Below are 144,179 nucleotides of genomic sequence, written 5' to 3'. Positions count from 1 at the left end.
AGAAAACCTGCATACACGCACTAATTTTGGTGACCAAAGGTGCAAGTCAGTGTGTGTGTCTCTGTCTCAGTCTGGTTTATATCAAAGGCAGCTGGATGCCAGCTGTCAATCATTCAGATAACTGGCCTGACCACAAACACACACACACACACAATCACGCACACAGAGGACCACCCAGGGGCCAATCTGTCAGTGTGTGTGTGTGTGTGTGTGTGTGTGTGTGTGTGTGTGTGTCTGTAAGAGTGAAGCCAGTTGTTTTCTGTCCAGCTGAAGTTGCTGGCCCTCACCCTGAGCCATCCATCACTGGACAGAACGACAGAGATAAAGCCAAACATAGAGAGAGACGGATAGAGTCAAGGGCTAAATGGTTGGACAGAGGGAGACAGTAGAGGGGACGGACACACACACACACACACACACACACACACACACACACACACACACACACACACACACAAAGCCAACAGTGAGAGTGAAGTTACTAAACGGTTCGGCAGAGGCAGGCACTAAAAGAGAGGACTGAGGCAGACAAACAGAAAACAGTTTGTTTACACTGTGCTGCTTCATTTTTAGGATCTGCATTTCTCACTAAGTTCCAAAGTTTGTATCCGAGCATCAAGAATGTTTGTTTCATAATGAAAAAAAAAGTCAAATATGAAGATTTCTTCCAAGGCCAGACGGAAACATGTCTCTCATTTGTGTACTGTGTTCCAGCTGGTGTCTGCAGGAACAAAAAATGATGCTGTAAATGAGCAAAAAAGTCACAGTGAGTTTCGTTTTCTCTGCCACAAACTTTGAAAAATTGTAGATCAAGATTTTTTTCAGAATGTAAAACTTAAGCTGCTGTTTCATCTTGTGGCAAAAACTGGTGCCAAAGCTCAAAACCAAGACTTTTAACTCAGAAAACAGAGACAGACAGCTGGAAAACATTCACTGAATGTGTAACTGAGACCAGTGGTGGAAGGAGTATTCAGATCTTTTACTAAAGTAAAAGTACTCATACCACCCTGTGAAAATACTGTTAGAAGTCATTTTTTGAAAATTGTACTTAAGAAAAATAAGTCAGTATAATCAGAAAAATGAACTTTAGAAAATAAAATTTAAAGTAGACAATACTGTAAAAAAAAAAAAAAAGTATTTTTTTTTACAGTTCAAAATTCAAAATTATTTGAAATATTATTTATTAAAAAATATTATTAATAATTAAAAAATAAATCAGAAAAGAACATCCCAAGACTAAAAATGATTACAAATAAAAAGAAATAGAAACACAATAAAAATATTAATGACACAAAAAAACAGCTCAAAACTCAACGTTATTTACAAAAATACTTATATGTTTATCAAAACAGTTGAAAATTAATTCTCTGTGGATTGATTAATTGATTGATTAATCAACCAATCATTGCAGCTTTACTTGATTAAACTGTTGGCAATTTAATTAATTAAAAAAATAAAAAATAACGTCAGAAATTCCAGAAATTCTTCTGATTTTTACGCAAAAGTCTTAAACTGTAGTGTAACTAAAGCTGTCAGATAAATGCAGTGAAGTAAAAAGCACTTACCTCTGAAATGTGCAGCATAAAGTAACATGTAAAGAAAAATACTCAAGTAACATACAAATACTTTTAATTCATACTTAGGAAGAGTACTGAGTAAATGTACTTGGTTATAGTGAATTCTATCACTGACTGAGACCAAAAGCATTTAGGGTCAACAAAGTGTTTCGTGATTATCTGCTTTAGTGAGACAGAAACAGTCATCTTAGTTGTAAACCAGACATTTAGGTCTGCTCTCATGTACAAAAGCTCTTTCACTCATTCACTAAAACCCTGAACTTATCGAGACATCACCCGCAGGAGCTGCGTGTGAGAGCGCACGAGTCCGAGTCACTCGGATCGGACATTAAACAGACTTCATCCTGCCGGCTCCCAGTACAAAGTCTGTGTAATTGAGCCCCATGTGTGAACAGAGCAGGTCACTGCCGGGACAACTCACAGCGAGCGGGCAGGCATGGCGATGACATTTCTGTGATGCAACGAGAATGAAACCGGAAGAATACAAACATCTGACGGGTGAAGAAGCTGCAGACAAAAATGTCTAACTGGAGAGACAGAGAATTTTATGTTGGTAAAACTTCTGTTGGTAAAAGCAGTTGCCGAAATCGTCAGACAAATCCAACAGACAACAAGAGACTCAGTTGTTTCAACACGTCAGGATCGCACGCTGAAATCACTGCGAAAGCGGCGCTTCTTCATGATTTCGGGATGAGATTGGGCTGGTCGACCTGACAAACTTTGGTTTTGGTCTGTAACGACAGGCCGATCATCCTTTTTTCTATTTCTGTGCTCTTGCTTTTAATTAATTCCTCTGTCTATTGATTTTTATTGCACATTATGGCTGTTTTTTCTTATAAACTTGTTTTATGTTTCTTCACTTTTTCTGTTTTTACTTTTGTTGCTTAATATTTCTTTTATATTTATTTTTATGTCATTTGATTTCCACCTCTGGCCTGTCTGCAACTTATTTCCAGAGTTATGGTATCCACGTGCTGTATAATGAATATTCTTTAATTTTATTTATGTATCTACTTATTTTTATATTTATAAATATGTATATTTCTATAAGTTAAGTTTTATTTTTTGCATTTTTGCATGTAAAGCACTGAGCTTCATTGTATGTATGAAAGATGCTATACAAAAAAAGATTATCATTATTATTATAATTAAAAATAATAATAATTAAGTGTAAAGTTATGTTTACACTTAAGTATACAGTTTCTCTTTCACTGTATGAGGATAAAGAGGTGCAACAATGCATTACAAAGCCCACGGTTACATAATTTAGTGTTTCAGAAATTGCCTCTTTTTAAGCTTCTTCTTGCATGATTGGAGAATAAAGAAGGAAAAAAAAATAAATTTTTCAAAAGTACCCATGTATGTGTACACTAACCTTTAGTCAAAGCCATGAAAATATAAAATGTCACACAACTTTTCTCCAATATATCCAAGACATACTTGTGCTGAAATGCACACCAGATTGCTGAAACATTTGTTTTTATGCTTTCTTCCAGTTCATCCAAAGAATGTGAATATTTACTATGAATCAGAGCCTGATATTCAGATGTTTACTGAGAAAAAAGATTTGCGTTTTGTCGTTGTAGCCTTGGCAGCTTGTTTTTATACTTCAAGCTCTAGAATTAGTTAAATGTTTACTCAGGAAGCTCCCTTAAAAATCAAAGCCTTTAACTCATAGTTGTGGTATTCTTGAAAAGACAAAATACCGACACACCCGGCTGTATTTTACTGGGTGTCACTCCAACGAGCAGAAACAAAGTTAACATGCAGGAGGCTGAGGTACAACTGAAAACTCTGCAAAACGCCGTATTTGCATTTGTTTAAAATATGTAAGCTGCTGTGAAATTGTTTTGTGTTTGCTGTATTTTTTACTTCTCTACCATTTTGAGTCCTGCTGAGATGTTTTCCATGGTCTGCTAACAAACTGTTCTCCGATGAGAACCATGTGTGACAGAATTTGTTATATTTAAACAAATATTCCTAAATGGTTACCTGAATCCTGCTGAAAGTTAATTGTGCATCTTTACAGTTTTTCACCCATCTGTGGAGATAAGCTTGGAGCTCGTCAGACAAACGGCGACTTCAGGTGAGCGGGAGGCATATGCATCGTGTTTTCACAGCCTCCCTCACACCTCATGAGACTTGAAAACAATATCAACTTTGGATTCGATTTTCCAATTGACACCCGTGCAATTCTGGCATTTTACCTTTAGCAGTGGCTGTCTGACATTTTCTCACAGTCGCTGGCTGCAGCGAGAGGGATGAATGCTAATCGTTTCTACAGATGTCTTACAGGAAATCCACACAGAGATGAATCTTAATGAGGAAACAAATAATAGAAAGCGCTGATTCACTCCAACAACCCACATGTCTTTCTTAAATCATGTTTATAAAAGTAAGTGGCATCATTAGATAGATAGATAGATAGACAGATAGATAGATAAATAGACAGATAGAAGATAGATAGATAGATAGATAGATAAATAGATAGATAGATAGATAGATAGATAGATAGATAGATAGATAGATAGAGATAAATAGATAGATAGATAGATAGATAGATAGATAGATACAAAGCAAAGGTTCAAGGACTGTCAGAAATTTCAAAATCCAACAGTTTCTGTATTTACAGCTTGTGGTTGTGATGAATGGTATAATTTTGGCAATTTTAATGTTGGAGGACTCATGAAATTGGAAAGCATGTTTTCTTTAGCAATCCCCATTATACTAATACACAAAAAATATGGAGGAAATTTAAAAAAAAAAAAAAAAAAAAAAAATTCAACTTTTAAAAATCACCACAGATAAAAAGTTGGGGTTTTTTTGTTTTTTTTTACCTAAATGTTCATTTAACTTGTTTGGCATGGAGTAAGTGTGCAGGTGTTACTGTTGTCCCTCAAAGACAAAAGTCACGGAAAACTAAAAACAAAACAAAAAAAAAAAAAATTTTTTAAAAAAAGCAAACAAGTTTTGCACACACAAACAAAAATGATTTAAAAAAAAAAAAAAAAGAAATCACTAAAAGATTTTAAATTAAAAAGAGTCACCAAATTTTTTCAAAGAAAAAATTTCACCAAAAGGCTCTCATTCTCCGCCGGTGTGATTCAAACACAATATTATTTAGCATAATTTTTGTACAATTCAAGTTGACATCAGAAGATAAGAGGTAAATAAAACTAAATATATCATATAATATATATAATACTCATAATACATCTCAGCCTTTCATACCCTCAGGTAATGAAAAACAACCAAAAAGTAATTATTGGTCATCGGTATCTTATCGGCTGGAAAGAAGATGGAAATTATCGGTTTATCAGTATCTGTTGAAATAATCATTATGGTGCATCACTGGTTATGATATCTGCATATCTCACTGAGGAGTCAAAGGGAACCTTTAAGCTTGACAGAAATAGTGATTTGATGTATATCGTGATATATATCGATATCGACTGATATGAAAAAAATTATCGTGATCGCCCTGCCCTAGTCCAGGCCAATCCCCAGTGTCTTTAAATCCTAGTAACACGCCTGATTAAAGCTTTGTGCGGCCCTGGACTTTTGCACTGAGGACTTCGCTAATGATTTTGAATTGGCTTGTCATCTGATCAGCCGCCTGTAAGCCGCCTCGTGTACCCGACTTGGCAATTTTTATTTATATACTTATTTGTGTGTGTGTGTATGTGTCAGAAAAGGAGAGAGAGCGGAGGGGAGAGCATGCGCCTGCTTATGAGGATCTACATGGCAGCTTCATAACTCAAACAAATTCCACAGTGGGTGGTTGTGTTGTGCTATTGTGTTCCAAACATGACAAATCTCTAACTCGCTGCTCGCTAATTGTCCCTCGAGCCCGGAGTACAAGCGCATGTTGTGAGCTAATTGTCACCCAAAGGGAATGCACAAATCCACTAAAGTGAGCAGAGACAACATGCACATGGCCGAAACTCTTGTTATTAAAACAAAAACAAATCCATAATAGATTACTGATCACCTGAAGACAGATCTGATCCACCGGGGATCCAATAGATCCTTCAAAGCTGTTAGCATAATGGTGTTAGCTTGGATGTACTGACCCTCAAAAATTCATTCAAGTTGAGGTCAGCTGAACAGTTTCATTTAATTTGCACTCTCATTTGAGTCGTCTAAAGTGGCAATTAACTGCGTCCCGTCGGGAGCTGCCTTATTGGAACGAGGAACAGTTGACTTAAATACTCGGAGCAAACAGAAGCATCTTGTCCTCAGCAGAACCTTCAGTGAGCTGCAGGGAACGTGCAGACACGTGCAGAGCTTCTTTACTTTATACTTTTACTGCCTGTTTACATTACAGTTTATTCATTTTTAATACATTTATTTGTTTCAGTGCTGCACATCTGAGCTGATATTAATTGTATATATGCTGTATATTATCTCTGTAATTCCATTTCTATACTATTTTATGGCTTAGATTCAGCATTTTTATTTGGTTGATTTTTTTTTTTTTCTTTTTCTTTTGATAAGTCATGGAAATATCACTGCTTTGACAGTGCTTTCGGAGTGAGATCCCAATGCCAAAAGGCACCTTCAGTACACCCCTGAACAGCACCAGGTTGAAATGCTGCCAGTAACTACGTTACACAACAAGCACGTAGATCCCTTTAGGGCAGGAGGGGCGGTGGGTTGATGCAACAAACCCAGGACTTTCATGAAAGAGTCCGGTGTTTGCTTCCCATCTGAATGTGATTTATTTATTGTTTGTAAACACATAACTTTGTGCCCTTGTTGCCTAATCGTAACCATCTGTACCAGCATGTGCGCTTGTTGACGGCCCAGCGTTGGTTGCCATGTGCTTTTGTTGCCTAAACATTACCATATACAGTGTGCCACAATCTGCATTTGTCGACATCACGGCATCAGAGAACGTCAACAGCAGACGCAGAAGGATACCAAGAGCGTAGTATGAAGATGCAGAAGTCCACTGCAAAGAGACAATATGTGCCGACTTGGGATGAGAACATGTTTTGTTTTGTTATCACTGTGTTTCTTGTGGCTTCTCAGCCAAAAACATGAGTATTTTGTAGCCACCTGTTACTGTTTTTTCCAGCAGGGAAAGTGCCACGAAGCAGAGCTGCCTCAGGAGGCAGCGCGGGTCTGGCAACAGGGTGTCAAAGAAATGACTTGAAACTTGAATTTTTGTTCACATTACAAGTACAAATTTTAAATCCTATCTCTTTCCCATGTAAGATTTTTTTAGGAAAAATTGCATTGCAATATTTAATAATGCATGTAGCTTTGGGCAATCTGAGCAATGCTAATGGGACGACCCTCTGCCGCTGAATTATACAGCTATTAAAATAAAAACACACATACAAGCACATAAACAATCACACATAGGGAGACATATGCAAATGCAAACACAGCGTAACATCCACCATATTCTGATCTGTCCAACAAAATAATACAAATGTATCTGAGCAGTTTGTAGTTTCTCTCGATGTGAGTTTGTGGTACATTCCTGCCTCGGTCTCTCTCCTCCTCGCTCCGTCTCACGCTGCCCTTCTGAGAGTAAATGTTGATTTTGACCCTGAGATGTCTTGCTGTTTGTTGTTCTTAATAAGTGTGTGTATCTCCGTGCGTGTGTGAGTGAGTACAATTTGGTGGTGTCTTGCTGTTAGTTGCTCTAGTTGTGAACCTCAGAGCGTCCGTCTGATTCATCGCCTCATTAATAATTCGTTGCCATGGCATCCCACACAGAAGCTCCTCTTGATAAAGGCGCAATTCTCTAATTAAAGAATAAACAAAACCAGGGGGTTGGAGGAAGAGGAGTCCTGGATGTGAACGAGCAGAGTTTGCTCCACAAGTTTTCACTGTTGCCTCCTCATTGAACACTAAAGCTACATTTAAACTGAGACGTTCATTTGTTTAACCCTTTAAAACCTGGATCGGTATCAGTTTTCTTGTGCTGATTTCAGACGCTTTCAGGACGCTTCGAAATGTAAGAAAATTGATTTGCTTTCTTTTAAAAACATGGTAAAAAAGACAATGACCAATTTGGCAAGAACTGATCTGCAAAATTGCAAGAAAATAATAGATTGTAAAAATGTCCCAAAGATTCTATTTATAATTATCATAGTTAGATATTATTTTAATTAAATTATTATTTTTAAGCTGGTATGCTGTTTAAAAGGTAATGTCTTTTTGTTTTGTTTTGTTTGTTGTTGTTGTTTTTTTTACTTTTTTAAACTTTTTTAAGCTTTTTTTTCTTTTTTTGGGTCATATAAGTTCTTATCTAAGTCTTTAGATGAGCCAAACATCATATGCAAAAAAAAACATACACTTCAGGTAAACAATACAACTGTCCTAAAAAACAAAGAAAACAGCAACAAAATCCATATATCAGCACATAAAAATAACATAACAAAGCATATCAGCATTTGCTACACACTAGATACAGTGTCCTTCTGAGTGACGTTAATTAAAGAAAGTTAAAAAAAACCAAAAGGTCCTCCTTCACTATCATATAAGCACGTATGTCCACCAGGCAGTTCTCGTCTTCTTTCTCTTTATCTTGCCTTTTCCCATGTTTTTTGGAAGAAATTAGGCGAAATGGCTTCGGTTTCAAAGGGTTAATTTCCGGTTTCCTCAGAGGATCAGCTCTGCACTATTGCACGCTTTTTTTGTCCTTTTTTCACGGTGCAATTATTCCCTGCTGATGATGAACTATTACGTAGAGAACATCCGGTCCCGCTTCCTTTCTCTTCTGCTTCACACTTCCTTCCTGTAAGTGGCTGCGATACCCACGCTGAGCCGTGCTGTGAGCAATTATAATCGGAGCTCATGATGCAACAACGGCAACGAAAATAAAATGAACAGATGAACAGACTTTTTATGAACATCTCTCTCTCTCTGGCCGCCTGCATGGCCCCGCTTCTGTTGCAGAGCACGTGGCACAAAACATGGATATACTGAGGGAGGAATCTGTAACAGGCAGCAGTTATCACCCGCCGCAAGACTGCAATCAAAATGCATGAGATCACGGCTCACTGTGACACTGAGAGGCTTAAAGGCGCCGAAATGTATTTCCTCAATCAGCTTCTCACTACGAGTGACGGGATCCTGCATGAACACACTACTTTCTGCCAAAGTGAGAACAGTTTAGGGTGTTTCACATGTCTGCGCTTCTGGAGGATCTGCCAAAATTTGAATTATCTGATGACAGTTGGTGGTTTGTTCATTTGCAGCCAATCAAATTTGATTACGCCAAAGATATTGAGCATTAACGTCTAAAGAAATAAAACAAAACGGTACATTTTAACTTTGATGTTCACCGTTTAGCCAGGAGTATTTAACTTAATGGGGGCAGCAAACTTAACTCTTTATTGTGTATGTCAGTCCTTTCAGTCTGTGTCCCCTCTCTAAATTCAGATATTTTTGCAGGTCATTGAATGCACCACAGGCAGAGCATTTTGGCAGAGTTTCACTCTTGGGATGGGTAATTGATCAGTCGATCCGATCAAAGCTGATCTCATCAGATCAGATTAGATTGATGTACGAGATGAGAAGCTGCTGCAGAGGCGAGTGGTAGCAAACTTTCGGACCAAGTGCAAAGAATAGTTTAACCTTTACTGTGCAGGCATGCTGAATCAAAAGGTCTTATTTCTTTAAAAATCACCAAAAATGTTTTTCTTTAAGAAAAGCTCAAATATATACAGAAAACAATCCCCTGCCTTTTTTTCTTTTTCAAATTTATTTATTTATTTTTTAAACCTGACGGAGATCCAAATAGAATCAAGGTGTTGTCTTTTTTAAGCTTCTGTGGCATGGAGTAAGAGTGCGGGCATTTCACTCAAAGAAAACATCAGCAAAAATAAAATAAAAATGAAAAAAGGAAACATACCAACAAGTTTTCCAGAACAAGCCATTTAAAAAATCCCCAAAAGTTTTTTTAAAGAAAAACATCTTACATGTTTGAAAAGGAGACGGAGGAAGTATAAACGTATATTTTTCCTGCTCCTTTTCAGCGAATCAGTTGATTTAGTCAAAAACAACAACTAAAATATTTATTTATTATTGTAAATTTTGAGTTTGTGTATAAAAAACCTACATGAAAACACCTCCAAAAGCTGATTAAAAATATTGCATAAAAGTTTTCATGGCTGAGGTGGAAAAGTGGGCCGTCAGAAACAGAAAAGATGTGACAAAAGCTGACAAATAGATTTTAGAAACCAACCTTGATGTCGTGCTACCTGCCTGTTTTTTCTTCTCTTGCAGACAAAACATTCATGTCACGCTGCCACTAATCGTTACAGGCCTCCGCTCCAACAGAAAGCCCGATTGGATTCCAGACGGGGGGTTTTGCTGCATGTCACCCCCCCTCTGAATCACCATAGCAAGAGATAAAAACACCGCAGGGTGCGTGCTGTTCACCAAGAGACAAATTAATTAATAATAAAAAACAGAAATGCCATCTTAGGTGGGAAGCAACAATGAAATGTCACGATGGATCAGAGCCTCTGCTGCTCCATTAATCATGAAAACACTGTTTTATTCTCTGACATTTCTGAACTTTATTTAAAATATATGCGATATTTTAATGGAAAAATAACTTGTGATTTTTCAGCATGCTATGTCACTGTCCTGCGGCGTTAAAACAGCTTTTGGGGGCATCAGTGCAGCACACTCTTCAAGCCAAAACAATGCTTACTAAGAATGTGCTCTGCTTCAGCTTATGGTAAGCAAATTTTCTCTTGGAGCATTCAGCTGACACCGTGAATCACTTCGGATAAGTGCAAGTCAGTATTTATGAATCCCACCATCACAAATAGCCCTGAGACAAAGAGCTCCATGCTAAACCTCAACACTCACACACACATTTCGCCCTCATCAATAAATAACAACAAGCTAAATTCAAACTTTGCAGCCGTCGCCAACACTCGTGAGCCGACTTTGAAACTGTGCAGAGCCGCCTCTCAGCCGTCACGCAGCTGACGTCAGGCTCTCAGTCAGTTTCAGGGTTCAGGAAAGGTGTGTTTAGGTTTTCAGCGGGGGGGCACACCCTTTTGTTTGTGTTGAGACTTTTAATCCTTTTTAAAAACAGCACAAGTAATTAAAGATTTAATGTAGGGAGATTCAGCCTGATTTGCATGGGGGCCACTTTTGAAAAATAACAGGGGACCAGGGGCCAATCACAGCAGCCCCACACATGTTTCTAGGATTTTGGGATGTTTCTCAGATCTTAGGACTTGAATCTTAAATCTTTTCAAAAATTCTAAGACGTTTCTCAGATTTTAGGACATTTCTAAGATATAAGGATGATTGTAGGGTTTTAGGACATTATGAGGATTTTATGACATGTCTTAGACTTTTAGGACATTTCCTGGAGATTTTAAGGATTTTAGAACATTTCTTGGATTAAAAAACTTTTCAAGTATTTTAGGATGTTTCTAGAATTGAAGGACATTTTTACGATTTTAGGATATTTCTTGCATTTCAAGTTATTTCTAGGCTTTTGGGATGTTTCTCAGATTTTAGGATATTTCTCGGATTTTGAGACATTTCCAGGATTTTAGGACATGTAAAGGATTTAAAGATACTTTTAGGTCATTTCGAGGATATTAGGATGTTTCTAGGATTTTAGGACATTTCTAGCATTTAAGGATATTTTTGGGATATTAGAATATTTCTCAGATGTTAAGACATTTCCAGGGTTTTAGGACATGTAAAGGATTTGAACATGTTTCAGCCCAATGTGTATGTTTAAAGCTGCCGGTGAGTTTAAATCACTCAGACTGGTTTACTGAATGTTTATCTTGGCAGTGCTGTGATTTCTGCATCTCTCTTTTGTGTTTTTACATGGCAGATTGTCCCTTTAAATCAAGATTGGTCCATTTTTCCACCAGTCTGGTTAAGGTGTGAAAGCCTGCTGCGTTTTCCTTGTGTTTTGTGTGTGTTGTTAGTTGCCTGCTAATGTGTGAAAACCACTTCTGTTTTCTTTAGCTGCCCCCCACCCCCCCCCGAGCACAGGCCCCACAGGACACAAACTAAACTCACACACACACACACACACACACACACACTCTCCTGTGTTATTACTGCATTTCATCTCTCAGCAGGACTCCTCTCTCCGTCCATCAGCTGTCATTATCTTATCCCTCACTGATGACTGAGTGAAGCATGCCTGCATACGAGAGTGTGACAGAGTGATGGAGCAAATGAAAGAGTAAACACAGACAGCGTGAATGTCCGGCAGAGCTGCTTTCCAACATCTTTCTCTCTTTGCCCGCCTCTATTTACAGAATCGCTTCATCAACACTTTTAGCTTATAGCATATTTATGCCTTTCCTTCTCTAAAACAAGTTTATTTTCCAGACAGTGGCTAAAGTTTCAGTCCTCTGAGCTTCCCAGTGAAACCACAGCCTTCTCCTTCTGGCCACTGAGCAACTGCACTGGAGCGTTGCCTTGCTCAAAGGTACTTAAATGGTAATTGTTCAGTTTCCCCTAACACATTTCCCCCCGCCTGGCTGGGGAGTCTGATATTAATGGCCAAGCAGACTGAACGTGCTGGTGCTTAAAGTGAAAGATAAAGACAGTCATGCTACAAAGAAGATGAATCACGTTCACAGACCACAGAGTCCTCAGACCCCCAAATTTCTACAATTTAACTTCTGTGTGAACAAAAAGCTGCTCAGTATTAAGCTCTGCAAGATATCTTTCTGTTTTGCAAAATATTTTAGAGCTTATGTCAAGAACATCTTGCAGGTGGGTCTAACCTTCGTTGACGCATCTATAAACGAGAAAACAAAACTATAACTTTAAATAAAATGATGTAAAAGACAAGTCCCAAAAAGCCCGCCATTATGATCCCAAACAGGCTGCGTTCACGGTTCAACTCTCACAGGTTGGTTCAGTTCAGGTTATAATATTTTCAGCCCTTTGAGAACTTTTCTTTACAGCCAGGAGTGACTACGTTACTGACAAATGATCATGTTGTGGGTGAAGTATTTTTGTTTTATATTGACACAAGTTGCCAATGTTTCTGGACAATTTTGTAAAATTTTGCACAGAAAATCACTTCTAAAAACTGCATTGATGTCTTTAATTAAGATGTATTGTAAATTGTCATTTTTTTGTTTTATTTTTTTGTTTATTAATCTATTTATCTATCTATTTCATAATTAGTTTATTTTTTCATTTATCTATTTTTTTTCATTATGCAACAATTCACCAAACCTTATGCATTTTTGGTGTAAACCTGCTTGTCAAAAGATCACATTCTGATTTTATAATAAATTATAAAATGATTGGTATTCATGTTGACTTTGAGCCTCTGGCAAACATTTGTTTTCAAGGACACCAGAAGCATCAGCAGGAATTAGTAGCAGGCGACTGTTACTCGATCAACTTGGAAAACATTTGCATCTGGTTTGGCAATAAATAATTATGGATCCCCGTTGACTTTCACTAGAAAAATGCCAGTCCCCTGCAGAAAGCCGGTCCCATTGAAATAAGTTAACCTTTGCTAAAGTAATGGAACAATCGAGGAGAAAGAGGGGAGTGTAAAGTTAACAGCTTGCACGTGGCTTAAAGAGTGAAATACTTTGGTTCCCCGTCGACTGTGACTACCGAAATGCAAATAGGCCACGGCTGCCAGTTTTTCAAGCACGACAGCATGAAAACATTTTGGATGTCTGGAAGAAAAGTGGGGTCTAAGTAAAGAAAGAAAAAAAACTCATCATGGTAAGAGATCTTTTGCAGGGACTTCTAAAAAAGCCCCCGACCCATTCCTTAACTGCAGTGTGGAGCAGCAAGCCACTGTCAATACCTTCTAATTGGAATGAATTGAGGTAGAAAGTGGTAAAGGGCATGCTGTTTCTGTGTGTGTGTGTGTGTGTGTGTGTGTGTGTGCGTGCGTGCGTGCGTGCGTGCGTGCGTGCGTGTGTGTGTGTTGAGATAGACTGAGAGGAGGACAAAGTCAGACAGAAAGAGTTGCTATGCACAGAATGATACTTATTCTGTGAAATCCAATAGTCAATATTTTGTCAGAAGCCTAATCTCCTGTGTCTGGTGAGTGTGTGTGAATGCCATTTTGTGTGACGTGGTGTGCTTTGCATGCTGTGTGTGCTTGTTTGTTTTTTTTTTTTAAAGCTAGCCAAAAATGTCCAGAAAACTTTTTTTCTGTTCTCATAACAAAAAAGGGACATAAAAGTACCATATGCAAATAAACTGACAAAATCACACAACCCACATACACTCACAAAATATAAATAAATAAACAAATAAATAAAAATAAAACAAAACTTTCATAGAACAAGGACTTCAGTCAATCAGTGGGAATTGATATGTTTAATTACTGAGCACCAAGTACTCTAAAATTTGCTCTGCTCTATTTCTAACTATCATAATTATATATTTAAGATTATGTTAAAGACTTCTAAAATTTTTTAAGTACTTTTTCAGGTCATTTTCTTTTATTTATTAATTAATTTATCCCCCCCCCCAATTTTTGGCTTACCAGATTTTTTCTATTTTTCTGGTATGTGTTTGTATTTTCTACATTGCTCATTGACTTCTACCCATGTTTTTGAAAGAAATAAAGCCAATTTGTGCAGGTTTAAGGGGTAAAGAGAGCCGGAATTTTGAGAAATAATTTTACGGAAAAGATGCTATTTCTACAATGATAACATTGTGTTATTTGAATAAGTTGGCGTCCAAAGTGCTCTTTGCGGAAAGTGTTAGCATCGTGTGCTTCTTTGATCTGAGCGTGTGTGTGTTAGGATGCATATGTAATTGACGAGGCTGCTTCCCGCTGTTTGAGTCAGAAAGCACTGGCCTAGTTCCCATCACTGTCTAACCAGCCATGACGTGCTATCAGAGATAAGAAGAGGAGAGGGAAGAGGCAGATCGAGGAGAGATTGAAATCGAAAGGGTGGAGCAAAACAACAGGGGGGAGAGCCAGAAACAAGAACACGAAGTGTTAGACACACGGTGGAGATCTGAAGTTCTGTTCAGGTTTGCGTGCAGAGCCAAACCTCTGAGCGCCCGGCCGGACTTGAACTGAGCGCACAATTTCTACTCTTTCCTGGTTTCCCGTTGGGTTTTAATTTATATCGATAAAGCCTCCAGTTCTGTACAACGTTTTTATTCGTGCTGACAAGACCTTCGACTGGCTCTAACATCATGAAACCTCGTTCAGCAGCAGAAGTCACACACTCTCCTATAATGTTTGTCCAAAACCTGCCTACATACAACAATCTGAGCTCTGCATCTTTGCGGCCATACTGCTGCCTGCTTAACCCTTTAGAGCCCACTTTAATATTAAACACTCTCGCTGTGCACAAAATGCACTTTTCAAATCCATAAGTGACATCAGTCCTTATCATAGATATCAAATATTCATTTCAGAATTTTAATCCGTTAAATGCCAAGTTTTTGCCATGATTTCACTATATTTTTAGATGATTTTAAAAAAACACTCAAACAAAAATAATTATTTTAAATATATTATATGCTAAGTGGATTTTTTTTTTTTAAATCCATGTCTGCTGCCATTTCTTCACAATTTTTTTAAACTTCTCACCTTTATGTCACACTACTTCAGGACTCGATAGTAGTTTTTTTTCCCCGATTTGACCGGTTGGCACAGCCGTAAACGGCACAAAATTTTGGCATTTTTATATCGCTTCTCCATTTAGAAATGTACAAACAGCCTACATCAACTAGGGCATATCGAGACGAGGGGCATATCCTCACCTATGGAAGAGTCGGACATACTTCTGTCAATAAACTGATTCCCTCCCAGTGCTTGTATACTGGGACAAATCCAGTAGTTCAATTACATGACCTAATCGAGCTGTAATCGTAGCTCCACTAAACCATGGATGAAAACATTCAGGGAGTCAACTCGAAATCACGTCAGAAAAGCCATAATCATCAGTTACGAGTGATTATTTTGGGCAAAATCAAACTCACGGCTGACAACAATGCCTGATTGAATGAAATGGCCAATCAGTTTACTGTCAGTCCATTATGAAGTCAAATGAATATCTTTAACCTTTTTTAGTGTCTTAAGGTTCGTGGTTTACATATTGTCATTCAGTACATGTTGATGCATGAAAAGAATGAAATAAGTCACTCAGGTCCAGCAGCGTATGAAAGAGTCACAAAATACTAAATAACTTACTAAATACATGAACAAGAAATAACTCAAATCTGATTTCTGTCTAAAAACAGAGCAGCATGTTAAAAACAAACAGCATCATAGCTAATAGTTTCATGTTTCTGTGAGTTCAAATGTCTGCCATTATTTCTGAACACTGTTTTTTTCTTCTACTTTTCTTTTACTATCTCTGTTCTGTCCTCCTCTGCTGCACCTTTTAAACTGTTTTGCATCCTAAATTAAATGTTTTTCCTTCATGTCTGAACCAGCAGCTGATTGGCATTGGTGTGTATTTGGTGTGGCCACTGCTGCAACATCCTCCCTCCTTTTATTTGGCTTCAAAGTCCCGACTCCTCCCCAGCCCCTCATGTTTACTGCATCTCTGCTGCACCATAACAAGTCGCCTGTCCTTCCTCTTTACTTCCAGCTCCCTTTATTATCTAGCAGTGGACATGTTTTAATAAACATGTCAGCCGGTAAAAGTCAAAACTCTCTTTTCTCTGCGTCCTTTGCATTTTTTCTCGATAATATCCTTTGAAAGCTGATTTTCTCCCTGCCCTTGCACGGCCGCACACACTGATGTATAAAGAGGAGGCTAATACGCAGAGTTGGGACGCTGATTAAATGAGTCTCGAATGTAGGAGGCGAGCTAATGTTTAGCATTGTCTGGCTGATTAAAGCATAGCAAACAAGTGATTGCTATGCAGCTCTGCTCCTCACTGCTAACTCATACACAAGGCTGCTCTCTGTTCTCTCTCGCCGCTCGACATCTCCACATCTCTCTCTTTAATTCTCTATCTTTGCCTCGCTGAATCTCTCAATCTACCCTTCAGTCTGAGTCACTCTGATCTGCTCTCCCTCTCACTATCCCCCAAAGAAGAGCGCTTCATTTCCATCCCTACAACCTTCCCTGTTTTTGCTCAGAATCAGACCCTTTCTTTTTTTAGGATAGCGTCCAACCTCAACCTGAAGAGATAAACAGGTATAAAATGTGGACAGACAGATCTCTTTTCTCCCCTCTGTCAGTACTTCCTTTACGGTGGCCCTAAGGGTCAAAACACAACATTTTAAAAAATAAATATATAAATAAAACAGTGGTTCAGAAAACAAAATAACATTTCCAAAACAGAACAACACTTAAGAAATACTACTTTGTTTCCTGAAATGTTGTTTTGGGCAAAACTGTTTTGTTTTCTGAAATGTTTGTGATTTGGGATTATTTGTTTTTCTTCCCGAAATGTTGTAGCGTTTTGGGGAAATGTTATTTTGTTTTCTGAAATGTTGTGATGTTTCACGCTCAGGGCCACCGTACTTTCTGGCTTTATGTCTCAATTTTTTGCAGCATTTTCTATCTCCCCACGTTTCTCCGTCTATCTCAAAATGAAACTCCATCCCTCTCTCGTTCCAGCGATCCCAGCTCCCTCAATTTCCCCAGCTCAGTTACCGTGCCGACATTCCCCAAATTCAATTATGGCAGACTCTGTGATAATCCCAGGCCACTGATTGGTCACTGCAGCCCTCCATTAAGTGAACACAGAGACAAGGAAAGAAAGAAAAATGAGAGGAGCGGGTTAATACGTATAAATAGTAAGAGTGGTAAAATGAAGAAAGAAAGGAGTGAAACTTAAGACAAAGGTTAAAGGCATCAAACCCAAACATGTGCCCTACTCTTTTTATCCCCACAAAGCCCCTGGTATCCTTCAGGCTCAGGCTAAAACAAACAACCCTGCCCTTAAAAGCCCAGTCCATAATCCCTGTGTAATCACTCAGACAGCCTCAGCACACATAACCCAAACATGAGAACCAAGACAGAGATATATGTGTTTTTTGTTTGAAGTGAATTGGCTCCACATTAAAGGTATTTAAATAGAGTCCATGAAGTGAGTGGAGGAGGATGATACAAGATGCTGTTGACAACTTTATCTTCACTACTGAGGAGAAACAAATTGGTAAAAGATTCTTGTCTGTTTCTTGTGAAATGATTTTATCAAGTAAAATTTGAAGATTTCATCTGAATTTCATGTTCAATTTGAAATAAAACTGCTCTGTGCAAGCATTTTCAGCCCGTTCTCATTACGATATCATCAAATACTCTCATGTTTGCAGTAATTTTGGTGTACAATCGACTTTCGCGGCTGAATGACACGCCTCCAGATGGAACCCGTCCTGCCTGGATGATACTCCACTTAACCGTGTTACCAGGTCAAAATGCTGCCAGTAACAGTAGAATAAAAGGAGCACAAAGGTCACTATAGGGTGGGTGGGAGGGGCGGTGGTCCAACAAACCAGGGACTTTCACTTGGAGGTCAGTGTTCGTACCTGTCTGATTGCACATTTTTTTCTACACATGCCTTTTTTGTCAAGTCCTATGCTATTGTTGACGTCCCAGTGTTGGTTGCCATGTGCTTTTGTTGCCTTAACATAATCACCTGCTTTTATAGGTTAATCCCACCGTGAACTTTGATTGTCATGTAGGTAGTGGCATACCGAAAGGATACCTAGAGCTAAAGATGTAGACAAGGAAGTCCACTGACAAAGTGGCAGCATGTGATGAAGATGAGAACGTGATGGTATATCCAACACGTTGTCACATGGTGCCACTCTGTCAGTGACCTTCTGCGTCTTTTTATGACGTTTTGGGTATCCTTATGCGTCAGCTGTTTACACTCCAGGATGCTGTTACCATGATGTCAACAAATGCACATGGTGTGATGATGCACCACAGTCCTTTTGTTTACACAGCGAAACATTTTCTATTGTTTTTGCCGATCCGTGCACATGAAGAGCGTTTTAACAATTTTATCAGATGAACGCAGATTTTTTTTAAAACACAAAGAAAAGACTTTTCCGTCTTAAGTCGGGCCATTCTTGTCGAAACGTGGCTTGAGGCTTTAGTATCCTTAGTAATGACTGCACCAGCCTCACACATACACACACACAGTTGTCTGAAATAGTGCAGTGTGCAGTCTCGCCTGTGTGCTTGCAGTTGGAGGTGTTAATACTTTATAACTGAGCAGTGACATCATGAAGGTGAAGAGAGGAAAACATCTCTTTTTCCTCTCAGTCTATTCTGCAGGCTTTTGCATCGTTCTTTAAATTGATTTTCAGCTTCTGTTTCTGTTGTTTGCAATATGTCTTATTGTCTCTGTGTACAGTATATCATTATGTGTGTGTGTATGTGTGTGAGTGTGCATCCTGTGGGTGGCCCGGCTCACGTCAAACTCTCCCTTACTGCTTGGGGTTTGTGGGTCAGCGTGTTCAACAGCAGAATCGTCTTTCGCCTTCAGAGCTGCTGCCTCAGCTGAATGTTTACAACATGAGACTGCAGGCTCTCTGTGGCCGCCACGCTCCCTAATGTGTGCCGCTTCGGTTTCAAACGCTCCTCATGACATCCGTTAATGTAAACACTGCGCCGTCTGCCAGACAGAAATCAGTTGTGGTATGAGTTTGCGGGCTTCTTTCTCATTTTTCTCCGTTATCCTCGGATTGAAAATACGCTGACTAAAATGACCATTGCTAACCATGGAGGTATTTTGGGCAGTGTTTACCATGGTGATGGGATTCTATAATGGCAAATGGACACTCAAGAAATCAGCCATAAAGGCATCCAAAGCACACTGATGATACTCTAACAACTCATGTGTATTTCATGTTCAGTTGAGCCATGACCCAACAGCCCTCACTTCATATGCTGCATGACTATGCTAACTGGCGAGCTGTCAACACTCCAGAGTAAAGAGTAAACAAGCACATGTTAACGCAACAGTGAAGGCGGCATGAAAACTGCATGAGAGGCATGACTTTGCATCTCCTTACAAACGCGTGTCATGAAAGGGTGAAGACACGGCTTGAAAATGGAATCCTGATGAGGTGATTTTGAGGAAAATCAATATGTTTGAAGGATGGAAAACAAGGTCCATGATGAAAATAACCAGAGGTTAAACTTTGTATGGAATAAATCTAAGAATGAAATGATCAAAAAGCTGTGGCAAAATGTTACAAAAATGATATGTCACATTAGTCATCAATGCATGTTTTACAATATTCCCTAAAAGTAGCTCACTATATATTTGCTCTCTTGAGTTCTCACAGTTACAAATCTATAGATCTCACTGTATCACACATTCATTTTTTACAATCAAGATTTTCAAGACAGGCAGTTATGTAACAGGGTTGTAATACCATCTTACAGAGGGGGACAAACACAGCGTCATAAAGACCCCGCTGGGACACCACACTGATTGCCTGATTGCAGTGCTTACGGCGCAGAATCCCGACCTCAAAAGCCACCTTTCAAGTCTACATGATACAACTGCATGCATGCAAAGTGCTTGACGGCAACCTCGCCAAACTGCAGCGCTTTGCACACTCACGATGTTCATACTGGCAGAGTTGTTGTTACGACGCCTTTGCAGAGCTGCATGCTGCTATGACTTCTGTATTTCAACTTTTATAAGCAGGTGTTCCACTCATTTATGAAGTCATGCAGCTCCTGCATCGTCAACAACACAGCCCTGTAGATGTTTCAAAATAAAGTGCCTTGTGTAAACAACTGATTGGATTCTGTGTACAGAGATGTTGTCAGATGGCTTTTGTTTTGAAAAACCTAACTATCACACAACAGCATGTGCGTTTGACGTCCCGGCATTGGTTTAAAAAAATTAAGGTCCTAATGTTTTCTGGTCCAGACATTTTCTGGTTTGAAAATTGGTGGAACAGTTTTATCCTCGCTCAGCACCAGCCAGAAAGCTAAGAGGGCATACAAGCTTTAAAAAAAAACATGAAACTCTTCTGTCTTTGAAGAGGAGAAAAAAAATCAATTCCTCTTTTAGTTCTTAGCATTGCCTCGCTGCCCCTCACTTCAGCACATTATATTAAAAAACGAAAAAAGATATGAGATTGGGATATGGACTAGAAGTCAATGAGCATTAAGAAAAGACTAAAAAGGCTAAATTTATTGAAAATAATGTTAATCCATCTGCATACCAGACACCCAGAAATAAAGAGTCTGTGGGCAAAAAAGGGGCTGCTTTTGTTTGCATTTTCATTCATTATGACCAAAAATACCCCCTAATTACATTTGACAACCTGCCCTTTATCTTAATCTAATTATGTCATTTTGCATCCAAAGTAATAAAGGCCTGCTGAATGCCATAATGAAAATCTGTGTTATCATCTACTCTTCCCCACTGAATGAAAGCCCCCGCTGTCCCTTTTTGAAAGGAGCACAGAGCTTTTCAAGCCTCTGCCATTAAGTCCCAGATACATACAGAAAGGTACACAAAGGACCACTTTGAGCTTTGAGCCATTCAGAACGACTTTTTTAGAAGTTCCCCGAAATATCTCAATGTGGCACCTGGGTGAGCTGCAATTTGAGCCACGGCAAGAGTATATGGCAAAAAACATATAATTCATAAACCATTTATATGTTGCCTTGAAAAGCCTGATGAACTACTTGTACCCCAATTTGCTCAAGTTTCAAAGGGTTAACTGATACTGTAACAGAGTCTGGTGCCTAATCACCATCTCATTTGCTTTTAACCCCCATTACTCTCTTTATTTTCGACCACCGGGAGCTTTTCTGAGCCCATTTACTGTTAACTGCTGTTGATTGTGTCTTCTGGCAGCGGTGAGCGCTACAACTTTTAGACGTCAGAGTCACTTTAATCTGATCTGCTCGTTTGGAGAAATCTGGGTATTTTTCTGTGAAAATCTGGAATGTATCCCCATAATCCACGTAATCCACATGAAAGCTTTAAAATGTCTCTGCCACAGATCTGCAAAGATAAATTTAGCATCAGGGACACTCAGCTCGCTCTGCTGAGGGGCCACTTTTGCAAAACGACAGGAGGCCAGGGGCCGGTCGCTGCAGCAACTTACATGTGTGCAGGATTTGGGACATTTCTTGGAAATTTATTGTGTTTCTAGGACTTTGGGACGTTTCTTGGATTTTAGGATGTCTTGAATATTAGGACATTTCTCAAATTTAAGGATGTTTCTCAGAATTTAGGACATACTGTATCTCAGATTTTAGGACATTACTTGGGCTTCAAAACTTTTCAAAGATTTTAAGTTGTTTCTCGGATTATAGGATTTCTAAGCTCTTAGAATGTTTCTAGGACTTGAGGATATTTCTTGGATTTTAGGACATTATTAGGATTTTAAAACTTTTCAAGGATTGTAGGATGTAAGGATGTTTGTAGGATTTTAGGACATTATGAGGATTTTAGGATGTTTCTTGAATGTGTCTTGTATTTTGGGGCATTTCTAGGATTTTAAGACAGCTAGGACCTCTGTTGGGGGTTTGTGGAATCCACCACATGCTTTTTTTTGATAAACAAGCTCCATTTTGATGCTGTTTTATGCACACTGGCCCCTTATGTATACTAACAGTACAAAAACGACTCCCAATTTTAACAGCTGGTTGGCCACTCGGCACCCTATTGGGGCCCAAGATTTGGCCTGCGGGCCGTAAATTGGGTATCGCTGATTTGTCTGACCCACAAGAGTCTTTGCAGCGACACTTCAAATAAATACATGAAGAAATAATAGCTTTTACTCCACACCTCTACAAGACAGAGACTGAGGGAGTCATAAACCATCAGTTTCACCTGACTGCAATGATGATGAGATTTTCTTTTTCCAGGAGTTTATTCCTCCTCTTTTCTCATTGGTCAGGAGATATTTTAAATGGGACTTTTATTCAACCAATCATCTCCCACAGAGAAGGGTCTTCCACAGCTGCCCCTCCCTCCACACTCTCCTTCTGTCCTCTCATTGGCTGCCTCTGAGATGCTAAATCTGCCCCGGCAGCGGTTGGACGCAGCTCTCAGCCAATGAGGAAAGAGCAACTGTTGCATTCATGCCCCCCCTTTTCCTCCTGCAGGGCTCCTTCTGCTGCAGCCTCTCAGTCTGGGTCTGAGGCATGAGCAGAGGCACAAAAATGGAAAAAATGATGTGACCTGAACATGTCTGCATCATATGTGGCATCTTACTCAACACCAGTACTTTTGTATGCAAACAGGATTTTAAAAAATCAACATGCATTTTAATAAATGTGTATTTTATAATGCTTTCTGAGATTTCTGGGAGTCTAAAAGTGGATTTTCTTTTGAAAAAGATGTTAATGCACTAAATTATGTGATTTATCTTCTGTGGACCTACAACGTTTTTGCACACTCCTATTTGCAAATGATCTTAATGATAAAAAAAAATAGTATATCATTTCAGAAGCAAATATACAGTGAAGAGAAAGTGAGAGGAGAGAGGATTACTCTAGTTTCCAACGCCCTCCATCGGCAGCGACATCTCTCTCTCTCTCGCTCTCTCGCGCTGACTCTCTCTCTCTCTCTCTTCTTTCTCTCTCTCCCCTGACTCTCTCTCTCTCTCTCTCTCGCTCTCTCTCTCGCTCTCTCTCTCTGACTCTCTCTCTCTCCCCCTCTCTCTCGCGCTGCTGCTGCCGCGCGCCCGTTCACTTTCCCTCACACCGCTTCCGAGGCTCTTGGAGGGAGGACGGACGGCTAAACGGCGCTGACGGTACCGGATTTTGATACTCGAAGGAAGGGAGGGATGCTACGGTGATTTCCCCTCTTTTTTCTCTCCCGACACCTTCTCACCGCTCCTCTTCATCACCTCAATCTCGGAACCTTATCAAGACAGCTGTCTGTCATCTTTTTTTATCCATCTTTCTGGGTTTTCTTTGCCTCTGCGCTCCAGCGGATAAAAAATAACATTAAAAACATTTTGGGTGTTTTTTTGTACCCCTTCTTCTCCACACAAACAGAATAATCAATCAGTGGATGTGTTGGACATCTGATACAAGAAGCAATACTTGTTGAGAGATTTTTTCGGCTGGCTTGTATGTATTGGGGGGATTTCCTTGGAGAGTCGGGCTGCGCACGGAGTCTCTCACTTCCAAGGTAAGGACCGCTCCAGTTAACGGACTGGGATTTGGCCGTTGTTACCTCAACACAGTCCCATTCATCTCTTTTCTCTCCTCCAGTCTGCTCCCCTCTCCCTCTCTCTTTCCTCTCACTATCCGCGCGTCTCTCTCTCTGCAGAGGCTTTTTAATGAGCGTAAAACAGGCGAGAGAGAGAGCGCGTAGGGAAATGTTTCGGTTCCCGGGATGCTGGGGAGATTCTGGTTCGCCTCTGGATTAATCCAAACAGACATCACATATAGAAAAAGGTCACCGTGGGAGGATGTCGGACGGCTTTAACGTTTGAGCAAATAAGGAGTCAGCCACGAGAAGCCCACGGAGCCGTTGCGCATTAGCGACGGTGAAATGTGAAGTGTATTTGTTGTGCTTGTGGCTGGAACAGTGCAGACTTTCTCCGGTCCTCGGGGCCACTGGATGACGGTTGGATTTGTGCGGTTTTTTTTTTTCTTTTTTGCAGCAGCAGCAGTAGTGTATGTCGGTGTGTGCTCGCTTAGTGTGTGTGTGTGTGTGTGTGTGTCTGTGAGCGTGCAGTTGTGTTTTCATATATATGTATGTGCGTGTGTGTGTGTGTGTGCGCGCGCGCGCGCGCGCGTCTGGCCACGTATAGAGGCTAATCTCGGCTCTCGGTGCCTCCAGGCTCCTCCGCGTAACGGCGACGCACAACTTTTCCTTGGATCACCGTCAACACCGCTCGACGCGTGTGTGTGTGTGTTTCACGGTCAAATTTACAGCGGAGAGAATTTTCTTCAGTGATTTAGTCGTTACTTTTTGGAGTGATATCTATATTGGGCCCATTGTAACGCGGCTAAAATCACCCTCCTTTTCCTGTCTTTCTCGGTGTTACGCAGCTCTCTGGTGGATTTATCTTTGTAGGGCTCATTATCGCTTTGAGGAATTAAGATCTTGAAATCTTGAGGTCTCCAAAGACTCCACGCGATTTAGTATTCAGTCCGTTTGAATACTTCAACCCGGAGCTGCGTCCCTGCCCTTTCGGCTTGCGCCAGCTCTGGTGAAACTGCATAAAAATTGCATTCGGATTGCTTGCCCCAAGGGTCATTCAGGGCTCCTTCTGCACTCAATTAGGGTCCGCGCGATTGGCCCATCGTCCCCCGTAGGGCCACATCAGATAATTTCTTTAATTGTTGCACATACATCCACTGAAATCAAGTGAAAACGTGCCGGTTTGGAGTGTGAATGCCGGCGCTGATGTGAATAATTATGGCTACGTGAAGTGCTGAGCCGCGTGTGAGTCGTTTTCAATGGAGAGTAAATGAGATATCGGTGTATAATTTGGGCAGCTGCAATTCCGCTGCGTTTTCAAGGGGAGGCAGAGAGAGAGAGAGAGAGAGAGAGAGAGAGAGAGAGAGAGAGAGAGAGAGAGAGAGAGAGAGAGAGAGAGAGAGAGAGAGAGAGAGAGAGGCGTTGATTGTGGGGCTCTACTGTCTTTGGTATTCATGGCACAGCTCAAGATTGCTGCTCTCAAGCAGGCAATAATCTCTCTCCCTCTCACTCTCCACCTCTCTCTCTCCCTCTGTCTCCCACACTGTTGCGCCATGAAATGCCTCCCCTCTCTCGCCCCACCTCTACCTCTCTCCTCATTTTTTCATCCCTCCTTCTTTCTCCCACTCTTCTCCCATCTCTCCTCACCTCGCTCTCTTATAGTCTCTCTCTCTCTCTCTCTCTCTCTCTCTCTCTCTCTCTCTCTCTCTCTTCAGTCTTGTGGGAGCCATTGAGAAAATCATTTGCTGTTGTTGTATTTTATTCGACAGGGGGTTCTTACCAGCCAGGCTTGGGCTAGGGCTGTTTCTTGCAGTGCCTTAAAAAAAAAATCTGCAGTCGACAATAGAGCGAGATCTGCACACACTGTAAAATATGACAAGACAAACTTATTTCAAGAAAACGTCAGAACAAAATGGCCTGGAAAAAAAAAAAAAATATATATATATATATATATATATATATATATATAACCTGTGTTATGCTAACTTAATATCTAAATTCAAGTGTACTTAAATGTGGTTGTATTTTTTACTTAATTTTGTAAAGTTGTTGCAACTTGAAATAACTCAAATTAACTTAAGCCGACCAAGTTAGTCTGACTTAAAAGTTTTATGCATTTTCTGTCATGATACACTGCTGTAAAATCAGACAAGCTGATCTTGCTGAAAGCTGAAAAAATAAGTATTACTATTTGATTTACTCAAAACTTAGCTGCATTTACTTAATTTTGTAAAGTTGTTGCAACTTAAAAAAGACACGTGAAATCTTGATCTTGTTCTTTATGAGTGTTAGCAACTTTAGTAAACCAAGTTACTCTGATTTAACCATTTGAAATCCAGAGCGACATCACTTTTGTGCTAGTATTTAAACCTTTGGACCCTTAGCGAAATGATGAAGTTTCTTTCAAAAACATGGGGAAAAAAGGCAATGAGCAACTTGTCATTTCCTTTTTTAACTAATATTTCAGGTAATATCCTTGTTGACTTATCTGTAGCTGTTGGGTTTTTTTTATGGGGAAGGGTAGCAAATCCTTCACCCAACCCTCCTCTTTTCTCATCCGGGCTTGGGACCGGCAATGGCAGAGTTAAATTTTCTTGTATTTTTACTTTTTTTTGGCTAATGTTTGGTGGTTTCTTCTTTCATTGCTCATTGCCTTCCTCACATTTTTGAAAGAAATCAAGCCATTTTTTCAGGTTTCAAAGTTGATCATGGCAAATATTTTGCCTATAATGACATTCATAGTTCTGTTTCTTTGAACATGTTTGAGGATATGACTAATCGGTTTGCAAGCGGCAGAAAACAGATATAGAGCTCAGTAAACTTGATTTACTGAAGTTGCTAAAACTTGAAAAGTTTGATTGAATTAAACTTTTTTAAGTTGCAACTTTACAAAAGTATTTAAATATAACATAATTTTAATTAAACTTAACAATTAAGGTACAGCTAATAGTCATGTTTGCTTACATTGGTTTCCTAGAATTTTTTTTAGGTAAAATCAACTTTTGAGGTTTTACAGTGCAGAGAGAGCCCCTTCAGAGGTCCAGTTTGTTCAGTAGAAAAAAGGTTTGTAAGTACTTGTGTTACATTCTCAGGCAAAAAGCTTTTTTTTGACTCCTCTGTAGTTTCCAGAGTTGCAACAGTGTTGTGGTTTTCCTTCTCATTTCCTTGTGATGTGGTTACTTTTCAGACATGGCAGTTAATTTTCACCCCCTGCATTTTGTTAATTAGCTGGTCGACACTGTGGAGAAGAAACACAAAAATCTCTGCGTTCTTTCATGTCTTTTTTGGTTAGTTGACTTTGTGGTTCAGTGGCCATTTAAAAGACAGTAGTCCCTAATTTTTCTAGTGTTGCTTCTTGTATTCGCTCTACGACTGGGCTTAACATCAGAGCCTTCTCACTGTGGCTCCACTAAAGAGCTTCTGTAAAAGAAAAAAAAAGCCCAATTTGTGCTTTAGGATGTTTGCTTATTTTGCTACTTAATTCTTCTAGCGACAGTGTTTCAATCACACAGTAATTCAGTTTGGATGGAGGAGAGAGGAGAGGAACGAGGCGAGAGAGAGGAGCCGGAGAGGATACGAGGAGAGGAACAGGCGATCGGAGGAACAGAGCTGACACCAAAAAAAAAAAAAGATTATGACTCCTATCAGAGTGTGAGGACGAGGCAGGGGAGAGGAAGAGGGCAGTGTGGCTTCTATCAGCACTATTCGGTCTCACTCTTTGCTGTCTGAGCTGAAAGGAGACCCGCACTCCTCGTCTTCACTTCTCAGCAGCATCCACAGCTCTCACCTTGCAGTTCCCACAAACGTGTGGTTTTGTGTCTGGGAAAGTGACTGTATACTTTAAAAGCGGGACAGAATCCCCGCACCAGTGCATCTTTGTGCTATTTAGGGTGAGCCGTATCACTGAAACATGGCTTGGATGACAGATGAAAGCGGGTTGGGTTGAGGTATCACAGATTTCACTGATGTTCAGCCAAGAAAGCGCACAGAAGACGTGACACAGAAATGTCGTCAGATTTGTTGCATTCGTCTAAGCGGTTCCAGAAGCTGGCGTTGGAAATGTTTAGCTTCATTGCTGTGGTACTTATAGTTTGTAGAGTTATAATTAAACCTATGAAGGTGTTTGCTCCCTCAGCAATATGCGAAAAGACACAACTGGGCCAGTGCATGATGCTGTACTCAAGTGAAGCTGCACACTGTGATTACATTGCAAGTACACAGTAAGTGCACGATATTAAAAACAAGACAATTTTTTACCTCGCTGGGCATTTCTCTGTTTGACCTTTTTGCAAAGAGAGTTTTAAATCTCTGAAACAAACAAATAGGCTTAATTTCTTTCAAAAACATAGGAAGAGGGTGATCACCAACTCTGAGAAAAAAAATGCCTAAAAAATTAGCAACAAATGAGTAAAAAGTTACAAAAAAAATACCTGTAAACCTAAAAAAAGACTTAAAAAGTCCTGAAAATGAACCTATTTTAATATTTTATTAGAATTTATATTCTGCAACTTACTTTATATTTCAGGACATTTTTCCCTTTTTTGGATATATTTTTTTAATAATCATTCCCCCTTTTTTGAACTAATTTTAGGTACTTTTCTCGTCGTTTTTTACTAATTTCTTTATTCATAATATATAATTCTCTTCATTATTTATTCAAAATGATGGTTTGTTTTTCTATAGTTTTCTGGACATTTTTCCCTCAGTTTTACATCACATCTAATAATCCCATCCAGCTCATTTTCAGATTTTTAGTTCATTTCCTTATTACTTTTTTTTTTTTTTTTTTTTTTTTTTGGCAATTTGCTGGACATTCCTCATAAGTTGCTCATTTTGTTTATTCCTGTGTTTCTGAAAGAAATCAAACCAATATTCTCTGGTTTCAGTGGTTTAAATGCAAGTGAACAGCCTGAGTGCACAAGACAAGTGATGTCGGTCCAGGTGTTAAAGGGTTAATTTTCTGTACATTGACCGACTCTGCAGATGAAACATTTGCAAATTAGCTACATTTTCCACATTCCTTTAAACATACATGACTGAATTTTGGAGAGGAAAAAGAGAAGAAAAAAAGCTTCACCAACTGGAAAGAGTTTAAAGGCATCTGACTGCAAACACTACTGACGTCGCTCACCAGGGAGGCAGCGAGATAGAGGGATTAATTTATTACACTGTAATCGTTGTATTTATATTTAATTAGGTGCCAGCTGCTCCATTTCTCATGAATCACGGCATTGTAAACTTGTTCTTTGAAACTATGAAAGAGAAAAAAAAGAGGCTGGATGGATGGAGAGAGGGAGGGAGATGTTGAAGATGAGGAGGCAGAATTCAAAAAGGAAGAAAGAGGAGGAAAGATGGGGATGAATGAGAGCGGACCTTTTCTAGGTGACGACAGAGGGAGCTGTTGGGCTTTGCTGCTGCAGCGACTCCTCTGCTTTCTTTTTTTCATCTTTCTTTCTAATTCTTTCCAAATCTCTCTCTTTCTCTGTTTTTCCAACTCTCTCTCTCTCTCTCTCTCTCTGCTCCAAGAGAGTCAGTCAGAGAGATGGAGAGGTAGTTAGGCTCCCCGGGGATGCAGGATTCAATCTGCGCACACACACACACACACACACACACACACACACAAACACACACACACACACACAAAAGCGGGGTCTGTCTGGATAAGCATGTCCAGCGTGACTGGCTTCTGTTACCTTCAGATTCACATTACCTCCCAGAGAGAGAGAGAGAGAGAGAGAGAGAGAGACAGAGGAGGAGGAGGAGCGGTGGAGAGGAGGAGAGGAGGAGACGCTGAGGGACTCTGTTTTGTTTTGCTTTCCCCCGGCTGCTCCTCAGGTCCGCGGGTTCGATAGAGAGCAGAGTCAGAAAACAGACGTCTGGTTAAACCCTCACTTTCTCTTAGCTCCGTCCTCAATCTGTCCATCCACGATCGTGGGAGGTCCGGTAGACGATATTCTGATTTGTGATTTCCCCGTGACGGTGTGACGGGATTATAACTTTGACCAGATTAAATGACGGAGTCTGTAATTAGTGTTTTCCACCTTTAACCTCTGTACTTGCTCTCAAGAGGAAAAAGAAGACAGTGGCTGATTTGTTTGTGTTTAACGAGGGGTTCGGTTCAGAGGGTGGGCGCGGGGTTTCCTGGTGCACAGGTGGTTCACTGTTGTTGACACAGTTTCCCGGCAGCATAATGTCCTGGGTTTAGTTTCCTGTCGGCCTTTAAGCGTGGAGTTTGTATGTTTCTTTTTCTCGTGCTCATGTGGTTTCACTCAGACCGCCAGCGCTCTGCAGTCAAGAGGTCCAAGTACACGAGCTAGAGGAGCTAAATTACCCACATGCTCAAATAAGGTTTTTATAAATAGATGCAGACAGCCAATTACTGCTTTTTTCTCCTTTAACAGGTGTCTTGTAGCTCAAATTTTTAATGGACATTTTAAGACATTTATTAGCCTTCTAATGTTGTAAAAACTGTATATCCTTAAGCTATTCAACAGCTCAAAACAGCATTCATTTCATCTTTTTATCCAAGCTTGAGTTAAAGGGACAGTTCACCCAGTTCAAAACACATATTTCTCCTGCTTCCTGTAGTTCTATTTGTTAATGTAGATAGTTTTGGTGTCAATAGTCGAGTGTTGGAGATATCGGCCAAAGAGATGCCTGCCTTCTCTCCAGTATAATGGAACTAGATGGCACTTAATTTGTGGAGCTCAAAGCACCAAAAATAGATTTAAAAAACTCAACAGTAATGTCTTTTTCCAGAAATTATGACTTTGTTACTCAAGATAATCCACAAATTTTGTTGTGAGCAGTTTCATGTAGACACTAGTGGTATCACAGTGTACCAGGGTACACAGAAAGGCTCCAGCATCAGTGAAACGTTTAAAACTGATCTGCTTTTTCTCTCATTTTGAGAACGTAGCACGCAAAAGCTGCAGCAGAACCGTGTTCAATGTTGGAGCTCCTGGAGAACATCTGAACGTTGCTCTTCAGCTCGTGTGACCTTTTCTCCCGAACGTGAGCGAGCGGAGCGCCGCATGCAGAACGAGGCTGCGAGGACTCGCCGCCAGATGATGAGGCTGTGGAGTCATTGCGATAACCAGGATCAATGTTAATTCAGGATTAACGAGTGATTTAATCGATCCTGCTATTGATGATCAGAATACAGCGTTGACTGGGATATTGATCCGACCAGAATGAGAATTGATTACTCCAGATAGAGAGCGATATCGATCACCTCGTGTTTGTGTGTGCACCTATCTCTGCTCCACAAATACAGGCCTGCATGTGGAGGCAAATGTGAATTTGCAGGTGCATGGTGTGGATTTTTGCATTTATGCGTGTGTGAGAGAGAAAGAGAGCACATATCTGTGTAATCCAGTGTAATTTGTTTTCTGTGACAGTCGTTAGGTGCAGTCAGGTGGTTTGTGGTCTCATGACGCCAGTCACGTGATAAAAGAAAAGCAAGGTTGTTTTTTTTTTACTTCAAATTTTAACCGCATTTTTTTTTTTATTCGTTTTGCTTTGGTCAACAGAATTCAGCAGGGAGAGACAGTGAGGCACACAGAAGGAGAGAGAAAAAGAGGGAATACGTGATGAAGGTCAACAACAAAGTTCATCTCACATAAAATTTCAGGAGCTTTTATTTTTTCCCCGTTTGGTGCAACATTGCTCCAGAATTGGGGTCAGTGATTTTTGGGAGGGTTTTGTTTTAATGCCTATTAATAATTCACAGCTGAAAGGCTTCTGGTTTGACAGATTTTCTATGAAGAGCGGTCGAGTCAGTGAGAAAGAAAGGGAGGAAGGAAAGAGTGGCTAGTTTCAGCGTGCGGCTCAAGGAGAGATTTAATGAGTCGTTTGCTTCTCATTATTCAGGATAATAATTAACAGTGTGTGTGTGTGTGTGTGTGTGTGTGTGTGTTCATGTTTCTTCTTTGGAGCCACCAGTGAAGCCATCATTCATAGTTGTCTCAGCCTCCTCCCCATTTTCAGAAACCATACATTCAGTTCATCATTGATAAATCTGATATTTTTTACATTAAAAAATAGTAAAAATATGTCCATCAAAACCTCTGAGAACCAAAAGTGATGTCCGCAAATTGCTATTTGAATTCGTTTTTGATTTGCAAACTTTTTTCTCTATTTACCGTCAATAAACTCAACTCTTCCGTCTAGTTCTTTCTCTCTCTTATCCCTTTTCCACCAAGAAATGTATTTCTGGTTCTTAAACTGGTCCCACTGAAGGTTATTGGAAACTCGGCACTATCTGTGGATCAGAACCGCTGTAGTGAAGGATGTGCCATCAGTGAAGGGCGTTGCATAATGCACAACCGAAATAAAACTGTATGCAGGATGTTCAATCACATTGATTCCCTTTGAACTTTTCTTCAGTTACTACAGATGTTTGTTTTTCGAACAACTATTAATGAGATGACTTCGCCTGTTCTGATGATTTCTTACATAAAATCTTATTTCTGTTTTTGTTTTTGGTTCCAGCTGATGACAATCTTTTTGGTTTTGTAACTTTTTGGGGTTGAAATGATCTGAACTGTTCAAAAATAGGTGCAGGAGTTGGAATGCAACCAGTTCCATGCTGCTGGAAAACAATCTGTCACCTTCATCCTTCTATCTCTCCCTTTATCTTTTCTCTCCGCTAAGCGTGCCAGTTGCTAAACGTGCCATACAAACACACACACACACACAACTAAGTGTGTGTACTGCAGACGGTGTGTTGTTGATTACCATAATTAACATGGTTATGTTAATTGTAGTGAGTAAATTTTGCTGATGGAACATATTTGTAAAGGTGAAGTCTATGGACAGACAGCTATAGCCTCAAGTTACAGTGTGTGTGTGTGTGTGTGTGTGTGTGTGTGTGTGTGTGTGTGTGTGTGTGTGTGTCTTTAAACAATGTCTATTCAGTCATGCATTCACACTGCATGACTGTGTGTGTTCTGACCGGGTTAGCAGCTGGCATATTGGCTCCAAACAGGTGTGTATCATCTTAAAGCTTAACTTATTTTGCAGCGTGCACTAGGTTTTGGCGGCACCACAGTAACACGACGGTACACCAGGGTACTGTTATGTTTTTCAATCCTATCAGGTGCTCCTCTTTCGATTTAACTCATTGTATGTAGTGCACAGCACACACCACCAGTGCTCAGTCTCTGTTACAGAAGTTACAGGAATGTAAACAGCCGGTGGCCAGCAGACATGGGGAATAACGGCATGTACATCTAACTTTGTGAATTAAGTACATATTTGGACCAAAACAGAGCTTGTGATTGTTGGAAAAGTGGACTCACTAACTAGATTACTATCAAGAGTAGAGATGAAAAAAAGTAATCAATGATCGATCATTAAGAACTTAATCAAAAGTGAAATTTAATAGATTGGTACGCTACGAAATTCTGTCAAAATAAATGCAATATGTTGCCATGACTGAGGAAAAGTGCTTATAATTTCCAAGCTTAAGCAAGAGTAACAAAGACGATTCGGGTGAGTTTGATTTTGTTTCTGTAGTTTGAGCCTCTTCAGCAGCGAGAGAAAGTTTGATACAAAAAGGTGTATAGATGTATTTCTCTGTTTTATAAGGAAATAGATGTGAGAATATTACTATTATTATATCACATTTTATGGATTCCTGTTGTGTATTTATTAGCCTTTGCGTGCAAAGTGATGTTGAAACCAGAAGTTGGACAACCTGTCATAAGGTCAAAACACACAAGCACGCACGCACGCACGCACGCACACACACACACACACATACACACACACACACACACATAGCCTCGGTGGTCAGCCAAAAAGAGCACATGCTGCATAGAGCTTATCTGATTATGAGCAGGGTTAGATAGAGGACTCTGCATCGTCGCGGTGGATAAAGAGACAAACACACTGATAAATAGTTTAAATTTAAAAAATGGCGTCCGGCTGGCTCCAGCCTAAAAAAAAAACATGCAACTGTGACCTCCGTCTGGCCATGAACATTTGTCACGCGTCCCTCCCTGCGTGTTTTCCTTTTTGTTTCAGCATGGTGTAGACTAACAAGAAAGTGAGAAATTAAAGTGAACGTCGCAGAGCGCAGAGGACAGGAATAGCTGCATAATGAACATCCCGAACACACAGCTCGAGGGCAGACAAATTGTTATGATGTGTGGTGTCCAATGTCGTGGTGAGAGGAGGGGGCTCTGGCGCCTAGTTGTAAAAACTTTCTCTCTGGAAATGAATGGCCTAATCTCCATGTTTACCCTCTCTGCTTTTTTTGTCTCACTGCATTATTTATGTAGCATCTTTAGCTTCCCATTGTGAGAGAGGTGTCCTCGAATATTTCCTACAATGTTTGCTACAAAGAAAAACCCTCTGTGTTTCCCGAGGTGCCTTTATCAAAGAGGCAGAAAAGTTACAGCAGCTATACATACAGGCCAGGGGCCAAATCTGGCCCCTAATAGGGTGACAGGTGGCCCCAGAACTATTTTCTAATAGTAAATAAAAATAAAGTGATTCATACTGGGAATTGTTTTTGTACTTTTAGTATCCATAAGGTGCCAGAGTGCATAAAACGGCATCAAAATAAAGCTTGTTTATCAAAAGAAGTGCCAGTCGAGGATCGCCCACACCCCCGACAGAAAATTCTAAGAAATGTTCTGAAGTCTGAGAAATCCTATAATCATTCATCCTAATGCCCTACAAATGTCCTAAAATTCCAAAAACATCCTAAAATCTGCAATCCCAGCAATGTACTTAAATCTTAAAGACACCCTAAAAAAAAAAGAAATGACCCGAAATCCAAGAAACATCCTAAAATCCTACAAACATCCTAAAATCCTACAAACATCCAAAAATTCTTGAAATGCCCTTCAATCTCTGAAATGTCCAAAAATGGCCTCAATTCCCAGAAACGTCCTAAAATCCTAGAAACATGTATCGGGCAGCTGTGACTCCCTGACCTCTTGTCATTTTGCAAAAGTTTCCCCAAAAACAAAGTAAGCCGAGTGCTGTAGCACCTTCAAAGGAAGCAGACGAGTTACAGCAAAAACATTTGGTCTGATTTACTGGCGAAATCATTTTATTAGTTGTATATTCTGAAGAATGTCGCAAAAATAGAGTCACGGCGACCAATTTTTTAAGCTCGAGAACAGTTTGTTTGTCCTGCCAGCTGGTGTTTGGAGCTTGTCGGACTGAGAGAAACAGATCACTCCTTCGCTTGCGTTGTGGTCAGACTAGATTTGTAACCATGATTCACCTGTGCTGAGAGCAAATAAAAGTCACGAGACACGGACGATCACGTCTTGTTTCTGGACAGCTATGAGACCAAACGGCGAGGAGGAGAATGTTTTTAGAAACACAGACTATCTCTCTGTGTGTATCACTTGGATGGATATGAGAAGCGGCGTCTTAGTCACACATATTCTAATGTTTCGGAGTGCGTATGTGCATCTCCAGCATTAACCGCTCAGCATGCTGGCAAGGCCTGCTCTTGATGTCAAAGTAACGCTTTGATCACACTGGGACTTATCGAGCAGTTCTCATCCTTTCCCGTCTCGTCCTCTCCCTCCTTCCTTCTCTCCTCTCCCCTCTCTCCCCCTATCCTCTCCTCTTATCTCCCCTCCACCCGTCCTCTTCAGTATGCCTCACTCATCTTCATCTCCCCCCCTCCTCTTGTCTGTTTTTATCCCCAGCCCCGTCGCTACAAAAAAATGTTGCCGTTGTATGTTTCTGCAAACCATAAATATGCTACATTTCATCTTTCATGTGTATTATATCAATGCTTCTAAACTGACAGTATATGGAGGTGATGGAGGTGATGGTGACGCCTGCCAAACTGCAGCTTATTGTTTGAAACCAACAAACAACACAGGTTGCGTCTTAACGAGTCACCGCTGCTTTTCCAGCAGCATTTTAGCCACCAAACATGGGCAATGTGTCATTTTCACCACTTAGTTTCCTGCCAGGAAACTGCCATTAAAAGAGTCTGTTTTTTGCAGTTCTTTAGCCACACACACAGCTAAAACATTTAGAGACGAGACGAGACAAGACGAGACGAGACAAGACTGTATAAGTCCCAGAATGGGGAAATTTGCAGCAGCTTTTCTTAAAATAATTTTTTGGGCTTTTTCGGCTTTATCGGAAAGGACAACATCAGTAAGTTGGTTTCCATTACAGATTTGTGCAAAACTTAAGCAATATTTTCAAAATGTGGATAAAACACAATTGCGAGATGACCGTGTTTACACTGAGTGATGATCATGGCGATGGATGTTCAAAACATTAGCAGCTTTATTTCTATTGCAGCCACTGCTCTAGCCGCCATTATTTCCAATCCAAGGTCATGTAGGCGTGTTATGGAGCCATGATGAAAAGGCAAGCACCTTATATAGGAGGGTTTTCTGGGAGCTGATTTTACTTTAAAAAAAAAAGATAGGGAGACATCTCTAAAATCAAACTCTATTTATAATGAGCATAATTATATATTTAATTGTTTGTGGATTATTATAATTATAATTTTTAGGCATTTTTTAGGTCACCTCCTTTTCTTTTCTTGGCTGCTAATTTTCAGGAAATTTTCTTGTACTTTTTAGTATTTTTTGCCAATTTTTGGGTTATTTCTTGGTAAGTTACTCATTGCCTTCTTTTCATGTTTTTTCAAAGAAATCAAGCCTATTTACTCAGGTTTCAAAGGGTTACATAATAAATGTACGTGTCTTTGTTAAAAAAAAGCTGCTTTTCAGTATTATTACTTAGCATAATGTTTGCTAAATTAAACACCTGATAGACACCAAAATTCATCTATTTTTCCATCACATAATAAGTCTGTTTACTAACGCGGAGCTCCCAAACAAACTGATTGAGCCGTGCAGATATGAAGGTGTGCTCTGAAAGATAATGTCTGCTCCGTCTTCTGTGTACTTTCACACACACTCTGCGGACGCACAAGAGGCCTTGAGATTATATAACCGCTGTTGTCGTTCTCTGCTAAACACACAAACAAGAGTGCACACTATATGATGTGATGCCATAGTGGCGGATGATGACTCATGCACATACATCGAAGACGGAGAGAAATCGAGATAACTGTGCACTCTGACACACACACACACAAACACACAAAAGCATGTTTTCTTTTCTACAAGCATTACTGCAAGGTTGACCTCTTTACCATAATAACGTCTCTCCGTCCGCTGTCTCTTTCTGTGTATATATGTGTTTCTTATTTTCACGCTGTCCCCCCTCACTCCCACGCTCCCTTCAGCGTCTGTCCTCCTCTTTCTGTCCCTCTAATATGTCTCTGTCTTTCTCTGCCTCACTGACCGTGACACTTATAATACTGTAATATGATTGAATGTGACTGCTGCTTCTTCATTGAACAGTATTAATTTCAGTTGGGCTTTCTCCATGCGGACGGCTTGCCTCTTTGCCGGCTCTGTGCTTTAATCCTCAACCATGACTCACAGACTTATAGAGCATATAAAGCAAACTCCCCCTCTCTTTTCGCAACTTTTTTTTCGTTGGTATATCTCTCCTCTATCTTTTCTGCGTCTCTTCTTCTAAATCGTCTCAATTTCTCATGCGCTGTCCGTCTTTATCTCCGGCTCCCACCGTCTCTTTAGGTTTCAGTTGCAGCTGTGACAGCAGTGACCTTTTCAGTGAAAGGAGATGCAGTGAATGGCAGCGATAGCGTCCTTCAGTACTGCCTAATTGTTATTTCCTAATAGGAGCCTCCAGCTATAAATATGAAGAATACATAGAAGATCTTGACACCTTCTCCACACAGCTTTTAATCCAAATAAGAAACAAAATCAATGAAAGAAATTCAAAAGGGAGGATTCAGAAAATGGGCATGATTGTGCCCTTTAAACCTCCATGAGGATGTGAGTGAAAGGTGAAAGCCGTGGTGTCAGTCAGTCTTTCAATTTCAGCAGGTGTTGATATGAGTGAACAGGATGTGGCCGCCATACTGCTTCCTGCACAGTGGAAACTGAAGCCAAAAAATACAAAATAAAAATGGAGATCAAACTGCAAAGCTAAGCAGCAGAAACATGTTTTAGCTTCCTGTTTAACTGTAACATCCAGTCACTCGCCATTGTGTTGAACAGTTTGCATTATGTCACCGACCTGCAGGAGTGTTTGTTGTTCCTGAGCATTCTGGTAGTTGAAGGTTTTCTACTTATTGATACCGCAGCCTGGTCATGTAGTACGATTTCAAAACTACCATCGTCTTTCTGCTGCAGAGATGGTCGAGTTTTATGTGAGGACTCTGTTTATATCAGTGAAATACTTCTTTAATGGACTTTAACATGGCTGAGGCTGCTGCTGCAATTAATTTGAAGCATATAAAGATGGTGGAGTTCGGGTTATTTTTAAATTTCGTGAACTTGCTTTGAGCCATTTTCATTCATCATATATGTTTTCAGTGTTTTATGTGGAGTGACATCAAATTTGTCGCCACCACATTTATTTTCATTGTGACGTTATGAAAGCAAGCGCCATCAACACTGTTTATACTCTGCTGGCAAGGTCGAGCAAACAAGGTCGCACTCAATGCGTGTGTGTGTGTGTGTGTGTGCATGTCACTCCAATGTGCCCGTGCATGTGTTGTCACACACTGGTGCTAAAGCTGACCATGCAAGGTCACCGCGTTGTGTTTGTTTGCCCGTGCACCTGAGCATGAGCATCACCGGAGCAGCAAATAAAAGTCGTTTCAGGCAGTCTGTCCACGTGTCTCTGTGTCACGTAAAGGTGAGATGTGCACGTTCACCCTCGGCTCTGTGTGTGAGTTCAGGCGTGCATCTTGCCTTCTGATTTTATCTTTATGAGAACCAGGTGTCTCCACAACCAGATAAAGACCTAAAATTTCCTCCAAAGAGCTGTCGAGGTTTTAGTGGTTTTTAGGTTGGATGAAGCATTTTGTTGAGTTTAGATTTGCTGCTAAAGAATACAGTGAGGATCAAGAGTTTTTAAAGTGGATCTAGTTCAGGAAAGTCCTTACAAGTATACTGTAATAGTCATAAAAGGGTGTGTGTGTGTGTGTGTGTGTGTGTGTGTGTGTGTGTGTGTGTGTGTGTGCGTGCATGCACGTGCACGTGCACGTGGGCATGCACACAGAGATAAATACATCACCGCTTGTCTAGACAGTTGTTTTGACCTTTTTTATATGAGAAAACGTTCCTGATGTTTTATTCACCGAGCATGCTAATATTTTATTCAACAAGGCAATGCGTCGATCTTTAAGAGCAGATTAGAGCAATAAGAGCTGCGTGTCATCAGGTTTCACTCTCCAGATGAAAAGAAATATATCAAAGAATATATCTCGCTGTGACATTTGGAGGCGAGAAAACTCCGTCTCATTTGCGAGGGTTTCCACTTTGTGTTTATCCTTCAGACGCAGTGTGTTGGTCTGTTGCACTGAGTGTGGAGGAACATTTTAACACACTGATACTGAGAACTTGGTTCTGAAATAATAACTCTAGACTGTGGCCTTAGTTTCAGTATCATTTTTTCACTCTTGCAAGTTTTCACAACAAGGTTTTGGGATCCTCAAGGACACAAGGCAGCTCCTAATATCGTGAGGAATAAAACATTTTCAAGCTTTTTCTTACCAAAAAAAAGGGTTATTTTGATTAATTAACCCCTTGAAACCTGAACAAACTTATTTTGCCCAAGAAGATACAAACAAAATTACCCCTAAAAATATCATGAAAATAGTAGAAGTTACACTTTCCTGAAAATTAGCACAAAAAAAGTAAAAACATTAAAAAATTAATGACCTGGGAAAAAACAGCTAAAATAAATAATTAGACTCTTAAATAGATAAAATAATAATTTAATCAGCCTGGGAGAATTTAAAAACAGGATTAAGTTTTTAGTTTGTTGCCTGTTACTTGTGCACTAATGTTTATGCTGTTTGTTTCAACTTTTGCTGTTTAGTTTTTAGTCTACTTGTTCTTTTCATGTGAAACTCTGTGCCGCTGTCTTGGCTAGGACTCCCTTGGAAAAGAGATTCCGAATCTATATTCTATTCTGTATGTTTAATATGCTGCTGGTTACTTAAATTTCCCTCGGGATCAATAAAGTACCTATCTATCTATCTATCTATCTAATTTCAATGGCACTACTAAAGAAATAATTTTAAAAATACATACATAAAATAACTAGTTTTCTGGACTTTTTTTCTCCTTTTTTTGTGTTAAGTTCTCTTAATTAATTCATGGCATCGCAATAAGCAGAAATAACAGCACCGTTTTTACTGCAGAGTTCAAAGTAATGAGTCGCATAAGAAAAAAAGAAAAGGTCAACTTATTTTGGATTGAAGCGTAGATGATTGAGTTCTGATGATGTGAGCAGGGGGTGGAGGTGAGAGGGAGGAATTGATCAGCAATGTTGCGGACCATTACACCCGCCACGCATGTGTAATGACCCTGATTACGGCTCTGAATCGTCCTCTCTCGCCCCTCACCCACAAACACTCCACTCAATGACAAACTGGAGGACATAAAGGGTCATTGTGCCAAAACATCCTCCCCTGCAAAACGATACCCTGCGCTCACTCCCTCCCCGACCAATGCACGGACGCTCTGGATACTTGATAATAACCCCCCTCCTCCTGCACCACACAGAGCCCCTCCCGTCTTTCTCCAGGTTGACACAGAGAGCCCTTTGTCGTCCCGAGCTGCGATCGCGTACCTCAATGAGCCTGTTCGGTTCTCAAACTAACCAAAGTCCCCCATCAGAAACTCATATCACAACAAAAGTCCCCCAAACTCACACGTTTGTCTACGATCAACCATCTGATCAAAACAGTTCGCCTCCTTTTTCTTATTTTCAGATTTATCTGGGCTCAAAGTTTACCAAGTGAAAGATATGTTTTAACTCTTTGAAACCTGGATCAGTTTCCTTGTGCTGCATTCAGACGCCTTTCACATGCATCCAACACATTTTGGTCGGTGGAACTTTTCCGACACAAAAACCATTAAGAGGTGTTGTTCCATGCTAACACTTAAAAAGTACACAGTGCAGCATCAAGCACTGCAGCAAATGATCTTCCTAACTGATTAATTTCTTTATTATAAATATATAATACAACAAAAAAGTAGTTAAAAACATATCAACAAAAGAGAAGAAAAAAAGCACGTAATGAGTTCCATCTTTCCATCTGCAAATTACACTTAACTTTAATCAAAAACTATAAATTTAAGACTTGTCACATAAATGTACACATATATCGTGTTTACTTCACTTTATTATTTACTGTTTTCCTGGCGGTCAGCTAAGATGATGTTGAGGACGAGAGTGCACAGACAGAAAGACATACGCCAAGGACGGACAGACTGAGCTTGATGGAGACCTCTGTCCCTCTCGCAGCAGGTTTTCATCAAGTGCTTTGACAGACGGATATGGCTCAAAGGTCAACGCTTCTTTCACTGCAATATATATGTGCATCAACAAGCGTGCGTCCAGCCAAAGCGTCCTTGAGCAAGACGGCACGTCGCTCCATTTGAGATGGAAAAGAGAGGAGGAGGAGGAGGAAGAGGGAAGAGGGGTAGGACGGTCGTCCAAGAGACGACAGAAGCAGCCCTAAGCAGACCCAGATTAGCTTTGCTCTATTGAGGAGGCAAGGACCAGAACACAAGGTCTTAGTGGATGCCACTAAGCCTTTAAAGACCTCCCTCCAGCCCGGGATGTACACCCCCCCATCCCATTTATCCAGTCACTGACACACAGCGTTTACATTCACATTAGCCCATGGAGACCGAACATTCATGCCCGCAGTCAGGTCGTGATCTGTTCACCCACACGTCATTAGTGGTTTTATGGCTTCAGAGCAGTTTTTATTCAGAATGATAAAGTGCAACGATGGGTTTGATCTCAAAGCAGTATGTGCATCATCAAACACTTTATTCCTTTGTAAGTTAAGACCGCAGGACAGCTAATAACTTCATAAATATTTAATAGTTCTTCTCTCATGTCAGCTGTTCAGTGTTGGACATCTTCACATGGAATAGAATATAAAATAAGTTACTAGGATTTTTTTTTTAAGCACAGAAATAGGTAAAAGTCTGGTTTTTGTGATTGCACAAGATATATTTCTCAATTGATTTGACCTTTGATCCCATCGCTGGTCCACCAAATACAACGCTTCACATCATGCACGCTCGAAGGGCTTCTTTTCAACATGGTATTGATCTGTGTGGGACATCTGCACTTTCAGGGAAAGTGGCTTGAAAACATAAACAATTTTTAAGCAAATGTCTTGACAACTTTTGGCCTGTGGTGTCGTTTAAGTCTTTACAAACTGACCTCTGGACCTTCTATTTTATTAGATCTGAAATATTAACCATAGCAGCTAAAGCATTCATCCTTTTTGGAGCAGAAAGCTCAGGCATCATCGCATCATGACCTTATGTTACCTTACTGCACATGCCATGCGAACATGGCATTTGTGTAATTACGCCAGAACTTTCCTAAGAATTCCCCCATATCCTCTGCGGGAGATTGTACACACATCGATCTAAAATAAAGACTATAATAGCAAAAATATTCAGTCTTTTTGAGGCAGAGAGTAAAGGTTTCTGTTTTCTGTGTTGTCACTTTGTACGCTCGTATTAATGTCATTGTGCCACATTACCTGCAGTGCAAAACTGTTTCGTGGTGCCAGAGAGGTGAATGAATCCATTGCGACACCTATGCACTCTGCTCATTAAACGAGCATGTACATAATTTTTAAAGTGTTAAGAAAAAACATTGTTTTTTACTTAAATGTTTTGTGTTTTTGATTTGTAAAATTTGATGATGACGGTGGTTATGGTTTATTGACTAACATAATCTTTGAGCTTAGGTTGTGCAGATTTTAGGAAACATTTGAATTTACTCCAAAACATAGGCATCAGTGGACCATTTCTATTGCAGAGTTCCAAGTATAAAAAGTGTTTTCAACTTGTTAAAATCACTTTTTTTACTTAAATGTACCATAACAACAGGTTGGGATATGTTATTGCAGTAAAAATAAAAGTTGTGTCTTGTAAATGAAAGCATCTCTCTGTCTCCATCTCACTATCTCTTCTCTGTCTCCGTCCATGGGTCCCGAGGGTCGTGGTGTCAGCTGTTGGACAATAGGACAGCTGTATCCAGATCAGCCAGAGAGCTACAAGCCCCCGGGGGTGGGATTAAGCCAATTAGTAGCTGTCAATCACAGTGACATATCACGGGACAGCTAGATCAATACTCGGATGAATGGAGGGAAGGAGGGACAGACTGGGGAGGCTGAGGAGCAAGTTTGGGCTGGATGGAGGAAAGAAAGGATGGACAGAGGGAGTCTTGAGGATGCAAAATGGACACTGGAGATGATGAGAGATGGCTGCACTAAAAGCTCTTATGAGTAGAGATCTAAATGGGTGGAGGGATGAAAAAACGATATCAAACCAGCTTGCATTATAAGAAATAAAGAAATGCTTATAGACAAAGGACAGATTTCTATTAACCATCAAATTGTGCAAATTTAAATTGTGAGTGTAAAACATGCCTAATAGAAACATGTGAATTTTAAAAAAATCCCATTTATGAAGTTGCAGAACATCCTTCACTGGAAACACAGTCATCTCTACATTGTTTATCGTTTAGCATTTCGAATATATAGCTCAAGTTTTGTGCATCTGTAACTGAAACCAGCCTAACGTATGTTACTGCTTCTTATGAAGTCACTCTTATAAAATAGTGGAAATGATTAGAATAGTATAAAGCTGCAGAAAGAGAAAATGCAAATATAAAGATGGTTAGATGGGAGCGAGAGAGGTAAAAAGGGGGCAAAAATAGAAAAAGAAAGAGATCTGGAGGGATAAAAAAAAGACTGCTGTTATAGTAAAGCCTCAGCTTGCAACCCAGAGAGACCTAAAAAATGAATAGGTGTGCAAATCAGTCGCCCCTCTCCTTCCCCATAATCTCTCTCTGTCTCCCATCTGTTTTCCATTTAAGTATTTGTGGGCGGGCGCTTTGTATCCCGAAGAGTTTTGCGGGAGAATTTGTTTATCATGGTCAGGGACATCAGAGAAGCCCGTCTCCTTCTGACAGCGACGAGAGCAAATCAATAGGCCTCAAGAGAGAATGACAGGGAGGGAGGAAGGGGGGAGGAAGATGTGGGGGTACTTTGGAGGGAAGGAAAGCAAGAAAAGATGCATGAGAAAGGAGAGGAAATGAGAAAAAAGGGAGAGGAATAGGGATGGGATGCAGATGGTTAATAAAGAAACCGTCAAATTAATGCATGAAAGGAAAGATTTAGTAAAAAAAGCTGCAAAGTAATTCAAATCAAGAGAAGAATGAGAATGAATGATAGATTTATGGAATAGTACGAGGGGGAAGACAGAGTAGAGTGGAAAAGGAAGGATGGAGATGTTAAAAAACTTTGGAACATCTGTCAGACTATTAGGAAATAATTGAGAATGAATCTGCCTTCGACTGCAAAGAAGTACTGTTCCTTTTAATGTTTTGAGCTGATTGAGGCGACAGTGAATCGACTGTACAGACAGTAAAGGGGACGGGGGAGGAAGAGAGAAAAGAGGAGACGTTGTACAAACATCCAAACAAGTGTAGGGGGGGGGGGGGGGACTGGAGGATGCGAGTGACACAAAAAGACAAAATGGAGAGGGGAAGAAAAGAGGTTTTAAAAAGCAATAAAAAGAGGGAGAGGAGGTTCTATAAAAAGTGCGAAAAACTGAATAAAAGGCCAGATGAGTGAGGCAAAGGAGGAAACGGGACAAAACAGCTGAAAAAAGGAGAAAAATGAGGAGGAGAGGATGCATGAATATGAGGAACATCTGGCATGACTCTCAAAAAGTTCTTCGGCCTTTTGAAATTTGTGTGTGTGTGCGTGCGCGTGTGTGTAAGTGCATGTGCGTGTGTGTAAGGAGGGTACAGAGTGGGGGTTTGTTAGTCTAAAGCAGTGATGCACAAAGACACACAAACGAGGCCTGCCACACTCACTTATACACGCCTGGATGGATACAGAAAGAAAGATCGAAGGTTTGAGGAACGAGGGATGGAGATTTAAAAAAAAAAAAAAAAAAGTGGGGGAGCGAGGTGGGGAGAGGTGGATGGAAGAGGGAGGGGATGGACAGATGGAGGGGAGGGGTGGGGAGGGAAGGAGACGTTGGAGGGATTTGTTTTGATTGATTTATTTACCTCTCCAAGGCCAGCGAGTCATGTAATCATCAGGAGGATTTTTGATCTGCTGTCGTTATGAAAACCATGTGACGTTTCTTCAGCCAAAGCATGAAATATATTTTTCATTCTCCGACATGTAAATATTCCTCCTCGCGACTCTCAGATGTTCACAGAAAGTCGTAAACAATATATTTTTTTATCTACATAGAAATCCTTCATGTTTTCACGGAGGCTTTGAAGTATTTTTTCTTATCATTTTCATAACATCTGAGATCTTTTTGTGTGATTTAATCCTTTAAAACCTGAGCAAATTGGTTTTGTTTGTTTTAAAAACATGGGGACAAGACAATTAGCAACTTGTTTTTTTTGTTTTCAGGACATTTGTCCTATTTTTGGATATGTTTTTTAAATTATCAACCCTTTTTTTAAGAAAGAAATGTGCATATTTTTCTGGTCACTTTTTACTAATTTCTTGCAATTTGGGGGATTTTTCTTGCACAGTGTGCCATTGTTGTTTTTTCGACTTCATTTTTCAAAAGAAATTAAACCAACGTGCTCAGGTTTCAGACAGTCAAAGGGCTTGCTAAAGGCATCTAAACCCAGCACAAGAAAACTAATATTGCTCCAAGTTACAGGGTTATCAGTAAACATAACATGTGTTTTGTCCCTTTATTTTTTTTTTTTGATTGACTCCTAAAAAAGTGTATTTTCCACCTGTTTTCACTCTTTAAGTAGCCTCTGAATAATTCATGGTGTTTCGTCAGCAACATATTGTTCAAACCTTTGGAGGAGAAAATATTCTTTGGTTGCTTCTGTTGTGTGCATGTAAAACACCATTTATTTTGCAGTAAAGAGTTTCACTTTTTTAGAAAAAAAACTTTAATGTTTTAGACTTTTGAAACTTCTGACAACTTTCTCCATTTCATCTCTCCTCTCTTTTGCATTTCGTCTCTTTTCTCCTCTTTAAAAGTGTATTCTGTCTGCTCTTTGAGATCTTAACAAGCGTATTTTCCGCCTGTTTTAACCCTTAAGGAGGCGCTGAATAATTCATTGGGTTGTGCTCCCACTAGTTTTGCTAATGGGTCAGTCACAAAGCCATACATTTGTAAATGAGGGTAATCCACCTTTATGAGCCCCCTGTGCTGTGTGTGTGTGTGTGTGTGTGTGTGTGTGTGTGTGTGTGTGTGTGTGTTTTTTCAGACGAGTCGGACTCTCAGGTTTAAGACAAGGAGTGTTTTGTCCAACAAGAATTTTGTGTAGTGTGTGTGTGTATGTGTGTTTTAGCTGTTGAGTGCTGCCAGGATTTGTAGCTGTGCTGCCACAATGACCCTTTCATCCGAAGAACCATCTGATTGTGTGTGTGTGTGTGTGCGTGTGTGTGTGTGTGTGTAGTCTTTCATGTGTGTGTGTGTGTGTGTGTTGTGCTTTCGTGTTTGTGTGTGTGTGTGTGTGTGTGTGTGTGTGTGTGTGTGTGTGTGTGTGTGTGTGTGTGTGTGTGTGTGTAGTCTTTCATGCTTCCGTGTGTGTGTGTGTGTGTGTGTGTGTGTGTGTGTGTGTTGTGTGTGTGTGTGTGTGTGTGTGTGTGTGTGTGTGTGTGTGTGTGTGTGTGTGTGTGTGTGTGTATGTGATTTTGCAGGCCTCTTTTCTGTGCGACCAATCTCTTTATCTGTCCAGAACAATAAAAGACGGAGGCCTGGAGGCACAGACACAAACGAGCAGAGGACAGACGCAGAGACAGACAGCAGGGAGATAAGCAGACAGACAGACACTGACTCAGTGAGACGCACACAGCTGTATAAATCAGGTCACTGGCGTGGACTTGACACACACAATCTTTAATCACAACCTGTCGATACAGCCAAAGTCTCGATGCCTCCCTGTGTAACCACTGACACGTGTGCTGAACTGTAAACAGCTCGGTGAGACGCAGACCGACTGCTATTCTGTCCACAGCACGGACCATACATCTCGCTGAATGCTCTGAAAATGATCTCTTGTCCAAAGTGTGTCTTGTTTTCTACATGCAACCGACACTCTTACAGCTGTAGCAGAATGTGGTAAAATTCACAGATTACAAAAATCTGCAGCGTGCAGCAGAGAGAAGTGCAAGAGTCAGAGCTGCAGGAGAGAAATGAGAGCAAAGCAGTGAAGTAGAAAAGCTTTTTATCTGTGAGATAAGAGCATATTAGGGTGAGTACAGGTGGGGGAAGACAGATGGGGGAACCTGAAACGCTTTATTAGGTCTTGATGAGACACGTTTTCAGCCTACAAGAAGTAACCTGTTTAAACTCACAAATTCTGCAATTCTGCCATGAAAAACATCCCCCTTAAAGCCAGATTTACTATTTTACACCAAAACCAAACAAAGCCAGCATAATGCCACCTGACTGATGCTCCACGATCAGAAGATCGCCACGTGGAAAACAACTGTGTTGGCATTTAACGTATGTCTGTATGCAGTCTAGCCCCGCCGGCTGTCCCTTTTACAGATATCTATACGGCTCTGTTCATCAACCCCAAATTTCGCGCTTGTACCACAGAGAGAAAAACAAAACAAATCGTGGCCACATTTTACGAAATCAAGATGCTATTGCATGGCTTCGAGACATTTTGGTCCATCATACTGATGAATTCTTTCTCTCGTTTTGTTAATTTGTGTGCTCGATAAGTTTAACGTTATGTAACATAAGGTAGGGCAATGCAGTGAACTTTGTTTCAAGTTGGACAAACGACAAACCAACTTTTTTACCGTTTTACACCGTGTTGGCAAGTAGGAGGACGGTTAGATCACCTTCAAGGATCCTCGCGTTTCACCGCTGGACGGCGATTCAGGGACTATCAGTAACTTTCTGTTTACTTGATGAAATAATTGGAGTTGTTTGTTTTCAAAAGCTTCCATGTCATGTGACCCATTGACTCCAAAACAATGCTGAATTGTTTTAAAACACTGGACAAATGAGACGTTTTTCATTAGTTTAATGCATCTTATATTATAGAATTATAATATTTGTAAAAACTATCAATGTAACATATATAAACATGTTTAAAATCCATTGAGCTTTCGCATAAACACTTTCTGATGGTTTGTGTTGTTGAATATGTTTTGCTCTTTCAACTTTGGATTGTCTTGTTAATGTGCTAACTGGCCACCTAGCATCATGACGCTCTTCTGGTTTCCATTTTTAAACAACAATTACAGACAACCGCACAAATGTGCTGGTTTTCTATCGGTTGTAGTCTTTGTGACATGTTCATGTGCAACTTTTTGGCCGAGATGCAAGCGGCTAGTTCTTGGACGTCGTTTTGGTGCGTCTGGACCTGTACACAGATAGTTTGGCTCCGTTATTACCTTCGCTGCTGGATTAAAAGCAGGAAAACTGTCTTCCCATTCTGTGTTTGTACATTTTATCTTGAAGTGGAATAACGGCACAAACACTGCCACCTTGAACAGGCTAAATAAAAGGGGCTGAAGTTGTGACTGTAAAGGTTTTTTCACCTCTGGGAAGCAGAAAGACAGATCAGACTTAGATTGTACTTCAAATAATGTGTGTAATGCGGCGCCTTTTTAGTCCCACTGAATACGAAGAATAAATGATTGAAGAGGAAGAGGGGGAGAGAGAAGCACAAATAGAGACAGAATGAGGAAGGAAAGACAAAAATGGGAGATGGGAAGACAAAGAATAGAAAGAAGAAATGAGGCAAAAGGAGAACAAGGAGTGGAAACTCTGGCCTTGCTTGTTCATTCCAGTAGACATCTTTGTGTGTGTGTGTGTGTGTGTGTGTGTGTGTGTGTGTGTGTGTGTGTGTGTGTGTGTGTGTGTGTGTGTGTGATGCCAGTTTCCCAGCTGTGAATAGCTCTGTTGAGACAAACCTACTCTGACAGCAGTCACACACTTACCACTCACACTACCTGCTTTGAGGGAACGCCACTTTGACTTCTTCCTCTCTTTCTCTGCAGATGTTTTTTTTTTTTTTTTTTTTTGGCTTTCACAGACTCTTAATTTGATGCATTTTCCATGGCCGTGGCCCCCCAGTCCCTCAGTGTGCATGAGCTTGTGCATGGTTTTGGCAAAAGGGACTGAACTATTTCTGGCATCTGTGATTGGTTGGACATGCTAAGCAAAGTCTGGGTTTATTCGCCACCACTGCTTCTCGAATTTCACATATTCAGTTGATTTTTGTAATTTTTTCCTACGTTTTTCCTCCCCTCACTCACTCTTTGACTCTCTTGTTCCACTCCTTTTGTCTTTCTCCTCATTTTACCTCTCTCTTTTTACGAACCCGCTGTCACAGCCTGCAGTGTGTGTGCAAAGGAAGTGACTCAGTGTTCTGTTAAATGATCGATTGTACCAGATCAAAATAAATATGTTCTGAGTGACAAAAGACATCTGGAATTTTCGGTTAAAACCTTCACAAACTAGCATTTTGTCTTTGGGAGGAACAGCGTGATTTTGAAAATGACTAACAGGCTTTTAGAGGAGAAATTGTAAATTGCAAGTTTGTCCACAAAATCAATAAATCCTTGATGACTTCCACAATAACTGAAAGAGCACGTTTTCATATTTGTTTTCTGGTGGCTTCATAAAAAAAACTTAACATTTACATTTACCTTTCTATCTTAGGTACTCGACAGTTTATTTAATGTTTAGGCTGTAAATGTTTCAAGAAACAGCCCTCTTTAGCACTGTCCTCATTTCCATTGCATTTTCAGAGGACAGGTCACACTGATGTGCACCACTGTAAAAAAAAAAAAAAAAAAAAAAACAACCACGTGCACTAACAATCAGAGCAGAATCACAAGATTTTAGCCAAAGAGAGGTATGCAGATTAACAGTGCAAGCCTTAACCAAAAGCTCTCCAAACGCATTGAGAAGCTAATGAACAACATACCGTGTGGCTGCAATCGAGGCCAACTCTGATTTCATCTAATGGGCTCAAATTAGATTTCTGCCGTCAGCAGGACATTTGTTCTCTCAAAAGAAACACAGGAGCTTTAGGACCAACTATTCATTCAACAATGAACAATGATGCAAACACACATGATGAATTAACTGCAGCTGAAAATGCAAGGTTTATATTAAGAACTGTGTCACGTATAAATCTGTATGTTTATACATGTGTTTTGACACACCCCGTAATTATCTTTTGACGTGATTTGATTTAACTTTGATTTAGGATTACTTTAAAACTATTTTTAGGTCCACCTAAGTGTGTGCTTGCTTCGTGTGTTTGCACTGTGAGGAGAGGTGGATGGTTTTGGCATCTGTGCTGTTATAATGTAACACCAACACAGGGCAGGATTGGACAATGTTGATAGTTTTGACACTTGTCCGTATGTTTACGTGCACAAATCCATTGTCTGAATAGCCTTCTAATCTTTCTATGTATATTTTGGTTTTTTATTTGAGTGTAATAAATGACGGTTTAGAGTTATTGTACTTTGAATTGTGGCCGGTTCAGGTCTGATTGAGGCGACAGAATAAACTGACCTCAAACCGCATTATGTAGTCGACGTAGTACGATTTCAGTTGGACGATATTTTAACATGAACAAAATCATGTGGCTTTTTCTAACTTCATGTATATGCACTGAAAGCTGACACTGCTCAGTCAGTAGTGACAGTGCAGTCTGGGTGGTCCTGGAGGAAAACTGGGCTTTTGTTATGGGAACAGTGGTTGGTCATAACTTTTAACCATTACATTATACTGGAGGGAGGATGTGTGGGACAGTGCAGTAAAGTAGTAAAGACAGTTTTGTGTGTGAGAAAACGTCACTCATTTACATAACACTACAGTCAACTGCAGTAAAAGGGACATTTATTGTAATGGTGTGTGTGTCGGACCCACAGGGAGACACTGCAGGAGGTGAGAGAGGACACACACACACACACACACACACACACACACACACACACACACACACACACACACACACATATTTAAACGGCTGACAAACGAGCTGTGTGTGATGTAAATGTTGCCGTTTTTATGGTCTGCTGTTTGAACAGTGAGTGGCACCTCTCACTGTTCGACCTTTCACCCTAAACTTTACCCTCCCCGCTGTCTGACAGGAGGCTGCACTGGCCGCTCTCTGATGCATTATGATGCACAGAGAATGTGTGTGTGAACATGAATGGTCTTTTATTGAAATTCAGTGTCTGTTTACCTCGCGTGTTGTGACACACCGGGGAAGGACACTTCCTGGTGGATCACAATGCGCAGAGATGCTGATGTGAACGGAGGTGGACTGTTTGTTCCAGTGAAGTCTCTGTTTTACCAGACACACACAGAAAAGGACAAACACCCTGCAGGGTGCGACTGATGCTGAATTCAATTGTAAGATTTTTTTCTGTTTTACCAGCTGTAGACACAAGGAGTCAGAATGCAGGTGTAAGAGTGTATTAAAGCTACGGTGGGCAGAAGTCTTGACTGCAAACTCTTTAGTTTGTCAGGCTCTTTGAGACACTTTTTGAGAAGTTTGTCTTCCCTTTTTGGGTTGCTTCTCAGATGCTGCTGCGGGAACAGAATACTTTTTCTGCAGCAGGGATACTAAGCCTGCTTTGTTTGGGGGCCACTTTTGCAGAATGACAGGAGGCCAGGGGCCAGTCGCAGCAGCCGCATACATGTTTCTAGGATTAATGACATTATTTAGATTTTATGATTTTTCCAGGATTTGTAGACAATTTTAGGTGTTTTTGCTTTTAGGACATTTCTAGATGTTTAGATGTATTTAGGATTTTACAGATTTTTTCTAGGATTTCAGGGCATTTTTAGGATTTGTTGATGTTTCGAGGATTTAAGGACATTTCTTGGATTTTAGTACATTTTTCAGATTTTAGGATGTTTTTATGGTTTTAAGGCACTTCTAGGCTTTCGGGACATCTCTAGGATTTTAGGATCTTTGTAGGATTTTAGGACATTAGGAGCTAGGACCTCTGTAGGGGGGTATAGGGGTATGGGGGGTAGGGGGATCATCTACTGGCACCTTTTTTTGATAAACAGTCTATTTTGTTGTTATTTTTTTGCAGTGGGGACCAGATTTGGCCTTAAGTTGCTGTGCAGGATTCTTGTTCATTGATCTTATCCATCTGAAGAGACGTGCAGGCACATCTGTATGTGCAGAACAGCTAATACAAGCGCACTCTCTCTGAAATAACCTGTGAGTTTCTAAAGCTTGAAAAATAGAGCCAAGAGGAGACGCAGAACTTGTGTTCTCTCAGACGACCTTAATTAAATGATCAACTTATCATTTCTGCGCTGCATAATTCAGCTATTGACTCTTGGAGACGCAGCTTGGTTTTGCTGGTGCCAAAGCTCCGTCTGTACTTTTCCAAAAGCGAGTTTGATATAAATATATATAAATTAGCGTGTGTGTGTATATCCAGAGATCAGGAGAGACAGACACAGATAGGATGTTGAGTGGCTCGGTATTGCATATGGATGTCATCATACCCACTTGTGTTCACAGGTAATGATGCCTCTGCCTTTATCTTTGTCTTTGTGTGCGTACAAGCGTCTGTGTGTGTCAGGAAAGTACGACAGAGGCAGACAGAGTCGCCTTGTTCTACACATACAAAACATTTCAAACAGCATCTGTACGCCCGACCACAAAGGGACTGGCGGAAGTGGGGAGGTGTGCGTTTGTCTGCGTGTTTCTGGGTGTTTGGGTGGCACAGATAGAAAGTTGGAGATTTGAGTCACATTGAGAAGTGAATGTCTGTCATAACTGTGTCCTTGGAAGAAGCCACCCTCGGCCTCTCTCTCTTTTACTCTTTCCATACATGCGTCACACCTGGTGCTGTACCGAAACTTCACTGTGATTTCCTATTGTTTGTCTTTAAGGCTCAAACATGCCATCAAAAAGGAAATAGTTCACCATTACTGTGATGCAGCAATATGTTCCCACATCACTCTGACGTCAAATAAATGTAGGTCATCAAGAGTAAAAAAAGAAAAAATGGGTAAACAGTTTTAAAAGAGTGGATAAATTGACTCTAAGTGAGTTTATTTTTTTACTTCACCTGTTTATTTGCCCCACTCTGTTTCCCTGTCTGTCCGTCTCTCACACAAAACCAACACAAAAGTCTGAACGCCGGCCATGACCTGCAGTTGTTAGCTATTATAGAGCCTACAAGCTGTCCACTTGCTGGATTGATTAAACTGGAAAAGAACTGCCTTCAGCTCTGCTTTTCAGACCGCGGCGTGAAGGCAAGAACAGCGTGAGGAATATAAATTACTGCGAGCTGCTACAAACACTAAAATAGCTCAAAAAACAATCGGCAGGTTTCCCTGGAAATCGTGGGGGATTGGTAAAAGATGGAGAGCTCAATCTAAACTGAAAACTTGTCTCCTCAGAAAATACTGCAAGTCCCAGTGAATCAAATCTCTCTTTTCTTGCTCTGATACCTTTTGAGTCCTGAAACAATTTTCTCCCCTTCGACTTTAATTTTGTTTTCGGTGTTTTTATAGCGTTTGTCTTACTTCTGGGGCGATGCTCCATCTGTTGCCAGGCATGTTTTGCTAACAGGTTTGAGGTTCAGCTTATTAAACCATCACCAAATATAATGCTGTCTTTAAAAAAAAAAAAAAACTCAGGAGTCACAACCTTACCGAACCAAAGTGACCAAATTGCTTCATCTCTCCTAAAACAGCTTGAGATTTAATGAGATTGATAACGATCTGAGAACTTTTTGTTGAGTTGATTTTGGAGCCATGATGCCAGACCAACTGTGCACAGATTAGATTATTTGATAAAAGTGGAAAACATTTAATAAAGTTGGAGATTGTTGCCATATTTCATCTCCAAATGTGGCTTTTTTTTGTTTTTAGCAACCCATCTCTTTTCCAGTGGGTTCTTAGGGCTCCAAATGTCAGTGTTTTGTAGCAACCTATTGAGGTTTTACAGGAGGTCCTAGACTCCAAAAGAGAGTGTTTTATAGCAACCTGTCCCAATATTTTATAGCAGCTTATTAAGCTCCAGCTTTTTGTAGTGACCGTCTGAGTTTTTATAGCAGCTTTTGTAGTGACCGGTCTGAGTTTTTACAGCAGCTTTTTAGGTTAAAAATGTGTTTTGTAGCAACCTGTCTGTGTTTTTTCATCTGGTTTTAGATCAAAATGTTAGTGTTATGTAGTGACCTGTTGCAGTTTTTTTAGAATCTTTTAGGCTCCAAATATTGATGTTTTGTATTGACCTGTCTGTGATTTTTTTTTTAGCAGCATTTTCAGATCAAAATGTGAGCATTTTGTAGCTACGTCAGTGTTTTATCATCTGCTTGTTAGGCTCAGAAATCCTTTGGGGTTTTTCAGCCACTTTTAGAGTTCAAACGTGAGTGTTTTGTAGTGACCTGTCTGTGTTTTTCTAGATGCTTTTGCTTTTGAGTGTTTGTAGCAACTTCTGATTTTCCATTGGCTTTTTTAGACTCCAGATGCAGGTGTTTTGAAGCAACCCTTCTGTGTTTTCAAGTGGCTTTTGTGGATTTGTGTGTGTTTTTAGTGACCTGTTTTTCCAGCAGCTCTTGGGGGCCAAACATGGATATTTTGTAGCGACCCATCTGTGTTTTTTTGCACGGGCTTTTGTAGGCTCCAAACGTGACTGTTTTGCAGTGAACTTTGGGCCTTTTTGCTAGCAGCTTTTGAAGCTCTAAACATGGGTGTTTTGTAGCAACCCATCTGTATTTTCACCCAGCTTTTTAGACTTGAAACATGACTGTTTGGAAGTGACCTGTTTGAAATTTTTTGTGGCTTTTCAGGATTCAAATGAGTGTTTTGTAGGGAACTGTCAGCAAGGATAGTGCCATGAAAAGTCTATTGGGCCAACAATTAATCTTTTACTAACCATAACTAAGTAGCATTTGTGCGTAAACCTAACCACCCGTTAACCCAGTGTTGTCTAAATGTTAAGTTTCAATGTGCACAATAACGTACAAACTCTGGTTTGCAGAAACATACATTGCCAACATTTTTTCTGGTGTTGGGGTTGTGTAAAGCAGCAGGGGGGGTAAAAGTTTAAAATTTTACTGTCATATAGGCAGCACAGCTTTAGACTTTGTGCACAGAGTTGAATCAGTTTCCCTTCAATCTGTCTGTGCCCTTCACTTTTATTCCTCCCCTCTGTTTTCTCTGATTTGCCAACACGAGGCTACAAAAACACCCTGCAAGTGTCAAATATTATTTTCTTAATTGGCTGCCTATTATGCTGTCTCTGCACATAGCCTCTCCTCCAAACTGTTTTTTTTTCTCTGTTTTCTCTCCTGCCTGGATGCTTAACTACCTGTTAACCATCCGTAACATCAACCCGAAGCCGTCCCCATGTGGAGACACAGCAGGTTCGACCACCTCTGTGTAAATTAGTGAGCGTGCTTTAAATTTAAAGCCTCACGTCTCTTCACACAGCAGCTGATTCAGCTCATTAGCTGTTTGTGCATGAAAAATGCACACTGGTTGTTTTTGTCATTAAGTGTTGTCGCTGTTGGGTAATTTTGTTCATGTTTTTAGGCACTGATTAAGCATTGATGTAAAGAATGCACATGAGAAGGCATGTTTACTGGTCAGAGAAAAACAGGAGAAATTACAGTTTCCTTTTGTCTTTCCTCCCTCATTTCTTTTTTTTTCTCATCATTGGATGTGCACTGTGCCACACACACACACACACACACACACACGCACACACACACACACAAACACGCACACACACGAGCCTGCACTCAAACGCTAGGGTGGCACTATAAATGGTTTATGTCACAATCTTTGTCAAGCACCCACACCACCCATCACAGTATCACACACACATACACTCATGCACACACACACACACACACACACTCTCCCTCAAGCATCAGGCATGGAATTGAAAAGCCACTTCAGAAAAATAATGGCGCTGTGGCAGCCCTGCAGCATGTATGTATATATGTGTGTGTTTGTATGTGTGCGTGTGTGTTTTGTGTGAGAAAGTGTGCATCACTGTAGTTTTTTGTAGGCCGAACGCGTAGATGGATCTCTGAATAGTAGCGGTGGTCAAAGGGGTCTGACCTATTTGTGTAGACAGATGCATTTCTTAATGTACATACTTTGTATATGTGTGTGTTGTGTGTGTGTGTGTGTGTGTGTGTGTGTGTGTGTGTGTGTGTGTGTGATGGAGTGAGGAAATAAAAAGACGTGGTGTGAGCTGCTATTTGCATCTGCGCACATGCAAGAATGTGAACTCCCGAATGAGGCTGTAATTGGTTTTCATGTCTCCCCGTATGGATTTCACATACGGTGATATTAATTCACATTTTTTCACACCCAAGTGTTTTCCAGAACAACTTTTAATGAGAGCAACAGCACAGATATGTTTAATTTATTGATCATTATGGGCGACACATAGCACAGCGCAGTGGTCCGAGCTGACGGCACCCCTGTGACTGCAGAAGGTCATGCAAGACAGAAGAAGACACAAAGAAAATAAAGAGCTTATGTGAAGTAAAGAGGATTTTCTTTTATCTGCCATTATTCAGATGCATCATTCAGATAGAAAGATAAATAGATGAAGAGAGAGAGAGAGGGAGGGAGGGAGGCTGTGTTGCTTGCAGAAACTTGGCCAGTGATGAATAACCCCATCTGCCTGTCATTACTACTACAGCTACTAGTGCTACACGCACACGCAGCCGAATCTGTCACAGATCCCCTCTTAAACAGCCTCAGGGGATCCAGAGCGAGATAAAGAGCGGAGAGAGAGAGAGAGAGAGAGAGAGAGAGAGAGAGAGAGAGAGAGAGAGAGAGAGAGAGAGAGAGAGAGGGGAGACGCTGGGTGTGTCCTGGGCTGCAGATAAGCAGAGAAGGAAAGCAGGACAAAACTCACCAGGGAGGGTAAACACCTGTTCGCCCCACTCGCACATTTTCTGGCAAACCACCTATTTTTAATGTATCGTTAAATTGAATCTCAAAGGTGTTTTTTGTGCGTTCGATGGGTAGTCATGGCATGAACTGCCTGTAGTCCGAATCATTAGTAAAGTCAGGCTTTAAGTAACACGGGTGATGCTATTAACAGGTTAACAGTGGGCTCTTGGATTCCTGATGCCTTGTGTGGATCTACAGCCTTTTGAAATGAAGCCTTTAAAACAATCGATGGAGGTGAAGTGTTGGAGGTTGATTAGAAACACGACCAGAGGTCAAAGCAATCTAACAAGAGTTCAAAGCTCGTTCACGGTAAAACGTTCTCAGGCATTTTTAGGATGTGAGTGAATTTAAAGGCTTTGATTTATTCGTGTCCGTCCTGCTAATTTAGATCAGTTAAGACGGGACAGTGAGAGCTTTAGATGCTTTACAGCTTTTGTATTAAAGATACTGAGCACTTCAAATTACACACCCCTGTATCAGAAATAAATAGATGAGTTTCCATTACAGATTTGCACAAAAATTTAGCAATATTTTTTGGAAATGTCAATAAAATATAATTGTAAGATGACTGTGTTTCAACTGAGTGAAGTTCTGTGACTTCTCGTCTCGTCGTAAGACTCAAGTTCAAAACATCAGCAGCTTTATTTCTCTAACAGCCACCGCACTAGCTTTCATTATTGCCAATCCAAGGCCACGTAGGCGTGTTATGGAGCCATAATGGAAAGGCGAGCCCCTTATACGTAGGAGCGGCCACGTATGAGGGATTTCTGGGAGCTGATAGTCCACGATTTCACAGAGGAACTGTGGTTCCAAAACTTTCTGATGATCCGCTCAACTTTTGAAGAGTTATGTAATGCAGTAACATTTCTTTTAGCGACTCTTTGACTCTCTGTTGTACATCATGCAAGCTATAAAAGCCAAAAAATTTCAAATTCCATTGCAGTTTTGCCAAATGTGGCTTTTTTGAATCACCTTAAATACCACCTCATGCAAGCATAAAACATTTTTTTTTTTTTTGATAAATGGGAGTGTTTTTAACATCGAGGCGTTTCCATTAGGTGTATTTTATATTCGCAATTTAAATTTAAGGCTTTATGGAAACCCGCCTAATGTTGGCATTGAACATATTTTGCAAATCACTGACACACAAAATTTGCACAGTGCTTTGGTTAAAAGTGGCACAAAAACCAAGTGTTATGTGTAGGAAAAATGATGATTTGGCTTAAATATCTGGTTTTGGTGCCACAATCCCATCAGGAAAAGCAGCACTGCCTCTGCAAAATCAACCAATTTTTGTGGCAGTTTTCTTGCTGCAAAAACAGTGATGGGGCACCATAAAAAAAAAATCCTTGTTTGGTGGCTAAAAAGCTTCAACGTGGTCTGCAAAGTCAGCTCATGAACTAAGTCACTTAAGAAATGTTGATATGGTATCTATGACATGCAAAAATGTAATGCATCCATGATTTTCAAAAATGAACGTGGCTGCTTTACAGTGCAGAATATGTCAAGTGGGTAACTGGGAGCGATAAAATTTTACACTGAAATTTCAATAATTAAAAGTATGATTCATGAAGGCTTAACTGATGTGGCAAATAAGAAGAAAAGTGGCAGAATGTATGACAGAAAAACAACATAAATGGTAAAGAAAACCGGACAGTGACTGGGATTCTCCACCAGTTGTTGTTTCACCATTCCAGCAGCAGTTAGGAGTCTAATTGATTACGGCGACCCCTATTTTCAAAGTGCAGTCTCTTCATTGATCCAGTTACTGCTGCCGCTGCTCAGCTCTCTCCAAGCGATTCTCCAAGTCATTAGTGCCAAGCAGAGAGACGCTCCTCTCTGTGGCCTCAAAACCACTTTAATGCAAAACCCCAGTCAACTCTCAGAGAGAGTAAAACAGGTTAGAGGACCTGTGGTTGGTCTCTGAGTCACAATTTAAAGCCAAGTGGCAATTTAACCAAAGCTAATCCTGGAGCTGGCATTTAACTGACAGCTGAGGTTGCTCCTATTACACAAAAAATATATTTGTTTTCTCTTGAGCTTAAGGAGCTAACAGAACAGAAAAGCTAAAGGGAGGTTTTCCTACTGTGAGAGACTCTGGAAAAGTGATACAAATGTATGGTCTTCATAGGATGCCGGAAGCATAAAAAAGTGCCAGTGGAAGATCTCTCCCACCCCTGACAAAGGTCCTAGCTGAGACCCTAATGACCTAAAATCCTACACTTGTCTGAAAATCCTTAAAAAAATCCTAAAATTCTCAAATGTTTTGAAATCCTAGAAATGTCATAATATCCTCAAAAACATCCTTCAATTCTGGAAACATCCTAAAATCCTAGAAATGTCCAAAAATCCTAAAAATGTCCTAAAATCCTAGAAATGTCCAAAAATCAGGGAAACAATGTAAAATCCTTCAAATGTCCTATAATCCTTGAGATGTCCTTCAATCCTAGAAACATCCTAAAATTCTTAAAATTTACTGAAGTTTTCAAAAGGTGCTAAAATCCTAGAAACATGTATGGGGCTGCAAAAGTGGCCCCCAAGCAAACACAAGCTAAGCATCCCTGCTTGGAATCAAGTAGCCAGCGTTTTTGAAATAAAAAAGTGAGAAATGTCGAATCAGTGAAGATCAATACATTTCATTGATTTCCTGGTGTAGCTTTTGTCTGCTGTACCATGATGTTGAATTTTTTCGACCTTTCTCACAACATAGAAACACACAGCAGCAGCCACAAAGTCCACCTGCAGCAGCCTCATATGTTCTGCTACTTTACCTTGAAATCAATTTCACGTTAGGTTACAGTGTGTGTCCTCCAGCAGAGGTCACAACCTCTACCTGCTGACTGTGTCTCCTTTCCTAAATTAAAAGACTGCATCACGTTACATGCAGTGCGCACACACACGAACACACACACACACACACACACATACACACACACAGAGCACATCGTATTACCTATATAAAGCAAAGGCTATTGCAGCTCGTGCAAAGAAACTCAATAGGCTTTTAACATTCATTTAGCCCGAGCAGCAGGGCTGACTTAAGCTATAGAGACTGGATCTGATAGCACATACATACAGAGAGAGAAAGAGAGATGGATGGAGGCTGACTTTACGTTACACGCCTCCGATACCAGCGTGAGAGAGAAAGTGCTGAGAGCGGCCGGGAGAGATGCAGAGACTAAGAGAGTACAGGAAAAAGGGAGCTGAGGAAGGAGAAACGGCTAAATATATAACAGCGAGGTTCAAAAAAAGAGACCTGAGAAGGATAGTTGTTTCAGGGGTGTAGATCAATTCAACACACTCACACAGCCAATAAAAGTAACCGTAAATGCTCCGACGAGGTGCATTTGTTCCCAGGTTTACTGTATCGTAACACTGTCTTGTTTTAGGCTTTGGTGGCCGCAGTGTGGGCAGGCAGGCCAGAGGAATTTTTTTAACAGCCTTTTTTTAGCAATTTTCAGTGCATCCTCACCAACAACATGACATATACTGTAATTGGTAGTTTTATTTTCAAACTCTTGTTATTGTCCTAAAACCCCTGAATGTCCTAAAATCCTCAAACTTTCCTAAAACCCTAGAAATCAAATGTCCTAAAATCCTAGAAATGTCCTACAATCATTTAATGTCCTAAAATCCCAGAAATGTCCTAAAATCCCTGAAATGTCCTAAAAATCCTCAAAATGCCCTGAAGTCCTGGAAATGTCCTTGAATCCTGGAAATGTTCTGAAATCAGTAAAATGTCCTAAAATCATCAAAGTATCCTAAAATACTCAAATTGTCCTAAAATCCTGGAAATGTCCTACATACCTACAAATGTCCTTAAGTCCTAGAAACCTCCTAAAATCTGAGAAAATGACCTAAAATCCTGTAAACATTATTACACCCTAGAGGTGTCCTAAAATCCTTGAAATGTCATGAAATCCTGAAAACATCCTAAAATCTTAAAAATGTCCTCAAATCCTAGAAATTTCTTAAATCCTAGGAAAACTGTAAAATCCTAGAAATATCACAAAAACCTGGGAATGTCCTAAAATCCTGGAAATAGAGGTTAGAGGTGCATTTGTTCCCAGATTTACTGTATCATAACAATGTCTTGTTTTAGGATGGGATGGCCGCAGTGTGGGCAGGCAGGCCACAGGACTTTTTTTTACAGCCTTTTTTTTTTTAGCATCTTTTAGTGCGTCCTGGCCTGCAACATGATATATACTGTATGTGGTAGTTTTATTTTCAGCCTCTTGTTTTTGGCTTGCTTTCATTGACTTTAATATCTATTTTTGAGGATCTGGCGAGTCGTTTTAGGTCCCACTGCAACTGCCGAGCTGTTTCATGTGGTATCATTATATATAAAAAAAAAATCAAGAAACACTGGCATTTGCTCAAGGCGTCAAACTCGTCAGCAGTTTGAGAACGTGCCAAATTCAATTTATTTTGGAGTTTACAGTGTGCCTCAGGTACGGAGGAGAGAGGGGGAGGCAGTGGGAGAGGGGGGGGGGGGTAGAGAGGAGATTGAGAGTAATGGAGAGAGATAAATGAACTGAGCTGAGCTGCACCAAAAAGCCGAATGATGAAAACAAACATCCTCGTTTTTAAGGGACTCGCATTTCTACTCCTGCTTCAGATTAGGACTCAACATCACTCAAAAACATCAGTGTGTGTGTGCGTGCGTGCGTGCGTGCGTGCGTGCGTGCGTGCGTGCGTGTGTGTGTGTGTGTGTGTGTGTGTCTGTGTGTCTGTGTGTGTGTGTGTCTGTGTGTGTCTGTGTGTTTGTGTGTGTCTGTGTGTGTCTGTGTCTGTGTGTCTGTGTGTGTCTGTGTGTAGCTTTGGAGATCATTCCCAATCTATATCAGCTTGTCTTCAAGTAGAAACTAGAAAATTAGATGAGAGGAGATTAAAGGGGCGATTGCAGTGAATGTTATAAACTCAGAATATTAAAAACTGCTTTGCATATATCTCATTTGAGTGTGTGCGTGTGTGTGTCATTTTAAGCATAATTCATGCCGATGTATGTTTATTAAACTGTGCTGTGAGTACAGCATGATTGACAAATCCCTGAGGTCAGCAGAGGACACGTGAAGTACAAAGGTCATTTATGTTTGCTATAAAGAGGCAAAAAAAGCTTTATGTGAGGCTTTAAAGTCATGATGCTTGGTTCAGGGTTTCTGTGGTCATGAAAAACCAATAGCAATTTTCAGGCCTGAAGTCTTGGAAAAACTCAATATACCCTGAAGGTTTTGGAAAAGTCATGGAATTTTGTTCCACAAATCAATATAACACATGATGTGTTCAAGGACCATCACAAATTTGAAAATCAAATGATAATTTCATTTTTTTTTTAAAGATTTTTGAGGGCATGCTTTCTTAAAAATAAAATGCCTTTTTTTCCCTTTGAAAATCAAAGAAAAAAGGCCCAATTTTTTTTTTTTAAAGAAAACATGCCTGCAAAAATCTACTAGATCGTAAAGAAAAAGAAGTACTAAGGACTATTGATTGTTTTAGATAATGCATGGTCTTGAAAATTTGCCTGAAAGTCATGGAAAAGTCCTGGAAATGGTAAAAATGTGAATGAACCCGCTGGTTAATGTTCAGAGGTGACATCATCTGTTAGAGGTCATGACTTTTTCGTCACATTTCTCATAATCTCATGATCTCGACAAGCACCTCATTTTGTGTATGCTGCCCGCATTCATCAAATCACCTTTCCTATAACCTCCAGGCGTCCTTTTAATGCTACATAATTTTACTATTTATGGATATTTACAGAATGAAAATCATCCATTTGAGACAGCTTGATTCCACTTGACATTTGGGTTGATGGTCAGCTGATGTTTTGAAGGATGTCTGGCAGGAAGTGTTTTCCTCAAATATGATCAAAGCGTGAAAACTGCACTAAAATATTCCAACAACATCATAAAAACAGACTTGCGGGCATGTTTGGCATAAATTAAACATGTTAAAGTGTTGCTTCCTTATCCTGGCCTCAAGATAAAAAAAAACCAAAAAACACTGCCAACATGTGAAAAAAACAAGGATTTTTTGGTGGCACGAAAATGACAAAAGGGTACAAAAGGTACAAATTCCATCTTGCATTGATAAGAGTTAATGCTGTTCACTGTTGTACGGCTTAGCTTTCCATTACTCAGGCATATGGTGGATATTTTTTGCTGATTTATCATTGCCACAGGCTTTCAGCGGATCTTAAAATAAACGGCTAAGACGCTGTGAGCCCAGAAAATCACCAGATGTACAGTAACTTTCACATCAAGCTACTTATTAAGTCTGCATGTTTTCATGGTCGCGGCTTAAAGCAGAAATCCATAAGACTGTTTTGCAGCGGCGCCTTTTTTTTCTCTCTCCTCTCTCCCCAGATGCCTTTTAGAGTTGTCATTGGAGAGTGACCTGTATTATCTATCTCTGACTCTCTCTCCCCAGCTCTGTCTCTTTCTCTGTCTGAATGGAGATTTAGATAAGAGAGTCTGAGCTGAGAGAGAGCAGCCGCTGAATACCAAGAGACGCAGCAGAAAGAAAGGGAGAGGAGTCCAGAGAGGAGCAGGGAGTCGGGGCCAGATTTACGGAGCCGTTTTGCACCTTGTTTCAGACTCATCCTGCGGCTGGAGAGGTTCCTGGTGTTTATCAAACAGGTGCGCCAAGCTCAAAGGGCAGTTTGACTGTCATCTGCAGCTCATCTCGCCTGCCGGGGAACGAGCTTTATCGCTCGCTTTCAAGCATGAGAGGACCGATCGTGCTCTTAACAGGCCGCGGTCGTGTCCTCGTGCAAATTTATCTGCATCCCCGAGAGCATCCTCGAGTAATTCTGTGTAAAACATAAATCCTAGCGACGAAAGATCAGTGACAAAGTATGCAAGGAGCTGATAAATAAATAAATAAATAAATAAGCAGGCTTCTTTGGAAGGAAATTTCACAAGAGCAGAAAAAAAAGATGAAGCTTTAAGGTTTAAATCAGTGGTTCCCAACTGGTGGGTTGCGGTCCAAGTGACTCACTACCATGTCAGTTTTGTGAAGAACACACTTCATTTTGAAGTACAGTAAATTTGAAGCAAATAGCTTTTATTTTGAAGTGTGGTTTCCTGCTGTAGAGTGATGTATTTTTATTTTCTTTATTTTACTATTTTGCTCTGTACAGTAACAGTAACTATTTCATCGCCCCATTCTTGGTGTTATGTGACCTGTTTTTGTTTTGATGTTTTTTTTTTCTTTCAAAAATAAGAATAGCCCTGAGGGACTGTTCTTTTCTTTTTCTACAGAGGTTCAGAGTAAGCCTCCAATGTCCCAAAAACCTTGAAACTTCCCTGATTTTGAACTAATTGCACTTTATTGTTGCAACATGTTTTATTTATTTCTGTTTTAAGCCCACATGCTATTGACAGTTTGTGAAATTAAATTGAATATGCAATAATGTCTCTTATGTGCAGACCTTGAACTAATGACTAAGGTGAAAACTGGGCCCAGTAGCTGCACCAGTTTAGAATCACTGGTTTATATAATCATGTGTGACTCAAATCATGTGACCATCTGTGGGGTCATGACCCAATGATGAGAAAACTCGTCCCTACAGACACTGTTTCTGATCCACTGCTCTCACTTCTTTGGTGAAGAGGTGAGCAACAAGCTGAAGTTCCCTCCAGGGATCAATAACGTTTTATATTACAGCTCCCAAACAGTGAAAAGGTTATTTTTTGGTTTTGGACGATTAAAGTGCAGCCGGTAACAAACAGCTGGAGTTAAATTAAAGACTCTGACTGCTCACAGATGTTTATCTTTAGCAAAAAAAAGGTTCCCAAAGAAATCATGTTGGAATGTAAAACTGTTTCTGTGGTTGTTTTCTTTCTGATGATCCCTGATTGGAGATCTCGGGCTCTTTATTTACCAGCCCATCACACGGGGCCGTGTATACACAGGCTATCATTGTCCTGCCCACTAATTAATGAGTCCGGTCAGAGCGCTGGATGCCTGCACGCCCGCTCTGCCTCCTCGGAGAAAACCGCTGGCAGTCCGATGAATCACCACATTCAAACGGTCTCGTGGTAAAAGAGCAAAAAATGATTGAAAACCGAAGGAGAAATTCATGAGGCTGGATGAGCGATGATAAATGTATTAGCACTAGATGACATTTCCATCACCACCTCATCGATCACCTTGGGGACATTTTAAATGGTGGACCGTGTGTGTGTGTGTGTGTGTGTGTGTGTGTGTGTGTGTGTGTGTGTGTGTGTGTGTGTGTGTGTGTGTGTGTGTGTGTGTGTGTGTGTGTGTGTGTTATGCAGAATCAGGCAGATGAAAAAAGCTCCCCAACACTCAAAGAAAAACAAAGAGGACGGGGACACGCTGACATGATGCTCATATGGACGCAAAGACAGATTGAACTGAACTGCAGGCGTTGACGTTGTAACTTCTTCTTTCTAACAAGTGTATTAACCCTTTGAATGCAGCACAAGAAAATTGATCCAGGTTTCAAACATCTTTAAAAAGCACACATTTTGAAGCCTACACAAACACGGTAATCAGCAACTTCACAACTTGAATGTCCAGCAAATTGGAAGAAATTAGTAAAAGGTGAGAAGAAAATAAAAAAAGAAAGAAAATTTTAAAAAAAAGAAAAACAGGAAAAATGTCCAGAAAACTCTATTATGTTTATCATTTATATAATTAGATCTTTAAAAATATGTTAGGGTGTGTGTATATCTCCTATGTTATTGATTTCAGTTCAAATTTTATCACATTTTTTCTAGGGAATTTCCTTGTTTAGTTTTTACTGATTTTATTTATTTATTGGGAATTTTAGGGTAATTTCCTGGTCTCATCATGTTTTTGACAAGAATTAAGCTGATTTGCTGAGGTTTCAAAAGGTTGACCCTTTGGATCAGCGTTACTTTTCTTTTGTGGCATTCAGATACCTTTTACAAGTATTCAAATCTTTAACACTAAGAAACTTTGGTTTGAATTAATAACAAAAAACATGACAATGAGCAGCTTGGCAAAACAATGACGATTTGTGAATTTGGAAAATTATTTTTAACAAAGCTAGGGAAAAATTTCCAAATATATATATATATATATATATATATTTCTAATCCTCATATTTATAGGTTTTAAATTATTTTATAGAATTACAATTTATTTTTGTTTTTTTTTTTTTTTTTTTCAAAAATTGTATGCACTTTTTCTCAGGGCATTTCCCTGTTTTATTATTATTATTATTATTATTATTATTATTGTTGTTGTTGTTTGTTGTTGTTTGTTGTTGTTGTTGTTTTTTATTATTATTTTAACTTCCCTTTTTGGTTTCTTTTCCTCTCGCTAAATTAGTTAACTTTCATAGGTTTTTTTTTCATTCATTTGTGCTCATGTCTGGGTCATGTCTTCTTAGGTTGCTTATTACCTTCTTCCTATGTTTATAAACAAATCAAGCCAGTTTGCAAGTTTTCAAAGGGTAACTGATGGCAATGATCTCAGCGTCATCATAAATAAACAGGATTGTGATCTCAGAATGGTTTTGTTACTCAGTGTGTTTCTCGAGGACACTGAAGCACAAAACGACGCTCGCCCACTCTTGAGGCTTTGAATGTCCGGGGTGTCCTCCAGCTGAAGGACTTTCTCGCTACTCACTCATCCAAGCGGGAGCACATAAAACTGAAAATCAGAATTAAAAAGAACATTTCTAGGGTAATCTTCCAGCGCTGTTGACAGCATTCACTTTGCAAATATGTAATTGATGGAAATTATCTCTTCATGAGATGGCGATGTGTTTTCAGTGGGAGCCACTTCCTCGATGATTGCAAAGCTGGTGTTTTTATTTTTTTTTTTTTTTTTAATGCTCCAAACAGACATTAAAGATGAGCGTCACAGTGCCGAGCTCATGTCAAGATACAGTTGAGAGCAATCATTATACATGTATGTGTGTGTGTGTGTGTGTGTGTGTGTGTGTGTGTGTGTGTGTGTGTGTGACTAAGAGAGCGTGTCATACAATAACAAACTATCTAAATGAAAATCATCGACAAGTGAGGCGAGTCCTAACTGAGTGTGCACGTACATATAGAAGCAGAGCCGCCATGCAGAACTGAATATGTAAAAAGCATATTTGCTCTCTGCCTCTCCTCCTCCTCCTCCTCCTCCCCTCGTCTCTCTATCCATCATCTCTCTCTCCTCGCTCTTTATCCCTCCTCCCCACCCTGTCAGTTAAATGACTCTCCCTCGTTTTTCTCCGTCTCTCTAAGTCAACATGTCAACTTGAATATAGCTCTCCCCTCGGTCACGTATTCGGAAACACGCGGTCATTATATGTTTGTGTGAGCACAAACATGCGCGTCCACTATCGTCTCTGCGTCTGGATGTATGTTCCTGTGTGATTTTGTGTTTTAATGTTGGGTTTTGCTAAAGTGTGTGTGTACATTAGGTATTTGTTATGTTTTGCAGTATCTGTATCACCTAATATAATCACATATACACATTATTACGTCGCAGACAGGATGGAGCTTTAACAATGCAGTGGTAAATGTGTGTTTAGGTTTAAGAACAAAAGACATAGTTAAAAAATCACAATGTTTCCTCACAGAATAGGCCGTATGATATGTGAAAATGCACATACGGTTCATATATTCTAAGAATTAGAGCCACACAAATTTTGTTATGTTCTAAGATCACAAGAGTGACACAAAGAGACTTTTTTGCAATCAACAAATTCTCCAGAAAGAGACATTATTTCCACTTTAGACACTTTATTTTCTCTGCGATTCGACCAGTAAATTCTCTGGAAAGTTTGTTTGTTTTCTTTTTTCATTAATAATCAATCTTAACATTATGCTATTTATGGATTCCTTCAATCCACTGAACTCCTCGGTACAATTTTATTTTCATATATTACTATCTATCTTTTTATGTGTCTACCTGTTACTGTACGTGCACACAGCAAGATGTTCAAACAAATTGCCCCTGGCAGGATTTAAAAAGTTGTCTGAAATCTGAAGACAATGTCTCAGTTAAAAGCAATAACTTTCCCTGACACAATCCCGGCAGGAAATGCAGCAATATCCAGAAAAAATATATATATTATTTATTATTTTATTTATTTTATAATAATAATTTAAAAATAAATTAAATTAAAAATTAAATAAAAAATAATTAATTGATTATTTTTTTAAATTGTAATCCCTGTGGAAATATGGCAATGAGTTCACTTTTGTTGTTTGTTTGTGTCAAACAGTGATCAGGCGTGTCACATCGTTGACCCTCCATCCACCATCCCCACCCCCTTCAAGATGACAAAATTAGCTCATAAACTCGACACTTTGTTGTATGATTCGTCATTTTTTGCAATTTGTAAAAATGTACAATGCCAACATTTTCTCCTGGCAATGGGGCTGCTATCTGTGTGTGAATTAGTGTCTAGTAGGATGTGCAGTAAAGAGGATGCTTCAGTTCTTCTCTTTCTCTTATGCTCCCTTCGTTCTCTGTCTCTCCATCAGCCTTCACCTATAGCACAGAGGTTGTTAAACCCCAGGTTACACTTTACTGTAGAAGCTATATAGTAACACAGAGTTTAGTGTTGCTGCTCTGAAGTTTGCAGACAACATACACTGCTACAGCAAAGAAAAGGACAGCAGCCTGAGCTCCATCACAATCAGTCTCTGCAAATTAAAATCTGCTCTTCCCACCAGTTTGATACATATTTACACCCCTAACTCCAAATGAGGTTGACCTCATGTGCTCTTTGTCAAGCTCTGCTCTGCTTCCTCAAAATTAGTTTTCTTTAAATTGTACAACTTTAGTTTCCCTGACATAAGGGGAAGGAGAAATCACTGATACAATCGAAAGTGAACACAATAAATACACAAGATGCAAATGACTCGTTTGTGCAGATAAGAGCCTCGAGGGGCTAATAAAAGCTTCTCACCTTAAAGCAATAAAGAAGTCTGTGGCTGTGGGAACAATGAGAGTGAAGTCTGGAGAGTTTTAAATTACAACCCTTAAAAAAATACATGAGCAGCTTTTTGTAAATGAGCAGCGTCCTATTCTCCAGAGACAGGGCCAAATTAAGAAGAAATCAATAAGGAAAATATAATGAGCTACAGTTTTCAACAACATCACTAAAAGGACAACACTGATGGCTCACAGACTTCAGCTAAATTGCTCAACCACAGTTTGTTACTTTTAAAAAGTTCCCTCAGTCCTGTGGACTAAAGAACTGCAAGACAGTGAAACCAAATCAAAAGCATCCTGATGGATTTGTAGACTTTAAATGACACATTATCAGCTTGGTGGATCACTACACAATGAAAACATGACGATCTTATTCACAGCGGAAAAGCAGGATATTTGTTACAGTTAAGAATTTGCAGTTTGCAGACTTTGGTGCAACTCATGCAAACAATATACTTCAGGCCTTGTGGTTTTTATTCAAATGATTCTTGCAGTGAGGATTGTTTTGTCCGAGCTGGTTTAAAAAGTGGCTGTGAAGGACTGGAGAGTTAATAAATTTAAAAAATCAAACAGCTACAGGGGGTCCTCCATCTTGCCGCAGCTGTTGAGATCAAACTCTGCTTTAAAAAGGCAGACAGCATCAACATGTCCGCCGCTGACCTTACACCCACGCCTGCTGTTCACATTTCTGCAGATTTAGCAAAAGTGCCGAGTGCTTTCAAGTAGCTGCAGCTCACTTCAACAGTTAAAAGTGTATTTAAATATTCGTTTTAATTCCATGTGGTCTGTGTGTATGTCTGACTTTCTGCACAGTAAAATTAAGTGCTTAACATTAGCAGTTTGACTGATTCTGTCCATTGATTGACTAATCGCTTCTGACAATCAAGGAACAGTTTATTGAGCAAACATGTCAACAGATTTCAGATTGTTGGTCGGACAAAACGAATGATCTTTAGGCCCGATCTTAATTTGATTTTGTCAGAGAAAAGGGAGGTGAAATCAGCAGCAGCACTTGATTTGCTTTAATTTTTCAGACAGTGGACAGAAAGAGAAAAACCAAAGTGTCGGGGAATATGTGTTTCTTTTATCAAATATAAGATTTAAGATGCATGTTTAAAACTGGACTGCAGTCACAAGCTTAATTTAACATTGTTAAGGTGTATTTTTAGCACGATCTCATTCTTAAGTCATCAAATATTGGCGTTTTTGCAGACAGGAAGACAACACCAGACTCCTGCATAAAAGTCCAGGGTTTGTTGGATTCATCCACTTCCTGCCCTGCTTCTTATATTATGTTCCTACTTGAAGCGTTTCAAACTGATGCGACAGGTTCAATCCGGCTGTAATTTCAAGTGAGGTTGACAGGTGGCGTTTGGCATTGGGTTCATTCGCCATAACCACTGCGGAAACATGTAATAAGAACAGGCATGCAGCTCGATCAGCATTTACCTGGCTTTGATTTTTAAGCACTGCACAATGCCAAAGTGGACAGAAAAAAACTGAAAAATGTATTTGAATATGTGTTTTAATCTTGTTACTGCAGTCCGGTTTTCACATTCAGCATTAAAGTTTATATTTGAGAAATAAAGAAACACCTTAAAGATGTATTTCAGTGTTATTTGTCTTTCCTTAATCATGTCTATTTCAATATGAAATAAAGTTTTCACGGATAGACAGAAAGTTATTGCTCGGCACTTGAGATGGAGAAAAAAGATCATCCTGACTTCTATCTTTCGGGCTTATCTAACCACATAGAGCTATTTCAGAGCATCTGACAGAAGCTTGGCTCATATTTTCAGATGAGGAAGTGGAAAAACACTCGGCTGTCTAGAGCAAGTGTTGTAGGAGTAGCACTATTGTGGGAGCAGGACGTCTGAGCTCAAAAGATAAAAAATAGGCCTCTAGTTACCAGCCAATCCCCTGTAAAATCACTGCTCGCCATTTGCACCTGCATCTCCTGTGTAGCATTTTATTTTAGACTCAGCAATGAGTCAGAAAGGAGGTGAGAGGAAGTGGAGGAGGAGGAGGGGGAGGCGGAGGATGCTTGCCTAAAGATAAAATATATGAAAGGAACTGTGCACCAAAAATAAGTTTAAAGAGTGCAGATAAAAAAGAGTCGCATACAGTTATTTTACAGAGTGATGCCAAATTTAGACAGGTCTCATAAATTGCTGACCCGTTGCTTGGCTCACGCTGAAGTTGCCACTTTTTTCCACAATGCTTGCCAACGTGACTGCACGTCACGGAGGTAACGAGTGTGCTTGTGCGTGGACCTGTACATGTTAACACTCGAGCAGCTTGTGTACACCGATACAATGAAATGTGCCTGTGTGTGTTTGTCCATGTGCCCGTGCACCTGTGAATGCATACTGGCGCATGAATAATACTGACACAGCTGGGATCCACCAGTCCCTGCCAGCCAATATGTGTGTGTACGCGTGTGTGTGTGTGAGTGTGTATGTGTGTGTGGCTGCCAGCTGCGCCCACTGTGCTGATCCTCAAAGCCGCTATCACATTCTGCTTGCATCATTTCACCGCAGTGGTACCGAGAGCATCAGACTCATGAACACATGCTCACAGTTACAGGCCCATATTCATCCTCACACTCATGCGTATAATCACTTTCTTACATAAACACTCGGTCGCTGACATGAGATATCATGATGACAAAGCATCGGTGTTTTAAGCTGTTCGCTGTTGAAGAAATAATTTATAAAGTTTTGTGAAATTCACCAATTTCCCACTTGTAATTATGAGATGTTCATGTGCTCGTAACTTGTAAATATGGTAAATACGATATTTCTGAGGAGCTTGTGAAGGCAGTAATCCTGCTGCGCCTGGTGCTGACTGGTGTTCCATCTAGAAAAAGTGACTTTTTGCATCAGTCAACACCAAAATCACTGACAAAGCAGCAGATTTTGGTGACAATTGGTTGACTTCACAGTGTAAACAATCAACGTGCATGGGCTTTTCTTTCTCTGTTGTGATAGTTTCATACAGTTCGGCTAAGACAGTAGCTTTAGGAGCTGCAGTGACGACTCACTTGGTAACGGTTAGAAAAAGATCATGTTTTGGTGAATAATACCCAGTTTTAGGGGGCACAATCCCAAATGGAAAAGGAGTGATGTCGGGGTACATAAAAACTGTTTTTCAGACCACTATCCTGGCAGGAAAAACAGTGACACACTTCAAATTGTCTTGTTGTTTGTTGGTCTCATACAGTGGTCTGCAGTTTGCCAAGCATCACTTCCAAGTGTCACACTAACCACCACTCCTTGGTGATGACTAAGGCAGCTCATAAACTACATCACAGAAATGCTGATACTTATAAACATACAGATGTAACGTATTTGTGGTTTGAAGAAACGTAAATCGCCAACTCCTCCAGTAAATGGGCTGCAAAACCATCCATTAGTGTCATGAAGATCTGCAGAGGTCAAAAGCCTTAACTCTGGGTCAGGAATGACTGCAGGGCTCTCGAATGCAGCCAACTTCGCCCGTGTTAAGGTCAACTGTTCCACTGCCCTGTAAAGCCCGAGAGCTGCAGCTGTTTGAGGAGTAAATAAACATCCTCACTCTTCATCTCCAGTCCAGTCAAACTATTAGAAATTGCTGTTTGCCTTCATACGTCTGCACAGAATTAGGCTGTTCTCCAGCTTTTGTTTTCGATTTAGCGACTCCAATTGGCTGCGATCATGGAGTAAATCCCGGCATCTTGATTTAGAAACGAGATGAAACACCAGATTTTAATCTGAGAGAGTGTAATGTGTTTGGATAGAGCTCAGCTAGAGGACTATAATCAGAATAATTATTCTGGTCTCACTCCAGCTTCAGGCCTTTTAGCTAATGACAGATGCAACACTAATGGCTGCATTTCAAGCTGTCTATTTGCATGTGTGCATGAAATGTGTGTGCAAATATCCTGTGACACAGTGTGTGCGTGTTTGAGCAGGTCGGCATGCCTACAGAATTTGCAGACTGGTCCAAAACTCTGGAAAAAAATGTTATTATTTTCTGCAGTGATGGGTGGCTAAGCTGAGAGATGATGGCACTTTGTATCCTTAAATGACCTTGTTCCTGCAGCTGCAGCCAAATATCATCTCATACCTGCTTTTAGGCTTCTGTTTCACACAACTCATACAACAGGGACGCTCAAACTGCTTTGTTTACGGGCCACTTTTGCAAAATGACAGGGGGCAGGGGCCAGTCGCAGCAGCCCCAGACAGGCTTATAGGATTTTAAGACATTTCTCAAATTCTAGGACAATTCTCGGGCTGTTGGACATTTCTAAGATTTAAGGACATTTGTGATAATTTTTTTCATAGCACTGTAAGATTTTGGGACATTTCTAATATTTTAGGATGTTTTAAGACTTTTAGGAAATTTCTTAGACTTCAGAACATTTCCAGGATTTTATCACATTTCCAGGATTTTAGGACATTTCTAGGAATTTAGGAAACTGTAGGACTTCAGAACCTATCTAGGATTTTAGGACATTTCTTAGATTTTAGCCCGCTTCTCAGATACTGAGACATTTCTAGGATTTTAGGACACTTATAGGATTTGGGACAAAAATCTTTACAATTTTAAGAAATTTCATAAGGATTCAGGATGTTTGTAGGACTTTAGGACATTTCTTGGATTGTAGGACATTTCCAGGATTTTAGGATGTTATTAGCATTTTGGGACATTTCCAGGATTTTAGCACATTAGGGTCTTAGCTAGGACCTCTGTCGGAGGTGTGAGGGATCCTCCACGGGCACTTTTTTGATAAAGAACCTCTGTTTTCCTGCTTTTTTATGCACTCTGGAACCTTATTTATACCTTATATAAGTGCTGGTTTTGTTGCCACTTATGCTTGTTGTGAGGTGCAAGAGAGTAGACTAAACAAGGGAAGTTCATTGCTTTCAAGGTATAGATCCACGGGATAAGACACACTGAACGGTCCTATTAGGTAAGCACACTGCAGCCGAAACAACAATCTGCACACCCAAGCCTCTGCTGGAGTGCGGTCATACATCATAATGTCTTTCAAATGGTTTTATCTGGACTGTTATTTATTGCCAAAACAAAACATAAGATCTGTAGGTCTCAACATGTTTGCTGTGAGTACAATCACTCTCCAGATATGAATGCAATTCATCAAAATAAATCAATACTAAATATTATCACTTTCTGGAAAGCCTGTGTGCAGGCGCCCAAAACATGTACACGACAGAGCCATTTGGAGTGCCGATCAATAGGCCTTTATTCATGCATTGCACATTTCACACAAGAACCAATTCAGACAGCACTTTATGGTATTGACAGTATTGTCTCAGGGTCCCTTGCAACACAGCAACATGGTGAAATCCATTTTCCCTCACATAACGAGCTGTCATTTTCTGGTTGGAATGAGCTCAGTAGTCTCCGCATACAAAGCGGGCAGATTTAGCTGCAGAATGATAATCACGATAGCACAACAGTGATTGGTATAGCTCCACAGCAACATATCACACAGTAATGATTAGCACAACGCTTCAGAAAGACAAAAAAATCTGCTGTGTAGTTGCATGCTGTTGCTGTCAACGCACGTGTGCTGCGTCAGCACATGTTGCTACAGAAACCCGGATCAAAATCCATTTCTTCCTCTTTAACAAGGTGAAAGGAGTCCGTGTTCTCTGCATACAAAGCAGGCCGATGTGCCCATAATAAGGATAGCATGATGATGATTGGTGTTATACAGGAGGGATATTACCAACACTGAATGATAATGATCTGGGAAACCACTCTGCTGATGATGAAGGTGTTTGTGGCGCTCAGAGTTGTGCAGGTGATGGCGATGCTGCTGTAAATTTGATTGCAAATCTGCTGTCACTTTCTCGTAATGCTAACAGTTTTATGCATTATTCAGATTAATTAGATGTTTGGGGGAAAAATTAAGGAAACACAGTAATTACAATAAAAAGTCTTGTTTTTTGAATTGTTTATGCAACTTATTGGGCCTTGTTCTAATCAATGATGAGGATCAGAGGAATGCTGAAAAAAAGAAAAATCTCTGATTTTGAGAATAAAGTCATAACATTACCTGAATCAAGTTGCAATTTTAAGAAAAAAGTTGTATTATTATATTATTACTTCACAATTTGTTTGCATGAAACAGGATAAAACGAGAAAAACGTAAAAGGGCTGAACTAATTAAACACAAAATATGAGATTTATTAACTGTGTGTATATTTGGATTAATTTAATAAACCGATTTCACCTTTTTGGAGATGAAAGTTGCACTTTTCAAAGCACCGAGTTGATGTTGATCTGTCCCAAGTAAAACAGTGTTCAACATCCCAGAATTTGTTGTAGTAAAAATCTAAAAATCATCTTTCTTTTATGGTTTTTCCTAAATTTCCTACAAAAGTCTGTTTCATTGACGCTCCTTGTGCTGATCTTTAGTTCCTGCTAAAAACGGAGGCGAGGTTAATTATTGCAGAGTCTCGGTCCTCTGAGCTGTGTGATCTCTCGCTGTACATTTATAAAGACGTGGATAAAAGAAATGTGGCAGAGAGGATAAAGGCAGTTTTTGGCCTTTTGATATCTAGCCATTACGGCGTTATAAAATATCTTCCTCGCAGTATTTTTCTTCGTCTCTCCACTCATGCACCATCACACCCACATAATTGCTAGATGGAAGGGAACTTTTAGCAAAATCTCATGTTGCCAGACTGCTTTCTTCTGTTTTTTTCACCCTTATTCACCCACTGTATTCTTGCACAAATCACAAATTTTCATTCTCAGTGAACGCCCTGATTCACACTCACGTAGGGGAGCTGGACTGTTCGAATCGCTGAGTCGCAGCTCGAGCCCTGAGCCGCTCCGCTGGGACACGCCGAGGTTAATGAGCATGCTCTGGGTCTTCTGACTGGTAGTTACTGATGGAGGCGAGAGCATACTCTCTGCACAGGTGGATGCAATGAAGACAAAACGGAAGTGACTTCTTTTACAATCGTCCCAAAAAGATCATTCTAATCTATCATAATCCTTTTCTTTGGACCCTGACCCAGACATTTGTGTTTTTACAGCAGTAAAGAGACCGTGATGTGACAATAACAGGTCATTTAAGGCTGAAACTTAACAGGTTGGCTTTGTGGCTGCAGAAAAACAAATGGGTCTCAGCTGCCAGTTGCAACTGCGCAGCTCGTGAGCATTAACACGTCACATGTCTTGATGATGAAAATTTTGTGTACTTTTAACTCAAAATGAAACCTCTCAGAGGCGTAGTCGTAAGAAATATAAAGATCAGTAATCAAAGAACTGAATTGGTTTGCAAAGCAGTGATATAACTTCTAACAGAGGTCGGTCCTTTTTCACACATCCAAAAAACAAGACATTGGATTCACTCAGATTTTTAACCGTTACCTAAAATCATCTGACAACATGTTTGTTCAATAAACAAATACTGATAATAACGTTCCAGGATGAAGCCAGGGTAACAAAACCTGTTACAGTGACTGATAATGTGTCATTAACTTAGCTGAGTCATACGCAAGTTCAGACAAGAAATAAAATTTAAAGTTACATGCGTTGTTTATGTGAAAATATGTAATTAATAATAACAGAAATATAAATCTTCACCACAAAACAACAGATTAGGTGGAAGAGCTACACAAATGTCTGACATTTTCTTGAACCGCGCGTGGTTGTGTTTAGACAACAAAAGCACATGCTGGGACCGATGGTTAGGGTTAGTGGAAGAAGCAGACCTTTCTCACTCAAAAATTGTCAAATAATGCCAAAAAACACCTTTTGCGTCCAAGAATGACGGCCAGTAATGACGTCAATAAAAGATGTGAGAGTGCGCTTATAGGACGGGTTGGGAGGTGGATGCATCCCACATGAAAAACAACTTTTGTGTAAGAGCTCTGACTTTGCTTCCCGTGTGGCTGTTTTTGTTTTGTTTTTCTCTCTCTAAACCTGCCTTACCATGTGCTAAGGTCTTGTTCTATTTTTATGAGAATATTTCAGAAAAACATAACATGACAACGGCATCATTTTTTAAATAATGAAAGCAATACCTCATATTAACATTTAATATTTATAGCAACTTTTATATTTTGAGCCCAAACTCGCAGAGCGCATGTGAAAATGAGAAGCAGAACTCAGACTCAAAACCCAGTTTATCAAAACCCCTGAGGTCGACAGCTCCGGTCAAAGAGCCGGTCAGAGAGATTCGTCATCATATGTTCTGCTGTCGGGCCGTGATGTAAACTGTAATCAATGTGGACAGTTTGTTTATGTGTGCATCGTGTTTGGGCTGCAGTGTGTCCGCTCTGAGCTCTTACATCAGGCTGGATGCTGAAAGTCTTAACAAGCACAAAGTCGCTGCGGGCGGGTGCACTGTACATCCAGGAAGTGGCTCGGTGAATTTAGAGCAGCGCCGGCTAAGTCAACACATGAATTAAATATCTTTTATTTATATTTTACTCACTCACAGTCTTGCATTACTACAGTGCAGCTGTTTTGATATGAGAGAGTGAATTCAATGTGAATACTGTTTGGTGTCTCTGCTGGAGCTCCGTCAGCCCGCTGCTCTTTTTGTTGACGGCGTTATTTAATGGCTCGGAAACACTTTTTTTTTTAAACGGGAAATTTATTGTAGAGAGCTTAAGAGCGGCAGATTAGAAAGAGTATCTGACAGCTTCACAAAAATCAGAGGGTTAAAGGGGGGTTGTTTGTTAAGTTGATAATGTTCAAATTTGCATTCTGAGCTCTCACAAAGCTTACTCTGCATCTGCCCCCACTTCATATTTGTTTATTATTTATTCACTTTCATTTTTGTCCTTCTCAGAAATATTCTCAGGGAACCCTTTAAAACCTGGACATCAGTTGAACTGCATTCAGATGCCTTTCAGATGTTATTTGACCCTTTGAAACCCGAGCAAATTTTATTTCTTTCAAAAACATGGAAATAAAGGCACCGACCAACTTGGCAAGAACCTTTGAATCCTTTGCAAATTCATTAGATTTCTTTTTTTTTCTTTTTAGGGCTTAAAAGGCAATAATCAAAGAATTATTTCTATTATTTAGTTTAAAGTTTTTTTTTTTAACCTTTCATGTTTTTAAACATTTTTCATGTCTGTTTTCACTAAATTTCCGGCAATTTTCTTGTAACTTCCTTCCATGTTTTTGAAGGTAATCAAACCTATTTACTCAGGTTTCCAAAGGTCAAACAAGTCACACATCTACTCTGTCCCCTGCATCACTACATGCACACCATGAGCTATACCGTACATTCAATTAGCACATATCTAATTTTCCATAATCCCATAATACACAATGTCTTTGAACCTTTTCCTCTACAATAAATTCAATTTCTTGCTTGTGATTAATCTAAATTCTCTTTTCTGTTTCTCTCAGGCAGATCTGTGTCGCCGTGCAGAGGAGAAAACCCTCAACGCATCCGACGACAGTAATGAGCTAAAGGTGCGTTCAACTTTCTTTTTTTTCATACGGTGTGTGTGTGTGTGTGTGTGTGTGTGTGTGTGTGTGTGTGTGTGTGAAATCAAAAGGCCTGTGGATTGGCTTTGACACATCGGGCCCCGCTTGCCTGTTTAGCATTCAGTTTAACCGACTGCGTCTCTTTCAGAGACAGAGAGTGATGGCTGAAAGCACACAGAGAGCATTATCTCTGATTCTTTCATTCATATTTGATTATACTTGTTTGTTTGTTCTTTTCTTTCTCTTTCTAAAGAAATTTTTTGCCTCTGTCTCTCTCAGTGAAAACTACTGTCCTTCATGGTTAATAGAAAATTAATCTGGATTGTTTAGCTTGTATTTGCCTACAGCAGCTTGTTAAAGAGGACTTGTAAAAGCTCATACTTAATATGATCTAATGCCTGAAAATGCGGCTTACAATGCATTTGCCCTCTGGGCACGTGTTCCCAAAGTCACCATATCATGTACCTCGCCTCCCCCCTCCTAACCCTTTTTTTTTTTTTTTTTTTTCCCCCCCATTCGCCTGAAAAAGTTGAATAGATTAAAGGCAGATCTAATCAATCCTGAGTGTGCTTATCAGTGGCTGGCAGGCTGACGAGCCGATTTCAGAACAGCACATTCTAATCCTTCAACTGCAGGCTGGAAACTGGAAAAAGACTAATAGGTAGGAAGAGTTGGAGACGGTGGGTCAGACGGAAAAGAATTTGAATATTTCGGTCTGAAAGTACTGTTGGAGCAGGAAGACAATGACAAGTAAATTATTATACAAATAAGTTCTAGCAGCTCTGTTAACAGCTCTTTGACCGCTATTACGAAGTCCTCAAATACCGCCACTTGGTCAGTTTGACGTCACACAGAGATAAAAAAAAATACTTCCTTTTGCGGTATGATACATCAACTGGTGGCGTCACTTTGAAACGCAGCTGGTTAACAACATAAGATAAGGAGATTTAAAGTCGGTAATAGGGCAGGCTTGAGAACCATGTTTTTTTCTACACCCAAACTCTTATACACTTATTTTGAAAACGACTATGCATCTATTGAGCAAAAACTGTACAATTCTTGTGAAAACAGAAGTGTGTTTTTAAAATGCATTTAGCAGGCGTAAATTGATGTGGCGTCCCGGGACGTCAACAGCAGGATACTTCGTGTGTCATATGTGAAAAGTCCACTGAAGAAGCGCTGATATGTCACAAGATGACTGTGTTGCACAGTATGTTGCTATCATCCCATTTCTGTTAGGATGCATGTTAGATCAATGTTTTTTATCTCTTTGTCCACAATTTACCTGTTATTAAAAAACAGAAATCAACCAATAACAAAATATGTTGTTGTGGATACATGGACAGCATTAAGTAACGAGAATGGACATATTTATAGCGTTTGAAAACAAAGTATCAGTTATTGGAGGCTTAAATGTTGTCCTTTAAAAACTCATATCAGTCAGACATAAAAGAAGACTTAAGCTCTCCCTCCATCTGCTTTCGCCTGGATTATTCCTATGAAATGTGTCCTCATCGACATCTATCGATTCTGCCCGTAACTTATTAGGATTCTTGGTTTCAAAGGGTTTTAGCTGCGCCGCGTGCTGATTGGATGTTTAACCTTTCGACCCCCAATCCAGGGATCTGAGCACATATCCCATAATAGGAGGCATTCATCCAGATGACCTCCTCTGTCACCGTGACAACTCAGCAGCAGAAGAAACTGACAAAGAGTTTCTGTGTGTGTGTCTTTACATTTGTTGACAGAACAAAAAGTGCTTATCTGAACTGGTCTCAGGTCACATCACCCCCCTCTCTCTCTGTGTATCCCTCCCTCTCTCAGATTAGTGCCTCTTCCTCCTCCTCTCGGTACATTGCTGCTGAAAGGAAGCAACAGATTTATTGTTTTGTGTGTGTGTGTGTGTGTGTGTGTGTGTGTGTGTGTGTGTGTGTGTGTGTGAGTGTGTGTGTGTGTGTCTGTTTATAGCTGTATGCATGTGGCAGCCCCGGGCGATGTTTCTCAGTTATTTCAGTCTATACTGGTTTCACACAGAGAGACAGCAGGAGGATATTAACACAAGCATGCATTCTCCTTGTGCTTGTTCTCTTTTCATGATATGGGGAGATGGTTTCTAAATTACGCTCTATTTCAGCTCACAGGCGGTTCAACTTCAGATTTTCCTGAGCCGAAGGCGTCAAGCTCGGTAGACTCACTAGCAAGGTGGCACACTTGCACAGCAAAGTGAATTATTAATACTGAAGACATTTTATCTTAAAATGATTGAATAATATTTTCTAATCTTATTTCAAGTACAAGATGGTTTCAAATATAGAATGGTGTCACTATTATACAACTTAAAATCAGATAAAGCATCTTAACTTAAGAACGCTACAAGTGTATTGGAAAATGCATGTGCTACTTTTGAGTCAAAAATATTTACTGGAGGCATTGCTGGCTTATTCTGAAAGGTAACACTTCCAAGTATTGGTAAAACATAACTAAATATGTGTATTTCCAGCTAACTGTGTAAGGAAATTGTATCTTAATATGCTTAAATAACACTTTGTAAGCATATTTCAAGTACATGATGGTCTTAAGTCTAGAATGGTGTCACTATTACACAACTTAAAATATGTTAAATCACCTTAAATAAGGATGTTGACATGTAAAGTAAAAATCATCATACAGCAAAATGTAAAGAATTACTTCACATTTTTACGAGATGGAAGTTAATTTCACACGAGGAGCCATATTGCTGCTGCAGTACATCACAGCGGTGGTTTTGTCTGCATGCAGATCGTGTATCCAGTGCATTTATTTGCTTGCTGATTTTCCATGCATTAACTCTAGCAAATGTAATGCTTACAGCGGCATCACTGCAGATTAAATGTAGCTGCAGTGTAACGATTCCAAAATGAGATTTTGAAGTGAGAGCTCCCCTGAAACTGCAGTGTGCTGCTGCCAAGGGTTTATACCAGCAAACACAGAAACTCACAAAGCCAGTTTTCTGGTCTGCTAATGATCTGATCTACTGAGAATCAGACGAGTGTGCCTCAGAAAGTAGGTCAATCAGGTCATGATTGCTCCTCACAGCATCTGGATCTTATTGTTAGTGCATTTGTGGATCTAAGTCTGGAGCAAACTGGAGTCTGGCAGTGGATGTGATGTAATATATTAATTTATAATTATGTGTTGTTTGTGAAGAGAAAAGGAAAAATGTCAGTTTCAACATGACCAAGCTGTGATAGCAGGTGCAGAAATCCACCATCAGGCAGCCAGATATCAGGTTCCAGGAGCTGCTGTTTTCAGAATAGGTTACTAAAAAAGTGTTTGAATGAAAGGCTCAACTTTCTTTAACGGAAACCAGGTAAAATTCAATGTCACACGTTCGCGGTAAGAAAGGATTTCTGAACATTCTTAAAAGAAAAATGTCTGATATTTGTAAAATATGAGCCTTGGGTACTAAAATAAGCAGAAAATGCCAACATGTTCTCATTCCAAGTCGTCACATATTGGTACTTTGCAGTGGACTTCATACACTTCACTACATATTGTGCTCTACGTATCCTTCAGCGTCTGCTGTTGGCATTCTGGGATGCCGCTACCATAACATCAAGACAAGTACATGTTGAAATGACACTGCACATGGTTATTTTTAGACAAGAAAAGCACATGGCAACCAACGCTGGGACATCAACAAACGCACATGCTGGCACGGATGGTTAGGATTAGGGAAAGGAGGCACATAGTAGGAAAAAAAAAAAAAAACTTTTTGCGGCAGATCATGCTGACACAACAGGCTCAGTCCAGCCGTGTTCTCATCCGATACCACCCGTCTGCATATCACAATATCATCCGGTCATCCGCTGACACATAAGAACAATACAACCAGTTCTGCCCAGCTACGTTTTTAACTGACGCCGTCCAGTAGCGTATCATGCAGACGCGAAAGGTGACTTTTGGCATCATGATCTTACACTGAAATCATTGAAAAAGCAGTGGTTTTTAATGACTTCAGAATGAGAAATTGACTGATTTCAGCATGCCTGCCACCACAGACAAATTTATGGGACCACTGCGTCATAGTGCATTAAATTAATAATAATGCATAAAAACATACCTTGGCACTGCTATCATTTTAGGTTTATTATATAACTTTACATTAAGATATAACGTCATTTGCAGGGTGCTATTTTGTATGATAACATACCGACTGTTGTGCATGCATTTAGGATATAATAGAAACCGTTCTATGAGAATAAATTGAAATGTTAACACAACATGCTATATATGAAAAGTACATGTGTGTATACTGTACATAGCATTAAGACATTGAGTCATGTGAGGGTGCAGCACAGTCCTGATAAGCATTACTCGTGAATGTAAAGCAGGAAAATGCAGTTAGAAGTCATTAACTATCAGGCTCATATATCTTTAAAAATGTGACACTGATGGGTGTCTGGGAGGACAGATAAGGAGCAGGAATTAGGGAGGAGAAGATTCCCTTTCCAGGGATTTACACAAATACACACAGAGTGAGTTTTAATGCCCTCTACCAGTATTGATTACCCAGCAGTCTGACTGATTGAGAGCTAGATATAAAAAAGCACGCATCAATAAAATACTCTGGAAAACCTGCAGAGACTTTTGGAGACACTGCCCTTTCCCACCCACTCACACAAACACCAACAGCTGCCGCCAGATTCAGGGGTCCGCCGAGCTGCCACAGTTTGGGAGGTTGTTTCTGCTACAAGCTGATAGTAAATAAATGTATGTGTCACAAGTTCAAAAGCAGACAGATAAAAAAAATAAATGAAACCATTTGAAAAAACAACCACACCACCTGCTAGGTTGTGATTGGTCTGTTCATAACTCAATTATAGATTTTGCTTGTTTTCCATATCCTCGCTGCTCCGATTCCCATCCATCATGTGACGACGCCTTACTGGGATATCAGGAGTTTGTGTTTGTGAGTTATTTCTTGTGTAGTTGTGGATGTTTTGAAGCTGCAGTGTTGAATCAGTTCTTTGTTATTAACCACCCCAGACACCAGAAGAAAATGCTGACATTTTGTGGTCCTGCGAACCACAGATATGTTGTATGTGCACGGTTCATAATGATGACTTTGTCATCGGCAGGTGGAGGGGATGGTGGGTGATGTGTCACCTAAACGAGACACGTGCCGAGCTGCCGAACCACATTTGAAAACCAACAAAAATTCAAAAACATTCAAGGCCTCAAACATGCTTTTTTGTAACAATCTGGTCTGCTCTGATTCCAAACTCGTAAAATACAGCTGCTTTTGCGTTACTTTGTTATAAGATCCCAACGCCAAAAAACACCTTTTGCAGCTGTATGATACACTGCCGGGGGGCCTCAGCTGAGAAAACTGCTGGACAGAACAGTCTACAGTGTTATGATGCATAACCGGACAGCCGGACAGCACCTGTTGCAGCAGCATGATACACGGTCGGGCAGCATCAGTTGAAACGTGGCCGGACAGAAACTGTCACGTCCACATGATATGCCACTGGACAGCGTCAGGATGAAACACTTAAACACACTATAAAGAGCACAAATGTCTCTATAGGGCAGGAGGGATGAACGGTGCATGGATCCAAAAAACCCTGGACTTTCATGCTGGAGTCCAATGTTCGCATCCCCTCTGAATGTGTTTTGTTTATTACTACGCTTTACCATGCACCTTTTTAGCCCTAATTCAACACATGTGCTTTTGTTGACATCCTGATGCCAGTAGCGGTATCGTAGAGCGATGACAACAGATGCACAATGCCCTGAAAGTAGGTATGTTGGGCCAAAAGATGATCTTTTTCGAAACATAAACACGTGTTTTGGTGCCGAGATCTAACCATGCATAAACAACAAGAGGAGCTGAAACATGAAGTTTCAAGCTGTCTGCTGAAAACTTATGGGCCAGCTTTTTTTCCTAGTGATTGTGTGTTACTTGTTGAAAGGTAAGATAAAGAATGACCAAAAAGACTCATTTTAAACTGCAGACCGGCTCAGCTGGTGGCGCTGATGGCAGCTGGGTGGATGAATCTCCAGAAAATGGTGAAGCTTCATATCAGATATCTTTGAACCATCAGTCCGTCCTGCTGCCGTCACGTCTGTCGGATCATTCGAGGTTAACAGAAGCATGTCACTACAAATTCTGTCTGCACGCTGACTGCGGCTTTGATGCCTTTTTGGATGTCTTTTGTAATATTTGCAATGCTGTGGTTTAAAGCTTACACTGCTCTTGCACTCAGCCATTCACCATCCTGAATAAGAGCATCAGCTTAATGCGGAAAAATGAGTGTGAGGTGCATTACAGCAGAAGTTTTGGAGACAGACCATTTCAGCTTCAGATCACTTTCAACTTTTCAAAAAGAATTGAGTGAAAGGCTTTTTTTTTTTTGGATGGCGAAGTAGTCTGTAAGTGAGCAATAATGAAACTATTGTGTGGATTGACACACTTACAAAATGGCATAATTGCAGTCTCATTTCATTAAATATCTGGCAATATGAAATTCTCCCTCCGGCAGATCTAACACCGGCAATAAATTAAAACTTACAATTGAATGCCACTGACATTTTTCTGCCTTTTTGGGCCCTGAGCACCTTCAGAGAGTGGTGAATTCAAATAAAAGCTGAAAAATGTGTACTTCAGGGTGTTAAAATGTCGTGCCAGTAAACACGTTCATCAACCCTGTGGGTCTGTAGTGTTTGAAAGTAACCAAAAAGATGAAAAAAAAAAAGAAAGCAAAATAACTAATCCAGCTTTCTCTGTTCGGAGTGATTCGCTGCTGTTCTGGATACCATTCTTATTTCTTTTTTAAAGTTCCTTACCTCCTATTAACAGAGTAGTTAAGAAGACTGACTTCAGTCCAGCTGGGTCAGTTTCCAGATTTGCCAGTCTGGAAATTGGTCTATTAAAAAAGACTTAAACTGCTCCTGAATGGCATTATTTCATATTTAATGTATTCAGTGTGGACAGAGAGCTCAGGTGTGATGAGATGTTACGGATGATCAGATATTAGTTTTCTGATGGGACACAGTGTCATTATGTTGCACTGAGGAGCTGCTGCTGAGTCATGTGGGACAGCTGGTTAGATTTGGTAAACCAGTGCGATCCGATGTTTAGTTTAATATCAAACCAGTTTGAAAATTTTCACTCTGGCTCAACCGTGTACTACAGAGTCCCCGTTTGGCAAACAGGGTAACACTTACAGCGTCTTATTTAAGGTCTTTAGGAGACTCTGCTGTCGCTGCCTGATTTTGTGTAAAAATCCGTCCTGGATGTTAAAGCAGCTACACAGGTGATGCTGTAATTATCGGAGCTTAGCGATGAGATCAGGTGACAATGTTTAATTTGAGAGCTTAAGGGATGTACTATCGGGAGAAAATGGCATTTTGGAATGGAGGGAAATTGCTTTTTGGGGGGCTCAAAGGATGCAAGATTCGGAGTTATCCTCCAATATGAGATTACAGGCTTGGCTTGATCGACTGAGACTACGGGCACAAAGCCACCTGCACTGGATTTCCACTGGAACTGGGAAGACAATACTTTGTGACCCAGATGTGATGATATTTTTATTGCTTCTTCTTTTATTGCTTTTTATACACACATGGATGGACAATGGCTATAAAAATTGATATGTTTTCTTTTGTATATTTTTAAAGATCAGATGAGACTTTTTTCCCCTGTTATCCCTGCATGAAGGCCTTAGATGGGTTTCATTTTAATTCTGCTCTGCTCTGTGTTGGCCTTTATCTGCGCTGTTGTGCTCTGCATTTGTATTCACCGCCCCTCGTCGTCTTGTCCGGCTCCTCTTTGCTCTTTTCTCTTTCGCATTTCATCGCCCGCTCTGTGCCGTTCTCCTGCCTATACATCTCGCAGAGTGTGCAAACCAAATGTAAATATCCCATAAGCATCATCACACAGCTCACGGCCCCACTAAGCAACAAGAAGAAGAAACGAGACGCGAAGGAAGAGTAAGAATGAGCAGATAAATGTGTTTGCCATGAGATTACCATGCATCATAAACCCATAAACCCTGCGAGGAATCGGAGGGATGGAGGGGAGAGAGGGGGAAAGATGGGGATTCGGGGACGGAGGGAATTCAACAAGAGAAGGACACAGAGGAGGAGAAAGAGGAGATCCAAATATGGATGATGGTTAACAGCAGAATGAGAGCAGAAAAAACAAAGACAGAACGAGAGGGAGGAAAAGCCAAGATCAGGAGGGAGCAGGGAGAGTGTCAGAAGGCAGAGATACCGAAATACAGAGAGATAGACAGAGAAAAAACAAATGTAAGCCCCTGAGGATTAACTCTCTCATTTCTCTATGGGGAAGAATGGAAAAAAAGAGGATTTCCACCTCCTATCCTCTCAGCCTCTCTTTGATATCTCTCTCTCTCGCTCTTTCTCTCATATTCTAATATCTTTAGTCTCTATTCATCATGTTGGAACCGACTCGCCGAGCTCGCTAAAGCATGAACACACATGGCTAACCTAGCTGGACACAAATCCCTCTCTATTGGTCTCTTTCTTCCTATCGTCCCCCTACCGCTTCCCATTTCCAGTTGATCTCTTCATTCCTCTGTCAACATCGTCCCCCGCCTGTTTCCTCATATTCCCCCCGTGCTCGTGGCCGACTTGAAGTGAACTCTCTCTACCTGCCTTTGTTTTCGCCGTCTGTGGCCGTTTGGCAGCTCCACAACTGTTGCACTGGGGCCAATAACACACAACAGCGCTCATCATTGTTGTGGTCGGTTTAACGAGCTTTGCTAATAAGATGAACGGGCGTCCTGCTGATCCGTTAATGGTGCATTCATTTGTCCTCTGCGGTGTGGTGATTCACGGTTTTTACAGTTTACACATGAAAAATGCCAGACTGAAGGGCAATTTAATTACCAAAGTTAATTTTAAAAAAAGTCAGTTTCAAAGCAAACATGCTCTGGCAAAGCAACAAATACACATTCAAAAGATTTTTTTCACATTCAAAAGATGTATTTATTTTTTTCTGTTAGACACCTCATGCACACATTTATTTTATTGATTATAAAAGAACTTTGCTTAATTGCATTCATTCTCTAAGCTCGTACTGTAGAAGTTCGAAGGTGCTTATGCTGAAGGTCATCAACTCAGTAAGAACACAAACTGATAACTAGTTTGGATATGTGGATTTGGAAAGTTTGATTTTTTGTAAACCCAATAACCAGAGACGATGTTGGCATTACACATTTCTGCAAACCATAGTTATGTTACATTTGTACATTATTATGGAGAAGATATGTTGGAATTTAATCTTTGAACAATGCTGTGGCTAATATTTGTTTTGTTTGAAACGCTGCCAATAGCACAGTGAGATCCCTACAGGACCAAAAGGAGGGGTGGCAGATCGGTCCAACCAACCCAGAACTTTCGCTCTGGAGCCTGTTGTTCGCTTCTCAAATATTTCAATGCGACTATGTATCCCTGTGTGCTTTCTGTGCATTTTATTAGTTTATGTAGGTTTTCACAGTGTTGCAGTATCTGTGTTTTTGCTTCGTTTGGATCCTCTTGTCACGAAACATTTCCTTCATGTGTGGGGGAAACGGTGCAGAGTTGGATGCTTCCACACTGCTGCTGAAATGGGATAGAAAGTAAACAGTTTCACAGCTGTGGTGTGAAGATGGTTTTAAAGTGAATCTCAAGCCACTGCTGCAGCGTCTCAACTTACTCGACTCACTTTTTCTCCTCATCTTCCCTTCACTCCAGCTCTCCACTGTAGCTGCTCTACTTTCCTGCTCCTCCTCCTCTCTGTTTTCTTATCCTCCCTCTTTGATTTTGTGGTCAGTCTTTTGTTCATTCCTACAGTAAACATGAATTATACTCCTGCATTGTGATGCAGCTGTTCCTACTCTGCACGAAACTACAACAAAGTGAATCATTTTTCTTCCTGTAAATGGCTTCATTCATTGAATGGCACTGCTGAGAAATCTGTGCCAAAGCTGATATCTGGGATATTCTCGAGCCTTAAATATAAAGTCATGTGAGCGTTCTTCAAATGTTTACTCTGTCAACAATCTGCACCATCAGCAGACATGAGGAAATACAAATTAGCCAAAGCAGAATCACAAATCCCACAGTTAGTCGGATCCTCTCCATAATGGTACCATAAGTCATGATAACAATATGAGCCTGTCACTGGCAAAAACCAGCACACTGTAACAAACTAATGTACAGCAAAAATACGGCAAAATTCAGACAGTAATGTATGTTTCTTTCAAAAATACAGTAAAACACAAACAAACAACAAATTTTGAGAATTTTTGGAACCAACATTACACTGTAAACCTCACATACTAATGTAGAATACTGTAATAAATTTAATGGTAATAAACTTTTTCAATGATTTACAGTAGTGACACTGTAAAATTATGGTGAACTACTGGCAACTGCTGCCAGTACTTCAATTATTGGGGAAATAAATTGTTTAAGTAAAAACTGCAATAGAAATACAGCCAAATTCTTACAGTAATGTGAATTTTTCCCAAAATCCAGTGTCAGGATAAAGAGACAAATACAAGCTCCATGTTTTTGAGCCAGTATTAAACTGTAAACTTCAAATTCTACTGTAGAATACTGTAATAAAATTAAAGGCAATATACTGTTTTAAGTGCTTTACGTTAAGTGACAGTGTGGACATGATTATATTGTATGTAATATTGGACCAGTTTCAAAAATTTTGGTTTCCGTTAGTCACTTAGACACAAAAACATGTTAAAAAAGGGGTCCAGGTTAAAAAAAATATTGGTTCACCTTTATAGTTTTTCATATTCCATCAGTATATTCTGTTTTTTTTTTTTTTCACCAATTGATCTGTGCGTGGAATTCAAGATTAATTTCGTCTATCAAAGTCATAATACGACAACACCATTACTGCAACTCAGAGAAAGATATTATTAATGAGTAACTTCTCCAAAATTGCTGTTGTCACAACAAAAGCATTGGAGTCACGTTACGTTAATGTGAAGAATGCTAAACAAGCAAAGCTGATAATGAAGAAGACAAACCGTGTGCCGACAGCTCACACCAACTTCCATTTGTTGCACTCAGCTAACTAGCACCTAATTAACTCTGCCATTGTTGTGTTTGGGAAGTCTAATTTCGCACACGGAGCTAAATCACTGTTTAAAGTGCCTTATTTCATAAAAATAAACTTGTGTTTACATGTGTATTTTGAGAGCATTTCTGTTTTGCTCATTTTGATTAGCATCCTCAATTACCGCGAATCACACTAATTTGTATGGAAATAATATGCAATTTGTGTTGAATTATGTGCAATCAGAACAATTCTTTCTGCTAATGAGACAGAGATGGCTTTTTAAAACCATTTGGCAGCATGTTTTGTGCCTTTTAATAGATCTGCGGACCAGTTTTCTTCTGTTTCATATCGCTGCGACCACAGTTCACGTCCATAAAGACAGCTGCCTCTTAATTTCATATCACGCTTTTAATCAAATGGCTGACTGGTTGCAAGACAAAGCCAGCATTTCCTACAGAGAGAGAGATGTTTTTTTCTTTGCATGGTTAGACAATTTCAAGTACCATTCATCATTTATAATTTATCGAAGAACTAAGGTTTTAAATTGGGGGTTTTGTACAACTTAGGGCACAAAGTAAAGGTCTGCTCCATTTTAGTCTCACAAAAACATCCTTCTTGCATGTAAAAGCTCTGAGAGTGAATTCTGGGGAAGAAAAATATGTTTTCAATGCAGAGAAACATAATGAAAACATAAACAATGCTGGTGAATGTCTCAGTGGGGTGATTCACTCTGCTGTTCCTGATTTGGCCTTTATAAATTCGGGAGGAAATCCTCTGGGCTGAAAGCAAGTTGATGACCAAACCAATCGGCTTTCTCTCGCCCGTGTTCCTCCAAATGAGCGTCCGAAATAGACAGTGAAACAACGGGCGGGCTGATGAGATGCAGTTAAGCTTCAGGCAAAACAATGTAGCTCCAATTAGCCTGCTGACCGCTGTTTATTGGCTTGGTTTGGGAATGCCCTCTTCCTTGACTTTAACTTTGCCACTATTAGGCTTTTAGCTTCTGATAATTGGACCGACGATCTCCGCATTTGGAGTTAATTACGAACGAGACAACACTAGAATTAAACGCGCACTGTTTTTTAAAAAGATGTTGTGTAAAGGCCTTGTACTTGTTAGAACTGACTTCAATGGAAACCTTATAATGTGGTGAGCGTCCTAAATTAACAAGCATTTTAATTTTCCCTCTGTCCTTCTTTTTTCCATCCTCTGCTTTCCCTCTTTTTCCGTCCTCACTTCACAGTCCAGTTAGATCCATCTTAGCAATTACAGCTTTGCATTTCAGCGTCTGAGTGACGCTGTAATTACTGCAGGAGACGTTTAGAATATATCTAGGAATGGAAAATGAATATGGATAAGCACATGGTGCTGCTAAACATCACCGTTTTTTTTCCCCCATTCTTGTTTATCTCAATTTGCTTTTTATGTTTTGTTTTGAAAAAATGGCTTGTGACCCTAAAAAGATGCCAAACATTTTCTTGCATTGCTTTCAAAAGATGTCCAGAATCAATCATCATGTCGTCTTTGTGTGTGTGTGTGTGTGTGTGTGTGTGTGTGTGTGTGTGTGTGTGTGTAGACATCCGCACATGGTTAATGGATGAAGTACTTAAAAAACAACTCATTGAGGACATCTGCAGAAGTTAAGAGTTCACAGTTTTCTGTCACAGCACCTTTTAAATCTGAGAGAGAGATAAAAAAGACCGACAGCAGACGAGCCAAGACAAACACACAAAGAAAGGGGGAAAAAATCTTTGGGAAAAGATGGTCAATCATAAAAAGAAAAAAAAAGGACTGACACAATTCCCGGAAAAGAAATGGGGGCAGGGAGGAAAGTTTGAGGAATTTATGCTATGGAAAAGAAAGCAAAACCTGAGACTCTCTGCACTGCTCGCTCTGTCTTTCTCACTCCATTTCTGTGTGTGTGTGTGTGTGTGTGTGTGTGTGTGTGTGTGTGTGTGTGTGTGTGTGTGTGTGGTTTTGTTCTATAGCCCCTAAGGGAGGGCGAGAAAGGGGGACGTGGGATGGGGGGGCAGGAAACGGTGGCGTCTGGAATTGATTTGAGGCTAAAGGAAAAATAAAATACTTGAGATTCTTAAAGGCTCGGGGAGCAGGGACAGACGGCCACAAAGAAATAAAAAATGTAGCAGAGAGAGAGAAAGAGAGGCCACATAACCACAGGGGAAAAAAAAGAGCGGTATAAAGCAAATGTAAAGAAGGATTTATACTTCTGCAATAAAGTCTCTGAGGTTGCTATAAGTACACTGTGGCCGGATCTTTCAAAAAAAAAGGTTATACAGGCTACTTGGACGCCTCCTGCCATGGTAGTCGATGTTATCGGTGTGCAGTGATTCACCAAATACGTTACTTGCCTAGCACCCCTTACTTTTAAATTGGAAATTAAATTAAATTAAATTTTCAACAATACTGTAACATAAGGGACACTGCAATTATAAACTAAAAGTGTCTGCAGCACAGCACAGAGTAGCAACAATCAAATATCACAGACACATCCTACAATTATAGAACATCCTATAATCCTAGAAACGTCCTAAAATCCTGCAAACGTTTTAAAATCCTCCAAATGTCCTACAATTCTAGAAAAACCTTAAAACCTGCAAAATGTCCGAAAAATCGGAGAAATTTCCTTAAATCAGAGAAACATCTTAAATCCTAGATACTACCCAAATTCCAATAAATGTCCTACAATCCTTGAAACATCCTAAAATCCTAGAAATGCTTTTAATCCTAGAAATGCTATTGCAAAAAATGAGCTCAAACAAATGTCAGCAAGATTCAGCAAGATAATCTTAACTAAACTAAACAGTGTTGGGCGCCATTCTGCTTGATGATTACGTAGTCTCTTGTTAGAAACAGCCTTTTTAAATATACAGAAAAGCTTCAAAGTTTGCGAGTGGGGTATTTATTGACATATTTTACGTTGTAGAACAAAATGTGAAGGTCTCTTCAGCTAGTGTTAACCCAAGAACTTATTTCAGGCTTCTAACCCAGAGATCTTCGGTTTAGGACTTTTTACTGGGGGGCTCTGTATCTGTCTGTGTCACTTTGGGATGTGACTGACATCGAGATCTATAAAACAAGAAGTAAACACTTCCACTGCTACATTTTCCACAGATGACAAACATCTCCTCCTGTAGTTTGAGCTGTTCCTGTGACAGCTTGTATTTGTCTCTTTATCCTGAAATCAATGACCCGTTTCCGAACTGTTCTCCACGGCCCATGACGGTATTTACAGCCAGTGTATTTACAGACAGTGTTTACTCCTTCCAAACTTAGGTGAGTCCATATTCACTCAAAATGTTTCTGCCGCTTCCACACAAGGGCATCAGATGATGCTTTTGTGACTCCCAAGAGGAAACAGATCTGCTTCACCGAGGAAAATGATCCTCTCTCAGGCTCCGAAAATCTATCAAAAGCTCCATAACACACAGTGCAATACCTTCAGTGAGATGACAAACAGGTGACTACTGCTACTTTCGAACGCCTCTACTGGCAGTATTAGCCTTCATCCACCATGTTTTCACCGTGCCGCACTCCTCTGACCACGGTGTCGTCGATGTCGGTTGATTATGGCGCATGCAGATATGACATGTTGTTCTGTGTTTCAATCCAACATACATCTCTTACGCACTGTTTCTCACAACATTAACCATCTAAAAAAAAGAAATAGACACTGTCAAAGAGCAGAAAAATGACATAATCATACACTGCACAGTAATGACATAATAATCAAATGTCCTGACTCATTTTATTTATATGTAGGCTTCATGATCTGGACATTTAAACAGAACCACCACATTTAGTGCCTCGTCCCCTTTCAACCAAATACTAATGATGCTGATTAGAGATAATAGTACATGAAACATGTGTGTGTGTGTGTGTGTGTGTGTGTGTGTGTGTGTGTGTGTGTGTGTGTGTGTGTGTGCGCGCACATGCACACGCACCTAAAAGTAGCAGAAGTGGGGTCTTGTGGTGGTAATTAGCACTTGGATTCACTAATGGCTGTACAGGAAAACCTCCACACACGCTAACAAATTAATAACACACACAGACATACAAACACACACACACACACACACACACACACACACACACACACACACACACACACACATGCAAAGACTAACTTTGCAGTGCAGTGTGTGTGTGTGTGTGTGTCAGAGTTGCTAGGCTCTCATTAATACCTATTTTGCGAATGCTGAGAAAGCTTTGCAGCTCTTTCTTCGGAACCGCTTCACACACACACACACACACACACACACACACACACACACACACACACACACACACACACACACAGACCTATTAGTTCCTCTAATTGAAAGGCAATTAAGCCTCAGGTTTCGCGTGTGAGCTAAACGCTGGGTGTCTGTTTTTCAGCTCCGCTCTGTTTTTAAGCTTTTAACAGACCACAAAGAGCCGGCCACAGAAACAAGACACCTAAAGTGAACTTCAATACACCGACTCTGTCCATCTGTCTGTCCGTCTCTCCATCTTTTAGGTGTCTGTCCCCCCCGTCCCCCCTCGTCCTCCCAGTTTCTCACTGTGTAGTCCTTGGTTTTCATACAATTTTTCCTTAAATTATAATGACAATTCTAAAAAGTTAAACCTTTAAAACCTCAGTAAATTGGCTTGATTTATTTCAACAAAAAAGAAAGAAAGAAAGTAGAAAACATAATAAATTTAAATGTATTCTTATCATGATAATTACGGTATAATTTTCTGGACATTTACCCTTTTCTGTTTGTTTTTTTAATCATGCAAAGATATTTGTAAACTTTACAAGGAAAATCACTGAAAATAAGCAAAACATTTAGTTAAGATACTGACAGTTTTTTTTGGTTTTTCTTTTTTCCTGGAACATAAATTTAAATATATAAATATTATGCAAATTATAATACAATTTTCTGGACATTTATCCCTAGTTTTTTGTTTGTTTTGTTCTGCTTTGTTTTGTTTTAATAATTTTTAATTTTCCCCTAGAGGTAACTTTGAGGTCATTCCTTGTCACTTTCTACTACCAAATTGCTGATTATGTTTTCAAACAAAACTACGCTAATTTTCTCAGGTGTAAGAGGTTTAAATGCTTGTGAAAGCCATCTGGACGCTGCTCAAGAAAACTGGTGTCGATCCAGGCGTTAAAGGGCTAATTAGCTTTTATCACTTGGTATCAATCTTGTTATTTTCCACTCTAACTTTCAAGAATCTCATGCATTTGATTCAACCCTGCAGATGGAAACAATGATGCTTGGTTGGTTGAATCTTTGCAACATCTCAAAAGTTTGTTTAAAATTCTCCTGACAGTTGTTGGACAGAAACACGATCACTCTGTCTTTTTTTCGGTTCGTTCTCTCACTCGCCCTCCTTCCTCTCGCTCTCTAGTTGGTTCATTTCATCCATCCCTCATATTCTTAAAATCCGTCCTCACAGAACATGTTACCGAAAGGAACCAACCGTTTAAAAAATAAATAAATAGAAGGAAAAAAATATCCTTCCAGTCCGCAGCTTTACATCAACAGCAGAGGAGCCGTGGGATTTGTTTTGGAGAGTAGGAGTGGATTTCTACAGTAACAGAAAATCTCATTTTAAACCTCACATGACCCCCTTTCTCATCCCAGCAGGAACATGGAAGGAAAATCTATCCCATCTGGTTCAGATGGTGTTTAGGGTAACAGAGGGGTCCAGTGGCTCGAGGAGCTCTCCTGTCAGTGAATGTTAACAGGTTTGGTCCTGGAGAGAGCCAGATCGTCTTGTGTGTTTCTGTTGTTTCGTACTGGACAATTTACCGTAAACAAATCTGACTAAAGTTTGATTTCAAATGGAGCAAAAAGTAGTGATGACAAATAAGGGTGATCTCACAATGTTTGTCATAGTCTTTAAACAAAAATGCAAGTCTAACACTTCAACTGATGTTGAAATGGCCTGGAAAAAAAATGCTTAAAAATAGAATAATTCTGTAAAACAAGAAAAACAGTGTTTTAAAATGATTGCATGAAATTAACTTGTAGACCTTTGAAACCTGAATCAACATACTTTTCTTTGCCTTCAGATGCCTTTCACAAGTATTTAACTTTTCCAAAGCTGGGCAATTTGACTTGATTTCTACTAAACACATGGGAAGAAGGCAATGAGCAACTTGAGAAGACATGACACAGAAATTAGCAAATAATTAAGTTGCAGAGAACTATTAAAGAATTAGCCAAAAATATAAATAAATAAATAAAAAACTGAAAAAGAAATCAAATGACCTGAAACACTGCTTAAATATATATCTCTATATATATATATATAAAAAATAATTGTATGAAAAAAAAAAGTAGTGTTGTTTTATTGTAATTGTTTTATCTGCTGAAGTGTCCTTGAGTGCTGAGAAAGGCGCTTATAAATAAAATGTATTGTTATTATTATTATTATTTGTTATTATTAATATTAATATAAATATAGTTCTCTGGAAATTTGTCCCAAGCTTTTTTAAAAACGTTTTTGTATGTTTTTGTTTGTGTACTAATTGCTTGAAATTTGCACGACATGTCTTGCTGAGTTTCTTATTGCCTTTTATCGCCATGTTTTTTAAAGAGACCAAACCCATTTGCAAACAAAGACATTTTTTTTTAAGAAAAGCCAAGTTTATCCAGGTTTTAGAGAGTTAAATGTTTATTACATGTGCTATCACTTATATATGTTAGGTTTTTTTTTTATTTTATCGCCTCATATTGAGTCAAAAACAAGCCAACAGCCCTGGTTATGTGTTGTACCGCGATCTTTGTCCATGTCAGAACAGACTCGCCACCAGGCCGAGTGACACTAATGTGGCAGGAACAAACGATGACACAGAGCCTGTGAGGACACAGAGGGGAGAAATATCGCCTTCAGGCCGCGCGGGGGGAACAAACAACACATTTTACATCCACTTCCTGTTCCTGTCGGCCGCTTGGCTAATTCTGACATAATCCTTTAGTTTCGTGGCTCGGGGAGAGTTTGTGTTCGTTGCGGTCAGGACAGAAACTTTCAAACTGATGTGTTGAAACTCTGCGGATAGTTTCCGTGATCAGACGGTGTTTGAAAGGCCTTGTGAAAGGGAAAAGGAAAAATTCTGCACAATAAACACATCCGCCGCTCCCTCCTCTGTCCTTTAATTCTCATATGTATGTATCTCTCCTTTTGTACACATCGCAGAGACGAGGAACAGTGAGACCATTGTTTGCCTTTACGTCCCTGACACAATATGTGGAGACAGGGCGGAGGAGGGAAAAAAAGTATGAAAAGACACACACAGTCACACAGAGCGCCAAGGTAGACGGGGATATATCACATCGGTCCATGAATGAATCACCGTTATTACCACTGACCCCCAGAGAGACACGGAGAGAAAGAAAAGTTGGAGCGCAGACGAGGAAAAAAAAAAGTAAGGTCAAGTTTTCTCTGTAAAGTTTACAGCCATTTTCCGAAGTTATTTCAATGCTGCTGCTGGAGGTTTGGCTCAGAGAGCGAAGAGAAATGAGAGAGGAAGAGTCCAGACAGAGACACACCAGAGAGAGGAAGAGTCCAGACAGAGACACCAGAGAGAGGAGAGTCCAGAAGAGACACCAGACAGAGTCCAGACAGAGACACCAGAGAGAGGAAGAGTCCAGACAGAGACACCAGAGGGAGGAAGAGTCCAGACAGAGACACCAGAGAGAGGAAGAGTCCAGACAGAGACACCAGAGAGACGAAGAGTCCAGACAGAGACACCAGAGAGAGGAAGAGTCCAGACAGAGACACCAGAGAGACGAAGAGTCCAGACAGAGACACCAGAGAGACGAAGAGTCCAGACAGAGACACCAAACAGAAGAAGAGTCCAGACAGAGACACCAGAGAGAGGAAGAGTCCAGACAGAGACACCAGAGGGAGGAAGAGTCCAGACAGAGACACCAGAGAGACGAAGAGTCCAGACAGAGACACCAAACAGAAGAAGAGTCCAGACAGAGACACCAGAGGGAAGAAGGGTCCAGACAGAGACACCAGAGGGAGGAAGGGTCCAGACAGAGACACCAGAGGGAGGAAGAGTCCAGACAGAGACACCAGAGGGAGAGGAGGAGAGGAAGAGAGGGAGTGATGGGAGAGAGAGACGCTCTCATTGGATTTTAATGGACAAAAGTCTCCCACGCGTTTAAACTAGGGACAGAGGAAAAGATTTAAAATGGTTGAAATGATCATTAAAACTATTTTTCTGGGTAATACTATTTTAACAGGGATGCACAATAATCTGCACGTTATCAACCAATAATGGCTTGAAAGTGGTGCTGTCGGTATTATCATGCCAATCGTGATGCGGCTGACCCTCTGAAACCTGAGCAGATTGGTCTGATGTCTTTCAAAAGCAGACGCAATGAGAAAGTTAACCAGACACATGTCCCAAACAGAAGCAAGAAAATAGAAGAGAACTAGGGTTTTTTCCCTAACTTTAAATTGTATATATTAAAACAACCTTTTCCTGGAAAATGTTCTCTATTTTTTTTCCAGTCAGTTTCTCTTCACCTGTTACCAATTTCATGTAATTTATGGGGCATTTCTTGCTGAGTTGGTTATTGCCTTATCCCCATGTTTTTTTGCGAAAAAAATCAAACCAATTCTCTAAGGTTTCAAAGGATTAAAGAGCTAAAGGCATCTGAAAAGAGCTCAACTGATATCTATCCAGGTTTCAAAGGGTTAAGGTCCATATGTAACGCGTTCTTAATTCTTTAATTGCGTTTATCTCCAGCCATCATTCATGTCTTTACTGTTTTATTGTTGTATTGTAAGATTTTGTCATCTCCGTATGTCAATAAATCTGTATTTGGAGAATCATACTGTAAACAACACTAACGGCACATTTACAACGGACACCACACCACTGACTGCAGGGTCACACCTGCTTGAAAACACCTGACATCATGTTTTTGTACAAACATCAACATAAACCTCATAATATCACACTTTAAAATGGAGGAATATTCAGTTTTTCAGATTCAATTAAGCAGTCAGCTTTTCCACAACCCTTCAACAACATCTGCACACTCCTCGTTTTACTGATGACAACATTTGGAAAGTTCCAGATTTCAGCTTTAAACTGCGGAAATTAAAACCGCCACCTTTGATCGTACAAGTCTTGATTGTGCAAACGAAACCTGGAGAACAGACGGGCGTAATCTAAAATAGAGCCAACAGGAATGGCTCTGTGAAAGAAAACTAGAGAAGCTTGAGAAATTGTCTCATTTATTCACAGTCGGAGGAATCGTCCTCTGTGCCGCGACGCAGAGATAGTCGGCGTGATTGCAGCCGGGCGAATATAACAGGGACTGTGGGTGAAGAGGCACAGCGTGAGGCAGAAAGAGAGCGCCACAAAAGAAATGCATTTACCTACTCAAACAATTTGTCGGTGCAGACCCAGATTCTCTGTTAAAACGCCATTTGAGTGACTGTTTGCCATCCATTGTGCTCCTAATGGGTTTGGGTGCAAAGTAAAGAAATTCAAAAATGATAGAAATTACAGTTTGTCCGTCTCATCGGCATAAAAATCAGCGTGTTGGCTCATTCAGAGAGTAACTTTTAAGGTAGGGCTGTCAAATGTTTATTTATTTATTTATTTAATGGATGAATGTCAATAGTTAACCCTTTAGAACCCGAGCAAATTTCATTTCTTAGAAAAATAAATATAAAAAGGAAAAAAAAAAAAAAAAACATGGGAAGAAGGTACAAGAAAATAACCTAAAATTTGTAAAATATAAATATAAAACAAAACAAGTTAAAAAAAAAAACACCATCATGATACAAATAACAAAATAAAAAATAATATATTTTTTAATCATAAATATATGTATAGATAAAACAGTGAATAATAATAATAAAAATAAGGAATTCTAAACACTTCTACCCATTAAAAATAATAATATAACAACAACAATAGTCATTGCTTTCTTATTTTTGTTTGTTTTTTAATAAATCTCAAGCCAATTACCCTGGGTTTCAAAGGGTTAAACTCATAACTCAGTTATTTTTAAACAAATGCACAAACGTAGCGTGATCTCTTGGTGAGCAGAAACATGTTGGCACTGCTTCTATTTTTTTATTTTTTTTATTTTTTTTTTCTTCTTCTAACTGGACTGCTCTGACCTTTGTGACACACACACACACACACACACACACACACACACACACACACACACACACACACACACACACACACACACACACACACACACACACACACACATGTGGCTCCAGCTACCATCTAATGTTAGCCAATGAATCACAGCAGTCTAGTCCAACACTTGACTCATGGATTCACAGCATCGCAACGAGCCCGAGGGAATGGTGTGTACACGCACGCGCGCACACACACACACACACACACACACACACACACACACACACACATATACACACACACACATATACACACACATATACACAGTTCACTATTCTAATGTGACTCTTGAGTCATGTATTCAGACAGAGGAAGTGGTCTGGCCAAAAGGCATGCGCGCCCTGGGGAGTCATTATCACTGTCTGTTTCTGGGTTGCATTCTGTGTGTGTGTGTGTGTGTGTGTGTGTGTGTGTGTGTGTGTGTGTGTGTGTGTGTGTGTGTGTGTGTGTGTGTGTGTGTGTGTGTGTGTGTGTGTGTGTGCCGTTAAGGACATCACAAACAGGAACAAAATTGCAAAAGACTCTTAGACAAAGACACTGTGCAGGATTATCCAAGTTTCCAAATCCATAAATGCTTGTGATGTATTTAAATCTACCAAGTTTCAGAATAAAAGAAACTGATATGAAAGTTGTGCTGTTAATTCCTCTTCTTGTGTGAGGAAAATGATCTCGAAGTTGCTTTATTTTAATTTGACAGCAGGGTCATTTCACTGTCAAACAAGTCGCCCGTTATCACATTCACAGTCACGTTGAGTATTTCTGAGCCGTCACTCTGCGCGCTGCCACCAATCTGTTTTATTACTGCTGTATTTTTTATGTGTTTGACTTGACAGTTTCTGCAACAAATAACAGATGACCGGTAGCAGGGTTTCAGGATATTGGTGAAAGCAATTTATTTTGGACTTGCTTTATTTATTTATTTTTACTTGTTAAACAAGGCTGACATTTAACTTGACACATTAGTGACAGTTTGAGAGCGTGTTAATAGATTCTGCAGAGCTGGTGTCAGCTCTTTGCACAACAAGTGTAAGCCGGGGTTTGTAATTTGTTGTTTTTTAAAGACTTGATGGAAGTTTTCAAGAAATTCACAAATGATTTCACCTGAAAGTGACAACACACCAAGAATAGATACGCCTGAGGTGTTGCTGTTGTTTTGTTATAAATTGTCGGCAACTTTAAAATTCTCAACTGAAAATTAACAGCAAAGATAGTTTTAGCTTTTTATGCAAATTAATATGATCTACTTTTTGTTTTAAGTTACTTTTGAGCCTAAAAAGCAGGCAAACTCAACTTACTTTGCTCGGGGCACTTATGAAACCTTTCTAGGATTTTCAAATGTTTCTAGGTTTTTTGGACATTTCTCTGAAGATGACATCTTTGGAATTTTTTGGACATTTCTTGGCTTTAAGAAGATTTCATAGATTTCAGGATATTTATGGGATTGGGACCTCTGTCAGGGGATGCGGGGGATCCTCTAACTGGCACGTTTTTAAATAAACAAGCTTGAGAATGTTTCTAGGATTTTATGACATTTTCTGACATTTCTTGTATTTAAGGATTCTAGGATTTTAGGGTATTTCTCAGATTTGGGGACCTTTTTACGATGTTAGGATATTTCTGTGAAAGGACATTTCTAGGGTTTAGGTGTAGCTGTCTAGGTGTGGAGGATCCTCCACTGGCACTTTTTTTGATCAACAAGCTCTATTCTGGTGCCGTTTTATGCACTCTGGCACCTTTTGTATACTAAAAGGTACAAAAACAATTCTCAATGTGAATCACAGATCACAGATTTGGCCATTAGGTCGTAAATTTAAGATCACCACACAGCTTTGAGTAAAAGACAACAGACTTCTGCTTTGGTGTTTTTCTCTAATTTCTTGAATTCTTCTATGTAATTTCAGTTAAGTCCCACATGCGTCGCGTTGAGCAGCCACCTCGCTATGACAGACGAAGCTAAGCTTTTCAGCTTACACAGCTAAATGACACACAAGCACAGACACAGAAACAAACATCCACATCAATCAAAAGTCTCGGGGATAATTAGCCAGATGATGAGGCAGTGTGGGATTAACTGTCAACACTTCCTGGATGGCTGGTCATGTGGTCAACAGAAGCCAATGGGCCATGAGGGAAATTCTCATCGACTGAGATGCTGGAAGTTGAACACACATACACACACACACACACACACACACACACACACACACACAGAGAGATGTGCACTCACACACTTCATTTATCTGTCTAAGAAAAAGCAGCACAGTTAAGACAGAAAATCAGAAGAATGAGGTACAGAAAGTGAATCAAACAGCAGCAGACAGAAAAACTAATTTGTAATGGTTGTAAAAGGATTTGTGTGCGCACAATCGCTTTCTGTCAGTTTGCTTCTTGTATGTGTTGAATGATTTTGGAGCAGCTTTGTTGCAATTATTTGGTAGTTTTGGAATTGTTGAGGGTGTTGGCTGTTCATAGAGAAACACTACAATTCAATGTGGAATATAACGGATCTCCAGCCGTGTCCCAAATCTCCTGTCAACCATGTCAGGTGCCATAATGGAGGTTCATTGGCGATGCAGCTGTGTGCAAATGATGCATCGATATATGTAAACCACTGAGGCAGGAAATGAGATATCTGACATAAAGGTGCGGGTCATTTAGTGACGTTATTGCCTTAATGAAGTGCAATTAGGGACACTTGTTTCTAAATATGCATCAGTGTAACACAGTGACCTTTGTCTTCTGTGTGACCTTCAGGCCCAAGTTTTTTCTTGACATGGGTTAACCCTTTAAAACCTGGAGCGACATCCATCATGCAACATGGATCGTGCAACACTGTGCTTCCTATCATCCTGAACTTTATGTGTGTATTTTTTATGCGCTGACTTTAATGTGTTACTGCTGTTGACACTAATGGCTCCCCTGTCCTGAATTTCAAACATTTTTTTTTTTTTATTTCTAATCCCTTTGTCCTGAGTTTGTGTTCCCCATATTTTCGGTTATGGCCGACTATAAACTCACAAAAAAATGACAGCAATTGTTCTTTAGTGTGAAGGTGTAAGTAATATGACATTGTTATGCTGCTGTTAGTGGTTTGGTTGTCGGGCATGTAAATGTTTGACTTTGTTTTAGACCAAAATCTGACATTGTTTCCTTTAAACAAAGACCAAACATTTTCACTCATCTTCACTAAGTAGCGTTAGTCATCTAAATGTTTAAACTTAACAATACCATAACCTTGAGGGTGACAGGTCTGGAAAAATGTTTTTTGGATCAAATTTCTTTGTTTGGTCTTGTGCAGTTTAACAGATCAAACTGAAACACATGTTCAGGAGTTTGAAGGAGAGTACGAACACACCACCTGCCTTTAATGACTTTCATGTGTTTCAATGCTTGCTGTACAATACTGTTGTTTTATTTAAAGGGGTTTAAGGTAGAGCAGTATAACTGGAATTTACGGCCTGCAGAGCAAATCTGGCCCCTGATAGGGTGCCAAGCGTCCCCCCCCCAACCATTTTCTACTTCACAATAGAAATAAAGTGATTCACATTGGAATTGTTTTTTATTTTTAGTATATACAAGGTCCCACAGTGCATAAAATAGCATCACAACAGAGCTTGTTGATCAAAAGCTGTGCCAGTGGAGGATCCTCACATCCCCAAACAGACGTCTTAATGCTAGAAACATTCTAAAACCCTAAAAATGTCCTGAAATACTAGAAATGTCGTAAACCCTACACATCCTAAGATCCCAAAAAAGGCATAAAATTCCAAGAAATGTAGAAAAATCCTGAAGATGTCATCCTAAACCCTATAAATATCCTGACATCCACTTTTACAAAATGACAGGGGCCTCCTGTCATTTTGTAAAAGTGGCCCCCAAACAAAGCAGGTTGGGTATCCCTGAGTTTGAGCCACACAGCGACCTGTGGCTGCTCATGAGCTGCACCTCCCACACTGAATCACTCGCTGTCTAATTGAATTAAAGCTAATGAGTTTACAGACAGCATTGTCTGGTAATTAGTACAATGTCCTAATCAACACAACAACCATTTAAGAAGTCAGATCTCCAACTGCAGTCAATTAACATCACCCTAACAGACAGGAATGAATGATCACTCAGCTGTTTATGTTGTTTCTGCTGTCACTGTTGAATCCATCACTTTTATAAAGATTAATCTGTTGCGGGGGAAAGTTTTATTAAACTGGATGTAAATTTGCTCAATTGCGTTGTTGCTTTTTTGTTTTTTCGTAAGTAGTGTTTTAATTATTTCTCCTCTGCTCTTTTTCAGGCTCTGCGATCAGAGGAGAGAGGGAGCTTCCGCACTGTGAGAGAAGAAGAAAAACGAGGAGAAAAAAGGCCGTGACGAGAAAGTCGGTGATGAGTATCCGCACCAACCGGCCCCGTCTCAGCTCATGAACTAAGTTCATCAACAACATTTCGTTCGCACAAACAGGATACTGCCTCAGTGGGAGTGGCGCTCCACTGAGAGGAACCAGACAGTAAGGGGCGGAGCGAAGTGCACGGCTGCTCAGGTTTGAGCGAGATGACGATGCTGACGATGAAGAGGCAGGGCCTGGGGCCCTTGAGGGCCTTCCTGGTGCTGGTGGGAGTTTCTGCGCTCTGTAGCGTTGCATTAGGAACCCGGAGAGGAAACACTTCTCTGGATCACAGGGGCCACAGACACAGACATCCAGGTACAACAGAAGCAGCCAGGTCACCTGAACTTCAGGATTTAACCCTTTGAAATCTGCAGCAATATCAATCTACTTATGCTGCACACGCATTTAAATCTTTGAACCCAAAGCAAAGTGGTGCAATTTCTTTTAAAAAACATTGGGGGGGGAAGTGCCATGAGAAACTTGGCAAGAAAGGTTAAAAAAATTTCATGAAATTAGTAGATTTAGAAAATAATTTTTAAAATAGCTGTGGGGGAAAAACTGAGAGAAAAACTATATTTACAGCTAAATATCATGACTGCGTATTCCAAATTATGATACAGAATTATTTTTTTTATATTTATTTCAAATGTCTTGCATTTTGAGCAAATTGATGCAATTTCTTTCAAAAATATGGGGAAAAAAAGGCAATGAGCAGCTTGGTAAGAAATATTCCACAATTTCAAAAGAAATGTTAAATTGGGAAAAAAAAAAACATTTAAAAATAGAAAAAAATGGAAAAAGGAAAAAGCTAGGGAAAAAACTATATTTAAAATAATCATAATTACGTATTTTAAAATATGCTACAGAATTATTATAATTTTCTTTTTCCAAGTTTTTTTGCCTTGTTTGCTGGTTTATAACTTTTTCCTGTTGTTTTTCAGTACTTATTTTCATGTCATTTTCTTGTACTTTTTTACTGCTAAGCTCTTGCTAATTTTGGGTCATTTCTCTTTACGTTACTCACCGTCTTTTTCCCATGTTTTTGAAAGAAATCCAGCCAAATTGTTCAGGTTTCAAAGGGTTAACATCCATCTCTTACTGGATATTGTTTTGCTGGATAAAACGCTCAGCCTTACTTAAACTGTAACTGTGATGCATTCTGAAATATTTTTCACCTGTCAAAGCACAGATGGTGACTTCTTTTTTTTCATGGTATTTATGTATTTTTAAAACTGACAGTGATCCCTCCCTTGTGACCATGAGTGGCTTTATACTTCAGAGGACTGACAGTCCATTTTTGACAATTACTGTGCAGAGATGTTATCATCCAAACTGTGCAGCAATATTTCCTTTACATTGATGCATTTGGAAAAAGCACTGCAGCACATTTTCTTGTCAACAGTGTGATCTCTTACTCCAAACATCTCCCAAGACGGTTCGGATAATCACATCTTCTTGAGTTTATTTACACTGAGATTTTATGCATTTGTGGTTTTTCAATTTCAATCTTTTTTGTTTTATTTTTACTTGCATAAAAAAGACTTGCTTAGGATTTTTTCAATCAAGGTCCACTTTAGTTACAGATGTTCACACACGGCAGCTGCTCAGTACAACCGGCCTGCTCCACGTTCACCCTGAGCAGCTGCAGCAAACAGAGGTTAAGTCCTCTGCAAAGACACATCAGAAAAAACTCCTTGTTGAAGCGTGTGTCGTTGACTCCAACTTGAATTTAATCTATTGAGAGTATTCTCAAAAAACAAATTGCCGTTGTAGTCAAAGTAGGCCGTCTTACAAAGATGCAAATACTTTTGAAATTGGTGACCAGAGAAAACAAAAACAAAAAAGCGCCTTTGCTCAATAAGTAGAAAAACTACAACTCCCACAATACTAATCACCTGATCAGACCAATAAATGCTCCAACTGCTGGGTGACGTAATGTGGACCGGTCAGGTATACTAACATTAATAACAACATGCTCGACCACACCTCATTTTAAGACCTACACGCCTATAGGTGTACAGATGGCTGCAAATACATTTGCTGTTTACACAACGGGGACACTGGCCATGAAAATGACAACGGGTTTAGGATAGGGTTTAGGATGATTCAGTGTGTGTCTGAAACTAGCAGTGACAGTGTAAATGGGGCCCTAGGACTTTCAATTATGTTTCTGCAGGCAAAAAATGTGTTGTATATTTCTTAGTTAACAGAAAAATATAGCATTTGTGTAAAGAAATGTACTGATGTTTGTTTTTGCGCATGCAGGTCACTTGTCGCTGCACAGACACAGACAGAGGACAGGGAAGGAGGGGCAGGTACTCCACAGGTCCAAACGAGGATGGGTCTGGAACCAGTTCTTTGTCATTGAGGAGTACACCGGGCCTGACCCGGTTCTGGTTGGCAGAGTGAGTATAATAAAACATAATTATAAATAAATCGCTCTTGAATTTCTTCTCTTGAGACAAACAAAATTAATACTGCAGTAAAAATTACCGTTTAATTCAAACTGCCCTTCGTTTACAATCACGGAGAGGGCAGGCAGTGTGACAGCGAGTGACGAACTCCAACAGGATTTAAATGTGTTTTTCCCATTTATCAAGAGGAAAGAGAAAGCTCGGAAAAAAGAGAGGTCACGCTCACATTCAAGGTGAAGATGATTGGTGGTTCTCCTCCAAAACAACAACATCACTCAAACCGAGCAGCGCCTTTCATAACAAACAACAAATTAGGTTTACAATGCATCATATTTCACAGCCTCTGGGTGGTACAGGAAGAACAACACTTTAATTGAATGTTGAGCATTCCTCAATTTCTTTGGATGACAGTCTTTTAAATCTCTTACTTATTTGGGTGTGCCCGTCTCACACAGCACGTCTACATGCCCGTCCATCTTTGTCTCTGCATGTCTTTAACTTGTACACTTGAGAAATCGACGCCCAAAGTCACATTTGCCGGGCTACAATTCATATTTCAGTCTCGATCTGTCGATCAGAAAGGCTGTCGTACTCTGTAATCTGTCGCTCTCTCTTTTTCTGTATTTATTTATTATCATGATTATTATTCACCATTTAGTGCAGAAATATAATCAAATACAAAGTTATGTCTTTCCTTCCCCTCCTCTGTGTTTAAGTTTCTATCTGCATTGTGTGATAGAACTGAGAACTGTTGAATATATTTATCTAAATGTTTGTAGGGGGGGGTTTGTCGCAGAGCTGTTTTTCCAGTCTAAAAATCACCTGTAATCGTTTTCCTTCTGCATTGTCTCACTCTTTTTTTTTTTTTTTTTCCTATTTTAGCTCCACTCAGATGTCGACTCAGGCAACGGCAACATCAAGTACATCCTGTCCGGTGAAGGCGCGGGAACGATCTTTGTTATTGACGACAAGACAGGCAACATCCACGCTACAAAAACCCTGGACCGCGAGGAGCAGGCTCAGTACACTCTGACAGCCCAGGCGGTGGACAGAGACACAAATAAACCTCTGGAGCCTCCGTCAGAGTTCATAGTGAAAGTTCAGGACATCAACGATAATCCTCCGGAGTTTCTACACGGGCCCTACTACGCCAGGGTGCCTGAGATGTCCAATGTCGGTGAGTAGTAAAAGAAAGGGTTAAAGTGAAACAGGAGGCCAAGTTTGGTGCTGGGTAAAAAAAAAAGTTTAGATTTAAGGTATTTGTTATGTTCCAAGTTGGTGAGAAGGAAGCGAACTGCAAAACAGGAAAGCTGCAGTTGGTTCGATTTATCGATTTAATTTGGACAGCAGTCGTGTAGTAAGACACAAGGTCTTCATCTTGTTTGCTGCCCAGTGAGACCTGAGCAATTTGGCTTGTTTTCTTTCAAAAACATGGGAAGAAGGCAATGAGCAAGAAATAATAAATAAAAAAAAAAAAAACACCAAATAAAATAAAATAAAGAATTTAGTAAAAGAAAATAACCGAAAATAACTACTTACTTTTCACAAATTTTATGAAATCATAATTTTAAATGTATCAGGATAGTTATGAATGTTTTTTTCTTTTTTTTAATTTTCTAAATCTACTGATTTCTTGCAATATGTGGAACATTTCAAACCAAGGTGCTCATTACATTTTTCCTATGTATTTGAACAAAATAGCATCAATGAACTCAGATTTCAAAGGTTTAAACACTTGGGAATGGTGTCTAAAAGCAGCACAAGGAAAGCGATAACGCTCCAAGGTCCAATCGGACCTGAACTGGTCGAGGCGTTCTGAGCATGCTCTGTAGTCCCTACATCGGGTTTTAACCTGGAAGTCCAACAGCAAAATGACCAGCAGATGTGGTCTTTTCCAAGTATCAAATATAATTTGATAACAACAGGTGAAAAGCAGAGATAATCAATAGTATAGAAAATGTCTCTATTGCAAATTGAGTGACATTTCTTGATGAAGTCACTGATGGAGTTCATCGTCAGTGTTGTCTGTCTGCTAAACAGCCTTTTTCATACATTATTAATTATCACTGAAATCTGACCGCAGGAAGTGTGACAGAGAAGTGGAGAACAGGCAGAACCATTAGCTGACACTTTCAGCTCCTAAAGAGCTATTTCAACTTTTTTTCACCTTTCTTTTTTTATTAAAAAAAATCTGATCAACCAGACGCAGAGGCAAGGAAATATTTAGCACTGGGTTGGCATGGGCCGGAGCTCGCACCGTCTCCTCAGAGTCTCCTTACTGAGAGCTTCTGATCTTGATAGATTTTCTCTCTAAATATTATGTTGGAGAGTCTTCAGCCCCTGGAGGCTGACCTGAACTGAACCACACTGGCAGTGGTGCTGCCTGCCAGAGAAATTCCCCCTCTGAATGGGCTGGACTTCCAAAGGAAGAACTCCTGAAAGGACTTCTGAATGAGTTCTGTTCAAGCTTTTGGGTTTTTTTTTTCCCACTCATCTTCTTCTTAAGCTGAAACATGAATACAGATGTCTGGCAGGGAGGGGCCTCCGGCTGCTATCATCCTCAACCACAGAAGTGGAACAGAAAGAAAAGCTGTAATTTGACTAACTGGGTCCGTGTTCCCTCATGGACGCCACAATTAGAACAGATAGAGAAGACAGCGGCTTTGAAATTAACATTCTTGGTAATTCGCCCTGTAAGGTAGCTGCCACACTGAGACCGGTGCTGAATGAACCTTGATTACAGTTAGAGACCCAGTGGATTCTCTGTGGAGTCCAATAGTGGTGCTCACATCACTGCAACTGGAAAAAAAACATATATATGAAACTAAAAACCAACAAAAACAAACTGTGCCAACGATATGAAGCATCTAAAGGGGCCAAAACTAAACCGGCTGCAGCAGAGTCAGCAGTTTGAGAGCTGCAGCTGCAGTTTGAGCCACTAAATACAACAACTCCAGTTCAGATTTGTTGTTGTTCTGCTGAGATATTTAGTTTTACTCTTTGCCTTACTTTAACCCTTTCATCGACATCACTTTTCTTGTGCTGTATTCAGACACATTTCACAAGAATTTAAACCTTTGAACCCAAGAAAATCGGTTTGATTTCTTTTAGAAACGTGCTGAAAAGGGCAAAGAGCAACTTGGTAAGAAATGTCCAATAAATTGCAAAAAATTTGTAGGTTTGGAAAATTATTTCTTTAAAAACGTTAGAGGAGAATATCCAGAGAGCACTATATTTTCAATTATCATTATTATCATTATATATTTTACATTATTTGAATTTTATAGTTTTTAGGCTATTTCTTTGTTTTGTTTCCTGTTTGTCATTTGTATTTTTTAAATTTAATCAATTAATTTATTTATTCATTTTTGCTTTGCCTTTTTTGTTTTTTTTATTTGTTTTTTCAATACTATTTTTTAGGTAATTTTCTGTACTTTTGTACTAGCTTTTCGTCTTTAGTTGTTATTGCTGTCTTCCCATAATTTTGAGAGAAATTAAGCCAAATTGCATAGGTTTCAAAGGGTTAAGCTGCTGTCGCTTTTGCCTATAGGAGGTGACACATGTACATCTGCAAGGCTAAACTGCTGCTGATATTAGGTTGGGTTTTTTTTTTTTACGTTTGAGTGAATTCGTTTAATAGGTTGTGTCACATCAACACTTGTGGAACACTTGTGGAAATTTAATTTAGTTGGCCTCTTTTCTTAAATTAACCGTGTCAAATTCAGTTAACAGAGATTTACAGGAAGTAAATTGCTGTCGCCTTGTTTTTGAACTTGACAACTTTGCATTTCTCAGATTATCCAATAAGTTTTGAAAGTGTTTCATAAATCAAGGGGTTGTAGAATTCTGTCACTGCATGGAAGAAATATAATGTTTTATTTAACACATGGAAATCATCAAAAATTGGAAAGTGGATGTTTCCATCCGACAATGATGAAATGTAGAGAAATAAGAGTGGAGTCTCACAGGAGCGGTTCAGCTGCAGAGTCTGAGAGACTTTTTCATTCCCTTTCCTCATCCAGCCGGTGCAGGCAGGTGAATCGGCACACACTCTGTGACAGGCTTGTTTGTCAAACTGCTCTTGAACTGAATCGCTGAGGCGGAGTCGTCTCCTGATTTGTCTGTCATGTCCGTGTGTCTGTCCTGCAGGTACGTCAGTGATGCAGGTGACAGCGACGGACGCCGATGACCCCACCTACGGCAACAGCGCCAGGCTGGTGTACAGCATACTGCAAGGACAGCCGTACTTCTCTGTGGAGCCGCAGACAGGTGAGGCCAAAAACAGAACCCGGGTCAACGCACAACTGCACCGTAAACCAAATACAGCCAAACTTCACGGAAAAACAGAGTTTACCAGTCTGACACCTGCTACCACACTGAACAGCATGACGATGTTAAGTCATGTGCTGCTCTGCCAGCCCGTTTTCACTCCAAACTCATCAAAAAGCGCCGCTGTGTCAGTGATTTATCACTGCGCACCAGTGTGACGCCAAAAGCCACCTTCCTCATCCAACGGAAATGCCTCTGGACGGCATCATATGAGAACACGCATTGACAGAACCGGTGGCATAGTTATTATACGCCAAACGTGCAAATGATAGAATAATCTCATTTTAACCTTCAAGTCTTACTGCCATTGTTGTTTATTATATTGAAGTATTTCGAAAACAAAAAACAAAAAAAAAGAATCAGTAAAATGATTAGGCATGATGGTTTATAACAGAAAAAAAAAAAGTAAAAAACAAACACGAAATGACTTGAAGAGAAGCGCCGATTTTTATTTATTTTTTCCCCTATAAACATAATTTTAAATATATAATATAAATATATATTATAAATATAAATATTGTTTTCTGGAATTTTACCCTAGTTTTTTGTTAATTTTTAAATAATATTCTCTCTCTCATTTTTCTTTTTTTGGACATTTTTCTTGTCACCTTTTACTAGTTTCTCACAATTTTCAGAACATGTCTTTGTAATGTTTACATTACCCTTTTTCTTGTTTTTAAGATGAATCAAACTAGTCTGGTTTCAGAAGTTTAAATGCTCCTTAAAGGCATTCAAGAAAACTGATGTCGATGCAGGTTTCTAAGGGTTAACTGCTGTTTTCTATGGGGCATCTTGTGTAAATGGTTTAAAACTTGTTTCATCTTGCAACATCTTCCACTTCCACTCTTACTATAAAAATTTAAGAAGTCGCGGCTGCAGAAATCATGTAACAGCAGGTCCTCTTTACTGAAAGCGGTGAGAAAGAGAAGGCACTGCTGTTAAGAGTCCCCAGAGGACATTCAGCCTGGTCTCTGCAGCGCCTGGGCCTAATATTTGGGTTAGCATTAGAGGGAGAAATTTGGCTCTATAAGCAGAGAGGTTAACACAAAACATGGAGCTGCGTCGGGTCAGAGAGGGTGACGAAGAACTGAGAGAAAGAGGTGAAGGGAGAGATGGAGAGAGTAGCTGCTTTAGAGATAGAGAGAGATCATGGAAAGAGAGCGATTCGGGCGCAGAGAGGGAGAGAGATTTGGGCAGAGTAAATCTGGCTAATCAAACCAGTGTTGGGTATTTGACTGGCTCAAATCCATAGCTCACATTTCTAATTGGTTTGGAGATTATCAGCTTTGCATGCTGTCACACACACACACACACACACACACACACACACACACACACACACACACACACACACACACACACACACACACACACACACACACACACACACACACACAAACACACACTTGGCATAATATGACAGTAGAAGGCCTCGACTCCCAGACACTGCAGCTAGACATGTTGAAAAAGAAAGAGGGAGATGGAAAGAGAGCAGCCGGTGTTGAAATTAAACAGAAAGAAAAGATTACTGGGGCTTGAAATGGAGAAAAATAAGACTTCACACATGTTTAACTGGAGTTCTTAGTTATATGAATGATGAGTGATGCTGCGCTTTCTTGCAAAATGAAATATCTTGAAATAAATCACAACCACTCTTGGGAAAGAAAATCTCACAAGTTTTTGAATTATTAAAATAATACTTTTGGAATAAAGCCACAAGTGTTAATTCTTGTCTTCGGGCTAGCATGTACTTTTAAAACCTTAAAGATGATCAAGACCTCTTACAGTTAACATCTTTAGTAACAACGGTTTTATGATGATGATCGACAGGTGCTTATTCATTTATAAGAAAATCTCTTCCATGTTTAGCAACAATTTTGCTTCCTATTTGTAAACTGCAGCAACCTTTTTAGGACATGCTTCAATGACTCAAAATATCCACCAATTTTGGTTAACAAAACGGCATTGATTTATGGCCAAATTTTGCAACTGCCATTGTACTTGTTTGGAACTGGTGGCGCTCCCTATTGACTGGTTTAAAAATAATTTCACACACATGCTTCAATAATATCATTAAACATACCTAGCATGTTTTGTACTGATTGGACAAACAATTTTAGATTTATAGAATGATTTGTGTCAAGTAGCACCCTTTTTTTGCATATGCAGCCCACTCTAGTGATTGATTTTAATTAAACTTTGAGGGTATGTGTCAAGTATTTATGTTAACAATTTTTACAAGCTTCGTGATGATTGGCTCAACTGTTATGGTGTTTAGTCTATTCATGTGCTGAGTCTCTGCCCCCTCAAATGTTCATTGGTCAATATCATCAATATGCCATGAGATAAACATGGCTTTGATTACTTTAGTTTAACCCTTAGGGTCCAAGTTAATATATAACACACTTGTATTGCTCTGTGCACAAAATTCGCTTGCCGAAATCAAGCGTTAAAAAAATTACACATTAATATTATGTTCTGTATTCATTAAGTTATTTTTTTAACCAACATCAGTCCTAGTCATAAATTTCAAATACTCATTAATTTTCAGAAGTTTAACCCTTTAAGTGCTCGGTTTTTGTCATGAAAAAAAAAAAAAGAATTATTTTCTATATACTACATGCAAAGTAAAAAAAACATAAAGAAATAATTATTATCAGTCTGGGATATGTCAATGATTGGCACCAACATTGATTGTGACAGGTCACCTAGTAGAAATAGCATGTATTTTCTCCATATGCCAAATATGGTCAAAATGACCTCATCAGGTGCGAAAAGGTAAAAATGACAAATTCAGAGTCAAAAGCCCAGAATGACACCCAGAAATAATACAAGTCCTGTTTTTTGCTTTGATGGTTGTGGGATCAAAAATGTCAGTTTGAATGGGTTTCAATGGAGCATTTTTTGACCTTAAAAGTCTGAATGTAACTATTTAGTTTCCACAGTGTATTTTAGACTTATTGTAGGAGCTGAGCTGGTAATTTAACTTGATGTTAAAATCTTCAGGTATAATTCGCACTGCCTTGCCAAACATGGACCGCGAGGCCCGTCAGGAGTATGATGTCGTCATCCAGGCCAAAGACATGGGCGGTCACATGGGCGGGCTGTCGGGGACAACCGAGGTTAAAATCACCCTCACAGACGTCAACGACAACCCTCCAAAGTTCCCACAGAGTGAGTACAAACGTCTTTTATGGAAAGTATCTATAATATTGACTGTTTGTCTTTTTCCTCTGGTGTGACTTTTCCTTTAGAGGTTGAAAAAGTGTACTTCTACTTCTTTCCTGCTGCTTTCTATCATTTTCTGCCCCACAGATCTGAGCAAGTGGGTTATGTCAGTCCACATCCACATGTGTATGTCAATCTGTGTGTGAACTGTGTGTGTGTGTGTGTGTGTGTGTGTGTGTCTGTGCGCCAGAAAACATGCTGCTAGCAAGCAATATAGAAGCTGGGGAAGTCACTGTGGGAGGCACAAAAGATAACTTAAAAAAAATTATTATTCTTTAAGCCCCCTGCAATATTGTTTGTGTTGCCCCCTGCAATGTGTGTGTGTGTGTGTGTGTGTGTGTGTGTGTGTGTGTGTGTGTGTGTTTTTTAACCTCTCCCAGGGACATTTTTTGAATTACTGATTTGCTGAGCAATAAAAAGCAGTACAACATTTCGCCTAGATTTGTCAGGAGCTGTAAGAGACAGAAATAGACGTAACATTTGAGTTCTTATTTTTGGTAATAGACTTTGAAAAAAAAATTGAATTTGTGCCTTTTTATTCAAATAAGTTGTTTCTGCAGGTATTACTCTAAGGAATTCTGGAATTATTATTTGACTATAAAAGGGATACTTATTCCATGGAAAAAAAGTTTAATAAAGATAATGTTTTGATCCCGCTTTTTGACCTTTATCAGGTCAAAATGTTCGAGAAGGAGAAACCACATCTGTATATTTATACTATAATTCACACCAACAGGCAAACAAGATCTATGACAGCAGGTGTGGTTAACAACACAAATTGCCCAAGGTGATAAAACAACTGATGATAAACAATTCAGTTTCTGATGTGACTAAATAGCTTGAACATGCTTCACACAGCACCATTAGGTCAGTAAAGATAAATATACATATCAATTATCTTCAACCAAATCCTCTCTCTGTTAGAAACAGGAACAACATAAAGCTCTACAGAGATTTGCAGGGGGTTTTTTTTTCATGTTTTTTTTTTCAACATTTCTGTCCAACACCTCCTTGCTCTGCTTGTGTTTCAATCTTCTCCTTCACCCCGTCATCGAGTTTCTCTCTGCCTCTCTGTTGTTGTTTTTTCCTTTTTATTCCTCCCCTCCCCTCCTCTCCCCTCCTCCCTTCCCGCGGCTCTGTGCAGAGCGACTCCTGGCAGAGATTCAGCAGAGTAGCTGCAGGAGCTGGATGGAGAGAAGACGGGAGGAGAAAAGAAGAGATGAGGGCTCAGGATTTAGCCTGTGGAGAAGCTGAATAGGCGAGGAGAGGCAGAGACACGAGCAGAAGCAGCGAGGGAGGGAATGTAAAAGACACAGAGATGCAGAGAGAGAGAAAGAGACTGTCAAAACCATCACTCTGGTCCTTGTGTACTCGAACGAGCTGACTGCGTACCAGTGTTTGCAAAGCTAAAATCTGATTCTGCAGGTCACAACAAACCCGCATTTTGAGGGAATTCAGAAGAAGAGTTTTCTAAGAAATAGAGCTCAGATGGAACAAAAAGTACTTTTTCTACGCCTGATTGTTTTCAGTATGTATAAACTGTATATTCGGAAATTATATCCACTTTTTTTTTTAAATGCCATAATCTCATACATAACAATGGATGGCAAATGTTCAAACATACCCTCAGCAGTTAAATTTTATGAAATTCCAGCCTGGTCCCCGTAAGAATGTGTCGGCGTTTGTGCATTTACATTGCATTTGCATGTTGGTGGTATTTCAGGCGATTTGAAAAAGCTATATATCACTAAACTGCAATGGAAACACTTTTTGCTTTTCTAGGTCACATGATGTACAACAAAGAGTCACTATTGCATCGCATAACTCTGAGAAAGTTGAGCGGATCATCTGGAGTTTTGAATCCACAATTCCTCTGTGAAATCGTGGACTACATCTCCCAGAAATCCCTCATACGTGGCCGCTCCCACGTATATAAGGGGCTCGCCTTTCCATCATGGCTCCATAACACGCCTACGTGACCCTGGATTTGAAATAATGATGACTAGTGCGGTGGCTGCAATAGAAATAAAGCTGCTAATGTTTTGAAAATCCATCGCCATGGTTACTGGGATGTTATCACCAGAGGAGAAGTTACAGAACATCACTCAGTGGAAACACAGTCAGCTCCACATTGTTTGTTTATCGACATTTCGAAAATATAGCTTAAGTTTTGTACAAATTTGTAACGGAAATCCTCCAACCGTTGTGTTTCCAGCTGCGTTTTAGGCACTAAACATGAGTGTATTAGTGTCTTAGTGACCCTCGTGCAAATGTTACCTACTCTTGGAAAGCCAGCATTTTCTTTTGGAGACTGGGCTGAGATTTGACCTAATAAAGTGGTCAGTGAGTGTGGTAAACTGGGATGTAAAACTGTTAAAGGGGTGTGTGAATAACAGCACTGTGTCTGTGGAATTTATTGTCAAAAGGGCTTCGCGTTTCCATATTCAAATCTAATATGTTTAAATTAATTAATTTTAAGACAGCGCCACACTGTTGGGATGAAAAATGGATGTTGTGATGAGTCAGTGCGGATAGGTTCACTAACCACAGGCCATCCGTCTGTTTCCGTAACCAAAGTGGATATAAAACATTTTGAAAACGAGATAAAAAGGGGGGAAAATAGAAATTTAACAACCAAACATTCTCAGTTGTAAGTGTTTACAAAGTACCTCTTTGCATTACTGGCTGTGCATCACTGGCAGTTTACATCTGTGATACAAGACAACACATCAAACAGCAATATGTTGTGGTATCGGCTATGCGTGTTTAAAAAAACAAAAGTGGAAGCAGTACAAACACCTGCAAGAAAAGCCTCCCAGATGGTGTGAATGAGGACAGTGATTACTTATTTAGTAGTTGGGCAGAGTGAGAGTGAGAGTGAGAGTGAGAGAGAGAGAGGAGAAAGAGAAAAAAGGGAAATCAGATAAGCAAGTCAAGAAAGAAAAAAACAGAAACAGAAAAAGACAGAAATAAAAGAGATACAAAGAGAAAACACAACGAGAGAGATAAAAACAGACAGGAAAAGATATACGGCACAGCTTGACTCCCTCTCTTGTGTTCCAGCAGCTTTTCAGTTTCCATCCAAGCTGTTATATTCTTTCTTTCACTCCAAGGCTCAATCTCTCCGTCTTTCTCTGCTTCTCACAGACTCTCCGTCCTTGTCATTCTCTCCCTTTCACCTCATTATCAAGCATCGTTCGTTTGCCACTCGGAAAATCCATCACGGCACAGACAGAAGGAGGGGCAGAGAAATGAAGGCAAATAACTAAGAGATTGTTCTCAGTCTGACTTCAGCCTCTATAACACCCACATGACGGGTGGTTCTGTTAAATATTGTTCATATACGCCGACCACAGTCCTTCAGAGACAGCTCAACCTCAGTCTGCTTTAAAAACACAGAACAAAGCAGATAATAAAAGACATCTGAAGCTGTGAACGATCCTCTTTTGGTTGATATCTGCATGAAATTTGCACATAACATTTACCTACAGTGGGTGTTTTTTTTAGGATTGCCATTATAAAACCTTCTATTTTCATCACCAAAAACAAGCAAGAACCTATCAATAAAAACTTCTGACATTTACCATTAAACAGGTACTGTATCTCTGTCACTGTGGGGGAATTGAATCCATTTTTAAACATCAACAAGGAACTTTTGAGATTGGCCTGAAGCAATATGAGCAAAATATATTAAATCTGAGAAGACATACTGTCAACGATCCAACCAAAATTAGCATTAATGACAAGATATCTCGACTTTTCTTGAAAAGTAATAGCATGTATCCATTCCTCATTTATCAAAGTGGAAATGATTTGCTGTAATTGGAACTTTATCCACATTTTTTAGGGAATTCAAGAGACTTTCTCATATTATATCATGAGAATGTTCAGTTACAGAACTGTGCTTATATGTATTTGACCCTTTAAGCTTACAGTACACTATCTTTAGGGCAATATTTGCTGACATTATCTCATGAGTAATTCAATTAAAGCATTTAAATGTAAATGGTTTCAATATGTTTAAATCACCAATACGAATGCTGTAATACCTATAACATTTGCAAAATAAATGTATTCAGGAAATTGTTGGTTCAAAAAATAAATAAATACAGGGCAGAAGGAGGGGGGCATTAGTACAAGAAAAAACAGAGAATTTCCAAGATAAAAATGGGTAATTTACAAGAAAAAAAATTAATATATTTGAGATTCAAGCTTAAAACAATGAGGAAAAAATCTGAATATTCTCTGGGATTAAAGTGATGAATATGCAAGAAAAATGTGATTTTATCTAGATTAAAATGGTAAATTTAAGAGAAAAAAAGATGTACATTGCCTAGGATTAAAGTGATTCATATTCAAGAAAAAAAGAATTTAATATTTTCAGAAATCCAAATGGTACGAGGCATGAAATCACTGCCAGATTGTCAGGTGACACAGTATATAGTTAACCAAAAAAATATGTTTCCAAAATTATGTTTTCAGAAAAAATAAATATTTTATTTTGATATTATCATGTAGTGTTTTTGCACTTTCCCTCAAGGTTATATCCTTTTTTCAACTTTTTTTTTCTTCCATCTTCCAACTTTTTTTAAGGTAATTTTTTTTGTAACTTTTTTTTAATAATTTCTTGCTATTTTTTGGGTCATTTCATGTTAAGTTGTTCATCGCCTGTTTATGTTCTCGAATGTATTCAAGCTAATTCGCTCAAGTTTCAAAAGGTTAACCCAAAAGGCAGAAGTCTAAACTGATTCACAATAAAATTAAAACACACCACAGAGACAATATATTAGCTCTATGCATGAATCAACAACTCCAGTTAATAATTGTCACTTAAATAAAAACATAAATATACGCTCAGTTTGTTTTGAAAAACAAAACAACTCTTATGGGGGAGACGATATGTTTTCCTAAACTATACTAAAACTTTGTTTATCAAGTCCGCCTGCCAAGTTTAAATTACTGATATATTCAACACATCCAGAACAAAATGCATCTACAATATTGTCAAAGCAATAACACATTAAAGCCCCCAGTCATAAATTACAAAGTAATATCGGGCATTATTGTTGGTAATCCCATTAAAATTACTGATCTGAGAGATTGTGGTCATTACACGAGTTACATTTACGATCCTCTTTTATTGGTGTTTATATCTAAACTTTGCCGGTTTTATGAGCTCCTCCCTTCAGGATCGGACATCTGTGTGAATACAAATAGCGCAATCATTTATGTGGCGCTAATGAAAGCATCTAATGACTTTCCCAAACTCTCACACTGGCTTTGTCAGAGAGTAACGGCTGAAAATGAACACAGAGGAAAACAAGAGCGGGAGATTTACGAGCGCACGGGTTTTACTTTTATTTGAAAGACACATTTGCTTCCACTGTGGTCCTCGATTGTAAATATACATTTCCTGTGGCTCATTTTAGCCCGCAGCCAGGTACACCAGCTGCCTGTGTGTCCTGTCATACAGCGTTTAACTCAGCTGCCAGGAGCCATTGAAGTTAAGCTACTTAGGAGAGGCAAGAATGGAACGACAGGAGGAGAGAGGGAGGACGAGGGCAAAGGGAGGGCAGAGAAGAAATGAGCTTTTAGCCAGAAGAGGCAGAAGGAGGAGGAGGAGGAGGAGGAGAAGGAGGGATAAACATGAGAGAAACAGGGCGGAGAGGGGGAGGAGAGGTGAGGATGAATGGAGAGATTTAGGAGGAAGAAGCAAATGAGAGACGGAGAGGGAGGGGAAGACGTTACCAAACGGGAGTCTGGAGAGGAGTTTAAAAAGTGGGGACAGAGATGAGGAGCAAAGATGGAGAGAGGAGGGATTTGGTGAGGATTGACGGGAGATGTGGTGGAGGCGGAGGGTTGCAGGAGAGATTTGGGCTGGATGGATCAGCTCCTGTGAGTCGCTCCACTCTCCCACTCATATTTGCTCAGAGAGCCACACGGCCAAATGAATTTCATGATTCACAGGATTGCTACACCTGGACAGGCAGGATAAACATGCTAATGGTGCACAAAAGTGATGAGTCGACTATGAGTGAGGGAGAGGAGGAGGAGGAGGAGGAGGAGGAGGAGGAGGATGGGGTGATAAATCGTAGGCAGCTAGACTTGCTTGAGTGTCTTGAAGATAGTGTTGGGCCGATTTAAAAAATTTCAAACCGGTTTGATATGACAACAAACAGCCGAATTTTACAAATTCTCTTTGTTTTTCTCGCCGCTCTGTAGAAGAACGCCTTTATATGTGCCGGCAAATGTTCTTCAATGGTGTTTCATGACAAAGTAACACCGCCAACTACTGGCCTGACATACATGTTTTTGTTTGTGAAAACGATTCTCGTGTACATGGATCTGCAAAAACAATGTCATCATGTGAATGCATGTATATATATATATATTTTTTAAATGCAAAGGAAAGACTTTTTTGTTATGTAGTAGGGTCATTCTCATCTCAACGTGGCCTAAAACAAGGTTTGGGGAGCTCCGGAGAAGATGGATGGGGAGGAAATGACAGATTTGAGGGAAAAAGTACAAGCAGGATGATGGACAGAGGTAACGTGATAAAATGAGACAGATGAGATGAAATGGGGAGAAAAGATTTGGGGAAGGAGTACATGAGAGATGGGAGAAAGTGAAGAGGATAAAAGAGAAGAGAGACATATGGTCCTACTGCTCTCATTCTGTAAGCCAGGTGTCTCCTCCTTCAGACGCACACTCACCTGACACTATAGGGGGTATTAATATCCTTTGGGCCATATGAATATCCTTTGGGCCATATGAGACAGATGGCATGGCTCATGTTAATGCCTCTCTGCCCTCCAAAACTGACCCTGCCGCAGATAGTAAACACGGTGGCAGCCAGCCAGGAACTCTCTGCAGACTCTAAAGAGTGAATACAAAAGCGAGCTGTGACCAGGAGTTGACACCAGCATCACCGAGCAGCGCAAAGTAAATTTCATCTGCCTCTGCTTCCCTCCCAGGTGTGTATCCCATGTCCGTATCAGAGGATAAAGTGCCGGGAGAGGAGGTGGGCCGCCTCAAGGCCAAAGACCCCGACCTCGGAGACAACGGGATGGTGAGCTACCGCCTAACAGACGGAGATGGACTGAGCATGTTTGAGCTGAGCACCGACTCCGAGACCAGAGAGGCTGTGATTAAACTCAAGAAGGTAAGAAATCAAAGAATGAGACTTGTCCAACAAGACTGGAAGGACTGTCTCTGTCTGTCCTTCTATTTTCTAGACATCTGTTCATCCAATTGACTTTAAAAATTACATTTAGAAATATAATGATTACCTATTCAAAATCATGCTACAAAATGATTAAAATTTTAAAGCACTTTTTTACGTTGCTTTTTTTATTTATTTTTTTATTTTTATTATTTTTATAGTTTTTACATTTACTTTAAAAAAAAAAAAAATTCAGGTCATTATCTCTTGTATTTCTTTAATTTTCTTACTATTTTTTTCCACCAGCCCAGGATGGAAATATCTGTTTCTATAGCTGTTAAATGCTTAACAGTGTTCACCAGTTAGCCTCTTAATGAGCCTCTCTGCTGTTTGCTGTTAGTCTGCAGTGGTTTTACATTTTTTCTCATAAAAAAAGCTGGCTGTAGTGGCTAAAAATGACACTGTGGAATTTGTGATTGCGAATCAAAATAATTAAGTTAAAAAATCAGGCATCTAAACAATGACCTGAAGCCAAGTTTGTCACTTAAAAATTGTTTCCACATTTGATAAATCGGTAATATTAAAAATACTGATTACAAACACTTTAAGGAAAGACACAGTCAAAGCTAGAAAGACTTGTCTGGATGTAGTTGGAGATAAAGTAACAGTAAGTTTAACACCATAGAAATCTAAATGCTGCAGAGCTGACAGGAAAATCAATATTTAACAATTTTTTTATAGCTGACAGTTTGCAGCAGAGACGTTGGTTGTTTTTGTTCCTCTGGTCATAAAAATCCTGTCGATGGAACATTCGATGGGTTGGAGCAGTTTCTGGTGAAGAACATTGGTCAAAATTAGCTAATAGTGGCTCCTTTGTGTGTGCGTCATCATCCACTTTTCCAATTTGCCAGCACAGATACTGCACAGAAGATACGGCACTTTTTCTACAGACAAAGCAGTTTAGTGTGTGCCATGGAGAGCCCATATTTGAGTCCAGTTTGCCTGTTAATGTAATGGGTTAACCCCTTGAAACCTGGATCTGCATCAGGATTCTTGTGCTGTGTTGAGATGCCTTTCACAAATTAGCAACTTATCAAAAATGTCTCGGAAATTGCAAGAAATTAGTAAAAGATGACAAGAAAATTAGTTTTTTTAAAAAGAGAAATTGAAATTTCTGGGGAAAATGCCCAGAAAACTATATGTATAATAATTTTAACCATGTATTTTAAATGTGTTGCAGACAGAAAAATGTACTTTACTTTTTTTGAATTTTTTTTGTTTGTTTTATTGGTTGTTTTTTACTTTACCTTTTTTTAAATTTGTTTATTTTCAGGTCATTTTTGTTACCTTTTAACTAATTTCCTGTTACTTTTCTTCTTCTTATGCTGCACGTTAACTCTTGAAACCTAGATTTACACCAGTTTTTCTAGAGAGAGAGAGTACATTAACTTTCATGCTTCCCTAGGCCAAAGAGCTCATCTCCTGCACTGTGACTGTAATTCACACGCACACCGATGCACACACACACACACACACACACACACACACACACACACACACACACACACACACACACACACACACACACATGCACACACACACACACACACACACTGTTGCTTTCAGGGATCCAGCTCAGCACACACAATTACTTTTTTCTCACTGTTCCTCTGTCTCTCTAATGCACGCTCACACACACACTCTCTTATTCTCTCAAATACACACACTGCTCTGTAAGATACACAAAATCTCTCTCTCTCTCTCTCTCTCTCTCTCTCTCTCTCTCTCTCTCTCTCACACACACACACACACACACAAAACACACACACACACACGTGTGCTGCAGGTCTGGATTATGAGCTGAATCTTCCAGCGAGCGGTGGTAGCCTGCTCTTCCCCCTCGGGCGTCTGACCTCTCAGTCTTTCAGTTAAAAAATAAAAGCATTTATAGTTGAGCTATCAATGTGTGGGGCGGAAAAAGAAAGAAACCGACACTAAAATCGGCCTCTGAAAATGCTCTTTTTCTTTTGGATTGTTATCCTACAAATTAAAAGACGACAATTTTAGGTTTGCCAGACATTCAGCCCACAGAAACGCAGCACGTCCTTATCTGGTGAACGGCTTGGCTTTAAAATATGTAATTACAGCATGTGCTCGAAAAGTGCGATGGCATCCGCGACCGAGCTAAGTTTCCTGTCCTGACAGCAATGACGCTGCTCAGAGGAGCAGCCGGCCTTAACCCACAGCTCGTTTTTACTGATGCTGTGGGAAAATCTCTGTCTGAATCAATCGATACAAGTCTGTTTCATGCTTTTTTCTCACAACCGTCTCCATGAGCGATTTCTTTGGAGCTCTGAGCCGGAGCGCGGCATTAAGACTGTCGGGGTTAGGGGCGTTCATCCCACCAGTGTCACCAGGACTGAGCGAGGAAGTCAGTGAGTGATAATGATGAGTAATGTGTCCTCTCCTCTCTTAACAATGTGTGTGTCCGGGAGCGAGGCAGTTAACCCGCAGATCAGTAGAATAATAGAAAACTGTGTGATTGTGGTGGGCAGCGCTCAGGTGGGAATTTGTGAGTTTGACCGGATTTGAGTAAGAACTGGAAGACAAATCGCCTCTGCTGGATAAAATAAAGCACAAAGGAATAGTTCAAATGTGTACTTTTCAAGAAAAGGATCCCTCACAGAAACTGTTAGAAGAAAACTGACTCAATGTGCTGAAGAGCAAAGCAGGACGGCCCAATCAAAGTAATGAGAGCAGCTGATTACACTCAAGTGGGGCCGTGTGTGTGTGTGTGTGTGTGTGTGTGTGTGTGTGTGTGTGTGTGTGTGTGTGTGTGTGTGTGTGTGTGTGTGTGTGTGAGAACATTCTACGCTCAACTCACCATTACTGAAAGAAGAGAGGAGCACTGACATTGTAAAACCAGGATAAGAACGTGTTGGTGTTTTGTGTCAGACTAAGTCGTCACATGTTGCCACTTTGCAGGTGACTTCTTCGTGTCGACATATTAAGCTCTAGGTGTCCTTCTGCATCTGCTATTGACGTTACGGGATGCTGCTACCGTGATGTAACACAAGCGCTTGGTGGTATTACACTGCACATTGTTATGTTTAGGCAACAAAAGCACATGGCGACCAACGCAGGGAGGTCATTGGCAGCGTTTTAGCCTGACGCCGTCAACCAGCGAATCATGTAGACGTGAAGGGTGGCTTTCAGTATTACACTGAAATTGCTGCAAAAGTAGCGGTATTTGACAACTTCGAAAAGAGAACGTGTTGGTGTCAAATACGGGATGCCAAAGGGTGCCTTCGGTGTCCACGACGTGATAAAGTGTTGGTATTTGACAACATTTAACTAGCTGGAAATTTCTCATTTTCACAATCTGAACAATTTGAAATCATGTAATCATGACTTAAAGCCTTGTGATTTTAAGATGTCAGTGCCACAACTGCCAACTACTACGCAATCAATTCAGGTGTGTGTGTGTGTGTGTGTGTGTGTGTGTGTGTGTGTGTGTGTGTGTGTGTGTGTGTGTGTGACAGCTGACGTAAAGAGCTATCGCACAACAATCCCTCTACACAAATCCCTGTGTCTCATGGAATAATAACATAATAGCCTGATGCTGATTTGAAGTGAGTGAGTGAGAGAGAGAGAGAGAGAGAGAGAGAGAGAGAGAGAGAGAGAGAGAGAGAGAGAGAGTGTGTGTGTGTGTGTGTGTGTGTGTGTGTGTGTGTGTGTGTGTGTGTGTGTGTGTGTGTGTGTGTGTGTTAATAGTGTCGCGATGCCTCTCGAGGGAAATCAACACCTTTTGGCCCCTGAAGGCAGAGCCACACAAAAACTAAAGGCCAAACATGCTACAAACATACACACACAACAACACGTGCACGGACTTGCACCTAAACACACTTTCAAATCAGCATCGGGAGTAGCCTTCACTAATCTCTGTTCTCTCACTGTCTCACAAACACACACACACACACACACACACACACACACACACACACACACACACACACACACACACACACACACACGGGATGAGCTTTAATCAGCTATTCTCTTTCAACTGTGTCCTGACGAAAGCAGTCCGCAGAATATTAAGGAGCTGTGTGTGTGTGTGTGTGTGTGTGTGTGTGTGTGTGTGTGTGTGTGTGTGTGTGTGTGTGTGTGTGTGTGTGTGTGTGTGTGTGTGGGGGGGGGGGGGGGTGTGTGTGTTATTGTGAATATTATTATCTCACACTGATTACACAAAGAGAATGAAGAGAGAGCAGCTCTATAGACTGAGATGGAGGGAGTAAAGAGATAGAGAGGGCAGAGGAGACGGAGGGAGCATGACGGGAAAAAAAAGGGAAAATGAAAGAACTGGGTCACATCTATCCTACTAGCATTGTACCTGTCATCAACACGTTAAACAGCGGCGCCGCAGAGTCAGAAGCCGCTGCGACTGAATGAGCACGGAGCGATCCATTGAGAGGAAGCGTCCCTCCAGCATCGAGGTGTTTGGCGGCCAAATCACATGAAAACAGCTCTGAATCTGATCAGATTAAAGCGCCGCCGCATCATCTCAGCGGTCTTACCTTAAGATGACGCCGACCGGCGGCCATGTTTGATCCCTCACTACAAAAGGAAAATACTGTAACGGGGACACTCAACATGCTTTGCTTGAGGGCCACTTCAGCACAATGACAGAAGGCCAGGGGCCAGTTGCAGCAGTACTCTCCCATTTCTAGGATTTTAGGACATTTCTAGGATTTTAGCAGATTTCTATGGTTTCCGGAGATTTCTTGAATAATAGGACATTTCTTAGATTTAAGGACGTTTCTCAGATTTTTAACATTTCTCTGATCATTTTATGCACTCTGGCATCTTATGTATACTAAAAGTACAATCACTTTACTCATTTCATTTATATTGTGAATTACAAAAAATTTGGGGGGCCATAGGGTGCTGGCTATGAGTTGAGTACCACTGCAGTATAATAATATAACTGGTTGAGATCAGAACCTTTTATGAATAAAGAGCAGTGATGATGAGACATACTTTAATAAAAGATCTCATCAATCGGCAGCTTCCCCCCCATAATATTTAGTCTTTGTGATGGTCCTAACTCCCACTAAACCTTGTGTGTTAACTTAAATCTATAGCAGCTTCAGCTCTGCTTTTACAACACTTCACACAGGGCTTAAGAGCCCGGTCTCCTCCCACTGGGATTTCATTAAGTGATGGTAGCCAGGAGATGAAAAGATCAAGCGTGCTCCTGGGACTTTGCCAGTTCAGTTATACTGGCTGGAAAAATACTTTGTGGGGTGAAAGTGGTTATTATCTAGGTTCATAACACACCAATGAAACCCAAAAGATTGTTTTTTTTAATGGTGATTACGGCTTCAACGGAGCTACGATGAGCGCAAGTCACAGCCAAGTGCTGCTGGCAACGAACGGGTCCTCATAATCATGGCAGAGAGCATCCCTGTGGTATTATAGCTTTTATAAAGCGACTGCCAACACATTTGTTGACTTAAAGGTTTTCCCCGCTGCTCTCAGCGCAGAAGAATAGAAGTGAGGAGAAAGAGGAAAAAGCATCAGACGTACGACTGCTTGGCCGAGGGTCGTCACTCTGTAATTGATGCGCCACTCTTTTATGACTGGATGAAAATGATGTTTTCAGTGTGAGCATTGACCGGCACACCTCAAAGCACACACACTCGAGTCAATTCAATATCAAGGCAGTTACAAGTCAATGAGTTCTCTCCCAATATAGAGTAAGTGAATTGAGGCTCAGTTCAATATGAGGGAATTGGATCTCTGGGTTTCAGTAGCCGATTGTTATATATGAAAATTCCCAGGAATTTTAAGTTATGATTTATTCCTAATTTACCCTTCTCAACAGCCCGTTTTCACTCCCAACTCATCAGATTATGCTGCTTTGTCAGTGGACATTGGCATCAAACACAGACATACATATTTCAACCAAACTGGAGCTGGCGATTGTTGGAACTGTGGACTTAACTAGATTATTAACAAGAGTAACCAAGATGGTTTGGGTTTTATTTGTGGTCGGCTTTGAATGAAGTGTGTTTTATGATGAGTGTTTCCCAAATATATTCTCTCCCTGGGCGGCCTGCCCAGGTAAATTGAGACCTGCCCAGGAAGATAAAATCCAAATTCTACTGTTTTTTCCAATCAACCGTGTAATTTTACAGTGCACACAGACCATCTGGCCTCCAGCCCCACCAGTGTTTCCCATTAATTACAAAGACTATGGCGGCCCGCCATAGTCTCATTTGTCCCGCCATAGTCCCAATGGAGCTGGACTGTTAATTATGCATAAACATTATAATAAATCCTTAAAATAACTTTATAATTTAAATAATAATGGTAATAATACATATAGTTTTCTAGACAGTTACATTTTTTTCCCCTAGCTTATTTTTACCATTTTTCTGAATCTACTAATTTCTTGCAATTTGCAGGACGTTTCTTGGCAAGTTGCTCATTGCCTTTTTTCCTGTTTTCAAAAGAAATCAAATCAATTTGCTCATGTTTTAGAGGGTTAAATACTTGTCAAAGTTTTCTGAATTCAAGAGAAGTGATGTCAATCCAGGCTTCACAGAGTAAAAAATAGACTTGCATTGTTTTCATCTGATAAAACACAAATGGTTCATTCTGTTATAAAAGACTCATATATCAAATCATATCATATCATATCATATCATATCATATCAAATTATCTTGAGGTTAAAGTCGACATCTGGGTTTTTCTTGGTTTTGTTGGTTGTGTAACATAACAGTTGGACTGCTGATGTCAGTACAAGTGATAATGTGCCTGTTTTCATTCATGCAGCAACAGCTCCCCCTACCAGGACAGGGACACAGCACTGGTCACTGCATCTCACAAAGCCTGCAGTGCATTTTATCCAGCATCGAGATATCATGACACTGCAAAAAAGACAATATATCATATGAATCTGTATTTACGGGTACTATCTGATAAACAGGGAGGAATTTTGATTTGAGACGAACTGATTAGGTGACCTGTCTGCTGTCTGCGTCCTTCCCTCTTTCAGCCGGTGGACTTTGAGACGAAAAGGTCGTACACTTTGAAGGTGGAGGGATCCAACACTCACGTTTGACCCTCAGTTCCTCGCTTGGGGGCCATATAAGGACGAAGCCACGATAAAGGTATGCATGTGTAAAAATGTGTGAAGAGGAGCATGAGTGTATCTGTTGGTTTGTGTGCAAGAGTGTGTGCCTAGGTAAATATCACAGACCCCTTCTAACTGTGTGTGTGTGCGTGTGTGTGTGTGTGTGTGTGTGTAGATATCAGTGGAGGATGCAGATGAGCCGCCTGTGTTTGTAGCTCCCAGTTACACTTTTGAGGTGGAGGAGAACGCGCCTGAAGGCACCCTGGTGGGACGAGTCCACGCCAAGGACACTGATGTTGCCAACAATCCCGTCAGGTAACACGGAGTTATAGAGCTGTGTACACACACACACAAACACACACACACACATGCGCACACACACACACACAAACACTGAGTCAAGCTCATAGCAGTAGGAGAATTTCAATTTTTCACACCAGTGTAAGTTGGAAAATCGCCAAAAAAAAAAAAATCCTTTTTAAACAAACAGTGTTCCTTCAGCTACACTGAACAAACAATATGACTCAGAGAAACTTGGCTTTACACTCACATTGTTATGCAGAAACACAGATTACATATAAATAAGTTCTCAACAGAATAGGGATGCAAAAAAGGATTACAAAAGCATAACCAGACACTTTTTGTAAAAATCAACTGAAAAACAATCACTGAATCTGGACTTATAAAACAATATACACGCTTCATGTTGTTTTATTTCCAATATACAGTCATTATGCACAAACAGCAGCAAAGTTTCTTTTAAATGATCTTCATAACACTAACTAAAGCTCAACATGACTCTTTATAAAAACTAATGTTCACCAAAACTACATTTTTTCCCATGAAAATCATCCCCGTCAAGCCTTCAAATGACTGATAACATGGTGCTGTTGAATACTCAATTGATTAACTGATAAGTTAATTACAGCAGTCTATGGTGTCTTATTTAAAAAACAGACAATTGCTGTGGAATTAATTCAAAACATAAATGCTTAGACGAAGCAGTAAATTTCTTTTTGATTCTTTTTTATGTGTGTGTTAAATTATCAATTTATTTAGTAATCAGCCTTTGAAAGGCAGGATAACAAACAGCCAACATTGCAGTCGAGCATCAACGAGTCGAGGAGCATTTCACAATAATTACAGCTGTATAGTATCCCTTACTTACACCTTTTGCCTCATTATTATGCATGATCTTCAAATATGCAAATCAGCTGCACGCCTGCAGTTTGGGCGTACCTGCTTGAGCGGGCGTTCAATATATATACTCACATTTCAAAATGCTGTCAAAACTTCAATTTTGAGATAAAATTCGGAAATGTTATACACTTAATCTGCCATGAAAGCAAAATTTTATCTTTTTTTTTCATAAATAAAGATTTGTGTGGCAAGAATTTTACTTATAAATATCACTCGTGTTAAAACAAAAAAATCAGGATATTAATGTTTAAAAAGGAAGCTTTAAATTTGACCTCATGCACTTTTATCTGTTGTTTTGTTTGATTGTTTTTTTTAAATAAAGCTCTTAATCCTAATTTTTGTTGTTCATGTGTGTTAATTCTCGGTGCAGGTACATGATTCCTCTATACACAGACGTCGAGCAGTTCTTCAGCATAAACACAGAGGACGGCATGATCACCACAACAAGACCGCTGGACAGAGAAACTCAGCCCTGGCACAACATTATCTGTGTCGGCCACAGAGATAGGTACGTGTGAACATTTTATTCGAATCAGGACTGAATCATGTTGTGTGAGGGCATGCGGTTCTCCAGAATTTTATCACAAATATAGGCTACAAACACACATGATCACCATAATGAAATTAGCTAAAATACAAATACGAAGAAAGTTTAGACTCATCAGCATTTTCTCTCCACACTCACACCTGTAACGTTTTAACGTGAGGTGGCACCATGTCTACAAGACTGTCAGTTAAAGAGAGCGACAGTCTGCCTGTTTTTGATATTGGCTGTCGCACCATGTATGCTGCTGAAGTGGTAAACTTTATACTGTGATATATGATGGAGAGACAAAGTCACAGATGGAAAAATCCCAGACAGCCACCAGGCTGTACATTAGCTGGCATCCAGAGCCCAACCTGTCATTCTGCGGTGCTGGATACAATCCATGACATCCAAAGTACAGAATTTAAGTGGATTCAAGCTGCCGTCTTTAATTTTTTTTTCCCTCTGGGTGGGACTAAAGTTAGATTTTTTTTTTAATTGCTGTGAATGTCGGTGAAGAAGTAATTATATATTCAGCGTCAGCCAGGAGGGATTGGCTCCATGCAGATGCTTGGTGGTGTTGTTTTTGTTGAGTACAGCTGGCTGTTAGCCCCGTTACTGTGTCGATGGCCAGTTCATTTAAGTGTTGAATGCACATGCAGTTTGTCTGCATGGCTTCTTATGTTATTTTCATTCAAGGTCTTGGACAGAAGTAGAAACAATCATTATGTTTAAATGCACAGTTTAGTGGAGCTACGGTTATAACTGGATTAAGTCACTTAATGTGACTACTGTCCTTGTCCCAGTATACATTAAAAACAAACTTTTTTGCCATAAATGGGAGATTTTTTTCCCCGAAATTTCCATGTTTCCATAAGGCATACTTTATATTTCGCAGTTTAAATTTGTGCAATTTGAGGGTTGATGGGACCCGCCTCAAGTCTGATGAGTTACAACTTCTAACAGAGGTAATCACCCTCTTCTTTTTTTTTAATGAGACAAATGTTTTTGAGATAAGAGGGACATGTGGAGGCCCACACAATATCACAAACAAAGAGAAACTCCCTCAAACTGTTGCACTTACACCTGACAACAAAGACACTGCCCCAATTTTCATCCAATCAGAGGACTGCTGAGACGGATGATTACCTGAAACTGCTTTACACCATCAGCCAAACAACAGAGTTAAAAATTCACAATAAATCACAATAAACAATAAATATAGCTACATTCATCATCACAAACATCATAATGAAATGTTTTATTATTTCAGTCAATCAGCAGTAAGTTGGACAGTGTGTGGGATTCTCTCTGTGTTTATAAATCACATCCTCCTCCAACACACCTGTCACACATTCAGGTGTGCAGAGATTCTCTTCAGCAGGCCCAAACAACATTACAATACGTAATATGAGGATAAATTCAGGTGTAAAATAAAGTTAAAATACAGAATGATTCACTAAATTACTAACAATTGACTTCATAGTCTTTTCACAGACAAGTTGAATCTGGTATTTCCATGTGAGTTTTCTCTCTACTATGACTCCTTTAAAGCATCCGTCTCCACCACAAACCCTCCTGCTAACTACGCAGAGAGCGAGGGGCCAAAAACAGGGGAACGAAATTTGACCCAGACCCTCCGGAGCTTTCTCTCCCCGGCTTCGACCCCACAAACACTGCAGCCAGCGAGCCTCAGCAGCCCCACCTGGTATTCTGTGGTCGGGGCTCAAACTACCAGAGCGCCGCGTGGTTTCCCTGTGGCGTGCTAGACGCCAGACGGCCAGATGGAAACGGGCTCGCCGCCCACAAACTAGGACCATTGCAGGCTACGCTAACCGCTAACAGGCCCTGGAAAGCTAAATAAATGCCGAGTAATGACAGGGTTGTGGAAAAATCGAACTGACTAGAATCACAAATATGCAAGAAATGGATGGTTGTGCTTTTTTTTTTTTTTTTTTTTTATGACAAATGGGTGAAAGACACTGTGTTCTCGCCTGGTTCTTTTGTTGTTAATATTCTGGGTGAATCATAAGTTCAGGTTTGCCGTATGTGTCTATTCAGGCTGCTCAGAAGTCATTCTGTCTGCATCACACCTTTTATTTTCATCATTTTTAATCTCCAACAAGCATAACTTGACATTAGTCACTTTAGCATATCAAAATAGTTTCTGTGAAAAAAGTGTGTGAGCGGGTATTTTGATGTCTCACAAACTCGTGTCTGTAATTTTTGCAAATCAAAAGTAAATAGCCGGCTGAGTGGCTGACTGACTGACAAGCAATCAGGCTGGAAAATATTCATAGTTAGCTTTGTGTTCAGCCAATGCCAAACATGGATTACAATGCAGACACACAAGCAGTCACACGCACACACACTTCAAGCACAAATGACAGTCTGCTTTAATGACTTTGACACTGCTGCGAATTATGGTGCGCGGCTGAATACTAATTTTGCCTCATACTGTGTGTGTGTGTGTTTGTGTGTGTGTGTGTGTGTGTGTGTGTGTGTGTGTGTAGGAGGTCATCACCAGGACACAAAAGTGCGTGTTAACATTAAAGTCAAAGATGTGAACGACAACGCTCCAGAGTTTGCCACCAACAACGAAGTCCTCATGTGTGAAACTGTTGCACCGGGAAAGGTACGTGTGTCTTTGTGTTTGAGGGAAAAATAAATAAAATAAATAAATAATGAGTAAATAGATAAATAAATAAATATACTATATACTATATATACTTACTATATACTTTTTTTGATATTTTTGTTTTTTTTGTTTTTTTTAAACACACTCTAGCGCCATATTTACCCTGAAAAATGTTTTGTTGTTTTAAATTTTATTGTAAATTGTGATGTTTAATATATTGATTGTTGTTAATAAGTAGTACTGTTCGTTATTTATGAGAGGAGAGGAGCTAATGGAAAAAGGGGAGGAGGCATGTCAAGTAATTCTTAGACTTTCTTTTTTTTTTTGCTTAGGGGAGGGGCATATCATGATTTAGCATGATTTTTAATGGGATTTTTGGGGGATTTTTGTTTGGGGGGGGTGTTTTTTTTTAAAAAAAAATGTAGGCTTTTTTGTTGTTTTTTTTTATGTTTTTTTTTTTTTTTTTTTTTTTTTTTTTTTTTTTTTGTATTTTTAAAATACTTGGTTATTTTTAAAGAAAAAAATGCCTCCCAGACCCCATGGGCGGAAGTAACATATAATTCACCAAAATTACATTATCTAGAAATGAAAATAATTGTTGAATTTTTGAATCTCTGATGGTCAATTGAGCTTATCATGAGGGACACATGCATTTTCCCTGAGTCACTCAGGGAGGCTCAAGGAAAAATAGTAGTTGTTGCCACCTCTGATGAATAGAGAACAGTACCTTTCACCTACTAATTTTTTTTTTTTTTAATACATATTTAGATCCAGGGCTTTTTATTAAGGTTGAAGCCTCAGACCAAGCCTAATGACGCCACCAACCACAAACTGTATTTTACATTAACATGTTTCTCTCTTATTTTAATTTCTGTCAGGTTATTGAAACAGTGAGTGCGGTGGACAAAGACGAGATGGCTCACAGACAACACTTCACCTTCAGCCTCGCTCCCGAAGTCACCCACAACCACAACTTCTCCCTCAAAGACAACAGAGGTGTTTGACCTTTTTATTTCTTTTTATTCTCTCCATTCCTTTCTCTCCGTTTCTAGCAGCCAGTCTGACTGTTTCTTCATCTGCCGTCTCCTTCTCTCTCTCCCCCTTTTCACTCAGATTAGATCAAAGTATAACCAGATGGAGGCTTACACTACCTTGTAGAAAGCAGCAGGTGCTCTGAATCTCTCGCACACACGCGAATGCACACATGTTGTTCGGGCTGTATTAATTGCAGTGGGGTCTCGGTCCGTCTGTACATACATCTTAGGGGGGCCAGCTGATTGAATTAAGTTTTGTGAGCGCTGCTAGACAGACTGAAAGAAATAAAAATGAGAGAAAGAGGCAGGAAAAGAAGAATATATCGAGAGGAGGACTCAAAAGAATAAACATGAATTATGTATATGCATCCCGGGCCGATCCTGATTTTGCAATACTTCAAAGTTTATCCAAGAGTATTTCTGTGTACATTTAATCCAATTTGCTTTTGTATCCAGCAATGTTAAACTACTTTCTTTGCATAGCTCTAAGTATCAGTGCAGTACAGTAGCTTTTATATGTTTCACTTAAATGGCTTGGTAATGTATTTTTAATGTAAATGTTAGAGACTGTTTGCTTCATGATGAAGCTCCTGAAATGCCCCTAAAGGACCTCATGTTTTCCATTTTCAGGGGAAGAGATGATGCGATGAAGTCCAAGCTATAACAAAAGTCTAAATGCCGAATTTGGTATTCAAACTTGGTCATATGAGCTTTCTCTTACTGACATGTCTCATTCTCTGTCTGCAGACAGCACAGCGAGTATCTACGTGCTCCGTAAAGGATTCAGCCGCCTGACCCAGGACGTTTACTACCTTCCCATCGAGATAAACGACAACGGGTTCCCCTCCATGAGCAGCACCAACACGCTGACCATCAGAGTCTGCTCCTGTGACAGCAGAGACACCATCCTGTCCTGTAATGTGGAGCCCTACGTCCTGCCTGCTGGCCTCAGCACCGGGGCGCTGATCGCTATACTAGCCTGTATCGTCATTCTGCTGGGTAAGAAGATAAAACTGGAGATTTGTCAGTTTGGGAACGGATTTATATAAGACATCGTCTAAGACGATCTGGCACTCTGTTTTAGAGCAGTGATCAACTTAGGACCCACTAGCCAAATCTGGCCTCTGATAGGGTGCCAGGTGACCCCCAAACCATTTTCTAATTCACAATAACAATTAAGTGATTCCCACACACCAGAAAGCACTGGCAAGCTAGCAAGAAGCATGGAGGTTTGAGACAACTGAAGATATCGATGGAGGATCCACTGAGAACGACCCAATGAATTGTTTTTGTACTTTTAGTATACACAAGGTGCCAGAGTGCATAAAACGGCATTGAAAAAGAGCTTGTCTTCCAAAGAGGGATCCCCGTACCTCTCCACAGAGGTCCTAGCTAAGACCCAAATGTCTTAAAAACTTAGAAACGTCCTAAAATCTTAGAAAATGCCATAAAAATCCTCCAAATGTTATAAAACCTAGAAATGCCCCAAAAGAAACTAGAATGTCCTAAAATCCTAGAAATTGTTGTTTAAAAAAACTGAAAAAAGTCACTCAATCCAAGAAATGTCCTAACATCCCAGAAATGCATTAAATCTGAGAAATGTCAAAATCATAGAAATGCCCTTAAGTCCTAGGAATGTCCTAAAACCCGAAACGTTCTAAAATCTTCAAATCCCAAAAATGTCCTGGCCAAAAGTTACCTCAAGCAAAGGAAGTAGAGTATTCCTGCTGTAAAGGGTTTAAAAATATCTCCTAAAATAATCCTGAAGTGTGTTTTAGAGGATTTTAAGCGAGTCTGAGAACTGAATGAGGCTGTTCACCTCTGGTAATGTTTCCCTGCATTGTTCGAGCCTCAGAGTCACTTGTGCCTCAGCTGCTTCAGCATCACTTCTACCCGTCTCTGCATAATCACTGAGTGTGGGCACATTGTTTTCTGAGTGACAATCTGTTTTTGTTATTCTGTGAAAAATATCTGCACAGAAAAACAGAAAATGTCTCAAAAGTCCTCATCTGTGTCTCCAGACTTGTTTTTTCTTCCTCAGCTAACCCACACTGCAGCTGTTATCTTACTTTTTCTATGTAATGCACAATTTATCCCCACAGCTGGAGTTTACACTGTGATCTAAACCTAATACCACACAACTGAGAACCCTTTAGACATCTGACATGTTGATAACCACCTGCAATTAAAATGGCGTGTGTGTGTGTGTGTGTATCACAATACAGTAATTATATTAATTAAACTGTCCAAGGTCTAATTACACTATCCCCCACAGTGCACACTAATTATCTAATGCCTGCTTCTTTCCCTTTTTATCAGGAGATTGTGTGAGCGTTGTTATGTAATCACTAAAGGCAGGACACTTTTGAATCGTGTTTCTCTTTGGCAGCGATCGTGGTGTTGTTTGTCGCTCTGAGGCGTCAGAAGAAGGAGCCGTTGATAGTGTTCGAGGAGGAGGACATCCGGGAGAATATTATCACTTATGACGACGAGGGAGGTGGCGAGGAGGACACGGAGGCTTTCGACATTGCAACCCTGCAGGTACCAAGAAAACATCTCAGTAACTTTTATGGTTCAAAGATAATAAGGGCAGTATATGAAGTAAACATGATGTAGTTTCTGCTCACTGTAAAAAAAACATTTTTGGTAGATTTTCAGCCCAGTCACAATCATGTTTCATAAGTATATCGTCAACATTTCTACAACCTAACTAAAACAAACAATAACAATGACATAAAATGACTCAATCATTTTGCATCATTGTTATATGGCGGCTTATCCTTTTTCTGCTGGGAGGGTAAGAAGCTTCCAAATGTCCACGTTTTCCCACTTGAAGACATTTACAACCACTGTTCTTCTGCAACTGCTACGTTTTAAATCTCCCGCGGAGTGTTGCACACATACAACATTGTCAAAATGTCAACCCTGTCTCGCCAATAATCCCACCCTGACAGCAGTCATGTTTATACAGACGACATTTTGGCGCTGTTTCTACTTTCCTCGTTGGCTTAAAGGCAAGACCACTCTGTTCCCCCGATTCTGCGATCGCACCTTACATGTATACAGATACCTGCCAAGCTGCAGACCACTGTTTGAGACTGACAAACAACAAAACTGACTGTTTTTTAAGCCACTCATTGCAGTGTTTCCAGATGATTTTTAGACCCCAAACCACTAAATAGTGGTATGGATACAACTACGTCATTGCTGTATTTACAGCAATAAAATGCCACAAAAACTGGGTATTTAAGGCCAAAACATGATCTTTTCCTAACCATAACCAATTGTTTTTTTTGTGCATAAACATAACCACACGTTAACCATTGTTGTTAAAATGTTAAGTTGCATTTTATCAAGGACATAATAACGAGCAAACGCAACTTATCTTTGGTTTATGGAATGGCAATGGCAACATTTTTTACTTTGCTGCATCTTGTCCACCAGCAAGTAAACACGATCCTTCGTCAGCCCTTTCTCTACAACCTCTAAAAGTCTCTTTCCAGTCTGATCTTACTGGTGCTCTCTTTCTGTTTTTTGTTGGGGTTTTTTTCAGAACCCAGACGGTGCCAACGGTTTCCTGCCAAGAAAGGACATGAAACCAGAGCTCCAGTATCCCATCAGGCCCGGCGGCCGTCCTGCAGCCAACAGCGTCGACGTTGACGACTTCATCAAGACTCGAATCGCAGAGGCCGACAGCGACCCAACCGCACCTCCTTATGACTCCATTCAGATCTACGGATACGAGGGCAGAGGATCTTTGGCCGGGTCGTTGAGCTCCCTCGAGTCGGTCACAACAGAGTCTGATTTGGATTATGACTATCTGCAGAGTTGGGGGCCGAGGTTTAAGAAGCTGGCAGATTTGTACGGGACCAAAGACTGCTTCATTAACGACGGTGACGATGGCGAGGACTCTTAACAGAGGTCTTACTGAGTGGACGCCCCAGATTTCTGATTTATTGATTCCATGAGGATTTGTTACCAGAGGGTTAACACTCCCCAGCACCCACTCGTCACCTGATCGTTCATGCCAACGTGTCGATGGACGTTAACAGCTCTCCCTTCCACGGCGCCTCCCTGGTCTTCAAGATGAATTGTTAATGAACACGTTATGAACGCTTGGACTCCCAGTTTCTCCCAAATCTGTCCTCTCCTCCTCCAGTATGTCTCCTCCCCTCCTCCCTCTTTCTACAGACTCGAGCATCGCAGGGCTGGGAGATTTGTTATGTCACCAGTTTGAAAGTTAAGTGTTGGGAAAAGTGTTGCTGTGTGATCAAAATGACTTGCTTATAGCTAACTGTTTAGTTTCTTAGAGGTTCTATATACTTTTGTGGACTGGATTCACGTACTTCCTCTGCGGTTCCTGAGAGAGATTTTATTCCCTGAACAGGTTCCTGAGCGGGGAACGCTCCCCTTAGTGACTCTCTTTGTGGTAAAAGACACACGGAAAGAGAGACACAAGCTCAAGAAAAGACAAAGTTAGTATGGGATCCAGTGACTACACTCTTAGAAATAAAGGTAACAAAAGGGCTGAGGTTCTACCCAGAACCATTTACGTATGAAGAACCCTTTGTAGGAAAAAAGGACAAAGAGATCCATGAAGAACTAACACCACTGTTAGTGGGAGAGAGATCTACAGGTAATAACCTTCAGGCTGGGCTCTAAATAAAAACCCATGAAATATAAATGGGTTCTCCGTAGAACCCCTTTGGTGAGTTTTAGATTAAAATATTTAAATATGAAAGGGTTCTCAATAGAACCCTGTGGGTGGTTTATAGATGAAACCCATTGAAAATAAATTGTTTCTTGGTTGAACGCCCTGGGTGAGTTTTTGAGAAAACCCTTGGAGTATCAATGGGTTTTCGGTAGAACCTCCCATATGGGTTCTAAAATAAACCCCTGAAATATGAAAGGGTTTTCAATAGAACCCCCTGAGTGGATTCTAGATAAAAAACAATGGAATATAAATGGATTCTCTGTAGAAACTCCTGGGTGGGTTCTTGTCAGCAACCTTAAAAGGTGTAAAGGTTCTGGATGGAGCACCCAGAGAGGGTCCGGGGTGAAACCATTACACCAAAGAAAGGGTTCTCTATAGAACCTTTCATGACGGGTTCTGGGTGGACCCCTTCACAGGGGGTTCTAGGTAGATCCCTCTGAAAGTGTTCCAGTTGGAACCAAAGAAGGCCCTGCTTGGGGAAGAAGCCAAAGAACCAATTATGGTTCTAGTTAGCACCTTTATTTCTAAGAGTGCACCTGATGAAAGAGAATAAAAGGTAATGACAATGTGTCGTAGAGTAAAAACAAAAAGCATTTTCAGATTTGTTGTCGTGTGTGTAGAGAGTTGGTTTGACAGACTCTGGGTTGTTGATACTTTGAAGACGCTCGCAGCATCTTCACAGTATGGTGGCCTTATAATAAATAAACAACAACTCCAGGGGTAAACACAACAAGAGTACTGATAGAGACCGCTAGCTTCAGTAGCTACACACAGGCAAGGTGAACCCACACGGACTGAGTATCTGTGAAAACGCTACACAAATACCTTTTTTTTCTACTCCCAAAAAGACTGGACTCAATCTAAAAACTGTGGATGACTCTTTGTTTTCATCTTCACTGCAGAGAAGAAAGAAAAGCTGCCCTTTCTCCAAGCCCCTGTGTCCCCGTCCCTTCCATCAACAATCACTCCCCATACCAAGTCCACCAATGAATGATCACTTCTCATCCAGAGTCCACCAATGATGATCAATCACAATGAGTAAAAACCTGTGAGCTCGAAAAATCGCCTTAAACTTAATGGACACTCTTGCAACGCAGTGCATTCTCTTTTTTTTCTCCTTTTTGGTTCTTTTTTGTAACTTGAAAAGTATATTCAGAAAGCAAACTATTCTCCATGTTAGGTATGTACAGAGCAATGTGCAGACATGTGATATATCACTCTGAGGATCCAACTTGCGCCTCGTGCACTCTTAAAATAGGATGTGCAATTTCCGCCGGTATGGTACATGTAGACCGGGAACATGTGCATTGTGTTTTTTTCCCCAAACACCAGCTATGTTGGCAGCAACACGTGTTGCATCAACATGTGTTGCTATTTAAACATATAATGTGCCCACTGGAAAACAACACAAAGCGTGTTTTCAGAGCTGCATATACAGAGAGGCTGAAACAAGAACATCTTTTTTAAGCGTGCAGGTTCTCGTTCAATCTCTTTTTTAATGTTATTATATTATTATGATGATTATTATTGTTGTTTTTTATTATTATTATTATTACCATGATTATTATGACAATAAATGTTCTTTCTTTGGCTGCAGCTACACAGGAACAAATTCATGTTTAACTCTTTGCTAATACGATGTTCTTATGGTTGTTTAAAGATGAAAACAACAAAGTATTTGTTTTCATTTTTGGATAGACGTAGAAAATCTACTGCCAAAAGTTAAATATCAGTTTTGGTTTATGCCTGTGTGAATACAACCTCTCTCATTTCTTTTGTTTTAGTTTCTTTTTTTTTTTTTTTTTGTTTCATTATTTGGCGTTTCTTCGTTCTTTCTCCCTGTTCAAGAGGAAAACTAGCAATCTGTGTCTGTTGCAGTGAGAGAACGCCTCGTTTTTATTCTCTGTCAAGTTTTATGGTACCGATTTGTACAATTTTAAAAGTTCTTATTTTAGTATACATGCAGAATATTCCAGTATTACAACAAAAAACATGTTAAGAAGATAAGATTAAAAAAATGTTACAGCATCACACTTATATTTTCTGAACATTGTAATGTTGCTTTACTATGTGCTTCAATCTCCGAAGCGAAAAAAAAAAAAAACCTTTGAAATAAATGCTCTTTTTATAAAATGATATTGAACTGTGTGTGGGAGTTCACTTTGTGTAATCTTTAACTGCTGAAAGGATCAGCTGGTGAAGTAGCAGTCATGTGGTCTTCCTGTGTAACAACAAGTCATGTATTGCTGCCTTCACTTGGTCCTTGGAAATATCATATTAATGAGCTAATAATGGACCTCAGATGTCGTAATTACGAGTGGGAATTTGGGAAATTTTGATGATACCCGAGTTGCAACGTTTGCATGACATTTCAGGGCAGCAGAAATAGTGGAAAGCATGGAAAAAGGGTCAGCAATTGATGGTAAAATATATTTTTTTTTGTTATTTTGCTCCTAGTAACTATGTTTTATATAAATATATAAATAAACTGAAAACAGCTATCAACTTCTTTAAGTGCCAAGCATTAAAAGGCAACCCATCTTCCTTTGTAGCTTCAATGCTGTTCAAACTTTATGACCTCAAGTCACTTCAACACAACCAAATCAGAAAAACAACTTCACACCTCGGAAACTACGACCTTCCAGCATCACATGAATGCAGCAAAAGTTACAAGGAAAACAATTATTATTTGACTTCAATGAAAACATTTTTTCAGACAGCATTTTCAAACAGAATGAATCGTTTTTAATTATCTCTATATTATCTCTCTTTATGTTGTTTTTTATCTTTTCTGGCCGAAAGCAAGATAAAAAGGGTGGCAGCTTCTTCTGTAACCAACTGTAACAAATGAGCCTAAAATATCGGCTCATATCGATCACCAGCCCATAATTTGAATCAAAATCATATCATGGCAGACTTCGTGATATCAGTAAAATCCTGGACTTTCACCCAGGAGCCTGCTGTTTGATTTCTGTGTGAATGTTGAGCCAAACCTAACCACCTGCTGTTCTGATGTCTTGCTGTTGATTGCACCAGAAAGTCGAAAGCACACGAGGAGGATACCTCAAGCGCAATATGTAGATATGAAAGTCCACAAATAAAGTGGCGACTTGGGATGAGAACATGTTGGCAGGGAAGGCTCACGGGAATGAAATTAAAATGAAAAAGAGAATTGTTAAACAATTTAAAATAACTACTTCGATCGGTGACACATAAATGAATAACATTTTGAAAAATTAAGTTATCAAGTTCAATTAATACAACTGCTTAAAAATTGAGTTGAAAAAAATGTATTTCATTAATGTGTTACCGACATGAAGATTTTTTTTTTTCTTTAAGTTTGTTAACCATTCTTTTTTTTCAGTGTAGTTTTCTAAATATGTTTTCATAAACCAAAGACTTGAAGCCACATCACAGGTCTGGCTAAAAATAAAACCCTTTTTAGACTGAACTTTGGTCCATCTGGTGGCTTTGTTCAGCTGTTTGCTTTTTAAACATAGAAAGACACACACACACCCACACACACACGTCCTTTCTAGTTTCTGCAGTGTATCAGAACCCTTTTTTGCCTCTGTGGGTGTAAGAGATACCAGGAAATATTATTCAGAAACTTTGTTTGTCTCTAATCACGTTCATACTGCTTATTAAGCCACCGGCTCCACAAACACACCTTTAGAAAGACATTTCCATTTTCATTCACCTCCATCATAAAGAAATGTCATGTGCACACAAAGTATACAAAGAGATGTACACACACGCGCACACACACACACACAGATTTCATTCAGTCACTCCTCGGGGAGCAGCGCTGAGAAAGGTCAGACTGCACTTTGGATGCACAACAACAGAGGTGATACAGAAAGAGAGAGACAGAGAGAAGACACAAAGGAAGGAGTGAAAGAAAAGAGTGGAAATAGATCAGAATGAGCAGCCAGTGAAAGAGGGGAAAGGAAAGAGAATATTTTGCAGTTTTATTATTGAGATATTTTTCTTTCTATTTCTAAATGAGATATTATTGATCACTCTGAACTGATTTGAATTACAATATCAAATTGATCATCTCAGAATGCGGCGATAAGTTAGGGCTGCAACTAATGATCAGTTTCACTAGCAATTAACCCTTGAAAAAACAATTTGACTTCAGTTTTCTTTCTCTGTGTTCGGACACTTTCACTTTATTATTAGTGTTACTGTTATTGTTGTTTTCAACAATTGTAGTTTTCAACTTTAACTTTTAATTTATTGTTATTTTTGTTCTATTTCTTTGGACAATGAGGTGTTAAGTTGCTCTTTGCCGTGATAAAAATCAAATCAATTTTCTTTTTTAAGTTTTTTGATTTGTCTGACCAACAGCCCAAAACCCGAAACTGTTAAGTGTATAATCAAAGAAGACTTTTAAAAAATGAATTTTTATTTATTTAATCATGTTGATTGCTGATCGTGTCATCTCAAACTGCTTCATTTAAGGGTTTCTACTTTACCTTTAGGATGGTAGTTTTTCTACGTGAAATTACTTCTTTTTTCCCAAAAGCAAAAAAAGTCGAAAGTTATGTAATTATTTAAATCCAGTTGAAAGAAAGGACAAAATAAAGAACATGAGGAGCTGACCTTTCCCACTGCTGCTACCCATAGTTCAACATAAAGCAAACAAAAAAGGAGACAGAAACATAATTCCACACATGAATAAGCAAAGTATGCGAGATGGGAGGAAGAGGAGTGGGAATAAAAGGATGAAAGATCAAGAAGAAAGGTGGAAAAAGAAGTAAACATTTGTGCCTCCTGCTAACTGCAGTCCCACTGGGGAAGAGGGAGGTGGAGGGAGGAGAGGTGAACTCCTGCACCTGACTGAACCTTTCTTTCTGTGTCCCACAGGGAGACAGAGGAAAGAGACAGGAGGAAATCGAAAGGGAATCAATCAGACAAAGGAGGAGGACACGTAAACTGTTGTGTGTGCCAGTTAGAGGTGAGACAGGGGGAAGACTGAGGACGCAGAGAGGAGAGGACGTGTAGAGGAATGAGTCTGAGAGGAGGATTAAAAAGCAAAGGATGCGGTGAGAAGGAGGAGAGAGGAGGTGAACTTTTGCACCTGTTTATGCAAACTTGGCGTCTCCAGCTGGGAGAGAGACAGATGCAGAGACAAGGACAATCAAGTTTGTCTGCTTCAAGAAAAGAAAACATTTTAATAGCTAATGGGCCAAATGTGATGTTATTAGAGCATGTAATCAGATTTTTTAGCAGTATAAACAGCCATCACAAGATCAGCAGGATGCTGCACCAACATTTTTAATTATTTTTTTTTTTTAAATTCAGCTTAGTTTGGAGAAAAGAAGATTCCCATCAAGTTCTGATGATGTTTTCAGTTTTGACCGAACTCAAACTCTCTTTTTACACAAAAACTGAGTAGATAAACCAACAATTAATCACATTTTTATAATGATAGATTCTGGATGTTCCAATAAAGGGAAGGGGATAGATCAAATTATAAGATTTTTATTCTTATTTTTTTAAAATCTTTTAAACTCTGCAATAAAAACAGTCTACCAATTCCTGCTTTGGTAATTTTACTTATTGTAATGTCATTTCTTGGAGTATCTTCAAATGCTTTATATTCCTGAAAATTTTACAACCTAAGCTAGAAAAGATATGCTAGTAAACCAAAATACTTAATAAAAGCATTAAAATTGTGTCATGAAAAATAATAATAATAGGAAGTCAGACATGTTTTTAAATCGGATTTTACAAAATTATGTCTGTCAGTAACTGTTACTTAAAACAACACTCAAAATAAACTCTGAGAGAAACAATAAACATGTAGAAAATTCAATAAGTCATCTTCAACAAGAGGACAGATTTTACCTGATAACTTCATATGGTCTGATTATTTTGTCTTTATATGTCTTCTCAAAATTAAAGAACACATTTAAGTCATTCAGTAAAGAAATTCACAGTTTGACGGCCACTAAAATACTCATCTGCTTTAATGAGCAAAATGGTGCTTAAAATTGAACTTCCTTCTCGGTTTCTTATCCTCCGACATAAAAACAACTTTTGTAAATTTGTAAAATGTAAAAATCTAC

General features: G+C 39.8%; 1 protein-coding gene across 1 annotated transcript; it reads left to right on the top strand.

Annotated features, from left to right (window-relative positions):
• The first annotated feature begins 23,210 nt into the window (after positions 1–23,210).
• On the top strand, positions 23,211–140,221 carry LOC121954393 (cadherin-11-like). Its single transcript, XM_042501868.1, is given in 18 exon segments — positions 23,211–23,627; positions 77,999–78,064; positions 103,625–104,030; positions 105,981–106,120; positions 107,012–107,306; positions 110,279–110,398; positions 113,465–113,632; positions 120,661–120,848; positions 127,913–127,972; positions 127,974–128,027; positions 128,166–128,305; positions 129,561–129,675; positions 129,677–129,698; positions 132,230–132,351; positions 133,233–133,350; positions 134,136–134,387; positions 135,778–135,929; positions 136,942–140,221. Coding segments are annotated over 16 exon segments (2,460 nt in total). The 5' UTR covers positions 23,211–23,627; positions 77,999–78,064; positions 103,625–103,879; the 3' UTR covers positions 137,305–140,221.
• The last annotated feature ends 3,958 nt before the right edge of the window (positions 140,222–144,179 follow it).

The sequence above is a fragment of the Plectropomus leopardus genome, chromosome 15 (genome assembly GCF_008729295.1).
Source record: "Plectropomus leopardus isolate mb chromosome 15, YSFRI_Pleo_2.0, whole genome shotgun sequence".
Lineage (NCBI taxonomy): Eukaryota > Metazoa > Chordata > Actinopteri > Perciformes > Serranidae > Plectropomus > Plectropomus leopardus.
The sequence above is the reverse complement of the archived record's forward strand: the minus strand, read 5'-3'. Positions and strand labels throughout refer to the sequence as shown.